Source organism: Malania oleifera, chromosome 1 (assembly GCF_029873635.1).
Source record: "Malania oleifera isolate guangnan ecotype guangnan chromosome 1, ASM2987363v1, whole genome shotgun sequence".
NCBI lineage: Eukaryota > Viridiplantae > Streptophyta > Magnoliopsida > Santalales > Ximeniaceae > Malania > Malania oleifera.
In genome coordinates, this window is record NC_080417.1 from 137,471,447 (window position 1) to 137,615,625 (window position 144,179).

Here is a 144,179-nt window from a genome sequence, read left to right on the forward strand (position 1 = left end):
AATAAAGACATTGAATTTAAGATCTTATATGTGATTTTCTTGGTCAACATTAATTTAATGGTTTTCAACCATGCATGACAACATTAAATTTAAAGTAGAATGCATAACTATAAAAGTAAGAATAAATTATTATTTATTATTATAGAAGAAGAAGAAGAAAATTCAAGATAAAATGCACAAATATGCATATCTCTTTGTCTATCAAAATATAAAAAAACAAAAATAACATAATTAGTGACAACCAATTATACTCGTTAAGTTGGGTTAAATTTCTTTCTGCTTTTGATTCTTGGGTTATTTAAGCTTTGATGAGTATGTTCAAGCTCCTTGCTTGTTTATCCTTCTTCTCTTTCCCTTTTTTGTACTGCTCCTTCCTTCAATGATATCTCTTATCATTAAAAAGATTATATTCTAACTAGCCATAACAAGTGAATATGTAGTGCAGCGCACTATCTCGCTCTTTTCAAATGTTTCTAGGGAGAAGATTGAAGAAATCTTGGTTCCCAAAATCTTCATATTTTGCAACTAAACTTTTAGTAGCAACAAGAGTAACAACAACAATAGCAACAATAATAGTGGTGGATATAGAGGGATTCTCGTAATGATTTTGCATTGTGAGAATAACTTGTTATCGATGAACTTCCTTCTAAAATTTCAATAAGTTTTAACGAAAACAAAAGCGACATCTTCAGGCCATCATTGCCAACATCGGTTGTGTTTGTCGAATTTTCCTTTGAGATTGTCGTCACAATGCGCCCTCATGCATTGATTCCCTTAGACAACCATTTCCATTTTCCGACTTTTAGCACCTACCTTCTTGGTCTTTGCCTATTAATTGTTAGGTTTAGGGTTAGGAGGATAATGCTTTGGTATAGCTACCTCATCCTTTGTAGATGGTGCGCAATGCTCTGCTACTAAAGCATAACGTTGTAAAATATATGGTGCCTTGTAGCCAATTACATGAAACTCCCCATCCCCCACCCCCCTAAAAAAGGTCATTTCATATTAATGAATGCAATAAGAAAAAAAAAAAAAAGTTGATTCACTTGCAAAAATTAGATTAGAGATGCAAAACATAATGAAATAAAGAAATCAGGGAACAAATGCATGGAATAAGGTATCTCTATCATAACAGAACAATAATGAATTGCACTAACAAAAAGGTGATTTGTTTGGGCAATGTCTATACAAAAGATAGATAAAAAAATATCTTTAGATGAAACAAAACAATTCTTAATCTAACTATGTATAAGTACGGTTTTTTTCTTTTGTGAGATTATAAAGATGACAATAAAAACTAGTAGATGCACATTATAAGAGTACATTCAACCAAAAAAAGGAAAAAAAAAAAAAACAAATTATTATCTCCTGATAAAACTATAAGAGTACATTCTCCAACCAATTGGGTGCCTCAAACTCTTCGTCTATCATGCCTCCCCTATCCAAACCATTAACACATATCTGACTTAAATTGAAAGCTTAATGGAACCTTCTAAACTACTTAATCACTAGGAATACTACCAGTTAATTGGCGAGTAAAATGAATTTTTAATGATATTTTAATTTAAAAAATGTATGTTAAATAATGATCTCCTATATCGAGTAAAACAAATATTTCACATAGAAAAGTATCCAGTCAATAACAAGCAAATAATTGGCTTTTTTTGGGTGAATATGAGGTTTCTATTTTTGGTTAGTGTAGAAAACCAACATTAAAGTGAAAAATTTTGGGAAAAAATCAATTTGGGTAAAGTAGTGTTAATAAGCTAGTGTCAAAGTTTTTTATAGTGCAGAGCAAGTGAAAATGATGTTTAAAATCTATAATCAAAGATGTTTAAAATCTAAAAATGATATTTAAAATGAGCCAAAGGTCACGTAGAAGCACAAATCTAATCTCCCAATGTTGAGTAAGCAAAAATTGAAGGAACATGTTACTTTGGGAGGAGATGAAGTGAAGGAGGTGAGTACTTTCTAAAAGTCTTCTAGTGCAGCGTCATAGGTCAATAGGAGTAGGCCAAAGAATAAAAGGAAAAAAAAAAAAAAAAAGGTAGGGTTTTGGCCATAAATTAACATGAACCCTTGAACCATAGACCAACTATAATAAACAAAAAATAAAATACTTTGCTTGCTTAGAAATTTCATTGAACACGTCGAACCCATTTGTAGAGATCAAACAACAAGTGATTTGAACAAAAATGTTATATATTTATAAATAGAAATACTATCTATTTATAAGTACTTTTTTGTGAGATTATAAAGACAAGAATAAAAGGGAAAAAAAAAGTAGGATTTTGACCATAAATTAACATGAGCCCCTTGGCCTAAAGACCAACTATAATAAACAAAGAATAAAATATTTTGCTTGTTTAGAATATTTCTTTGAACATGTTGAGCCCATTTGCTTGAAGAGGTCAAACAAGTGAAATGAACACAAATATATATATATATATATATATATATATATATATATATAATGCCATGTTAAGAAGAAATGAAATTGGATAAAATGATATTAATTTTCATAATTTTATTTTTCATTTTTTACTCAAATTTCCATCGATCCAAGCACGACAAAGAAAAAAGACGAGTAAGATTATTTTTGTTAGTTTGTTTTTATAGTTGTTAAAACTAATAAACTTTGTATTAATCTTTTTGTGTGTACAAAACTGTACAAGGGCCATCCTTTTATGGGTAAAGGAGGCAGACTACAAGGGTAACTCAGTAAGCACACAGATGTCTCTAAATTGGGGAGATATATAATTAGGGAAGTAAGTACACAGATGTGTCTAAAGTAGGGAGATATATAATTAGGCAGATATACTAACATGCCCCCTCAAACTCAAGGTGGTATCAAAGATGTCAACTGGAGTTTACAGACTAAAGCACGATGGTGACCAGGTGGATGAGCTTTCAAGAAGATATTAGCCAACTAATCAGCCGAAAGAACTGATAAGAGGCAAAGTGTCCCTTCTTGAAGATGATGACGCACAAAATGATAGTTGACCACGATGTGTTTGGTGTGTTCATGAAAGACATTGTTGTGAGCGATATGGACAACACGATGATCGTTACAATAAAGCGGAGTGCTCGAGGGCTGAGGAACACCGATATCTTGGAGAAGCCAACAAGGCCAAAGAAACTCATAAGTAGTATCAGCAAGAGCCCGATACTCAGCCTCAGTGCCAGAGCAAGACACATTAGTCTGCTTTTTGCTCCGCCAAGAGATAAGAGAGTCACCAAGTAGAAAAAGAAAACCAGTGGTAGACCGACGATTGGTAGAGTCCCCCGCCTAATCAACATCTGAATAAACCTGTAACGTCAAGGATGAGTGAGAGGAAAAAAAAGCCCATGAAATAATGTTCCCTTCACATATCATAAGATGCGAAGAACAGTTACACAGTGAACGAGGAGCCGACATAAACTGGCTGACAAGGTGCACTGTATAGGCAATGTCTGGTCTAGTGACAGTGAGATAAATCAAGCTCCCAACAAGCTGTCAGTAATGAGTGACATTAGGAAGGACCTCCCCATCAGTAGGATGGAGTTTGATGTTGGGCTTCAGCGGACTATCAGTTATCTTATAATCTGTGAGACCAACACGTGTGAGAAGATCAGAGGCATATTTGGCTTGGGTCAAAGACTAGCCATCAGAGGTAGGGGACACTTCTAAGCCAAGAAAGTAGCAAAGAGATCCGAGATCTTTCATCTCAAACTGCTGACACAAAAATTGCTTAAGCTCATGAATATTAGAAGTATCATCACCACTAATGATCATATCATCAACATAAAGTAGTAGAATAGTGATGCCAGTAGCAGTGTGATGGGTAAAAAGGGCTAAATCATAGGGGTTAGAAGCAAACCCAAGTTGTGCAACAGTGGAGCTGAACTTGGCAAACCAAACACGGGGAGCTTGCTTAAGCCCATATAAAGCACGGCAGAGACGACAGACCTTACCAAGAGGATGAGGATACACTGTAGGGGGCTGCATATATACCTCCTCAGCCAAATCACCATGTAAGAAGGCATCCTTGACATCCATCTGAAATAAAGGTCATTGTCGGGTAGAGGCAACAGCCAAAAGGGAGTGAACGGAGGTAATACGAGCAACAGGGGCAAATGTCTTCTCATAATTAATGTCATATTCCTGAGTAAAGCCTTTTGCCACGAAACAAGCTTTATGTCTTACTTCAGAGCCGTTGAAGTTTGTTTTCCGTTTATACACCCATTTGTTCCCAACTACAGTCTTTCTAATAAGTAGGTCAATCAGGTCCTAAGTATGAGTTTTGTGAAGTGCGTCAAGTTCTTCAAACATAGTTTGCAACCAAATAGGAACTAAACAAGCTTCGCGATAATTGCGAGGCTCGTGAAGGGAGTCGAGAGTAGAAAAACAATGATAATCACTAAGATAGGTAGGAGGTGCCCTTACCCAACTAGAACGACAGACATCGAAATCAGAGGACTCGGGCAGAGTGGATGCGATGGCATGATCATCAGACGGTCCAGGTTCAGGAGAGGCAGACGCAGAGTGATCACCTGATAGAGTGATCACCTGATAAGCTGTCATGACTTGCATTAGAGGAAAAATTGGGAGAGGGATCTATGGTAGGGTTAGTGAAAATAGGAGAGTATGAGGGACAATCAGAAGAAAATTGAGAGATACTAGTGAACATTTTGTGTTCTCAAAACTGAACATGCCGAGAGACTTGATGACGCTTGGCTATAGGGTCGTAGCACCGATAACCCTTGTGTTCAATGCCATAACCAAATACGAGAGCGATGTTCAAATTTGTATGTTCATGAGGTGGGAGTAAAACAAAGCAAGCACAACCAAATACTTTGAGAAGAGAATAATTAGGTACCTTTCCATATAGAGCCTCATATGGAGATTTATTGGAAAGAGTAAGGGTTGGAACCCAATTAATAGTGTAAACAACAGTAAGAGCAGCTTCACCCCAAAAGGATTATGGGAGGGATGCAGAGAAGAGTTGAGAGCGAATAGTGTCAAGAATGTGACGATGCTTACGTTCTGCACTGCCATTCTGTTGGGAGGTGGATGGACAGGATCAATGGGATGAGGTGTCGGCCTCTTGAAGTTCTTCAATGAAAGGGGTAGAAGTATATTTCAGGGCATTATCGGACCGAAAGACTTTAATGGTGCGATCAAACTAAGTTTTAATCATCTACTTAAAGTTACAAAAAACATTAAGTAACCCAGTGCGATCATGCAAAAAATAAATTCATGTATACCGAGAGTAATCATTGATAAAAATGACAAAGTAATGAGACCCGCCCTTAGTAAGGACAGGAGCATGTCCCCAAATATCAGAATAAACCAAATCAAAAGGTGCTGAAGACAGAATTATTTTCATAAAAAGGTAAAGCTTTTTGTTTCCCAAGTTGACAAGGCATACAATCAAAAGGTTCAAACTTAACATTTCCCAAGCAACCACTAGAAGCTAAATACTGAACACGAGACAAAAAGGTATGAACAAGACGAGAATGTCAAACACTGGAAGGCACTGTAGTAGAAAGAGACGGAGGAGAACACGAACGAGGCAAATGCAGAGATGTGAGCTCAAAAAGGTGACCAACTTTACGCCCGATCCCAACAAGCTGGCCCGTCTTCGGATCTTGCACATCACAACCTTTGTGAGAAAAGGTAAAGATCAAACCACTTTCAACAAGTTGACCAACAGAAAGGAGATTGAGAGACGAGTTAGGCACAACATATGAATTTCACCTTTTACCATTAGAGAGAGAGAGAGAGGGAGAGGGAAAGGATGGAGAGACACACCATTGGAGATGCATGATGAGGAAGAATAGGCAAACTAGGGGGAGGGAGCTAATTTTGAGCCCCAACATAACACCAATTGGGACCATGAGAAATCAAATTTAAATAACTTCATATTCCTGTTTGTTTGCATTTTATTGACCAGTTTATTATACAACCATGCATAGCGAGTGCCTCAGCAATATTTATCATTTGCTCCATTACGAACGCCTATATACTTTGGTGAAAAACATGCTTTCCCCAATGCCTCTTCTAGTGCAATTTTGGCATCCACATCACCCAAGTTTATGCTCTAGCGCTGCCTTTCATCTACTCTTTGACTGTGCTCCATTACGAACGCCTATATACTTTGGTGAAAAACATGCTTTCCCCAATGCCTCTTCTAGTGCAATTTTGGCATCCACATCACCCAAGTTTATGCTCTAGCGCTGCCTTTCATCTACTCTTTGACTGTGTCATGGGCTTCTCAACTCTGGGAATGAAAAAAAAATAAAAAATTGGTTACCTTATCAAATCTTGTGTGTTGACCTTATAGGTCACACTTGATTTTGACAATGACAAATACTTGTTGTATTTGATGAATGTTTGAGTATATGTGCAGGTATATAATTGGCAAATCAAAATGATGGCACAGTAAGTAGAAGTTGGAGGCCTTGAAGACCTTATTTATGTTGTATTTAAATTCATTATTCATTATGGGATGTAAGAGTAAATAGGTTCTGGGTTGTAATAATTATATGCATCACGTGCATGATATGATAGGTAAGCTCAAAATGAAAAAGACCTAGAATGGCCCTAGGACACTCATAAATGCACAAATATATATATGGGTATATGGAAAGGGTGATCACATAAGTAAATAGAACTGAAATGCACTTAAAATGCATGTTCATTCAACCGTACTTCACAAATACAAATATGTCGATCGACCGAACTGGTGTCCAGGTCAACAATTTGACCACTGCCTGGTTGACCGAGCCATGCCCAGTTCATTCTACATGATCGACCAAACTCCCTCCAGGTCAAATATTTCAAATATTTGACCGCGCCTAAATCTTAAGCCAACCACCTAGTTGACTGAGTTCTCACATGTGTCTGGCCAACGGTCTGGTTGACTGAACTACTTAGTTCAAAACCTCATGGTTGGCTAAACCACACGGAAAAGAAAAAATAGATTTGGAACCCTGTTGACCGGTCAACCGAACTTCTAGTTCAAATCTCACCCAGTCGACTGAATTTGTACACTCGATCAACCGAACCTCACCTTCGGTCGACTAGTGCTCTTGGGTTGCCATAATATTTTTACCACAGCTAAAATATTTAAATAGGGTTAATTTGGTTAAAATGTTTTAAAACAATTATAATAATTCCCTATGTGTCCTAGACGACTTTAATTAAGGGGTAGTCTATATATACCCCCTCATTTGGAATAATTAGCATTAGATTAGCAAACTTGATTAGTGAAAATTCTCTGAATTCCAAAATCTTTCTTACTCACTTCCAAGCATCCCACACTCATACTTACCTTGCCATATTGCCAAAAATTCGTTTGTAAGTGTGAATTAAGTGTTCTTGTCCTATAGGTTTGCTATCTCAAATTTGTGATTGATTGATATTATCTTGTTTGAGAGCAAGACCTCAAGTTTTCTTTGGAGACTTTATTAATAAGTCTTTCCTAAGAAAACTTCACTTGAACTTCTGAGTATTGCACTATCATTGCAATATTTTAAGAAGTTCTCATTCGATTTTGGTTGCTAAAAATTTTTTCAAATCATTTTCAAATATCTAGTGTGTTTCATTTTGAGAAAAATTCTTAGAGAGAAATTTGTTTATGTTCTAAAAATCTTTGTTGCAATATTCCTTGAGTAATATTATCTTTTGAACACAAAGATCAAATCCTTTTGCAAACAAAATCTATACATCTCTTGAGGCTTATATGTTGAGAAAAATCATTTGTTGAGATATCTGAAGTGTGGCAAGTATCTTTATTTGAGCATTGTGATTGAATATATTGTGTGATACAAAGATCATATTATTTGCACTCTCACGCACTGATTGCAATGCTTGCATAAATATTTGAGAGTAGACATCTTAGACCACATTGAGCTTTCTTCATTATATCATTTGGTGGTGTATGTGATTATTTATATTAGGTACACATCTGCTTTACATGAAATCATAATCAATGTACCAATTTCATTATGGTGAACATACTGTTGTGTTTCCAGGTGTGGCTTGAGGGGGCGGTAATCCAGCCCGATAAGGATTGGTTGTAAAGGTTGAGGTTGGCCCTGTGCTAATTGACCTGGTTGTTTAGGTGTCGCTCCACCCGTTTAATTAAGCATTATAGTGGTAATCCTTGTACTTGTTAGCCAAGACGGGGATGTAGGCAATTTACCGAACCTCAATAACACTTTTACGTGTCACTTCTCTTTACTGCTTTCTGGTGCATGCATAGTTAATTAAATTGCATTATTTAATTTCTGGTATATATTATAATTGATTTACTTTACTTGCACTATATTGACCATAGGGTTGTGAATATATTGTTATTAACATACTCACCTAGGGCATTAATTTTTAAAAGTACCAATTCATCCCCCCTCTCAGGATCACGGTAAAGCAAACAATTGGTATCAGAGCTACGTAGCATAGACTAGTAGTTATTTTGAAAAAGATCTTATATGGCTCATAGCTCTGTGACCCCTTTCCTTGAGAGACCATCTTCCATATGACCTCCAGTTTTCAGTGGTGTTAATTACACCTTCTAGATACAGAGGATGCACATCTACCTCCAAAATACTGATTGAAAGGTGTGGAGGATCATCTCTAAGGGAAATTATGTTCCTATGAATACAGAGGGTACAACTAGAGTTCCTAAAATTGAGGAAGAATATGATGATGAGGATATGAAAGTTGTTAGTTTGAATGCCACTGCTATGAACATTATGTATTGTAGTCTTGATGTAAATGAGTTTAATAGAATTATGGCATGTGCTACTACAAAAGAAATCTGGGATAAGTTATAAGTCACATATGAGGGTGCTGGGGATGTGAAAGATAGTAGGATAGATATGTTGACTAGTGAATATGAGGCCTTTACAATGAATGTACGTGAGTCCATTCAGAGCATGTACACTAGATTCACACACATCATAAACTGACTGCATGCATTAGGGAAGACCTATCCCTCATATGAGATGATTAGGAAGATCCTTAGAGGCTTGCCTCCTATTTGGGAAGTCAAGGCTACGGCTATTTCTGATGGTAGAGACCTTAAGGCCATGACTCTAGATGAATTGATAGGTTCCCTGATCACCTATGAATTAGCTATAAATGAGAGAGTTAATGAACACAATAGGGCAAAGAAAGTGATTACATTGAAAACCTCCACTAACACATCTAGTGAATGCAGCGAACCTGACACTGATGATGATATAGTCAAGCTAACTAGAAAATTTAGCAGATTCTTCAGGAAGAATAGAAAGTCATGCAAAAGATATAGGGAGTCTACATATGAGAAGGGAGAGTCTAGCAAAAGAAAAGAAAAATCAAATGGTCCCACATGTTACAATTGCAACAAAGTTGGGCACATCAAGCCAGATTGCCCACTACTGAAAAAGGAGACTAAGAAAAAGAAGAAAACCATGAAGGTAGGCACCTCATGGAATAAATTAAGTAGCAGTGACTCAAAATCAGACCGCAGCGACTCAGAGGTTGCTAATCCGTGCTTGATGGCACACGGTGATGAGGCATCGTCCTCTTGTTCATTATCTTCATATTATTCATCTGATGATTGTGATTCTGATTGCATGCCTACGTTTAGAGAATTATAATGTGAATATATTCGTGTATCTAAACTGTTGAGTAAAATGACCAAAGAAAATGATGATTTGAAAAAAAAATGTGAAAATTGGTCAAAATTGTTTGGTATTGCAAAAACCCCTCATGCTTCAATTTTAAAAGAAAAAGATGTGACTATTGCTGAGGTTGAGAGAAAATTGGAGGATAGCTCCAAAATTATTTTTAAATTCACTGAGGGCAAACGCAATTTTGAAAAACTATTTTGTGCTCAAAGAAATTCTCTAAGTAAAGAGGGCCTAGGTTTTAATGGCGTCGAAAATGTTAGATGTCCTAATCTTTACTTGGGACATTTCACACGTGAATCAAAATCTCAAGTCCCATCTAAAGATCCTAAGTGTAAAATGAAATGTTTTAAATGCAAACAAATCAGACATATTCAATTTGATTGCCTAAGCATGTGAAAATTAGAAGAGTGTGGGTTGTTAAGGGTGATCCGGTTACTAACCCCCGTGGACCCAACAAAATTTGGGGACCAGCATCAGTTACTTAGTCTATTTTGCAAGTATGTTTAAGATCGTCCTCCTCCAATGACAGGTGGTACCTAGATAGCAAGTGCTCATAGCACATGACTGACGACAAGGCAAAATTTGCGTCAATCATTCCCAAGGATGGAGGATATGTGACGTTCGACAACAATGCAAAGGGGCGCATCATCGGTGTAGGTAAGGTTGGTAAGGATCCTTCCCTTATTATTGATAATGTTTTATTAGTTGATGGGCTGAAACATAATTTATTGAGCATAAGTCAATTGTGTGATAAAGGATATAAGATATAATTTGAAAATGATAAAATTTTAATTTTACACATTTTTAACATTTTGTTTTTCTGTAATAACCCCAAAAATAGTTATAAAAGATTAGTGGAGTGATTCTTAAAAAAAAATTTAATTAAATAATTAATTGAATTTAAAAAAAAAAGAAAAGAAAAATATATAACAATTAAAATTTATTTTTATTTTTATTAATAAAAATATATTATTATTAATATTAATTATTATTATTATTCTTATTATTATTATTATTATTATTATTATTATTATGTTTTATATATATATATATATATATATATATGATATGAACCCCCTCCCCTTTCTTTCTTTTTGTTTCCATTCCCTGCACAACAGAGCCCCCCAAGTTCTCTAAACTCTCATTCTCTCTCTCCTCTCGTTCTCTCTCCCTCTCTCATTAGTTTCGTGATGGATTTTCACTCGATTGAAAATCGAAAGATACCGTTGGACTCCATTCTCCGCTGCCGTCATTTCTACCGGAGCGGATTAGTGGTAGGAACAGTGTAGGCATATCTCCTGGGATAAGCAAATTTCTCCTTTTTCTTTAATTTCTTGCAAATTATAAGTCTGATTGATGAAATGGACACCACCACGAGAATCTAGGGATGATTCTCTATAAGTCTAGTAGGACGAAATTCTCGTGGGGTCGTCATGGGCGAAACCCCAAATTTGGGGTGCGGGGGTTATTAAGGGGCTTATTTTTAATTAATTAGGATTAATTTAGAAATGTTAAAATATTGAGCATATGAAATTGAAGTAGAATTTTTGAAATTTAGGTCCCGGGTGAGCGCCGTGGGTGTAATTTTGAGACCCGCGGACAAAATTCAGAAAATTAAGTGGAGGTGTCAAATATTGATTTAAATGTTAATTTGGAGTACATAAGGCATAGGGAAGGCTAGATGGGTAGTATTTTGGGAAAATGAATTAATTAATCTGGGAAAAATGTAAATTGCAGGAGTTGAATTTCGGGCGCCAAGGGCATAGGATTTGGGTCCTAACAAAACTCTCAGTAAGTCAGGTAAGTGGAATAAATTATAACAGTATTTTTAGAATTACTGTTTGAATTAATATATGAAAATGAGCATATTGTATTTTGCTTAAAAATTATTATGATATAAATATCAGATAAATTGTGTGGCATTTGAGTAATATTAATTTGTTATGCTTTGGAGTCTGAAATTAATATATTATGAATATTAGATGAAAACTGTGTAGCACATGACATGTGTTGAAAAATGTAAAATATAACGATGTGTATTTTCTAAAAAAATATTGAAATGAGAATGATTGATGTGTTTAGTAGAAAATAATGAAATGTGGTACTTATATGTGAGTGAAAATTATTTGCATGAGAAATGAGTTTGTACAAATTATTGATATGAGTATTTTTGAAAAATGTTGAAATACGTGAAACACGATATATATTATTATGAGATGATGAAATGTGCACAGAAAATGATGAGAATATTTATATTGAACTGAATTGAGATATACTGATATAAGATTGATGATATACCAATACCGCATAATAATTGCGGGTAGGTGGTATTCATTTCCTATTGATGCTGTTGTGGAGGTATGCTCAGTATGAAAATTGTGTGTGTGAAATTCCTACTAATGTTGTTAGGGAGGTATGTCAGTATGGAAATTGTGTATGTGAAATTCCTACTGATGTCGTTGGGGAGGTATGCTCAATATGGAGATTGTGTGTGTGAAATTCCTACTGATGCCGTTGGGAAGGTATATTCATAACGAAAATTGTGTGTGTGAAATTCCTACTGATACCGTTGGGGAGGTATGCTCAGTACGGAGATTGTGTGTGTGAAATTCCTACTGATGCCGTTGGGGAGGTATGTTCAGTATGGAAATTGTGTGCGTGAAATTCCTACTGATGTCGTTGGGGAGGTATGCTCAGTATGGAAATTGTATGGTGAAGTTCCTACCGATGCCGTTGGGGAGGTATGCTCGGTATGAAAATCGTGAATGGGTTGAGAGTTGGAATAAAACGTGATTTATTGTATTATGTAAAGTACGTAAATGTGAATTTATATATACATAAATATGTAATGAGTTAGAATGTAAAATGATTATGAGATATGAAAGAGTGTGCGTTGTATAACATAAATAATGGAAGCGAAGTAAAACTCTCTGCCTGAGGACTTACTGAGTAAGCTTAGTGCCCTGATAGGTATCAGATGTGGTTATTCTTGACTGCATAATGTGTTAGGCCAAAGGGAAGATACCTGTATGGGCGGCTAACCTTCCCTATACTCAGGAACTTCGCAAGTAAAAATGTGCTGGAAGGATTGATTTTGAGAAATGATTTTAAAACTTATAAAAGCTTATATTGTATATCTACATGATTATGAGAATGTGTATATCTGTGATACCCCATGGATGAAAAGACTTAAAGAGATTAGATGTTACTATCCATAACAATAAGGTGCACCTTTCTTTTCAGGAGCTTTCTCATAAGAACTATAAAGACCCGAAAAATTAAAATGTTTAAAATAATTTTAAAAATAATAATAATAAATAAAATAATAAATGAACAGATAAAATGAATAGTATGGACAAAAAATAAAAATAAAAATATATATGAAATAAAATGAAATTAGACTAATTATTAATTAGTTAATTAATTGAATATTATTTGATTGAATTAATAAATTATTTAAACGTTATTTAAATAAATTAATTAAGTAATTTATATGATGGGTATATATATATATATATATATATATATATAATATAAAATAATATAAAGATAGAATTAAGTGAATTGGATTTCAATTTGAAATCCAATTCAATGTCAGATTCATCCCCCCCCCTCTTTGCAATTGCTCATGTTGCTTCTGCTTCCTGCGTGCAACCCGCTCACCTCCGTCTCCCTCTCTCTCCTTTTCTCAATTACTCGGCGAGTTTGCAACGGATCGGGAAATGGAAGGTGCCGTTGGAATCCTGGTTCCGCTACCGACATTTTACTGGAGCAGATTTTTCATGGGAATGACTTAGGCACTACTCTTGGGGAAAGATAATTTTTTCCCATTTTCTCAATTTCGCTGTTAATATGTGGTTAAATCGACGAACGGACACCACCACGGGGTCCTAGTCGTCATCATCGTCATTTTGGCATATGTAATTTTTCAATTGGGGTTTTCTAGGCCCCACTCTAAAGCGAGAGTGAGATTTGAGAACTTGACTAAATTTAAGGGTATTATTATTTATTTAATAATTATGGCCCTAGAAAATATTTAAATAATATTTTATTCAGAAATAATTTATTGGAACTAACAATTTAATTTCAGGGTCTGAGTGAGCGCCGCAGGTATTTTTCGGAGTCCCTGTTGGCGTAGTTCAAGAAATCAGGTAAGGGGAAAAATATATATTAAATAAGAATTTTTATGAATTTAATGGAAAACTAAATTGTGTTATATGTACGTGTATATGTTTCGGTATGGGTAAAATGTCAACTGTTTAAATTATATTTCCTTCGAGTTTAGGGTTGTTTATTATATATGTATATGCAAAAATGAACTGATGAAAGTGAGAAATATTTTCAGGATAATTAAGTAAGAAATGAAAGGTATTTTCAGTATATAAACATTAAATATTGGTTGGCTTATTTTACAAGCAGTGTATGAATTTTATTGCTAAATTGTGTGGCATGAGAATCTATGCAAATATATGTTAAATGTATGAGATGCAGGCTAAGTAAGTAAAACAATGAGAATAAAATATGATATGGACAATGTTGCCTAGGTATGTTAAATGCAACTATGTAAATGTAAGACAGCTGAAAGACAGCCATGTTAGCAGATCTACTACACTTCTGTGTAGACTAACTTATGACAGCTAAAAGGAACTGTGTTAGCAGATCTAGCACGTTTCTACGTGGACTAACTGATGATGGCTAAAGATCAGCTGTAGTACGAAGTAATGAAATGAAATGTTATGTAATGAAATGATGATGAAAAGGCAATGAAATGAAATGACAAAGGTAAATGATGTAAATGGGAAAGAGTCACTTAAAGTGAAACAAATGCAAAGTTAAGTTATGAACAGGAATGAATGTGTATGAATGTATAATGATAGAAAAGAATGATGTATTATGATATTATAAGTATGTATGTACGTAGAACATGTTACGATTGGGCGAGGCGTACCTTTCGCCTGAGGGCTTGCTGAGTAAGGCGAGTGCACTAGTAGCTACAAATGTGGCAATAGCCACATAACGTACTAGGGCAGAGGGAACCTACTTGTATGGGCGGGTAGATTTTCCTATCCTTAGGGCCTTTACCGGTAAGCTATTGTTGAACAAAGTGAGTACGAGATTCATTTATCACTTGAGGGCTTACTGAGTAAGGTGAGTGCCCTAGTATGATTTAACTACGACCTTTGGGTTGTCAAAAATATTAGAGCAGAGGGGTGTTACTTGTATGGGCGGGTAATCACCTCTATCCTCGGGTAATCTCGTGGGTTAAACATTTGCATGTGTTTGATTAGGTTCAGGGAATGATTTCAGAAATTATGATAACGATTTTCAAATGTTAAATAATATGTCATATATAAACTCATGTTGGCTACACACTGTTTTAATATATGGTTTCTTCCCTTATTGAGATGTGTCTTACCCGAATATGAATGTATTTTTTTTTTTTAGGATTTCCTCGAGATCGAGCTTTGAGAGCTCGAAGTTTTTATAGCATTATTGAGGAATATAAAAAGTAAAGGGTATATTTCTATGTTAATTTTGGGATATACAAAATTTATGTTTTATGTCTTTATGTTTTAAGACAATTGAGTAAGGAGTAATTGTGAAAATACTGATTTATTTTGGGAGTTATGTAGATTTATGGAAATGCAGGTGTTAGATGATTTATTATGGATTATAGTTAGAATTAGTAAACTCTGGTACATTTTATATGGAGATTATGATTATGTTTTCTGCTGCGTATGTTATAGATCATGATTTATCAGGGATATGATCAGGTATAATGCACTGGGCCCGAGTTTAAGGGTTCGGAGCGTTTCAAGAACTCCATAGTTAAGCGTGCTTGGCTTGGAGCAATCTTGGGATGAGTGATCATATGGGAAGTTTTCTCAAGAAATGTATGAATGAGGACAAAACATACTGAAAAGGATACGTGTTGATATGTGGGGCTAGTCATTAGTCTGATAAGGCCCACCCCCCTGTTGTCTAGTCCAAGTAGAGGAGAAGAGATGCAGTGTTCCCTGATAGACTCAGGTTGGGGTGTTACAAATGGTATCAGAGCCAACACCCAGCCGAAAGTGTGATGAGATTCACATCGCCTGGGTTTGGAAATGTGAGTTCGCAACGAAGATGTTGCGTTCTATAAGTGGGGGAGAATGTGATACCCCATGGATGAAAAGACTTAAAGAGATTAGATGTTACTACTAATATCAACAAGGTGCACATTTCTTTTTCAGGAGCTTTCCCATAAGAATTTCATAGTTAAGCATGCTTGGATTTGAGCAATTTTGGGATGGGTGACCACTTGGGAAGTTTTCTCAGGAAGTGTGTGAGTGAGGACAAAACACACTGAAAAGAACACGTGTTGGTTTGTGGGGTCAATCATTAGTCCGATAAGGCCCGCCCCCTATTGTCTGATCCAAGTGGAGGAGGAGAGACGCAATGCTCCCTAACAGACCTAGGTTGGGGCATTATAATATCAATGTATTTTCTCAGATGAAACGATGGTTTGAAAAGTAAGTGTATTATAACTGAACTCATATGGCCACACACTGTAAATAATTTATTCTTTTTTACTGAAATGTGTCTCACCCAAATTATCTAAATTTTTCAGGGAACATGGATAGATCGGGTGATAGAGTTTCGTGATTAGAGGGAGCTGAGACCCTGACACAACCAGGGAGAGTTTTTGGTGGACTAGAGAGGTGTGATTCCCTATGGTTGTATTGTTTTTAGGTATGAGATAGTATTGTGTATATGTATATGTTGATACTTTGAGTATTGTATTTTGGATGATATAAATATACTGTCTTCCGCTGTTAGGTTTTATAAATAAAATGACTTTTTACCCGGTACCTAAGCGGGTTGGGTTGTTTGAAAGGTAGTAGGGTTGTTGACGTAGCCGATTTATGGATGTTGTCAATAATATGTAAATTATTTATTATTGTTTATGGAAAAAATTTTACGAAAATCGGGGCGTCACATTTTCTTAATTTTTAATCATATAAAAAATATTTTTTAAAAATTTTGAATGGTATTTGATGTAGAGAGAAAATATAGTGGAAAATGAATTTTCTTCTTATTTTCCTTTTCCCAAGTAAAATTTTTTATCCAAATTGGTCATTAATGTCCCTTTTCTTGTTGCTTGTCCAAGAAAAAACAGAAGTAGCAAAAGAGTAGCTCCGAAAAGCAACTCCAATAGTGCACTATGTGAAAGTTAGGCCTCATTTGGGAACACTTAAAAAAAAAAAGTTTTTATGGTACTTATTATTTAAAATAAATATTTTTTATAAAAAAAGTGACGTTTGACTTGTATTACAACAAACACTTACTATTTAAGTGAATTTTAAGAAGCAACTAAAGATAACTTTTTGACCACTTATAAGTGGCACAATTCATAGAATGGGTCACTTTTGAAAATATAAGAAAATTTAGTATCTATTTTATAATATAAAAAAATACATTAGAAGATAATTATATATTATTTTATTTTGTATTAAAATTAATTAATTATTAATAAAACATAATTCAATTTTGGAATGAAACAAGAAACTCTATTACTTTAAATTAATATTAAAATAAAAAATACAAATTTAATTAATAGTATTATTCTAACATAATTTAATATGATAATCATATGTTATAAATATAAAATAAGAAAAAAATTATTTTTAATCAAAAAATTATGTTATATTATTTTTATATAATAAAAATAATTAAATGTTAATTAAAAATAATAGTTAACATAAATATAAAATTGTTAATTAAAAAATAATCATATGTTATTTATTTTTGCATTATAACTTTTTGATTATTAATAAGATATAATTGAAATTTGGAATGAATAAGAAGAACCATCTACAAATTTAAATTAGCATTAAATAAGTTAAAAACTCTAATTTAATTATTAATATTATTTTTAATATAAATTAATGTGATAATCATATGTTATAAATATCAATTAACGAAAATTTTATTTTTAATTAACAAATAACATTATATTATTTTATTTAGTAGAAAATATTTAAATTATAATTATAAAATTATTATAATTATTATTTAAAGTTTTAATTAAGAAGTATTAATATTTTTTATTTAAAATATATTTAAAACTACCTATTAGTTATTATAATTCAATTCTAGAATGAACAAGAACTATTTATTAATTATAATTAATATTAAATAATTTTAAATTTTAAATTTAATTAATAATATTATTATCATAATTTAATGTGGTAGTAATATATTATAAATATACATTAATAAAAAATTATTATTAATTAAAAATAATAATATTATATGTTTAAGTATGTTTAAAAATAATCACATTGTATATTATAGTAAAAGTAATTATCCAAATACCACTTATTTTGAACACAACTAAACACCACTTATAACTTTTAGCACTTTTTTAGTTCAACACTTATTATCAACATTTATTAAATTTAACACTTTTTTTGAAAAGTATTTTTGCATAAATGATTCCAAACGATCCCTTGATCTCCTTAACTTCTCTCTCTCTCTTTCTCTCTCTCTGTAGAGACCCATAAAAATTCGTTCAATTTCTCTGATATCACTTATAATAACCTGAACATTTCATATTATCATAATCACTGAAACAGACAGCGGAAGACCTTGAATGCAAATTACCAGAGTACTAAACTATCCTAATATAACAATATCAATTTCATTATCACAATAAAGATCTAAACTCATTACGACATAAATAAAATAATATAATTCTAAACACGACCTTCTATCCCACCCACGCTTCATTGCACTACTCTGATCACTGTTATACTTCATATGATATTTTTAAAATATTGGATAATCATGAGGTGATACCTCTTAGTAAGACGGAATAGATTATTGTCAGTGTGTGACAACATGAGTTCTAGTGTTGCATAAATATAACTTTTAAATAATTAACTTTAATTGATAATATCACATAAATTTGTACTCACACCTATATATCTGGAAAATACATACTTTGTCGTAATAAGTTTCTCTGTATACGTAAATCATTTGATATATATACATAAAAGAATTTCCCCAGATGGGCAATCATATAATATCATGTAATAACCCTACATAATCGGGTTGTGCTGTCACGACCTGCCTAATTTTTCACATTTTTTTTTATAATAATAATATCAACGTCATACATTCCAGCTCAAAAGGTCGCCATCCACTTGGACCCATGGGTACCAAGGATATAACAGAATATACTTAGCAAAAGCCTCAGCAGCAGAAAGCATATAATCATATACATCTCATCATAACATGCATTACAATATACCAAAGTCACTATACCACTGAATTTCTTTATATATACATCCCAAAATCATATCTAGAGATATTTTCCACAAAATCTAACTGTCCCTACAAAAACTTACCCTTCGCAGAGGGCAGATAAACAACACTAGCTCAGCAAGACTTTTCTTGCTCTCCTATTTGGGGCTCTTAAAAAGTTTATAAGATTTAGAGGTGAGACACCTCTCAGTAAGGGAAATAAACTAATACTAATGTGTGGCAACATGAGTATACCATGTTCTACATATACCATACATATCATATTCAGTACTGTTTATCAAATCTGGGAAAACATATGTATATCAAAACATGGTAGAACATACTGCATTTTTATAAACATTTCTCATCTCATATCATAATAATAATAACATAAAAACAATCCTGGTATGTTAGCTGGCTGTTGTCATGTATTACCCCCACATGATTGGGTTGTGTGGCCTGAAGGCTGGACCTGACAATGGTTGGCCGACCATTGCCAAGTCAAACGGTAGTCTGTAGGTCCGATGGGTCTGCCAAACCTGGTCCGTACACCAGGGGCGATAACAGCACACTTTTTGAAAATAACCACATCGACCATTCAATCTCACACCACTCCGTACAGCGGCGTTAACACAGATATCATGATCACGAAGACCATGAACACATAGCAACGGTACCGTGCAAGTGCTAACCTAGACCAAGCCAACCAGGTTCTGATATCATATACATATACTAAAACCGCGATACATAGATATCTCATATCATTTATTTTCACATCAATCATATCGTTTTGCATATATACGTGTATCATGAAAATCATCGGTCCGTATGCCGATATTACACATTTTATCATAGTTCGGCCTGTACGTCAGCAAAACATAGCACAGCCCGTACGCTGGCAAATCACAGTCATATAGCACGGCCCGTACGCCAGCAAACATAGCACAGCCTGTACACTGGCAAATCACAATCACATAGCACGGCCCGTACACCGGCAAACATAGCACAACCCGTATGCTGGCAAATAACATCACATAGCATGGCCCGTACGCCGGCAAACATATCATAAAATTCTCGGCCCGTACGCTGGATTTTTCATCATAAAAATCCGTAACATTCACATTCCCAGAAAGCAGTATTTCATATCATTTATTCTCATGCCACACGAATAGGTTTTTCACATATTCAATGTACCATCATTTTTACAATATTCTTCAAAACATAAATCATACATATAAATATATTTATTTTCCTGAAACCAAATGATACATACATATATATACATGCGTTTTCTCAAAATGAACTAGCTTAGTTTATCCCCTTACCTGATTCCTAGAAAGCCCCTATTAAAACTGCTCCGCACCCGTAGGGTTCCTAACTCAACACCTTGAAAATGAAAACTCCCAGTATTAAAGTTTAGTATTTCCATGCATACATCATTTCCTATAACTATCACAAGACCAAATACAGCTTAAAAAGTCTTACCTCAACTCAGGGATGATTTCCAACGATCCACTCCGGCAAACTCGTAGAGAACTTCACCAGGAGTGTCGTGGTAGCTTCAAATCTTCGATCCGGCGAGAAACGAGCCCAAAATCGAAGAGAGAGAGAGAGGGAGAAAATCAAAGAGGAGAGAGAGAGAGAGAAAAGATAGCTTCTTTAGAAAGTTAAAATTCGGATTTTCATATTTATAGAACAAGGGATTTCGTCGACGAGCCACATCATTCGTCGACGAATCATTCAGTAATTTCGTCAACGAAATTCAGTCCTCGTCAATGAAATTCAGTCGGCTCAAAACCCCCTCTCGGTATTTCTTCGTCAACGAATCCCTATATTCGTCGACGAATTTTCTTAAGCCTTCATCGACGAATCCCCTGTATTCATCGACGAAGCTCTACTGATTCCCTTTCCGTTATTCCTTCCAAAGTACAATGTTGTCAACAAACGCAAAGCGTTCGTCAACGAAGTCGACTGCTTCCTTCTATTTCCGGCTTCCATTTCCCTTTCTTTATTATTTAAATACCATTTTTATTCGGGTCATTACATGTGCGGCCTGTAGGCGGGACTTAGCAATGGCTGGCCTACTGCGTTAAGTCAAACATAAAACGTCTGTAAGTATGATTGGCCTACCCAACTTGGTCCGGACTGCTAGGGGGTACTCCACTATTCTCTAGGCACAATTGTCTATCCATACACCAACACTCTATTTGAGTACTGTGGTGGCACTGACTGATATGACTAGCTACAATATCGTGCTCTGAATATAATTAGTCCATCAAGGTTCTTATATCATATGTCGACCTTATAGGTCATATCCTGTTTTGATTATGACAAATACTCTGATATTTAATAGTTGATGAGTTTGTGTGCAGAACCAATCGGAAGTATTATATGGCGCACACACATGGTCTTGAAGAAGATAAAGACCCAGACCTTTTATTTGTTGTAATTTAATTTGAGTTTTATTCGAGTTTGTAATAGTAAATAGGATATGGTCTGTAATAATTAATGTCTTACCTGCATGGTAGGATAGATAAGCTCAAATGACCATAGTTGGACCTTAGGAAACACCCTTCGGTCGACCGACGCCCATTTTTTGGGGTTAATTCTCAAAAGACCTAGAATGACCTTAGGACACTCATACATGCATAAACATAATGTGTTTATATGGTTAGGGTGATTGCATAAGGAAATAGAACCGAAATGCATTAAAAATGTATGTTCGGTCGATTGTACCTTCACAATGAAAATCTATCGGTTAACGAACCGATCACTAGGTCAATAGTAAGACCATTGCACGGTCGACCGAACCCTGCCCAACTCAAGTCACCCGGTCGATCGAACTCTCTCTAAGTCAACAGTTTGACCATACGTTAGACCGCACCTATTGCTTAAGCAAACCACCTGGTCGACCGAGTTCCCACGTGTGTTTGGCCAACCTCCCAATCGATCGAACCACTCAGTTTAAATCCACACGGTCGACTGAACTGCACAAAAATGAAAAATTGCCTTTGGGAACCCTAGTCTGGTCGACCGAACTTTCAATTAAAATTTGGCCTGGTCGACCAAACTTCGTCACTTGGTTAACCAAACTTCAAGTCCGATCGACCGGTGCTCTCGGGTTGGACAATTATTTTTACCGCGGTTAAATTTTTTAAATAGGGTTAATTGTGCTAAAATATTTTTAAACTTTCCTAATAATACCTTACATATCCTGAACGGTTATAATTTTGGGGAACTCTATATATACCCCTTTATTTGCAAAAAATAGATGAGATTAGCAAATATAATTAGCAAATATCCTCTGAATCTCAAAAAACCTATTTTTCATATTCAAGCTATGTACTCCCATTCTTACTCATCCATATTGCAAATACCACTTAGTAAGAGTGCTTTTGTGTTCATCTCACCAAGTTTAAACTCTCACTTGCTCGTTTTGATTGAGATTAATTTTTCTTTGAGAGTAAACTTCTAGTTTTTCTAGGGGGCTTCATAAATAAGCCTTCCGTAGGAAAACTTCTTAGAGCTTATGAGTTTTGCATTTTCATTGCAATACTCAAGAGTTTATATTGTTTTTTGATTGCTAAAATATTTTATACATCATTTTCAAAAATATCTCTTGTGCTTATCTTTGAGAAATTTATTTTGAGATATTTGCTTGAGCGCTAAAAGATCTTTATTGTTATACCTTTTGATTGAGATTATCATTTTATTACAAAGATCAAATAAATATTTTACAAACCATTGTTTGAATATCTCTTATGGTTTATATTGAGAAAAATATTTGCTGAGATATTTGAAGTGTGCTTGTGATCTTTGTTTGTGCATTATGATTGAAATCATTATTTGACACAAAGATCATTATCATTTATACTCTCACGCACTGATTGCAATATTTGCATAAATGTTTGAGAGTAGACACTTAGACTACACTGAGCTTATCAAATCTTATGTTTTGGTAGTGTATTGATTATACTGTGCGTATTGTAGTACATATCTGCTTGTGAAGAAGCGTATTTCTGTGTACAAAAATTTCATATCATTTGTTGTATTCCAGGCGTGGGCCTGTAGAGGGAGACTATCCCTATTGAATAGTCCTGGACTGGCTTAGACCCAGTTAGGAATGCTAGGTGCGTCATCCTGATAAGGCGTGTTGGTTGAGGTCAACCCCTTTAATTGACCTAGTTGTAACTGGTGCTGCTTCACCCGTTTAAGTGAGCTATAATGGAATCCTTGTGCTAGTGTGGCCAAGGCGGGGACGTAGACACTTTGGCCAAACCTCAATAACATATCACATGTATCGTTTACTTTTTCTGCACTTTACTTTACTGCAAGTGTATGTTTATTTATTGATTGTATAGACTGACCCTAGGTTGTGTAATACTGTTGTTAAACCAATTGACCTAGGCGATAATTTTTTAAATACCCAATTCACCCTCTCCTCTTGGGATTGTACCAAAGCTAACATCATATAATACTGTCTATTCATATAATAAAACTTATACATGATTTCATTTCATAAAACCTATTTGAACACTGTCATATAAATCTGTATGAAAACTGTCATATCATAATTCTATCTGAATACTGTCATATCATGATTCTTTACAAATACATATCTTGAATATGTTTGAATACTGTCATAACACAAATTTGTCAAAAACATATCTTATCATAAATCTGTATAAAATCATACTCTATTCAGTATCTTCAAAAAATATTCTGACATGCTTGTTTATACAATAAATATAGCCTTACTCATGCCACACAATTTGAGTGATAATTCATAATATAATAACCGCTTGGGAAAAATATATATTTTGCGGAAAACTAGGGTATGATTAATTTCACCTATTTAATTTAATTCCAAATTATTCCCAAAAATCTTATTTAATCAAATCCCTACAATTTAATTTAATTCCAAATTATTCCCAAAAATCTGATTTAATCAAATCTCTACAGTTTAATTTAACTCAGACATATTTAAAAAAAAAAATCTAAATATCGATATAATTAATTTCACATGCTCAATTAAAATCGGGCATATTTCAATTAACATAAATCGAATTAAATTCATGTACTAATCGGGAATATTTTAAAAATAAACTAACATAATCTATTCCCCTTACCTTAGCCCTCGAGTGATGCCTATGATGCCCAAATCAAGAATCCACTCCGCTTAAAACGTTCAGGAGCGGAGCTGAGACCCAGATATGGTGTTTGTTTTTCGATTTGGCTTAGAGATAGAGAGAAATTGAAGAGAGAGAGAGAGAGCTTGTGGAAAGAGAAAATGAATTGAGAAAGAGAGAGAGGTGACCATCTGGGTGGGGTCTCCAATTTGATTTCAATCCAAATGAAATCTGAGGAAGTCTCTAGACTTCTTGAGTACATATATATGTGTGTGTATATATATATATATATATTATAAGATTATAATATTATATTATATTATTTAATTAATAATTATTATCATTTAATTAATGAATTAATTAAATTATTATTATTATTTTTTTACACTTCCATGCTTACTATTTTTTGGGGTTGTTACATTCTTCCTCCCTTATAGAAATTTCATCCTAAAAATTTGTTGAGTAGAACCCCAAATAAAATCCATCGTTAACCCAACTAGTTTTGAATTAATCTCGTAAACAACTCTATTAAAAACTAATAACTAACACAAACCGATGGATTGAACATCCTGGTCTAATACCTTTTGCTTTTGCACCAACACTCAACAACTTTAATTCTCATTTTCAGTTCCCAAAGATCTAACATCGACATAACCTTTCTCTCTTGTAACAGATCATATATTTTGGATCCTTCTTTAAAAATGGTACCTACAAAATTCAGTAACCAAATTATAATACGGTTAAGATCTCTAGTAACCACCCCTTTATCATCATCTAGCTCCAAAATAAAATTCCTTCTGAATAAAGAGGTATTTAAGGTTTTTATCGTCTAAATATAGTTCAAATTTGTTTTCATATAAGTATGAACGGTATAATTTTAATGCAAACATAATAGCAGCTAATTCCAAGTCATGGGTTAAATAATTGCACTTGTGAGGCTTTAAGTGTCATGGTCCATAAGCAACCACCTTTTCCTTTTGCATCAATACACATCCCAATCCATTCAAGGAAGCATCTATAAACACAACATAACGATCCTCATTAGCTGGAAGAGTTACTGTTGGAACTATTGTTAATTGATATTTTAATTACTAAAACTCTCATTCTAATTCTTCACTCCACACAAATTTCTTTCTTTTCCTTAGCAACTTAATTAGTGGCACAAACATTCCAGAAAAATTTCGCACAAACTTTCCATAGTACCCTGCCAAACCCAGGAAGCTATGAATTTAAACCACATTTTTAGGGGTTTCCCAACTCATTACAACATCATCATTAGAGGAAATCAATAAATAACCATTCTTTGATTATGACATGACCCAAAAATTTCGCACTAATTGTCCAAAACTCACATTTCCCATTTAGCATATAACTAATGCTCCCGTAATGTCTGTAAAGTTAATCACCAATGTTGTTCATGCTCTTATTGAGTCTTTAAATACATCAAAAATCATCTATAAAAACTATAATAAATTGATCCCAGTATGATTGAATGACTTAATTCATCATATCTATAAAAATGTAAGGTGCATTGGTAACCCCAAATGGTAACACAAGAAACTTGACTCAGCCAGATGGATTTTAGGTTGCTGGAAAATAAAATTAGGTATGTAAACTTGTAGTGACCTGAAGAATAATAGTATTTTAATAATAAAGAGGGAGGAAAATGAAAATAGGAATCGAAGGAGGTAGTAGACTTCGTCAACGAATGTGGAGCGTTCGTCGACAGCATCACACTTTGGAGGTAATAACAATTTCAAGAAATTTCCAAACCTCGTCGATGAGGGTTTTTCAGGATCTCGTCGATGAGGTCTCGTTTCGTCGACGAGAAAATACCAAGATTTCCTCTTCCAAATCACCATGTAAAAATGCAGTTTTTACATCGAGTTGAACTAGTTCAAGATCAAATTGTGCTACCAAAGCCAACAAAATTCGAATGGAATAAAGTTTAACAACTGGAGAAAATACCTCATTATAATCAATGCCTTCCTTCTATGCGTAGCCCTTAGCTGCCAATCTAACTTTGAAGCGAACATTATTTACATCTGGAAATCCTTCTTTCTTTACATAAACTCTTTTGTAACCAATTGCTTTCTTACCCTTGGGCAGCTGAGCTAGCTCCCAAGTCTGATTATGATGAAGAGACTACATTTCTTCATTCATCGCTCTTTTCCACTTGTCTAATTTAGAGTTCCTCATTGCTTCTTTGAAAGTGCAAGGAACACCATTATCTACAACTGGAAGTGCATAGGCCACCATATTAGTATACCGAGCAAGTTTTCGAATTTCTCGTCTTGGCCTATGAGAAATAATTGATTCTTGTTGTTGTGAAGATTCTCAGATTGTAATCTCCTCTTCTTGTACACTATTCCCCACCATAACTAGAGAGTTACCTTGTGTAGTCTCATTTCTCACCAGGTTTCCCCAAATTGTCTCAACTTCCACTTGTTGTTGAGTACCACTGTTTTTTTCTTCAATTGGTGACTCTTTGCGTATTGTTTTCTTTATCATCGCAAATTCATCAAAAGTCACATCCCTACTTAAAATCATTTTTTTCTTCTCTAGACACCAAAGACAGTATCCTTTGACTCCTGCACTTATCCCCAAGAATATTGTTTTCTTGGCTCTTAGATCCAACTTAGATTCTTAAACATGATAATAAGTCATAGTACCAAATACATGTAAAGAATTATAATCACTAGCAGGCTTTTCAAATCATACCTTATAGGGTGTTTTCCCCCCTATTGTAGATGATGGTAGACGATTGATGAGATGACATGCATATCTAACAACCTCAGCCCAAAACCTTTTGTCTAACGCAGCATTAGACAACATACATCGAACTTTCTCCAGTAAAGTCCGATTCATGTGCTCTGTCACCTCATTCTACTGTGGTGTATCTCTAATTGTGAAGTGTCGAGCAATACCTTCATCTTGACAAACCTTTATAAATGGGTCATTATCTAATTTGAGTCGTTTAATCTTTCAGCCAGTTTGAGTTTCAACTAATTTTTTCTACTTAAGGAAAATATCACACACTTCATTTTTATGCTTCATAGAATACTCCCAAACTCTTCTAGAAAAATTATCAACAAAAGTCACAAAATAATGCATACCACCCAATGAAGTCATTTTTGTGGGCTCCCATACATTTGTATAGATGTAGTCTAAAATACCTTCAGTCTGGTGGATTGCAGTGCCAAATTTCACTCTAGTCTATTTTCCTATAATATAATGCTTACAAAATTCAAGTTTGCACACCTTTGCACCCTTCAACAAACCTCGCTTAACTAATTGTTGTAAAGATTTTTGTCTTGCATGTGCCAATCGCATATGTAACGACCTGCTTAACTTAATATATAATAAAGCATGATAAAAAAAATAGTCAACCCAAACCCGTGGGTAACGGGGACACCCGTTATACACAGCAGAACCTAAGCAACAGTAAACAAAAATCATCATTCTCATAACCACAAAATACATAATACCAAAGTCAAATATAATCCACAAAATAGTGTTTATATACAATCTCCCAAAAATACAAAAAATATCTCTAAGATCCCACAATAAAATCTCTTGATCCTAGTCTAAACTTACCCTCCTAGTGGGGTAGCACAACTGACTCAACGGTTGCCTCGATCCGTCGGTCTCTCTGGGTTTCCTGAAAATTATTTAATGTTAGGGGTGAGACACCTCTTAGTAAGGGAAAATAAACTAAATACAGTTGTGTGGTAACATGAATATTTAGTGCTATAATACATATACAGTACATTTCATATGCTGGAAAACATTCATGAAAACATATATAAAAAGTCATAACTTTCATAATTTCTAATAATTCATACTGATCAAGAACTGTCTGATATAACTGATAATACTAAAATTTATCTAGGATGTATAGCTAACTGATGTCATGTATTACCTCCCATGACAGTTTGTGCAGCCTGAAGGCTGGACCAGACAATGGTTGTTCGACCACTGCCGAGTTAAAAACGTCTATAAGTACGATGGGCCCGCCATACCCTGATCCGGATTTTTAGGTGGATGTCTACAACTCTACACTGAAAGCCACATCAACTATCCATCTCCCACCCCTTTGTGGGACGGTTAGCACATATCTGAACATAATATCTTATCTGTATAGCAATAGTACTGTGCTCCTATAACTGAACTAAACTATCATCTGGGATCTGATAACATATAATACATGATAATATACTTGTCTAATATAAATAGATTGATAGCATTTTCTGAAATAACATACAAACATATGGCCTTGCGCCAGTTTCTTACATATCTGCGGCCTTACGTCGAACATTCATAAATACGGCCTTGCGTCGAAATCATACGTAAAACATGGCCTTGCGCTAGCTATCAATCACAGCCTTACGCTGAACATTTCATACATATCATTCTGAATAAATAATTCATTTATCATGTATTTTGAAATTATAATGTACTGCAATATTTCACAATTCCCGAAAACACATTTTATCCATAAAATTATCATATCATAATACTTCCCACGTAAAATAATATTCATGCCACACATTGTTGTATAAAACAATACATTATATTCTAAAATCATAATTTATGGCATTTCATACATATATATACATTTCAACATAATAGCAGCATTTTCTCAAATATGCATTTTCCTCATAATATACAAATATAATACATACTTTCCTGAAAATTAATTTTATGATAAATAATAATAATTTGCATGGAAAATAACTATTTTAGTTTATTCCATTACCTGATTTCTGAGAAGAAACCCCCCTAAAATACTCTCGTTTTACACCCGCAGGGTTCCCTATTCAACACCTTAAAAACGACAACTCTCATAACTAAATTTCAGTTTTTTTCCGTGAATATCATTTCCTATAATTATGGAAAGACCAAATTTTGCATAAAAAACATTACCTTAACCCAGAGATGAATTCCACCCCACCAATGATTTGCTCCGGCAGACTTGGAGAGAATTTCCTCAAAAGCGTTGTGGTGGCCTCAAATCATCGATCCGGCGAACGTCGGAGCCGAAATCGAAGAAAAAGGAGAGAAAAACCGTAGAGAGGAGAGAGAGTGAGGATTTTTCTATTTTTTCTGCGTAAAAAATCGAGGTTTGGGCTATTTATATTATGAGTTTCATCGACGAGTCATGTCACCTCGTCGACGAGGTCAAAAGGAAATTCATCGATGAACTCTCTCCTTCATCGACGAAATTCAGAGTCGCCCAAAACATCCTCTCGGTATCTTCTCATCGATGAAGCACACATTTGTCGACAAGCCTATACTGCCATTTAATATCCCATTTTCTCTTTTCTCTATTATTTACATATAATTATTCTTCGGCTCATTACAATATATGCCATAACTTGGTTGTATATGAACCTACATTTTTCTCAGAAACAATAGCTGCTGAGCCAATAACCGTACTACCTTGTAAATAATACAAGTTATTTTTCCTTATTCCTTTCATCACCATAAGCGGCCTTGATTTAATCTTTAAAGTTTTATCTTTCAAAGTGATAGTGAACCCTTTAGATTGCAAGGCACCCAATGAAATCATATTTTTCTTTTGACTTGGAACATACCTAACATCAGTCAAGGTTTTAATAGTTCCATTTTGACATTTCAACTGTATTGATCTTATTCCGGTTGTTTTAGTTATTATCATTTCCCATAAAAACTACCCCACCATCTTATTCTTCAAAATTAGAAAATCATTCTCTATTGGGACAAATGTGATAGGATCAACTAGAATCCAAAATTCAATATGACGAACATGTTCCAACAAGAGAAAAATCTAACTCACTTCCATCATCATTGGCTATATTGGCATTAGAATGTTCTTTGCCCTTATTATTTTGTTATAATTTAGGGCAATCTTTCTTCCAATGCCCTCTCTCATGACAAAAGGCGAATTCATCTTTAGCAGGTCACCTATGAGATTTACTCGTCCTTTCAGGCTTACGACACTGAGAACGTCCCCTTATTGTTAGTGCTTCTGTTGTTTTCTTATGGACCATCTTATCCTTCTTTATGCATTTATTACTAATCAATGCGGTACAAATAACATCAAAAGTAACTTTATCTTTCTCATACAATAAAGTGGTGGTCAGATGTTCATAATCAGCAGGGAGAGAGTTCAGTAACAATATGACTTTATCTTCATCTTTCACCTTTTCATCCAAATTTAACAAATCGGCCAAAAATTTATTGAAAGCATTTATGTGGTCATTAATCGAAATACCTAGTTGATACAAGAAGCAAAACAATTTCTTTTTCAAATAGAGCTGATTTTTTAGACTTTTGGTCATAAATGCATTTTTCAATGTCTTCCACAATTTCTTTGTAGATGTCTCCCTCATAACACAATATTTTTGATTTTTAGTGAGATACAGACGAATCGTACCACATGCTTAACGATTGATCTTTTCCAAATCTCTGTCACCCATATCCACTGGTTTATCATCCAAAACAATATCTAACTCTTGTTGATACAAGATGTCCATCACCTCACATTGCCACATACCAAAATTATTGGCACCGTCAAATTTCTCCACCTCAAACCGAGCATTAGCTATTGTCTTTGACGATGATGTCGAAGCCGAAGGGGTTGAAGTTCGTGTGGATAGAGTTTCTTCTACTGCTACGCTAGTTTCTACCATCTTCTATATATTCAATAGCAACCAACAAAGCAAAAGGCCTAGGATGAATAGTACGTACCTACCAAGTGTGCCTACTCTATTTTATCTTATGAAATTCCACTTTGACCAGACTGATCTCTAGGGAGCGACTGAATCACAATGGTCTTTGAGCACTCACTTAGACAAGGTCTTTTTTAGGTATTAAACGTGGAATCAAGGATCCTAATAGAGGAACACCTTCGTATCGACACTATTCAACCTAACTCTGATATCAATTGTTGTGCTAGACACACCCCACTTGTGCCAAACATCAATACTACGACTAATGCTATTGAATATATAAGAAATTAAAGTAATGCAGAAGCTAATAATAAAATAGTAAAAGAATAAGACAAGAAATTAATGAGGTTCGGTATATAATTACCTACGTCATTGGGCGCCGATGATCAATCCACTACTTATTGACAAAATACAACTTTGAGGTGTGTCTTACAAATGGAGAGTTGAACTCTTTATATAACTTTAATTTCAAGTCCAAAAAATACTTTTCGCCAATATGGGATAAACAAAAAAAAAATTTAAAATAACTTTTTCTATCAATGTGGGACAAAAAATAATAAAGTCAATACCTTAATTCACTGTGCATCTTCAAAGTTGACCTAGAGACGAGATGTTATCTTATTGAGACACCTGCCATCGTGAGCCAAAGTCGCCACCACTTGCAGTTAGTCATCAAAGCTAGCACCAAGCTTTTGTTGACTGTAGCGGGAGTCGCGGCAATCAACAGAATTGTAGTAGTAGACAAGGGGCAGTAGCCATAGATAAATGTGCCTTTGAAACTTGGTGATCTCACCATTCGCAATGCAATTTTTTTAGTTGGGATCTCACCATTCACAATGCAATTTTCGTAGTTGTGATCTCACCATTGAATTTTGAATGCAATGGTGAAGGTGCTTGTGATCAAGTGTTAGACGTATGCTAAAATCTAGGGTTATATAAAATTTTCAAAATTTAGTCTTTTTATCAAACTTTAAGTATGATTTTTTTTTGGTCCAATTTTTAAAATTAAGAGCAGATTCTAAATAGCAGATCTCCATAGTAACATATATTATAAATAAAAATCATAAACAAAATTTAACATTAAAGATGAACAAAATCATACTGATTTAATTATCGAAATTCTAGATTATAGTAGTTTTAAATTTTATTGGAATATTAAATTACTAAATATATAATATTGTTTTTATATCCATTTGATAGTATTTTTCCTAACTAATTATCTTAATGCATTGAATGGTTGGAAATTGAAAGCACGTGTAATGAGTAAAAAAAATCCCAATATATATATATATATATATATATATATATATATATATGTATATATTTTTCTCAATCATGTTAATTGTCATTCTTTGCGTGGGAAACAAAAATAAAATATTTTTAAAGTTAGGTCTATAAAAATGCAGTATCTTTATTAGTTTAAGAGCATAATTAATTTGTTTCATTTTTTCTTTAAAATATTTAGAATCAAACTAATAATTATTCTCAATTCCTTTATATTTTTTATGGAAAAATTATACAAATGTTCAAAATGTATGACGATACATTATTTTTTAAGCCTTAATATGTACATACAAGAGTAATTTTACAAGCATAGCATGTGCCGTAACTAGTTCATTAAAATGATATTATGTCATACTCAAAGTAGTTTATGAGAGGAAAGCCAGAGTTTGGAGAGAGACTTGGGGAGAAGGAAATATTAGTTTGAGGATAGGCTTTTTATGTCTCTCATTTGGTGAAAAATGGATATGGGATAAAGGAGAATGGTCCATTATTTTAATTTACTTATTAATGTTTTTAAGTGAATTATTTAGTTAATTTGAATAATTGAATAAATTTTTTGTGATGGAACCATGATATTGTTTCTCCAAAATAACTTGCCCATTGTAAATTAAAGTAAAATATTATAATTTAATTTAATTTAATTTAATTTTTTCTAAGGAGTTTAAGATTTAGAATATTGTTAAACATGATTGGTGTTGTCAAACATTAGGCCTAAATAAATTTTGGATAAAAGCCCTTACTTTGAAATCTTTAGAATTTTGTTTAATTTTTTTAAAAAAAATAATTGTTATATCATAATTTACCGCTTGACATATCACGGAATAATTGTAGAACAAAATAATTTAGTATTTCTTTTAGACATTTATGAATTTGTCAAGAACTAGCGTCTCACTGGCTGCCCAACTATATTTTTGATAATGTTTTCAAAGACATTATTTATGCTATTTGTTTTCAAATTGAGCCCATAAACATAAAAAAAGAAAAGAAAGAGAGAAGGGCAATCCAATGCACAAAGCTTCCACAATGTGGGGTTCGGAAAAGGGGTGGATCATAAATAATAAATATAAAATAAAAATAAGCTAAGCATGCCATAAAATATATGGGAATGTTAGACACTACATTTTAAAAATAATAAAATTCAAGTTTTGTGAATATATAAAATAAATAATGTATTTATATTATCCAAACTAATGTCGGTCTCTAATTGTTCATTTTTGTCACTTGCTATCAATTGCTTAAAGCATGAACAAAAAAAATGAAAATATTTTTTGATTATCCAAACACATTTTCATTCTAAAATTAAATGTTTTCTGAACATATTTTTGAAAACAAAGCATTAATAATACAACTTCCGATTAATATTTTAAAAAATTTTATTTTTAGTTTTCGAAGCAAGAATCTGAGTGCAAATTTTGAACCAAGCCCAAGCATCCGACGAAGCATTTCATCCTCCACTTGGATAGCGTAACAGCACAAACAAACACTACCTGCTGGGCCCTCCTAACTCGTAAGGAAGACAATAAACCGATCAGGTGATGCGACGGCACCCGAGATCCGGTGCGACCAAAGCAACTGCGCCATTAAACGGTTCTGATTAGACTTCTCAACCATAACCATTGACCCTGCTACGGCGCGATGCACCGAATCACAACAAGTTGAAATCGTGAAATCCCAACATCGACGGGGGGAACAATCTGCCGGGGTTGAAGTTGATTACGATACAGAGGAGCGACTGGAGTTAAAAACTCACTGCTTCTCTCTCTCTCTCTCTCCCTCTCATGGTTTCCACAGATTGATCATGGCGAATTTCTTAGCTCAGTTTCAGGCCATCAAGAACTCCTGTGATCGCCTCATTATAGCAGGTAACGACTCTCCGTTCTTATATCTGAGATATACCACTGCGTTTCTTGAATGGATCTCGAGTGTCAAGATTCTTCATTTTGCTGAGATTGAAATTCATGCTTTCGACTCATAATTGTGATGTTTCTCTATGGATTTGCAATCTTTACGGTCAGATTTGAGCCAAGACTGAAGATTAAATGTTCAATTTGTTCTTACATGTATCCAAGAATTTTCGCGCACCTGCTTTAAGCCAGTAAATTCTATAAATTGAGATTACATACAGTCTTTTTAGCGTGGCCCGTCCTTATGTGGAGGGTCTAGAACGTCATGTGATTAACATTTTAGAAGTAGAAGTACTTCAATTGCTCTGAGAGTAGATATTGAGTTGATTTTTAGCATTATAACAGAGAAGAGTACTTCAATGCCTTATTTGAACCGTCCCATCTAGAACATTTTTCACTGGCAATATTGACTGGCATTTGTTGCACATTTCTATTTGAGCCAGTTTGATTTTCTGAGATTAATTATATTGGAGCTTCATCAGTCTAAGCTAGATCTTTTGAGAGTCATATGGTGCATGACATTGTACATGTATGGTGGGAACTGTGTAGACTTGTGGTAGTTTCTTTTTTGTTTCTAATTTTTTTGATAAGTGTTGCGAAAATTAGTCTTTACTATGTTCCAACCGTAATCAATTCTGTTGATTAACAGCTTCTGTCTGCATTGCCGGCTTGCTCAGCCTCTTTCAAGCGGCAAAGATTTTCTTCCTTAGTCCCCAACCCCCTTTTTTAATTTTGTGTTACCTGTTTGTTTTGTAATTAGTTAGGTTAGGTGCTTATTGCAATGACTATGAAAGGAAATGTTAAGCCATTGTCGTTCTTTCTACTTTTTCCTCATCTCATGATTTCCCCATATACTTTGTCCAGTCGAAGATGTGAGTGATTTATGGCCTGTTGTCAAGAATGGATTTGAAGAGAGACTGCCATTCAAGAGAGCTTGTTTGAATAACAAGACTCGGAATCTCATTTTTGTGGAGAACTTGCCAGCTGAATTCATTTTAACAACAGATGCTAGACTTCGCAGCCGTTTTCCCCAGGAACAATCAATTTTTTGGTTTCGAGAACCATATGCAACTGTGGTTCTTGTTACTTGTGAGGTAACTTGCTATATTTCTTGTGTCTTTCCTGTATAAATAAGGTAGTCATAGCTTTTCAAGCTTTGGATAATGAATGTTTAGTTCCAGTTGTCATGCATCTTATAATTATCTTTTAAAGATTTGGAATCGGCATGAGTGTCTTATGCCTAAACTTTTCTTGATATGTGATGGATCCATAATTGTTATATGCATTATGAACTTGAGAAATAAGCTGCTGTGGTTGCTGCTATGTGTTTGATTCCAGATTTAAAAAAAAAAAAAAATTAAAGCTAACAAGAATTGTTGCTAAAAAAACCACAAACATCCCATGTGCAAATTAAGCACACGATAAGGATTCAAAGAAAACATGGAAGATTATATGTGGTTCAGCACTTTACTTGCCTATCTCCACTATCTGCTCATGAAATCTACTATTGGAAAGGTGTTTACATTCACCTACCCTCTATTGCAAATACTCCCAATCCCACTCTACCACAAGGTCCTAATATGCTAAAAACTTGCCACAATCCCTTGCATACAAATGCCTCTCATAAGTCTCAAGCTCCCTCACATGCCACTCTTACATAAGTAGTGTTTTTCTACCATCTTCCAAACCTTAAAACTGCTTGGACAAAAATGTTCTTCATAAACTCCTCAGAGCTGGTCCAAAATAGGTTTGCTGACTTCGTGGTTGATCCTAAGATTAAAGCTCTTTCTCTTTTTGTTCAGGATGCTGGGTAGTTAACGTCCTTCACACAGGCAGTTGACCAGCTGTCTTCATCACATCAGATTGAACCAGTCTTCACGAAAATAGATTTCAGACCTATCTTCTGAACCTGCCTGGTTTTCATATGATTTAAGTTTTTGTTACAGGTTGTCAATGATATTTTTTGAAACTATCATATGCCTAGTGGAAATTATATATCCATTCTGTAATTCTGATTATGAAAAAAAATTCCATCCTGAATTTTTATTAGTGTTTGTAATTGTGATACACACACACTTTATATGGAAGGAGTGGCACATGATATTTGTGTGCAGTTCTTTTAATCAGTTAAGAGAAATTTCAATAAAATGGCAGCATGTAGGTGCCACCCATGTACAAACAAGAAAAGAGGTAGAGAACAAAAAGATGGATCGAAAGTGTGATGTTGTATCCAAGAGATCAAAAATAAAATGTGACCAGGTGCACAGCCTAATGAACCAGCTTGAAAGAGTAGTAAGCCAGATCTATCCTTGAGGATTGTGGGAGTAGTAGATGTTCCTTCAAAAGCTCAACAATTTTTTTTTCTCTGTCCATGCAATTGAGAAAGCAGTAAGAGGAATCAAAGACAGGTTTTTTTTTTCCTCCTTTCTCTATTTGTAGAAATGCCCTTTCAAGCCCAGATTTCCATTCCCACAAATTCAGCAGTGATCCAGTGCCGTTCTGAAAGAGCAATGGCCGGATTCCAAAAAATTCTGGTCCAGGAGCAGTGGAGCAGTAAGTTGTCCACAGAAACATGTTTGTGAAGAAAGTATCTATTGGTTTTTTGTATCACTGCAAACCTCTAAAGCACCAGCACTTCAACAAGGGGGAGTGTCGGACACCAGCACTCCTCTGATACAGCCTTGTTATGTGTGGACATAGTTGTCAAATCGGGATTCAAATTATGAATCTAAATTCTATTTTTGGGAATTGAGAACCGAGAATCGAATTGAATCATAAGATTCGGTACAAGTTCCCAAAATCAATTCAAAATGACATGCTTATAAAATATATAAACGACAGGAAAAATAATAGAATAAATATAAATTTTGACAATAAAAACATTGTATTTCATGTATATGCTTTCCCTTATCAAGTGAAAAGTAAGGGAATGAGTCAAGAAATATAATAAAAAAGAAACTTATGCTGTTCAAGGGAAGGAATGAAGAAAAATAATAAAAAACTGAACTTTAAGCGTTTGTCAACAATTAAAATATAATAATATTTTATTATTTCTCAGTTAAAAAGAAAGAAAAACGTAAAAAATGATAATAATTGAACAAACTACTAAAAAAACCAACTTTTGAATCCTTAACAATACCACAAAACATGAGTACAAAACTAAGATCTAAAGTTCTATTTCTCTTATTTTTTTAGCCAAAAAAAATAATGTAGACCAGGAATGGAGGGCAAACCTCTAAAAATAAAAGGCTAAAAAAAAAAAGAAATGTTGTTTTTACGGTGTTCAGCTAATTGGGTTTGTCAGGATATGATAGGCTTGGAATTGTGTGACTTGATAATTTCGGATTGATTTGTTAGATTCACGAGGTGAATTGATAGATACGGCAATGATTCATCATTTTTAAATTCGCTTGTGAGATTCAAATGAATTTGGTGTGGAATTGATACAAATTGCATCAATCAAATTGTTTGTAAAATTCTTCTATGTCTGTCGAACACTTCTTTGACATGTTAGACTTATTTTAATTTTCTGAGACATGTCAGATATGGTCAATATGAAGTGTCCAAGACTCACATGACACATTGGGTATTATTATTATAAGAAAAAAATAATAAAAATCTTAGATGTCATGTCATGTTATCGAATTTTGAGAGTTTTTGTACTGTCCAAATTAAGTGAGCTTGTTACTTGCATTGATCGCATTACCTAAAAAAAATTTGTTTTTACCAATGAAGAGTCTAAAAATCAAAGGTACCATATTTATTAACATTAGATGCAAATTCAATGATGTTGACTACTAGATATTTTTCTAGAGGGTCATATTTGGATTAAAAAAATATGCCATTAACAGTCATACATAAAATATATATATGTTTTATCGCTGTGTTCATGTTGTGTCATGTCTTGAATTTTTAAGATTTGATGTGTCAATTTCTCCAGCACCTATTATGTTGGATGCCTATGTCTGTGTCCATGCCCATGCTTCATGGCTGCAAACCCCTTTTTTTGAAGGTTGTTGAGAGTGAGAATCCTCCCCAAGTTGCCTCCAAGCAAAAAATGCAATTCTGATTAGTGCAAGAGTTCTCCAAATGGCTTTCCAAGGGAAATCATGACTAATCTTGGAGAAGCTGTCAAGCTGTTTATAGAAGAAGCTGATCATGAAGTCGCCATTTTTATTAAGCTTCCATAGAGGCACATTTGGATTGGTCCATTGGGCACTCTTCTATAAAGACAGCTGTAAATATCAGCAAAAACTCCACCTCCCAATCATGGGCAATCCAATTGATCCAATTGTCTTTTTGATCAGTGAAGAAAAATGAATTTTATTAGTGAAAACAGGTCGTCACGTGGATGCTGAACAATACAGTGAGAACAACAAAAAATAAAAATAACACCAGTCAAGGAAGTACATGAAGGAAATCAAGAATTATGGACAAATCCCTTCCAGGCATCCACTGTGCCAACTAGAGATCATAAACATCCAACTATCCAAGATGGACTGCATAGAACTGATAGAAGAAACCTTCCCCTCGAAAACCCTCCTATTCTTTTTGATGTAGGAGAAGAAGCAGGACCTTGGGAAGATCCTTGCTGGAGAATAATTTAGAAGAATTGGGTTAAGGGATTCTTGGGTTTAATTAGTAGTTTTTTATGTATTTAGTTTAATTAGGATAATATTATAGGTGCATATATGCATGTGCTAAAGCTGCATACATGTGCTTGCCCATATACATGTTTGAGAACTTCATATATGTAGGGAATGTGAGAACTTCATATATGTTTGAAAGCTGGGTTATAGATTACCATTTTGTTGTGAAGTTTATGTTTTTCGCTTAGTACTTATGAAACCATATGTATGGTTGAGTTGTTTAATCATCACCTTCCATATGGTTATGTATGGCCATTGTACAAAAGGAAATTAGAGAATGAGACAAAATGACTAGAACTTACATGCTCATTTTTCCAACATTTGGTTAGAATTTGGAGAACGGTAAGATTCCATTTGTTGTGCAAATCAATGCGCAGCGTGCGGAAACCGACTGTGCAATGCAACAACTAATGATGAACAATATGGAAACACAATCACACAGATTATAAAGAAAGCAATAAAACAATGACACAAGAATTTAATGTGGTTCGGCAATGTGCCTACGTCCACGGGAGCAAGTGGCTGAAATTTATTATCTATTAAAATCAGGATTACAATATTGTATATATGCTAACCCTACACGTACAAAGGGGTTAGAAAGTTCCCTAAATACCCTTGTATGAATCCCCAAAGGATTTCCCTCCAAATCCCCTACCTATTGATATTCCCAATTCAAAATTCAAAAACAGCGCCAAACAAAACAATCGATGGTTTCTTCCTAAGACTAAACTATCGATGTAACTATTGACTCACTCTGCAAATCGTCGATGGTTTCCTTATGTAGACCAGCTTCCCTGTTTTTCTTCACCATGCTTTCTTTGTACATGTGTTTCACTTAATATATGAGCCACGTACTACAACAATCTCCACCTTGGCGAATATTCACCCCTTAGGAGAAAACGGAAACATAACCATTGTTCCACTTGGGATAATAGGTTGGGATGCCTCCCATCTAGTAACTGGAGACGTTGATCAAGTCCAAGCAATGTTTGAACTTGTCCGTGGTAACAAACTTTGTCAACATGTCTAATGTATTCTCAGAAGTGTGAACTTTCTCAAGCAGTAGTTCACCAGAAGAAATCAATTCCCTGATCGTGTGAAACCTCACATCTATGTGTTTGGTTCTCGCATGATACACCTGGTTTTTCGCCAAATAAATGGCACTCTCACTATCACAATGCAACTGAATTCCATCTTGCTGAATACCCAGCTCCTTGACCAATCCTATAAGCCACAATGCTTCCTTGGCAGCTTTGGCCACTGCCATATACTCCGATTCAGTAGTAGATAGTGCAACTAGAGACTGAACCATGAACATCCAACAAATAGGCCCTCCCACAAGGCTGAATACATATCTTGTGGTAGACCTCCTGTCATCCAAGTCCCCTGCATAGTTTGCATTCACATATCCCAAAACTGAATGATCACTCTAATGCTTGCCGAACATGATGCCATAGTCTATAGTACCCTCAAGTATATGAAAATCCACTTGACTGCATCCCAATGATGTTGACCTGAATTTGAAAGAAACTTGCTCACCACACTGACAGCTTGTGCCAGATCCGGTCTTGTACATACCATAGCATACATCAAGCATCCCATCCCACTGCACTGGCATATGGGACCTTTGACATGTCATGAACGTCATTATTTGTCTTTGGGCACTGGACGGTAGACAATTTAAAATGATTCGCCAACGATGTACTCACTGGTTTTGCATTATCCATGCTAAATCTCTCCAACACCCTCTCAACATAGCTACACTGAGATAATCACAATCTCCTAGAAGCTCCGTCCCTGTGAATCTCCATCACAAGAATCTTCTTGGCCGCACCCATATCCTTCATGTCAAACTCTTTGTTCAACAGAGTTTTCAATTTGTTGACCTTAGTCATACTCTTCGCAACAATCAACATGTCATCCACATAAAGCAATAGAAAAATAAGTGAACCATCATCAAGACTTTTCACATGAATACAACAATCATACTCACACTTCCTATAGCCAATCCGGATCTTGTAGGAGTCAAAATGCTTGTATCACTGCCTTGGAGACTTCTTCAGCCCGTAAAGTGATTTTCTTAATTTACAGACCAAGTGTTCCTGTCCAGGTTGACTAAACCCTTTTGGCTGTACCATGTAAATTAGTTCCTCCAAATCACCATGGAGAAATGCTGTCTTTACATCCATCTGCTCCAAATGCATATCTAAATGCGCCAGCAATCCCAACATTGCCCTGATGGAAGTGTGTCTGATCACAGGGGAGAATATCTCATCATAATCAATCCCTTTGCTCTGTGAGTAACCCTTTGCTACTAATCGAACCTTGAACTTTTCTCCTTATTTTTCGAATACCGCTTCTTTCTTCCTATACATCCATTTGCAATATATCACTCTCTTCCCCTATGGAAGCTCCACCAACTCTCATGTTTGGTTCTTAAGCAGTGACTCCATCTTTTCCACTATAGCACCCATCCATCTACTCTTCTCCTTGCTGTGCACCGCCTTTTGAAAAGTATTAGGATCCCTGCTACTAGTAATGAGTGCATAAGAAACGAGATCATCAAATCCATACCCAGGGGGTGGCATGATAGTGCGTCTGGGCTTGTCTATAGCTATACTGTGATGCTGCTGGTTTCTTGAGTTAGAACTCCCTACGTTCTGAACATTTTTATCTCTGCCATGAGTCTCTAACTCCACTTGCACCATTGCTGCTGTAGTTTTGTAGCACTTGTTTCTCTTCTTCTTCCTGAGTACGCTGCAACATGACTTTCTCATCAAAAACCACGTCTTTACTGATCACCACCATGTTTGCCTTTGGATCCCACAACTTGAACCCTTTCACTTCTTTCTGATACCCCAAAAAGATGCACTGTCTAGACTTCGCATCAAGCTTCAATCTCTCCTCACTAGAAACGTGCACATAAGCTGGACATCCAAACACTCTCAAGCCAAAGTAGTCTACTGCGCTGCCTGTCCACACCTCCTCTGCAACTTTCCCATCTAGTGCTTCCCTTGGTGATCTATTAATCAAGAAACACGCCATATTTACTGCCTTTGCCTAAAAGTTCTTTGCAAGCCCTGCATTCAATCTGAGACACCAAGCTCTTTCAGCTATAGTTCTGTTCATCCTTTTCACCACACTATTTTGTTGTGGTGTCTAGCGTACTGTGAAGTGTCTCTAAATGCCATGTTGCTCACACAACTGCATGAATCTCGAATTAGTGTACTCAATACCATTGTTTGACCTAAGGCACCTAATTTTACTCTCTGCTTGATTTTCCACTTCAATTTTCCACAATTTGAACTTGGAAAACGTCTCTGACTTGTGCCGCATGAAGTACACCTAGACTTTTCGTGAGTAATCATTGATAAAACTCACGAAGTACATATGTCCTTCTCGTGATGCTACCCTTATCGGCCCCTAAACATCTGAATGAATATAGTCGAGAATTCCTTTCTTCTTGTGTGTGGCTGTCTTGAATTGCACCCTATTTTGTTTTTCAAGAACACAGTACCTGCAGAAATTTAGCTTGCATGTTTTGACACCCTTCAAAATATTTCTCTTATGAGGCTCCATCATCCCACACTCATCCATATGCCCTCACTGCATATGCCACAAGACAGTACAATCTGACTCAGACTCTGCAGCTGCAGCTCCACCTACAATTGTGGTACCCAGCAGTGTATAGATTTTTCCTGCTAACTTCTGCCCTTTCATCACTGTTTAGACGCTTTTACTTACCTTCATTACTTTACTTGTAGACTTGTAATTAAATCCATTACAATTTAAAGTGCCCAATGAAATCAATTCTTCCGTAGATCCAGTATATGCCTAACATCTCATAACGTTCTAACCACACCATCAAACATTTTAATCCTAATATTCCCTATTCCAACAACTTTGCATGAAGCATCGTTTCCCATCAGGACAGAACCAGAATTTACTGACTTGTAGGTGCTGAACCAATCTTTATTTGGTGTCATGTGATAGGAGCACACTGAATCCAAAATCCAAGAATCCGTGAGGCGATCTGAACCCAATGAAACAGAAAGCATATCTTCGTCATCGCTCTCTGAGTCTCCTTCTTCCACTACATTCACATATTTTGATGAACCCTCTTGATTTTCTGCATTCCCCTTCTTTTTCTCTAGACAATCTAGTTTTATGTGCCCTTTTTTTCCGCACTTAAAACACCGTGTTTCCTTCTTCCTCTTGGAATCGTTCTGAGATTTGTTGTTACTCAGTCTGCTTCGGAACTTGCTTCTCCCATGTTCTTGGTTACCCCTTACCACAAGCCCTTCACCTTCTGAATTCTTATCGCTGGCTTTCTTCCTCTTATGAAAACCTAACAGAGCGCTTGTGATCTCCTCCAAATTTAGGGTTTCTTTTCCCCACGTCAGAGTTCTAACCAAATTTTCATACGTATGAGATGCAGGTAGGGAATTTAGTAGCATCAACGCCTTGTCTTCGTCTTCAAACTTCACATCAACTCGCATCAAATCACTGATGATTTGATTGAATACATTGATGTGTTGGTTCAGATCTGAACCCTCTGACATCTTAAGCCCATATAGTTGTGCTTAAAATACAACTTGTGCGTCAACGACTTGGACGTATACTGACTTTCCAGTTTCTGCCAAACTGCCGCCGGTGATTCCTCATCTATGACGTGATACATCACATCATTAGCCAGACAAAGCTTGATAGTTGCCACAACCTTCGCTTCCAATTCCTTTCAACTTGTTTCATCCATGCCTTCCAGTTGCCTTCCGTATAGCGCTTTCACCATACTCTGCTGCACTATAGATCCTTAGCCCTCCTTTGCCATAGTCCGAAATTTCCTGATTCGTCGAACTTGACAATGTCAGATTTTGTAGAAGAAATCCCAACCATTGTATCCAATAGCTCTGATATCAATTTCTTGTGCAAATCAATGCGCAGCGTGTTGAAACCGATCGTGCAATGTAGCAACTAATTATGAACAATACAGAAACACAATCACACAAATTATAAGCAAAGAAATAAAACAAAGACACAAGAATTTAACGTGGTTTGGCAATGTGCCTACGTCCACTGAGCAAGTGACTGAATTTACTATCTATTAAAACCAGGGTTACAACATTGTATATATGCTAACCCTACACGTACAGAGGAGTTAGAAAGTTCCCTAAATACCCCTGTATCAATCCCTGGAGGATTTCCCTCCAAATCCCCTTCCTATTGATCTTTCCAATTCAAAATTCAAAAACAGAACCGAACAAAACCATCAACGGTTTTAGACAAACAGTCGACGGTTTCTTCCTGAGACTAAATCGTCGATGTAATAGTCGACTCACTCTGCAAACTGTCGATGGTTTTCTTTTGCAGACCATCTTCCTTGTTTTTCTTCACCATGCTTTCTTTGTACATGTGTTCCACTAAACATATGAGCCACGTACTACAACACCATTTAATATCTTGAACTTGATTTTTGGAGACTTGTACACTGTCTTAACGTTTGCATTATGTGCTATATGTGTTTGTCATGCATTTCATATCCAATTAATTTGTGTTAAAAATTCAAATGGGACTGTATAAAACTCAAAATTTCTTATGCAAACCTGATTTGAACATTGAGGCTCAGGTTATTGCTACCTTGTCTTGAGTTGGACTTGCGATGCAAAAAAGGTAAGATACAGTAGCAATTAAAAATATAAAACATGTGCTTATAAAATTTGAAATATCTAATTCTTATTCATCATTACAAGGGCGGGTCTCGGTGCATTAGTGAAGATGAGTTGTGTGAACATCCTTTTGTATCTTAGAGTAATGCTCCATAAATTTATCTTTTGTGACCCTACTTTGGCAAGAGACTCGTGCATTGGCTGCCCTTTTCCTTACTTTTTTATTCCCAGGATGAACATAGTAATACTTGGTTAATTATTGCTGTTTATTTTTCTGTTTAATTTTTTTTTGCTTGATTTTTTCCTCCTGAACATTAAATTTTATTCTCCTCTGCAGGATCTTGATGAGTTTAAAACCATTCTTAAACCTCGTCTGAAATTAATTGTTCAAAATGATGAGAAGGAGTGGTTTATTGTATTTGTGTCTAGAGCTCACCCCAACAATGACCAGTCCACCAAGATGGCAAAAAAAGTATATGCCAAACTTGAAGTTGATTTCAGCTCAAAAAAGAGAGAAAGGCAAGTACTTTTTTTCCTTTTGTTTTTTTAATAAAAATTATTTCCGCTTGGCAAGTTTTGAGTGACTATTTAGATGATCTTATATTTTAAAATGATGGATTTGAGTTCTACTGAAAAATATATCAACTGATTCTTATATTTTATTTGATGCCCTTGTCCATCTATAATACTTAGCGAGGTTTCTGCTGCACTTCAAGCTTACCTAGAATATTTATTTGTTAGGAGGCTTACATAAACATTTCATTGATTTTTTTTTAATTGAATCATCAGTTTTTGGTGTTGTAATGTAATTTAAAAGATGGAATTGATCTGGTGTCATCATCATCATAATCATAAACTCTTTACTCTTCTTTGTCTTCTTATCATTCTTTAACTGAGGAGAATGTTGAAAAAACTAGGGACTGGCAGTCTATTAAGATATATCTTGTAGAAGCATAATAAATATATTTTGAAAAATTTCTATGGCAACGAAAACCTAAACCATTGCCCTAATGATCATTAAAAACTTCATGTCCTGTCCATGTAAAGCTTCAAATCTGCCCATTGTGTTTGTGCTTCTATAAACTTGCACATGCTTGCAATGCTGTTTTTTTAGATAACAAAGAGAAATTTATAGGGGGGTCTAGTTCTGAAAAAAAAGAAAAAAGAGAAAAACAGGGGTCCAATTTTGAAATTGGACTTTGAAAAGCCTTCTGATTGGGTTATGTTGCGTTTCTGGGATAAAGTCATGGACAAAACTGGTTTTAGGGTGAGATAGATGAAAAAGATTTGTGGATGCCTCTAGTCTGTTACTTTTCAGTCTTAGTGAACGGTGAGACCAAGTATTGGTTTTGAGTTTCTAGAGGCCTTGATAGGGAGATCCTATTTCCATTTTTCCTTTTATTTGTTTCAGATGCTTTGAGTAGGATGATTTATTGAGGCGTTGACACAAGTTTGGTGGAAGTGATTAAGGTGGCACATGAGGATTTGTCTGTATTGCATCTTCAATTTGCACATGATGCTATTCTCTTTCTTTTTGAGGATATGAGCAGATCCTTTAATGCACTAATCATTTTGCAGGTATTTAAAAAAGTGGTGGGGGTTAAGAACTAATTTTTATAAGATTTGTATTGTGGGAATTGATCTTGAAATTTGGGTCCTTTTGCTAGGGTAGCAAGTAATCCTATTGCTGATTTTTTTTGTGATCTGGTTTTTTGAGATAGTTGCTAGGAGGTTGGGTGGGTGGAAAGAGATGTTCCTTACTTAAGGGAAGTATTATTTTTGCCCATGCTTATTTGTCCAACATTGTTGTATACATCCCTTTTCTGAAAGCTTATGAGTCACACGGAGATTAGAGAAGTTAATGAGGGACCTTTTGTGATTAGGATAGAGACCATCTTGTAGGATGGACGATTGTGAATAGGTCCTTGGTGTGGAAATGGTCATGGCGCTTTCCTTTAGAACCTAATTCTCTTCGGCATGGGGAATTCATAGCAAATTTAGACTTCTACAAAATGGGTGGGATGCAAAAGTGGGAACTAATATCACTTGCTCGAGTCTTTGGAAATTTGTGTCTCAAATTTATCATTCCTTTTTTCCTAATGTCTGGGAAAAAAGTCGCAATGGAGAGAGATGTTTTTGGGAGGACCACTGAGTTGAGCAGGTGCCTTTGGTTCTTGTGTATCATCATCTTCTTTAGTTATCTACCCTTCATGAAACCCCTAGTTCTGATTTCCTCCTTTTGCAAGAGGGTGGGCATTTTTGGGATTTCCATTTTGCGAGGAACCTTTATGAGAGAGAGACTAATGAGATTGCTTTTTTAGTAATGTGTCTCATGTCCATTTGGGGAGTGATAAGAGAGTTTGGAGCTTTGTTTTTTTTGGGAATATTGTAGCAAGTCATTTTTTTCTCATTTGATTCATGATCCTGATATTACTCTTTTTGCTATTTATTCTTCAGGAAAGCTAAATTTCCTTAAAAAAAAAAAAAAAGCTTTACTTGGACTGCAATCCTTGAGAAAATCAATAACAATGACTTGCTTTAGAAGCAAAGACCTAATAAGGTCCCATTGCCTGTCACCTGACATTTGTGTCTTTTGCTTTAGGAGCGGCGAGACATGTTCACATTTGTTTTTACACTGTCTCTTCCCTTAGACTCTTTTGGGATGAGTTATTTGGTATATTTAGCGTAAATATCTCTGCCTCTCCTCTCTGGAGTCTTTGGAGGCTTTTTGCACCATTAAGTTTGTGGGGTTTGGTAAGTGAAGGAGAGGAAAACTTTGTGGCGGTGTTCTGCTATTGCAATCATTTGGTATTCTTGAGTGCAGAGAAATGCTAGGTAAGGGCATGGCTACTTCTATTAACCTGCTTTGGGGCAGAGTGGTGTTTCTTGCATGCTTGTGGTGTTTAGAAAATGGCTTCTTTTGACATGTATCTCTGGACGACTTACAGCAGCATTGAGTTGTTTTGTAATTGTTCTTTTTTCTTGTTCTTCTAATTCTCTCAATTCTATCAACATATACAAATTCTAATATCTGTCCTACATCAAGAACTTCCTTTCTTTTCTCCCCAAGACCCAAACAAATTCAAGGATTCTAGTTTCTTTAACCCTAAAATAATGAAAAAGCAGTAAAGATTTTATGGGCTGAGAAATCTTGTTTCTTCAATATTCTTGGATTTTTAATCTTGAATTTAGATTGAAGAATTCCTGCAATCCTTTGTTGCTTAAATATTCTTTGATTGATTTTTCGTTAGTAGCATCAAATTTCTTGCGGCAGAGACGAGACTATAGCAGCTGAAGCCATAGAAAACCAAATCCTAGTCGACCCAAAACTTCAGATTCGTTTTCCCCGACCCAACTCCTATTTGGGTAGATTGAAGAATTCTTGCAATTCCTCGTTGCTTAAATATTCTTCAATTGATTCTTGTTACCAGCATCAATTTTCCTGCATCAAAGGGTATTTTTCAAGTACTTGTCTTCACCTTTTTAGTTTCAGCCACAAGTGAGATCTTCTCCTCTCTTGTTTTTTCGTTTCTTATTACTGTTATTAAATACATATTTTTTTTCAATAGTTGGTTAGCTGTGGTGATTTTGTCTCTAGGATTTGTAGGCTTAATATTTGTTTTTTGTGTTTTCATTTGCAAGTCTTGGAATATAACAAAATTTATTTATTTATTTATTTATTTATTTATTTTTTCCCAAAAAGTACTATTGCGTAGATTTTAGTCTAGCTTGGATGCACACCCAAAATTGTATGCTTTAAATTTTTTTTTAATTCATTGTATTGTGTGAGTAGTTTCTACTAGTTTTAGGGTGCAACTTAGAAAATTGTCTTTGTGAAATGAGTTTGCTAAAAAGAAAAAAATGCAAACGTTTACTTCACTTATGTAATACAAAGTCTTCGTACACACAGTAAGTCCCAAGCCCGAATAAAGGAGTAGGGTTGTGTTAGGTAGCTGATAGCCAACATAAAACGTTATCAGATCCTTTTATCATGAATTCTTACCAAAGTCACCTAAATCAAGGGAATAGACTTGGTCAGTATAAAAGGGAGAGGGTTAATAAGTTAGTACAACAAACTAAGATAAGATTAGCAACTTGGAATATAGGGACTCTTACGGGGAAAAAAGTATGGTAATAGTGGAAATAATGTTTAGAAAGAAAATTAATTTAGTCTACTTTCAAGAGGCGAAATGGGTAGGAGAGAAAGCCAGGGAAATTGAAAAATCAAGATTTAAACTTTGGTACACTGGCAAAGAGAAAGATAAAAACGGGGTGGGTATTATTGTAGATAGAGACCTAAAAGATAATGTAATAGATACTAAAAGAATGGGGGATAGGGTCATTACAATCGAGTTAGTTTTAGGCCTAGAGATAGTGAACGTCATTAGTGCATATGCTTTCCAAATAGGCTTAGTAGAAAATCTGAAAAGACAATTTTGGGAAGATATGGATAGTAGTTTACATGGGATTCCAATGTTTGAAAAGACATTCATAGGAGCTGATTTGAATGGTCACGTTGGGAAGGATAATATACGACATAAGAGGATACATGGAGGCCATGGATTTGGAGATAAAAATGAGTCCAGTGATACAATCTTAGGTTTTGCCATGTCTTACGATTTGATTATATTGAGTACTTGCTTTATAAAAAGAGAAGAACAGTTGATAACTTCCAAGATTGGGTACAATAAAAGTCAAATAGATTTCTTTTTAACTAAAAGCAGGGATTGTCTATCTTAAGTATCTTGTAAGGATTGTAAAGTTATCCCAGGTGAAAGTTTGGCTATACAACATAGAATCTTAGTATTTTATATACATATTAAAGAATGGAAGACAAGGATAGCATAAATAAACACAAAAGGACTAGATTGTGTAACTTGAAGGGAGATAATAAAGTAAAATTCAAAGATAAAATGAACAAAGTGTGATTGGACAATAGGGGATAAGGTTGGTGTAAATACTATTTGGAATAAAATGGCGAATTCTATCGTAAGGATAGCAAAAGAGGTTTTAAGTGAGTCCAAAGCAAGATACTTGGGTAGTAAAGAAAGTTGGTGGTGGGATCAAGAAGTCCAAAATTTGTTACGACAAAAAGAAGTTGGTATAAGATATGGAAAAATTGTAGAAATATAGAAAATCTTGAAAAATATAAAGAAGTATGAAAAAAATGCAAAAAGGACTATCATTGAAGCTAAACATAGGGCTTATGATACTTCATATACTAAGCTAGATACAAAAGAAGGAGAAATATACATTTATAGACTTGCTAGAGCTAGAGAAAGAAAATGCAAAGATTTAGGTTTTGTAAAATGTATAAAGGATGAGAATGATAATGTCTTAATTAGAGAAGAAGACATAAAAGAAAGGTGGCATAGATACTTCGAAAAGTTGTTCAAATGAAGAGAAGATTAAAAATAGGAGATTTATTCATAAAATTAGAGTCTTTGAAGTTAAGATGACATTGAAAAAGATGAGAAGTGGGAAATCTATAGGACCAGATAAAATTCCAATTGAAGTTTGGAAATGTTTAGGGGTTAAAGGAATTATTTGGTTAACTAATCTATTCAATAATATTATAAAAACCAAGAAAATGTCAGAAGAATGGAGGAAAAGTACGTTAATACTTCTATATAAAAACAAAGGCGACATTCAAAACTGTAATAATTATCGTGGAATTAAGATTATGAGCCATACGATGAAATTATGGGAAAGGGTAATTGAACATCTAATAAGATTAGAAACAAAGATTTCAGAAAATCAATTTGGTTATGCCTGGGAGATCAACAATCGAAGCTATTTATCTTTTAAGAAGTTTGATGGAAAAGTTTAGGGAATAGAAGGATATGCATATGGTTTTTATTGATCTAGAGAAAGCTTATGATAGAGTACCTTGGGAAGTGCTTTGGTGGCTATTAGAAAAGAAGAGAGTTTGTAGTAGATATATGGAGGTCATTAAGGATATGTATGATAGAATAGTGACTAGCGTCAGGACTGTAGGAGGAGAGTCTAGAGAGTTCCCAATCAATAAGTGTTCATAAAGGTTCTACTTTGAATCCTTATCTTTTTTACTTTAGTAATTGATGAAATTACTAGGAATATCCAAGATGAGATCCCTTGGTTTATGTTGTTTGTAGATGATATCATGTTCATTGATGATAGCAGGAGCGGAGTGGATTCTAAGCTAGAACTTTGGAGAGCCACATTAAAGTCCAAAGGGTTTAGGATAAATAGGAATAAGACTAAATATACAACAACAACAACAACAAAACCAAGCCTTAAGTCCCACTAGGTGGGGTTGGTTATATGAATCCTTTTTCGCCAATTTATGCCATCATGGACCATTTCTTTTGATAGATTCAAGGATATTAAATCCTTACTCACCATCACCTCCCAAGTTATTGTAGGTCTACCCTAAGCCGTTCTATTGCCTTCCATAGTAACTAACTCACTCTTCCTCACTGGCGCACTATGTGGCCTACATTGCAAGTGTCCATACCATCTGAGTCGTCCCTGCCTTATCTTATCTTCTATAGGATCTACACGTAACTTACCGCGAATATGTTCATTCTTTAATTTATCTTTCAATGTTATACCACTCATCCATCTAAGCATTCTCATCTTGGCAACTTTTACTTTTTGGGTATTTTGTTTCTTTGTCGCTCAACATTCTGATCCATATAGCATAGCTAGTCTTATAGCTGTCCTATAAAACTTCCCTTTTAATTTTAAGGGTATTCTATGATCACAAAGCATACTTGAAGCACTTTTCCATTTTACCCAACCTGCTTTAACTCTATGCATTACATCATCTTCAATTTCTCCTTCAGCTTGCATTATAGATCCAAGGTATCGAAATCTATGAGTGCTATTTATTTCTTCATCATTAAGTTTAACTTTGTTTCCAATATTCCTCATATCATTACTAAAATTACATTTTATATATTCTGTCTTATTTCTACTTATCCTAAAGCCTCTAGATTCCAAAGCTTCTCTCCATAATTCTAACTCAGCCTCTACTTCGGCTCTAGTTTCATCAATTAATACAATATCATCTACAAACAACATATACCATGCAATCCTCTTTTTGAATACTCTTAGTCAGTTGGTCCATTACTAAAGCAAAAAAATAAGGACTCAAAGCAGATCCTTGATGTACGCGGTGATTGGAAATTCTCTAGTTTCTCCATTTATAGTTCTTACACTAGTCATTACTCCATCGTACATATCCTTAATGACATCAGTATACCTACTAGCTACACCCTTTTTTTCTAAAACCCACCATAGAACTTCCTTAGGTATCCTATTGTATGCTTTCTCAAGGTCAATAAATATCATATGTAAGTCCCTTTTCTTTTCCCTAAACTTTTTCCATTAATCTTCTTAAAAGATGTATAGCTTCTGTGGTAGATCTCCCAGACATAAAACCAAATTAATTTTTTGAGACCTTTGATCTTTGTTCAACTACTCTTTCCCATAGTTTCATTGTATGACTCATAAGTTTAATACCACGATAGTTATTACAATTTTGAATATCTCCTTTATTTTTGTATATAGGTATTAAAGTGCTTTTCCTCCATTCATCTGACATTTTCTTAGTTTTTATAATTGTATTAAATAAATTAGTTAACCATATAATTCCATTATTACCTAAGCATTTCCAAACTTCAATTGGGATGTAATCTGGTCCTATAGCTTTCCTATTTTTTATCGTTTTTAGTGCAAACTTAACTTCGTTAACTCTAATTTTGTGAATAAAGCTCATATTTTTAGTCTTTTCCTCATTTGATAATTCTAAGTTTAAGTCTTCTATTTGGTTTTCATTAAACAACTGACTAAAGTAACTTCCCATCTTTCTTTAATGTCTTTGTCCTTAAACAAGACAATACCATCCTCACTTTTTATACATTTTACATTTCTTAGTCTTTACTCTTCCTTTCTCTAGCTTTAGCAAGTTTAAATATATCTCTTTCCCCTTCTTTTGTATCTAATCTATCATACAAACTATTAAATGATCTGTGTTTAGCTTCACTGATGACCTTTTTTGCATCTTTTCTCGCCTCCTTATACTTTTCAAGGTTATCCCTGTTTCTATATTTTTTGCCATGTTTTATATCAAATTCTTTTTTGTCTTTACGACTTTGTGTACATCTTTATCCCACCACCAACTTTCTTTGCTATTCGAGAATCTTCCCCTTGATTCACCTAAAATCTCATTTGCTATTTTTTAATAGAACTAGCTAATCTACTCCAAAGAGTATTTGTATCTATCCCATCCTCTATAGTCCAATCCCCATCTTTGATCATTTTATTTTTAAGTTTTATTATATTTTCTCCTTTTAGGTTCTACACCTAGTTCTCTTATACTCGTTTATTTTATCATTTTTCTTCCATTTTTTAATGCATATATCTAACACTAAGACTCTATGTTGTGTGATTAGGCTTTCACCTGAAATAACTTTACAATACTTGCATGGTAAACGATCTACTCTCATAATTAAAAAGAAATCTATTTGACTTCTATTTTGTCCACTTTTAAAGGTTATTAAGTGTTCTTCTCTCTTCTTAAAGCAAGTATTCATTAATTCATTATACTATAAGACCAACTATACTTTATGGTTCAGAATGCTGAGCAACTAAGAAATAACATATACAAAGAATGAAAGTTGCTGAGATGGTTTAACATTAAAAGATAAAAAGATGAACATATACTCAAAAACTTAAGCATAACACTAGTTGAAAACAAGATAAGGGAGGGGTGACTTAGATGGTTTGGGCATTTAAAATGCATGCATAATAGAGCACTACCTGTGAGGAGGAGTGAATTAGTTATGGTTTATGGCATGAAAAGGGGTAGGACTAAGCCTAAAATTACTTGGAATGAGGCAATGAGGAAGGATTTAATAGCCCTTAATCTAATAGAGGAAAATTCTTTGGATCGGGTGAATTGGTGGAAAAGGATTCATGTAGGTGACCCCACCTAGTGGGACTTAAGGCTTGCTGTTGTTGTTGTTTGTATAATACTATAATTAAACAGCCTAGGTTTTATAATACAATTTGTTGGTATAGTTCTTCAATTTATAAGAAATTTTTGACTAATAAAATAATGGAACTTTTTTAATTTACATGCCTCATGTGCCTAATAGATTAATGTTGTATATCATTTGACAAGTTACAAATTTTTTTAGTAATTTATTTATCACACATATTATCAATCAATGAGTAATTTATATTGATTTTCATAACGTAATGGAAGTGAAAAAAAGAAAATATAATTTTTCTATGAGGAGCATTTTGAAAGCCGGTATAAAATATGCAAATCTACCAATATGGAAAAGGTTGTGCATGCTTGAAAGAAATTCATGGCCATTCTCCTGCTTCCTTTTATGCAACATCTGTTGCTGCCTCCTCAAATTGTGGGGTATTTCATGCAATTTGGATGTTGGGGTTTTGGCAAAACCAGAAAAGGAAAGGCCTTATATGCGTGGTTTTTGCTACCTTGTGGACCCTTTGGATTGGGAGGAATTCAAGAATTTTCAAAGATCACGTGACTTCCCCTCTCTTGTTGTCAGACAGAATTGTGTTCTTGCCTCTTTTTGGGCTCATCCATATGGGTTTTTCTTGGGGTTGTTGGTGCCTGGCCTTCAAAGAGATTGGATGTTAGCTCTTTTCAAATTGATTAAGCTTTTCTTTTGTTGTCTTTGTCTCTTTATTATATTTTTTTGGGGACATCTTGTTCTTGTGTTGTGCATTGCTTTTCTGTTAATATGTTTTTTCTTATCCAAAAAGCATCCTCTACTTATGCTTTCCACTACATATGTTACTTGTATGTTAGTCTATCTGCTACCGCTATAGTGCTATTTAAAACCATTCCCAAATGCACTCCCTCCATCTGACTCATCACCACACTTTTTTGTTCTCAACCCAATCTCCATCCTTCCAGATCTATTCCGAATCACTCACTGTACCAGGCAGACAGTCTCACAAAAAATTGTCTGTATAAGGATTCTTATGGTATACAAATTTCATCTTATTTGACTGGAATGATTGGTTAATTAGGTGGATGATATCATTCAAAAGAATCTGATATAAGTGGAAATTTGAAATTACCAAAATCAGTTGATTTTTGATATGTTTATTGAAACAGTTTTTCCCATGTTTTCCTATAGTATGTACATATATATATATATATATATATATATATATATATATATATTTATACCATGAATATCTGTCAGAGTCCTTACCCCCCCGATGTCTTCTTTTTATATGCTGCGATCAGGTGCTGCAAGTTAGATATCCATGGTCCTGAAGCAAATTTTTGGGAAGACTTGGAGTCTAAGATTATGGAGTCGATAAGGAATACTTTGGATAGGCGGGTTCAGTTTTATGAGGATGAGATTCGTAAGCTCAGTGAGCAGCGCTTTATGCCAGTCTGGAACTTCTGTAACTTCTTCATTCTGAAGGTTGTTCTAGTGATACTGTCATAGTTTTTGTACTAAACAATATAATTGGGTTTTACTTGCTTTTGGGGTTCCTGGGCATTGTGCTTGGCTGCAAGAGACTGGTGCCTCGTGTGATGATGAGAATTGCTAACTTCTTTTCAATGATCCGCATTCTGGTTTAATGTAAAAATCAATTTACTTGAATGAATTGTCATTTTCTTGTGGTTTTCTACCTGCCCATTGGCCTGAAAGTAGGTAAAAGAGAATGTGCTTCCCATGTTGAGAGGAATGGGGAAACACAGGTCTTATCAACTTTTTGTCTCCTTAAAGCCACAAGTACCCTGTTTGTCACATTCTCATTCAGAATATTCCTCTTTCTATTTTCCACTCAGAAAGAAATGTTATGTTTCACTGTTTTATGGAGTTTATCAGTTTTCTTATGCATTTGTACAATTGGTTCTCAGGAAAGCCTAGCTTTTATATTTGAGATGGCTCATCTTCATGAAGATTCATTACGTGAATATGATGAATTAGAACTCTGCTATTTGGAAACAGGTGCTTAATGTGATGATTATGTTTACAGTTAGAGTTATTTTGTATCTTGAGCCATGTTTGCTCCTTTCCTTGTTTGCATGTTGTGCAGTTAATGTGCCAGGAAAACTTAGAGACTTTGGAGGAGTAGAACATGTTGATGATCAGGCAGCATTACTAAACCCTGGAAAGAAACCATTGACACAAATTGTACAAGATGATTCATTTAGGGAATTTGAATTTAGACAGTATCTGTTTGCCCGTCAATCGAAGGTACATAAGATTGAGAAGTAGTGATTTAACCTTTATAGTAACTGCTTCTTACCTTCAAATTGGTTTCTGTTTACTTATTGTATTTCTTACATAACATTCCAAGGCATTGATAACTTAGTTCTATTAAGTTTAGGTTTGCCTTCATTCAGCCAACACTCCCTATCTATCATTTGATTGGTTTTAAATACATAGGAGGATGCTTTCATATGTTTGTTATCAATTGAAAGATTGCAGAGGTGCTTACTCTGAGAAAACCCTGCTAAGCAATCCCTGTAATTGCAATGAAGGCTTTTGTATTTGATGTTTATAGAAAAAACATACTTTTGTTATAATCAAATTCTTAATAAAGCTTTTAAGTGATTCGGGTAGATACAGCAAATATTCTTAGCAATTAAAAATTCCTGAATGTGGTATTTTACCATGACAATTTTTGTAAATCCTAGTGGTGAATATGGGGCACATAGTTTTGCTAGTGTATCTTTACAAATGGAAATTTGAAAAAATTTCAAGAAAAAAGTAAATCTCTAATCCTAAATTTTATGTGAATGCTGTTGCCAGTGTAATAAATTATCATTGCAAAGTCCAAGTGTTTAATAGGTGACAATGATGAAAACCTCCGGTATGTTAGTTGAAGTCCCAAGAGTTGTTAATTGCCATTTGTTTTATCGCTAGTTTAAGTCGATTATATATTTAGAAACAAATTATCCTTTAAAATTCCATGAATCTTTAATTATGGTATGCAGCCTTGAATTCTTATTTTCCTCATTTAAGGATCCTTACTGCTGTTATTAATGTTTGAACTTTCTCTTTGTATTTTGAAATTTGCAGCTACTATTCCAGCTTAACCGTCCCTTTGAGGTTGCATCAAGGGGTTATTCGTTTATAATTAGCTTCTCTAAAGCACTTGCACTGCGTGAGGTTGTTGATATTCTTTTTGTTTATTTTTTTTCTTCATTTTTGTGTTAGTTTTGATTTTTTTGAGTTTCAGTAAAGAATGTTCTTTCTGATCTTTTTTCCAGCATATGCTACCGTTTTGTATGCGTGAGGTTTGGGTTATAACTGCTTGCTTAGCCTTAATCAATGCAACTGCTTCAAATTATAAAGAAGGGCTTGTGGCACCTGATATAGAAAAGGAGTTCTACCGTCTCCAAGGGGACCTCTATTCGCTGTGCCGGGTCAAGGTATACTGCACCATCTCATGAGTAATTAGGGCTAGATAACAATTTGAGGTAGCTATCTAAAATAGAAACCTGTTAAGTACACACTTTTTTCCTGTTAATTTCAAGTACTCTACTTAAATTATGTTTGATGATTGTTTTGTGCATATGGCAGTTTATGAGGCTTGCATATTTAATTGGATACGGGATGGATATAGAAAGAAGTCCTGTCAACAGGCGCGTCGTCTACCTGCAGATTGCATTTCTTTGGGCATTCTATAAATATCTTTAAATTATCTAAACCTTTAGTTTGGTTAATCATGTTCTGGAATGCAAAAAAAATTTCTTTATTTTTAAAATGTTTGCATACATTTTCTCATTTTTTTTGGAATTCTTCCCCCTCCCTTTTCTGCAGTGCTTCACTCAGTATGCTACCTTGGCCCAAGCCAGCAGTTTGGCCTTCTGTTCCATCTGATGCTTCATCTGAGGTGCTTGTGAAAGAGAAGGCAAGTTCTTCTAAATGGTACACTCAAAATTGAATTGGAGAAAAAAAAATAGTTTTATTTATATATTTCCTTTTTTCTGGGTAATGAAAACATCATCCCTATGGTAGGCCCGACACACTTTCTTGACTGTTAAATTTTAGTGTGATTTTTTTCATATGATTGATGTTTCAACTTTTGTACTAATTGTTCAGAATGAAACATATAGTGGAAGGTAGACCAAAGTTAATTTACCCAGATATAAGTCATAAGACAATTAAGATGGGCCTGCATGGCTGCGGCAGTTAATGGCCAACTAGATGACCATATTATCAGGCCGAACTGAATCTGCTCATTGGAAATGTCATTTACCTGCTTTTTGAAAATCTTAATGACAATAGTTTTTACCCTTCTTAATCAAATTATCCCTACTTTGTGCTTTAGGGATTTTCATCATCATCATCATTTGCTCTAACCTCAGAAGAGTTTGCTGATTCAATAGATATAGCCGATATTAATTGAAAAAAAATACAGTTATTCACATTATGGATCTATTTAATATTATGTTAATTAAAAATGTGTGTGCATGCACACGAAGGGCTTCTGCTTGTGTTCTTGCTTTGAATTTGCGAATTTAAGACTATGAATTTGTGCAAAGTTGAGTGGAAGCATTATTGCCTTCACAGATTATCTTCATAAGTAGATGAACTTTTTAAGAACTGCCTGCCTTCTTGTCAATTAATTGTGCAGTAGGTTGTTGTATTGATGATGTCTCGTAGAAGGACTCCCTTGTGACAATCCTTGTATGGAAATATTTATTTTTTAAAAGCTGTGAGGATGAGTAGCATTAACTTCAAAATTGATCACTAAGAGGTGTCGATGTTAAACCATTACTGTGTACATGTTTTATTCAATAATGCAGCAAGAGCTATACATGATGTTGTTGCCCAATCTGTTCTCATTTCTATGTAGATGATTCTTCAAGCAACTCCAAGAGTCAAGCACTTTGGCATCCAGAGGAAACCATTGCCTCTTGAACCTTCTGTTCTTTTGCGTGAGGCTAACCGGCGAAGAGCTTCTCTTTCTGCTGGAAATATGTCTGAAATATTTGATGGTCGCCCAAGTTTCATTGATGGGTAAGAAAATTTAAGCATTTTATAATTGTAATTGTCATTCTTTAAGGACCTGCATTAATTTTTGAAAGCAATGTTAAATGACTAGTCTGTTTTTCCACTTGGATTTTTTTTTTTTCTAATTGATATATATTGACAGCTCAGGTTCAGATGTGTCGCTTAAGATGTCCCCTTCACCAAAAGTACATGCAATTTCCATGTCGCGAACTAATTCTTCACCAGGAATTGAAAGCTCAATTGATCGGCCAATGAGACTTACAGAGATTCATGTTGCTGCTGAGCATGCTTTGCGACGTACAATTTCTGATGCTGACTTGTTGGGAGCTTTGTCATCTGTGAAGGAGTTTGAGGTACTAAACAATTTTGCGCCCCCCTCATCCTCCCCACTCTCCACCCCAAAAAAAAGAAAAAAGAAAAAAATGAATGCAGAATAATTTCATGCTTAGTCCTCGTTTGTTCTTTCTTGTTGGATGATCTCTATAACCACATAACAATCTCTTATTCTAATTGATTTTGATCTTAATTGAAAATTCCTTTAACTATGGTAGGAATCACTCTGCAAGTCGTTTTACTTAGAAAAATGTGAAATCATTATATCATAGATCTCCCTAGGTTTTTCAGCATCTTTCCAATAATAGAAGTCCCTTTGGTCACATTAAAATGCTCTACTGAGTATCAATTGCATTTTACTTTATGGAGTTTTTTTTTTATTTTTAGATTTTACCTCTCTCTCTCTCTCTTATGCCTGTGTACTTTTGTCTGCATGCTCAAACATTTTGCATTACTATTCTTGTTTGTGGCAGCAAAAATATCTGGAGCTAAGTAGAGGTGCCGCTGACAATTATCATTGTTCCTGGTGGAAAAGACACGGAGTTGTCCTTGATGGAGAAATTGCAGCTGTCTGCTATAGACATGGAAACTTTGACCTGGCTGCAAAATCCTATGAGAAGGTTTGTGCTCTTTATGCTGGCGAAGGATGGCAGGATTTGCTGGCTGATGTCCTTCCTAATTTAGCAGAGTGTCAGAAGATACTAAATGATCAGGCTGGCTACCTCTCATCTTGTGTGAGATTGCTTTCACTTGATAAAAGCTTATTCTCGACCAAGGAACGCCAAGCTTTTCAGTCTGAGGTTGTTCGTCTTGCACACAGTGAAATGAAGCACCCTGTGCCCCTTGATGTATCTTCATTGATTACATTTTTTGGTAATCCTGGGCCACCATTGGAGTTATGTGATGGTGATCCTGGTACACTGTCTGTAACTGTTTGGAGTGGGTTCCCTGATGATATCACTCTTGAATCTCTCAGTCTCACTCTGATAGCTACATATAATGCTGATGAAGGCGTTAAGGTATGTTTACAAATGGACACAATCACATTTTGTTCATCAGATTGGTTTACAGATTGAATCTTACCGAACTGCTCAATTATCTACCTTTTTTTCCCCAGGCATTAAAGAGTTCTGGTGCTACCATACTAAAGCCTGGCAGAAATACTATTACTGTTGCCTTGCCACCACAAAAACCAGGTTCCTATGTCTTGGGAGTTCTTACTGGGCAGATTGGGCACTTGAGATTTAGATCTCATAGTTTTTCCAAAGGTGGCCCTGCAGACAGTGATGATTTTATGAGTTACGAGAAACCAACCAGACCTATCTTGAAGGTACTTTGTCTTATCGCTTGTGTTACATATTAACTGAAACCTGACCTGCTACAAAGGAAGAAAAATGGTAATTAGAGAAGTTCATGAATAATCATAATGACTGTAAATAAACAACAATAACCACCACCAAGCCTTAAGTCTCGCTAGTTGGGGTGGGCTATATGAATCCTCTTTTGCCATTTGGCAAGATCTAGGTGAATGCCCTTAAGAAGTTGAAGTGCTGTCAAATCATATACTATATACTCCAAGTGATCCCCCTCCTACTGCCTCCAACTCTTACTCACCTCTCCTTAATAGATTGATAGTTTATGTTGCTAAACCATCTTATCACTCTTCCTTTATCTTGACTTCTACAATGCTGCACCCAACTTATCCCAGATACTATAAAAGATTTGTCATTTTACCATGACAACTCTATTATATATTCCATTTGGTATCCCATGAGAGCGAGCCTCGACTCTGTGGTGAGGGAGTTACATCAAAACCGGAAGGTCACAGTTTCAAATCACGAAAATAGTCTCTGTAAGGCCCAAGCATGGAGGTAAGATTGTGTACATCCTTCCCTCCTCAGACCCCCTTTGGCATGGGAACCTTGTGCACTAGCTGTTACCTTTAACATTTTATTTGGTATATTATGAAGTAGTGTGTAAGTACGGAACTGGCTTTTCAACATTTTGTAGATGCTTGATGGTTCCTACTCAATATAGTTTTCTCTTTCTTAGGTGTTCAAGCCAAGACCTCTGGTTGACCTTGCTGCGGCTGTTTCATCTGCTTTGCTAATGAATGAGCTTCAGTGGGTTGGAATAATAGTAAGACCTATCAACTACTCCCTTAAAGGTGCTGTCTTACACATTGACACTGGTCCAGGGCTGAAGATTGAGGAGTCACATATCATTGAGATGGAGAACTATGCTAGCATATCTCAGTGTACTCATGAAATTGGAAACTTTGATGGTGCCAAAAGAGAGATTTTATCAACTGTCACAGAAGAATTTAAACAGTTAAAGCAACAGGATGGTAGAGTAGAGTTGCCAGATTGGGCAAGCAATATAACTTCTGTTCTTTGGATTCCAGTCCGTGCTATAAATGATAAGCTTGCACGAGGAACATCTTCAGGTTAAAACAATGATTCAAACTTTCGGAATCTGCAAATGTGCTTATTATTTTCTCGTATATAAATATATTCGTATGTGTTTTATGGGCAGTCACACCCCAGAGGCAGAGCATTGTGGATGGAATGAGGACGATAGCTCTGAAACTCGAATTTGGAATATCCCACAACCAGACATTCGACAGGAATTGTTGCGTTTTATTTTTTATTTATAAAGTTCACTCGCAGTTTTTATTTTATTATTTATTCATGTTCTGATCTTTTACTTGAAACACCTGATACTAATGTGCAGGACTCTAGCTGTGCATTTTACTGACCCTTTTCATGTGAGCACCCGAGTTGCAGACAAGTGCAATGATGGTACCATGTTTTTGCAGGTATTGTGTCAAAATATTCATAAAAATGGTTGTCTTGACCTGGTACAACATTTGCCTATGGTATCTAACTCAGCGGAAGGTCCTTGAGCTTTTGTTTTGCAATTCATTAGGGATGCCCTACCTGCTCATTAGGTTGTGTGTGTGTAGACTTAGCAAGTCTTTTCGAGCCATGCATATCTTTTTCTTTTTGATAAATGAAGGAATTTATTAAGAAAGTACAAACAGAATTTGTAGCGGGAACATGATGTTCCTCAAAACAAAACAAAAGTAACAAAGAAATCTTGAGAAGAACTACTAATGAAGCAGCTAAAGCCCTTTGCACATCAACCAAAAGTACTCCGTTGAACCCATCAAAGGGATAACATCAAATTGAAACTAGAAAATAATTCTACTCCAAACAAGGTCAGGAGGAATCCTTTGCCCTTGTAGAAAAACTCAGCATTTTGCTTCATTCAAATGCACCAAACAATTACAAAAATAGCAGACTTCCAAAGAAATTTTCCTTCTTATGACCACCAAACATAGAGCTTATGATATTTTATATACTACACTAGATACAAAAGAAGGAAAAAAGAGACATTTATAAACTTTCTAGTGCTAGAGAAAGAAAATGCAAAGATTTAGGTGATGTAAAATGTATAAAGGATAAGAATGATAATATCTTAACCAGAGAAGAAGGCATAGACTAAAATTAGAAGATTTATTTGCAAAATTAGAGTCCTTGAAGTTAAGATGGCGTTGAAAAAGATGAAAAACAGAAAATCTATAGGACCAGATAAAATACCAATTGAAGTTTTGAAATGTTTAGGCGATAAAAGAAATATTTGCCTAACTAATCTATTCAACATTATTATAAAAACCAAGAAAATGTCAAAGGAATGGTGGAAAAGTACGTTAATACCTTTATATAAAAACGAAAGCAATATTCAAAATTGTAACAACTATCGTGACATTAATATTATGAGTCATATGATAAAATTATGGGAAATGGTAATTGAACATAGAATAAGATTAGAAATGAGGATTTCAAAAAATCAATTTGGTTATGCTTGGGAGATTTACAAAAAAAGCTATTTAACTTTTAAGAAGTTTAATGGAGAAGTTTAGGGAAAAGAAAAGGGACTTGCATATGGCTTTTATTGACCTAGAGAATGATAGAGTATTTAGGGAAGTTCTTCGGTGGGTCTTAGAAAAGAAGGGGATATGCAGTAGATATACAAAGGTCATTAAGGATATGCATGATAGAGTAGTGACTAGCATTAGGACAATAGGAGGGGAGTCCAGAGATTTTTCAATCGCATTATGTGTACATCAAGGTTCTACTTTGAGTCTTTATCTTTTTACTTTAGTGATTGATGAACCTATTAGGAATATCCAAAAATGAGATTCCTTGGTGTATGTTGTTTGCAAATGATATTGTGTTGATTGATGATAGTAGGAGCGAAGTGGAATCTATGCTGGAATTTCGAAGAACCGAATCAAAGTCTAAAGGTTTTAGGATAAGTAGGAATTAGATAGAATATATGAAATGTAATTTCAATAATATAAAGAGTAGTAATGGAGAGAAGAGTCAGTTTGATAATCAAGAAATTAATAGCACTAATAGATTTAGATATCTTGGATCTATTATGCAAGTGGAAGGGGAAATTGAAGAAGATGAAGTACATAGAATAAAAACAGGTTAGGTAAAATGGAGGAGTGCGTCAGGTGTGTTGTGCGATTGTAGAATACCCTTCAAATTAAAAGGAAAGTTTTATAAGATTGCTATAAGGCCGGCTATGCTTTATGGTTCTGGATGTTGGGCAACTAAGGAACATGTACAAAAAGTAAAAGTTGTTGAAATGCGAATGTTAAGGTGGATGAGTGGTATAATATTAAAATATAAAATAAGAAATGACCATATACGCAATAATTTAGGCATTGCACTAGTTGAAGACAATATAAGGGAGGGGCGGTTTAGATGGTTTGAGCTTTTGAAATGCAGGCCTAGTACAGTACCTGTGAGGAGGAGAGAGTTGGTTATTGTTTCTAGCATGAAAAGAGGTAGGGGTAGGCCTAAAATAACTTGGAATGAGGTAGTGAGGAAGGATTTAGTAGCCCTTAATCTAATAGATGAAAAAGCTCTCGATCGGGTGAATTGGCTGAAAAAGATTCATGTAGCTGACCCTACCTAGTGAGACTTAAGGCTGCTTCTTGTTGTATAAACACCAACGGCCTTAACTTCCGTAGAAGAAACCTCTTAGGAAAGAAAGGCAGCCTAATTCACCCCAAAGGTTTCAAACAACCTACTCACAGACCAAGAGAAGGCACAATCTAAAATGATACCAGTATTCATCTCATCACTCTAAAAGCAAAGAACACAAACACTAGGGGACAAGGCCTTATTTGGCATCCTTGTAACAAATCATTAGTACTAGTTTGATTGAGGAACACAAACTTGGTAAATGGCTTTGTTTGGGACCTTTGAGGGAATCTTGTCAATGAAAGAAAGCAAAGGAAATGATCACTACTTGATCTAAAAGTTAAAGGATCAGATAAATATTTATAAGAAAAACCCCCAAAGAACCAAAAGTTGCAACACTTCCATTCATCCTTTGAGCACACAGGAAGAAGGTGGAAAACTTAACAACTGAACAAGATCAGTCATCTCTCTCTTATTCAAATATCTTATAAATAAGAAATTCCAAGAAATGCTCCCATGAAAAACTAGAAATAAATTTTGAGAGTCTATACAAATGAGGTGAGAAGAATGTATTTTGCTCAAAAAAACCTCCCCTTTCTTGCTCACAAACCTCCCTATGGCTTTGAATGTAGCAGGAGATGTCAAAGTGCACTATTCAGGTCGAAGGGAAGACCTTAAATTTGAGATTGGATAAGGTGGGAGAAAATCAGTTTCTACTCGTGTTTGAGAGACAAAGCCTTGCACCATAAGGTCCAGAGACAAAGCCTTGTCTCTGTCACAAGCAATGTTTGTAAATAGCTGGAAAAGAGACACTGAGAGCCACTGGATAGATCCACACATCATGCTAAAAATAAATGTTGTCTCCATCCCCCACCTGAAATCTGATAAAGGAGAAGAAGTCACTCCAACCTTTCCTAATGTAATTCTACACCCTTGCACCATAAGGTCCTCTGCTAGCCCGAGAGGTCCATGTTGTTCTCAAGCCCATATTTGATAGCTGCAATTTTCCGCCATAGGTGACCTTCTTAGTTATGAATCTCCGAAGCCATTTTCAAAGAAGGGCTTTAAAGAAGATGTGAAGGGACTTTAAACCCAAGCCTCCTAAACTAATTGGCTGCTTCACCAGGCCCCATTTCATGGGGTGGAATTTGAATTCTGCCCCCGAGTTCCCCCCAAAGGAACCTCCTTTGAATCCCTTCCAACCTTTTGGCAACAGAAATCGGGAAAGGGAAGAGAGACATCGAGTAAACCGGAAGGTTTGTCAAGATTCTTTTAATAAGAATGAGTCTTCCTCCTTTTGTCAAGAAGTTTATTTTCTATCTTGCTAACCTTTTCTCAAACTTCTCGACGATGGGGTCTTAGACTTATTTGTCTTTAAATTTGGCTTCAAGAGGTAGCTGAAAGGAAAGGATATTAATTTGCACCCCAAGTGACCAACGAGGATAGGTCCTCTTGAACTGTCGCTGATCGAATGACTTCACTTTTGCCAAGATTCTCAAACCTGAGACGATCTCGAAAGCTACTAATATGCAATGATGCTTATGAATATAAAGCAGGTCATCCTCGCATTAAATGATGATGTCATCTGCAGAGAAAAGGTGAGAGACCTCCAGAGATCTTCCATTACTGCCGACTCTGAGGCCTTTAAGGAGTCCTCTGTCAGTGGCTTTTTCCAACATGAGACTCAGCACCTCCATCACCACAATGAAAAGGAAGAGAGATAAAGGACCCCCCTGCCTCAAACCTCTGGAGGAGCCAAAGAAGTCAGAGGAGCATCCATTGATGAGCACTAAGAAGCTTGGAGTACTTATGCAGTGGGTGATCCAACTACACCCTCACTCCTTGAAACCCATTTTGCTAAGAAGATAAAGAAGAAAGTTCCAGTTGACATTTCCCATATCAAGTTAGAGATGAAGGAGAGAAGAAAAGAAGAGAAGAGAAGAGGAGAAGAAAAAAAGAGGAAAGAACTGAGCAGCAATTTCCTAGAGTCTACATATAGCTCCATATCCACTCTCTTATATATATTAATAATAATAATAAAGTCTTAAGGGCAAAAATACCCCTATTAACACAATCTAATTATTAAAATAACATTTTCTCTTCAAACACTCCCCCTTAAGCTGGGGGTGTATAAATATTACCAAACCCCAGCTTGTAACAAACATTAGACAAGATGGGCTTAAATAAGGGCTTTGTAACCAAGAATCCCATTGTTCACATAAGAGACTTCAGGCACATAAGCTTACACATAGTATGAGCCATAACTCAATATTCTCGCTTCAGCAGCAGATCTTGATACAGTAGTTTGTTTCTTGCTCAGCCAAGTAACAAGATACCACCCACAAATATACAATATTCAGTAGTAGACCTTCAATCATCCTTATATCCAGCCCAATCTGCACCAGAGTACCCCACAATCTCACAATTTCTACTACATTTATATATCAAAACTTTGCCAAGAGAGCCTTTGAAACATTGGAAAATCCTACGAACAGCATCCCAATGTTGTTGTTTGGGATTTTCCATGGACTGACCCACCACCCCCACTACCAAAGATGTGTCAAGTTTAGAGGCAGTTAAGTAGATCAACTTGCCAACGAATTGCCTATATCGCGTTTGTCTTCAAAGTCTGGTCCAACATCCCTTGACATTTTCACATTGGGATCCATAGGAATATCAACTGGTTTAGCTCCCAACAAACTAGTCTCATTTAGCTAGTCCAATACATATTTTTGCTGAAATAGATTCAACCCTTTCCTAAACCATACAATCACAATACCAAGAAAGTAATGCAGAAGGTCGAAGTCCTCGATTTGAAATTCTTCTTGAAGTCTCTGCTTAACATCTGCAATGCCACTGTGGTCGCTGCTAGTGATGATGATATCATCAACATAAGCTATTAAAAGTACTACACGTCTTTGTTTGTGGACAAAAATTGAATGATCAGAGTAGCACTAGATAGAGCCAAATGCAGAAACTACAACACTAAATTTGTTAACCAGGCTTGAGGAGACTGTTTAAGACCATAAATGGTCTTATGCTACATACATTACCATCCTCCCCCTAAGCAACATACCACCCAGGAGGTTGCTCCATGACTCCTGCAAAGCTTCGTATAAGAAGACATTCTTTACATCCTACAGATATAAGGGCCAATCAAAATTAGCTGCCAATGAGATCAATACACGAGCATTATTGAATCAAACAACTGTAGAGAAGGTCTCAAAATAATCTATACCATGCATTTGGGTGTACCCCTTGGCAGACAACTGAGCTTTAGGCTGTTCGATAGAGCTGTTAGGAAGATATTTGATGGTGTAGACCCAATGACACCTGACCAACTCTTTACCAGGACAAAGATCCACCAAGTCCCATGTCCCTCAAGTGGTTGAGGCATCCATTACATGCTTCCACCCAGGGTTAGCAAGTACTTCAACATGGGAGGAAGGGATAGAAATTGAGGAAATAGGCAAAGCAAAAGAATGCATATGACTAGGAAAGCAAAGAATGGAAACATAATGTGCGATAGAATTAGCAACTACGGATTGTTGAGCACATGTTTGAGTGCCTTTCCAATGAGCAATGGGCAAATCCAAATCACATTGGGATGGATCTCCATAACTAGAAATCTAAGAGGGATGGGCAGAGGAGGTGCCTGCTTAGTGGTAGTGATGTTTGTGCTTTCTTTCCATCTTTTATAAACCTTAAGTTGTTTCTTTGGATCAGTAACAACTAGATTTGGAAGAGGAACAGAAGATTTCTCGAGAAGGACAATGGTAGGAACAGGAGGATCAACACAAGAGGGGGAACCATAAAACTTTGATGGAATCAAAATAGATTCACCCAAGGAGGACCCGACACTGGAAAAATAGGGCGTCCCTTCAAAAAAGGTGACAGCAACACTAACATATTTCCTACGAGTGTGGGGATCATAACATCTATATCCTTTCTGAGTTCTCAAGTACCCAACAAAGACACATTTAACAGCACAGGGAGATAACTTGTCCTAACTAGTATATGGAACATGAACAAAGCATGCGCATCCATAGACATGAGGCACAACAGAGAACGTGGATGTTTCTGACTACATGATAAAGAAGGGAATTTGTCCCCCTCGAACACTTGAGGGCATATTTTTGAGCAAAAAATAGGCTGTAAGAAGAGCATCAGTCCAAAAGGTTTTGGGAACATGCATATGAGGGAGTAGAGACCATACTATGTCAAGTAGATGTCTATTTTTTTGTTCACCCACTCCATTCTGCTGAGGGGTATGTATACATGATGTTTGTTGAATAATCCCTTCGGCCAAGCAAAAAAACTGAAGTTTATTTTGAACAAATTCAAGTGCATTATCATATCGAAAAATTTGAATATTGATGCCAAACTGAGTTTTTATTTCCTAGTAGAATTAAGTAAATACATTAAAAAATTCAGACCTATCTTTTAACAAATAGATCCAGGTCATACACAAAAAATCATCCAATAAGGACACAACTGACACACAGAACTCAAAAGACTCAAAAGAGAGAAACAGACTTGAACATAGGAAAAACTTCTTGTAGTTTTTCAAGGGATGGATGTCCCAAATGATGCCACTGATCAAGAGAAACACCATGAGTAGAAATGAAGGAATTCATATGACATGAACTGGACTCTCCATGACCACCATCCAAATAGCACAGGCCACCCTTCTTAAGCCCTCCACCAATCCTCTTCTTTGTCTAGAGATCTTGAATAACACAATAAGAAGGAAAGGTCACAAAACAATTATGAGACTTAGTTAATTGACTAACTGTTAACAGGTTCAAGGGAAATTTATACACATATAGCACAAATGAAAGAGGAATAGAAGGAACTAAGAGAATATTGCCAGAACCAGAATTTGGTCTAATTAAACCATCAACTAGAGTAACCTTAAAGTAATGGGATTCAAGGACTCAAAACAAACTAGGACTGTCTGCCATATGAGAGGAGGCACCAGAATCTATAACCCAAGGTGAAGATGATGAAGAGGTGAGAAGCCCAGTTGTACATGAATGGGCCACAACAGAACTAGATGTAAAAGACTTTTGGAGTTGTTGAAACATGTGAAAAAGATTGTTAAATTCTCTCTGGACATGGTGGATGATGTACTCAACTCCCCAGTGGAGTGGCTAAGTGGAGTGGATAGGTGTGTATGCATTTGAAGTATCACTAGTAGAATTGCCTTTTGAAAGAGACATATTGGCCCAAGCCGGTTTCCCAAGGAGATCGCATAAGCAATTAATGGTATGATTTTCCTTGCCACAATGTGTGCAAATGGGAGAATTTCCATGATGAACTCATAGAATTACAAAGCCGTTTTCGCAACCACAATCATAACTTCATCCTCGTCCTCTAAAACTTTCCCCACTACATTTAGAGGTAGCATCCATGGCTGACTTATCGCAGGAAGGAGCTCAAGTAGTCAGGCAGTACACACCAACACAAACAACATTTTCAGGATTTAAAAAAACCAGAACTTACAGCACTTCAGACTCCAAAATCCAGAAAATCCAGAACTTCAAAAGGCAGTTATGACTACAGAACTGAGCTTACAATATCCTAGGAGTAATTACTTAACCACCAAGAACATGGCAGACCACAACAAAGTACTGCAGGCATTTAACAAACAGCCTGGCAGCAGCTCCAAGCATTATTAGCTGACAGCAACTAGAAATGAATGCAGTGAAGAACAGGAAATTAATATTTGAACACCAATCGAAACCAACCAGTAATCAGTACAAGATTGCAAGCAATCAATCACGAATACGCGTCAAAACAGCATATCAGCTGCCACAGACAGTGACAAGAGCAGCAGCGGCAGCATAGAAGAAAAAGTGTAACTGAGTTCACATCAGCAAATCACCATGAAAACACACAGATTCCTGCAAAGGATGCTGCACAACCTAACCCGCAGGGAGGGTGTCCTTAAACGACTCTCAAACCAATCAGAAAGTCAGATTTGAGGACTGATTAGGGAGGATAAGTAAAAAAACGAAAACCAGAGCATCATAAAAAGTTCAGATAAATCAGTTTTGAAGGAGGTCAATGCTCTGATACCATGTTATAAGGTTAGAGATGGAGGAGAGGAGAAGAGGAGAAGAAGAGGAGAAAGAACTGATCGGCAATTTTGTGGAGTCTATGTACAGCTCAATGTCTGTCCTCTTATATCTTAATAATAAATGAATGATAATAAAGTCTTTAAGGACAGAAATACCCCCACTAACAGAAAGTAACTATTAAAATAACATATTCTTTTCTAACATAATTTTATTTTTTTATTCTTCTTTTTTAACTTTTATTTTCTATTTCTTTGGGGTGGACTTCTTGTCCCCATTCGTTGTATCTTCTCTCTCTATCTAATATACCTTCTTTTATTATTAAAAATAAGAAAAAAAGTCTATAGAGATGATGAAGCTCACTAATTGCATCAACTATCTAGTGATGCTCCTAGAAATGAGATTCTCTCCATTGGCGATACAAAACTTAACCCAAGAAAGAAAGAGATAATGGAACTAATAAGTGCATTTTTGATAGATTGCACGAGTGGCATAGCACCCATGGTCTAAAATTTTCACTAGCTTCACAATAAAAAAATGCTCAATGTTCATTTTGTGAAAATTCACTTAGAAATTCCCTCAAATTATCCAAAATTTTGAAATTTGTTGAAAATGTGATCATGGAACAACCTAGAAAGTGAAATTTGGTATTCAAGACCCTCCAAATGAAATTTCGGTCTTAATAAATCTTCTTTTTTGTTGAAAATGAAGATTATTACGAGAAGGATAGGTCAAAATTTTAAGAATTTTGAGATTTTTTGAAAAAATTGAACTTAGAAATCAAGTAGAGCATTATATTCAACCTTTTATATCTAAAATGACTGTGTTTTTATAATAACTCCGTCTGTGATGCACTTAATGTCCTAATCATTCACACACAACTGGTCCTAGGCCCGGGAACGAAGGGTTGCGTTAGTTAGTTGATAGCCAACCTAAAACTTGTCAAATCATTAGGATATGAATCCTTACCGATTATTCATTGGGGCATCCCCTACGAGCAATGCATTGCACTTATACCACTCGGGTGTAGCAAAAAGTGGGTGAGGGTTGGCTAGGTCGTTGCCCAGAAGTGATACATTGTGTTGACGTTCGGATATAGTGTCAAATATGCAAGGGTTCCTACATCATTCTGGATGTGGATGGGTAAAGAAGTTAGTTCAGGAGACTTAGATTAGATTGGCAACTTAGAATATAGGGATATTTGTTTATGGCTAAAAGCATGGAAATTGTGGATACAATGATTAGAAGAAAAATTAATCTAATTTACCTTCATGAAAGTAAATGAGTGGGGGATGAAGGATTCAAACTTTGGTACACTGGAAAAAAAAAAACATAAAAATGGGGCAAGAATTATTATAGAAAAAACTTAAAAAATAGCTTTGTAGACGTCAAAATAGTAGGGGATAGAATTATAAAAATCAAGATGGTCTTAGGCCAAGAAATAATAAATGTCATTAGTACTTATGCTCCTTAAGCAGGCTTAGCAGAAAACCTTAAGAGACAATTTTGGAAAGATATGAATAATATTATACAAGGGATATCAGGGACTGAGAAAAAATTCATAGGAGTAGATCTGAATGGACACGTTGGAAGGGATAATAAAGATTATGAGAGAATACATGGAGGATATGGATATGGAGACAAAAATGAGCTTGCAGAGATGATCTTAGACTTCACCATGTCATATGATTTTATTACAATGAATATTTTCTTTAAGAAGAGAGAAGAACACGTAATAACTTTCAAAAGTGAACAAAATAAAATTCAAATAGATTTTTTCTTAACTAGGAGGTTAGATCGTTTTTCATGTAAGGATTGTAAAGTTATCCCAGGTGAAAGCTTAACCACATAATATAGAGTTTTAGTGTTAGAATATGTATTAAAAAAAGGAAGAGAAGGGATAAAATAAATTAGTGCAAGAGAACTAGGTGGTGGAATCTAAAGAGAGAAAATATGATAAAATTTAAAGATAAAATGATCAAAGATGGTGATTGGACTATAGAGGATGGTGTAGATACAAACACTCTTTTTGGAGTAGGATAGCTAGCTCTATTAAATAGTTAGCAAAACAGATTTTTGGTGAATCAAGAGGAAGATTCTTGAATAGCAAAGAAAGTTGGTGGTAGGATCAAGATGTTTAAAAAGCTATAAAGACAAAAATAATTTGGTATAAAACATGACCAAAAATGTAGAAACATGGAGAACTTTGAAAAATATAAAGTGACGAGAAAAATATGCAAAAAAGGTTGTTAGTGAAGCTAAACATAGATCTTTTAATAATTTGTATGCAAGATTAGATATAAAAGAAGGGGAAAGAGATATATTTAAACTTGCTAGAGCTAGCGAAAGAAAAGGTTTGGACTTAAGTAATGTAAAATGCATAAAAAGTGAGGATGATATTGTCTTGTTAAGGAAGAATACATAAAATAAAGATGACGAAGTTACTTTGGTAAGCTATTTAATGAAAACCAAGTAGAAAATTTAAACTTAGAATAGGCAAATGAGGAAAAGACTAAAAATATGAGATTTATTTGCAAAGTTAGAGTTAACGAAGTTAAGTTTGCACCAAAAAAGATGAAAAATGGAAAAGTTATAGGACCAGATGATATCCCAATTGAAGTTTGGAAATGCCTAGGTGATAACAGAATTATATAGTTAACTAAGTTATTTAGCACAATTATAAAAACTAAGAAAATGCTAGACAAATGGAGGAAAAGAACTTTAATACCTATATACAAAAATAGGGGATATATTCAAGATTGTAATAACTATCATGGAATTAAACTTATGAATCATACAATGAAATTGTGGGAATGGGTTGTTGAAGAAAGATTAAGGTTAGAAATGAAGTTCTCAGAAAATTAATTTGGTTTTATGCCTGGGAGATCCCTATTATAGAACTTTCTATCTTTTAACAAGATTAATGGATAAATATAGGAAAAAGAAGAGGGACTTGCATATGGTACTTATTGACTTAGTGAAAGCGTATGATAGGATACCTAGGGAAGTCCTATGGTAGGTTTTAGAAAAAAATGGTGTATGCCGTAGGTGTATGAATCTCATTGAGGATATGTACGATGGAGTAATGGCAAATGTTAGGATTATAGGTGGAGAGACTTGAGAATTTCCAATCGCAGGTGTATAGGGGTGGAGTAAACTCTAAGTTAGAATTATGGAAGAAGCTTTAGAATCTAGAGGCTTTAGGATAAGTAGAAATAAGACATAATATATGAAATGTAATTTCAGTCATAGTAGGAAGAATATTGGAGACAAAGTTAAACTTAATGATTAAGAAATCAATAGCATTAGTAGATTTCGATACCTTGGATCTATTATGCAAGTTAACGGAAAAATTGAAGAAAATGTAATGCATAGAGTTAAAGTAGGTTGGGTAAAATGGACAAGTGCTTTGACTGTGCTTTGTAATATCCTTAAAATTAAAAGGGAAGTTTTACAGTTGTAAGACTAGTTATGCTATATGGATGAGAATATCCGGCGACTAAAAAACAACATATCCAAAAAGTAAAAGTTGTCGAGATGAGAATGCTAAATGAATGAGTGGTATAACGTTAAAAGATATATTAAGAAATGAACATATTTGCGGTAAGTTAGGCGTAGCTCTTGTAGAAGATAAGAAAAAGAGAGGGACGGCTCAAATGGTTTGGGCACTTGCAACATAGGCCACATAGTGCAACATTAAGGAAGAGTGAGTTAGTTTCGGTGAGGGACAGTAGAAGGGGTAGTGGTAGACATAAAATAACCTGTAATGAGATAGCGAGTAATGATTTAATAGCTAAATTTGTCAAAGGAAATTGTCCATGATTGTATGTGTTGGTGGAAAAGGATTCTTGTAGCCTACCCCACCTATTAGGACTTAAGGCTTGGTTTGTTGTTGTAACTGTATTTGCATAAGGACTAATATTTAACTAATTTATGTATTTTATTTGTATTAATTGAATACATTTAACATGGGTATAACAATAACAACAACAAAACCAAGCCTTAGTCCCACTAAGTGGGGTCGGCTATATGAATCCTTTTCCTCCAATTTATGCGATCATGGACCATTTCTTTTAATAGATTCAAGGATATTAAATCTTTACTCACTATCTCCCCCCAAGTTATTTTAGGTCTATCTCTATCCCTACCCCTTCTACTGCCCCCCACAATAACTAACTCCGCTTGTGATGCACTTAATGTCTTAATTTTTCCACACACAGCTGGTCCCAAGCTCGGGTTAAGGAGGAGGGTTGCGTTAGGTAGCTGACAGTCAGTGTAAAATTTATCAGATCACTATAATATGAATCCTTACCGAATATTTAACATGGGTATCATTTTACAATTATGCGTCTTATAAGCCACATGCTTGGCATTATTTTGTTTACAGTATTTTAACTCTAAATCTTGCATTCGTGTGTCTACTAACAGTTTTGGAAGGTCCATAAAAAGTCCATGCTTTAGTATTGGTTTCCATAATCTGTAAAGATCAAAATTGAAACTTCCATAGACATTTTTGTATTTTGAAGTGTTCATAATTTTAATCAAAAATGGAACTTGAAACCTTGTTAATACGTAATGTAGCATCCCTCCCATCTTGAAGGGCTTCGTATGTACTCTGGATTGCCTTGTGCCAAAGGGACTTGGCTCCAAAGGAAAGTGCCAATTCCATTTTCTCACGAAAGCAGTACAAAAGTATCCGCAGCCCAAGTTCTATCATCCCCGCCCCAACAAAGCCACCCAGCTGCAAAACATCTATTACTAACATCGTGATCTTTCTCAATATTGCTCACTTCTGACCATGATCTAAACCGTGCATAATTTGGTTTCTGGATACTGTAATTTGAGCTATAATTTCAAGCTTGATGTTGCACTCTGGGCAAGTCATAGATTAGCCTGGCACAGAATAATATATAATTATTAATTCAAATTATATCTTTTGTTCTTATACTTCGCCAAACTAGACGAGTTTGATAATTCAATAATTTATCGAGCACAAGTTTTTATACTTAGAAGGAATATGCTAGTTAGTTGTGTACCCCTGAAAGATAATTGCCCGAACTTTTGAGAGTGCAGAACATATCAAGTTGGGGGTTGTTTGGTTTGAACTTGAATTAGTTCATTTTCTGCTGGTTATTTAGGTACAGTGGTGTCACTGCATATAACCTGTGCATGATAATGCTTGTAGTCAAACATATTAACTTTGGAGACTGTAGTTTATCTTTGCATTCTATTATCTGATTAAAATGTGTTGAATTTCTAATGTCATAACTTAATTATATCATTTATGAAGTTCCCACAGAGGCATGTTATTTCCAGGTTATACTGCATTCCCAAGTGAAGGCCTCATTGACCATCCACGATGCTTGGCTTGATCTTCAAGATGGATTTGTCCATGCAGAGAGTGGTGATGGGAGACCAACTTCAGGCTTTTTTCCACTTGTCATTTCTCCAAATTCTAGAGCTGGAATCCTATTCAGCTTGTGCTTAGGAAACACATGCGCTGGAGGTATAACTATTTCTCTGTTTGCAATTTATCAAGTGCTGGAAATTTGTGCCTAGTGCAAGTGTTTCCTGATATGTGCGTATGTTTCTTATCAATGCACAGTAAACTATTAAATATGGGCAGAACGGTCATACAAATGTATAGTTGTCTGAGTTGTTAATGAAAGTGATTGGTAAATAACTAATGCACCTCTTCTTACTGGGATAAAGAAGAAGCAAATAGACAATGTCACATTTTTATTGCAAGAATATTGCCTTGCTTTTGTGCTACCTAATACAGGAACTGTAACCACAGTGTTGGCTTGTCGATCCATGCATATGTAGATGAATTATTGTTGTTTTTATAGATCTGGACCATCCGGTGCTATTTTTGCGACTAGGATTCTTTAGGTTTAGCAAGCAGTGGCAGATATAGAAATTTTAGATTTTTCTATATTTTAATTATGCTATATTTTTTCCTAAATTTTTATCCTCTCTCTATACATATACACACACACACACACTAACCATGAAAAATTATAATGGGTTCATTTTTCCAAATCTTTGCATGTTTATTTTATTTAAATTTTTGGAGTCAAAGTACTACTAATTTTAGTATTTTGATCTTGTTGCTACTACTGAACAAGAAAATTGTGTGCATATGTAGAAAAATTAGTATTACAAATATATTTTGAACATTATTTACCGTCTACAATCATATTTATATTTTATTTAATATTTGCATTTAACAAACAATAATAAAAATAAATTAATTTACATGTTTTTATATTTAGCTCTAAATAACAACCTAATTAGCTCATTAAATTTTGAATAGAATATGAGGAAAATAGGAACTTATGGACATTATGAGTTTGTTTGTTTTGGTTTTTTTTTTTTTAACATCGAATTTAGTCTTGCTTCCCCTACTCACATCTCCCACCACTATGACAAGCAGTCAAGCACATATTTATTTTCACGTGTACAGTTGAGATTCAAATTTTAAAAGCCTTTGAGCCTGCCTAGGTGCAGATTGAGCTTCTGATACCAATTGATGCGTGCCAGTACCATAGTTGACTTTATTACTGCAACTTGTTAGTGTTGTGTGAAGAGTTGAGAAATTGGGAGGTTAGTTTGAAAAAATTGCATGACTGAGATGAGATTCATTGCAAATTTGTTCTTAAAATCTTTGCTGAGGAAACCAGTACTCTCCATCTCTTTTATCTTGGATTGTCACTGCAAATTTTAGTTTTGGAGGATGAATTAAGTCTGCTTACATTCAGGTAGAGATTTACAGTGGTAAATTAATTTTTATTCATGAGATTTTGTCGCTGGTATGATAAAATCCAACTTCTGAGTGTTTGATACATATTTTTGGAGGAAAATTCAGAACCGTGAGCACCTAAAGTCAGGTTTAATTCTGCAATATTTTTGAAATTTGTGGAAGATATTCAGAATTATTGTTGAGAAATTGGAGATCCTAGACCTGGGAAGTTGATTAATATTTTGCAAGATGAATATGGAAAATGTTACATGGGCTTCTATGCTGTCTTGAGGATATTGCTTGTTTCATTGAAATTTTTCCAAGAGAGAATTCATAGATTGGCTGTTTTATCTTGATATTTATTTTGAGTACAATTGAGACACCATAAACAAGAAGGACAAGATTTGCATCTAATAAGCTTGTCGGCAATGCAGCTGAGTGGTTGGATGAAATACTAATACTCCCAAAGTCAACAAGGTAAAATTTTCAAACCTTCTTTTTGTATAGAATGAGAAGTTTGTTAACATAAATGATGAGATCTTTTCTATCTCAATAGAAGAAACAATTCTTCTTTTGAGCACCATGAACTTCCAATCTCAAAACAGCTCATCAAGGATGAAAGAGAAATTGTTTTTGTTATGGAATGCACGTATGACGACAGAAATGAGAAATTGCAAGTGAATTTGAATTTGTTGTCGTCATGGATTAACGATGTGGAAATGAAAAACTCATTGCGTGGATTGTAGCATGATGGCATCCTCGAAGAACAAGCAAATGCAATGGAGCCTTTAATTCAATGTATCGAAATTCAATGTTAAAATTTGGCATTTAATTCAAAGCAAGAGCCTTTTAGGATGAAACTGTTGAATCTTGTGATAAGTTTATAATACAAGGGGACCCTAGGCTCATATCATCTTACCAAGTGTGGTAATCCTCCTTTCTCCACTTTCAACTTCTTGGGACTGAGAATTAGGTTGTGTTAACAGGGGTATTTTTGTCCTTGAGACTATTATTATTAATAATATATAAGAGGGCAGACCTAGAGCTGTACGTGTGGTTGTTAAAATCACGACTTGAATCATAGAGTCGTATGATTCTACGATTCAAAATCACCCTGACGATCCAGGTCCCATGGTAAATCGCGTTTCAGTAGAATCGTTGCAGAATCGTACCTGAAATCTAGGGCAAAATAGCTCCCAGCAACTCTGTTCGACAGCTTGGGTGTTTGATTCTTCAATCAGCAGCAAGGCAGCAACCAGAAAACCCTTCGAGCACTCTCATCGCCCTTTGACTCTCCTCTACTCTAGTTGACTACTCCTGTAAGGCTGTAACAGTCCTGTTCGTGTTCGATGTGCAGTTCAGCATTCGCCAGCAGCTCTGTTTGACAGCTGAGGTGTTTGATACTTTGATCAGCAGCAAGGCAGCAACCAGCAAACCCTTTGAACACTCAAACCCTTTGAACACTCTTGTCTCTCTCTGACTCTCCTATAGTCAACTACTCTATAAGGCTTCAATGTGCTGTTCAGCACTCGAGAGTCGACTCTTCTGTCGGCACTAAGTTCTGATTGTTCTTTGGTGGTCGACTCCTTTCTTCAGTCCTCTTCTCTCTATTGAACACCTCAGCAGCCAGCAGAGTCAGCACTTTTCTCTCTATCGACTCCTTTCTTCCTCTCTCCAGCTCTAACTTCACACCGTGGTATCAAAGCATTAATCTCCTTTAAATCTGATTTATCTGAATTGATTTTGATACTCTGTTTTTGTTTTTTTTTCCCTTATCCTCCCCTAATCAGTCCTCAAAACTGATTTCCTGGTTGGTTTTAGACTCATCTAAGGAATCCTTCCTCTTGGTTAGGTTGTGCAGCATCCTTGGTCAGAAGATGTGTTTTCATGGTGATTTGCTGATGTGAAGTCAGTTATACTCTGTTTCTAGTATGCTGCTGCTGCTGTTCCTCTGTTCCAGGGCTGCTGTCAGTTGTACTCTGGTTGTGGTTTGCTGATGATGCTGATGTGATGCCTGTTTGTTTGTGGTTGATTGCTTGTGATCTTGCACTGATTGCTGGTCTCTATTGGTGTTCAATGATTGATTTCCTGTTCTTGCTTGCATTTGTTTGCAGCTGTTGCCAAGTTGTTTATTTAATGTCTGCAATACTTCGCTGTGATTTGCCCTGTTCTTTGTGGTTAATTAAGGGTCTTGTTGATATCGTTGCTGTTTTCTGTTTTTTGTTTATGCTTCTGCACAATGAAGAAATAGATTATAAAAAACGCGTCTGTTTTTTTGCTGTCGGTTTTCCGTTGTTTGTGAAAAAACTGAAAACCAGATTTATGGTTTCAATTGTTTTGGCAACCTGTTGCCAAAAATTTTAATAACTAGAAATAGTTCTTTTGGATTAAATCATTTATTTTATATACTTTAACTTAAAATTAAGATTAAACGATCATATGAATTTAAATATAATTGAAATAAAAATAATAATAAAATATTTTTACTGTTTTTTAATTGTCATGTCCAATAAAATTTTTATTGTAAAGTAAATTTTGAAAGTATAACAATTAAATAAAAAAATTATAAAATTTTTGTTTTATCATAGTATTTTTTAATTTGTGTTATTTTGAAATTTTAGTATTTTAATCATATTTTGATAATATTATTTGATTTAAAGATGAAAATTTTAATTTATTTTAGTTTTGTAAATATTATCAAATAAACAGGTTGTTGGTTTTTGGTTTTTGATTTTTGTTTTTGGTTTTTTATTTTTCGCTTTTGTAATTTTTGACAGTGACACCATACAACCCTGAATTCTTCGTAGGGTATTCTAAGCTTGGTTCTATAGTCATAGCTGCCTTTTGAAGTTCTGGATTTTGGAAGGTCTAAACTATTGTAAGTTTTGGTTTTTTGAGGTCCTGAAAGTTTTGTTTTGTGTTGGTGCGTGCTACCTATTTCTTCTAAAGCTCCTTCCCCCATATTCAGCTATGGATATTGTTCCTAATTGTATGAGAGAAAGTTTTGGGGGATGAGGACAACGTCTGGATTGCTGTCGTGGAAGTGATTGTGTTAGGACAAGGAGTTCGTTGGGCCAATTCTTGCATTAGCAAACATTGTGGCAAGGAAAATCATACCGTTGATCGTTGTTGGAACCATTGGGGAGAGATGAGTACATCATTTACCATGTCACAAGAGGATTTTAACCATCTTTTTTGTGTGGTTCAATTACTCCAAACTCAGTCTTTTACATCTAGTGCTACTGTGGCCCATTCAGGTACAACCAGGCATCTTGCCCCTTCGTCTTCCTCACTTGGGTTATAGATTTTGGTGCCTCCTCCCGTATACAGGTAGGGCTAATTTGTTTGAGTCGTTGAACACCGCTACTTTACACTCGTAAGTTTACTTTTGTTGATGGTTTGGTTACACTAGTTTTTGGTTCAATTCGTTCTATTCCTCTTTCTTCCATGTTATATGTACCTAAATTTCCCTTGAACTTGCTATCATTTAGTCAATTAACCAAGTTTCATAATTGTCCTATGACCTTCTTTCCTTCTCATTATGTTGCTTAAGATCTCCTAACAAAGAAGAGAATTGGTGGAGGGCTTGAGAAGGATGGCTTGTACTATTTCCATGGTCGTAATGGTGGATCCAATTCTTGTCATACGACTTCCTCAATTTCTACTCATGGTGTTTCTCTTCACCAATGGCATGCTTGTTTGGGTGGTCCATCCCTTCAAAAACTACTAATTTTTCCTGTGTTAAGTCCAATTCTCATTTTGAGTGTTCTACATGATAGTTTGGAAAGAATTGTAGGATATCTTTTATGTCTAGAGTTGAACCTCATAGTGAATCATTGTTTTCTCTTATTCATTCATATATTTTGGGTCCACATAAAGTCAAGCATTTGATTGGTCATTGATTTTTGTGTTCTTTGTTGATGATTTTTTGGAAATGACTTGGATTTATTTGTTTAAATATATGTTTGAATTTTTTCGAATGTATTTGCTCAGTTTTATTGGAAATAAAAGCATAGTTTGGCATTGGCATTCAAATTTTTCGATCTAATAATGTTATTGAATTTGTTCAAAATGAGATTTTGTTTTTTTTTTTTTTTTTTTTGGGGGGGCAAAAGGATGATTCATCAAACATCACATATACACCCCTCAGCAAAATGGAGTAGCTAAACAGAAAAAATGGACATTTACTTGACATAGCACGGTCTCTACTCCTTCATATGCATGTTTCTAAAATCTTTGGGACTGATGCTTTTCTTACAGCATGTTTTTTTCTCAAGTGGATGCCCTCAAGTGTTCTAGAAGGAAAAATTCCCTTCTCCATCGTGTACTTAGAAACATCCATGTTCTCTGTTGTGCCTTGTGTCTTTGGGTGCACATGTGTTGTTCATGTTCCACATACTAGTCAGGACAAGTTTTCTCATCGTGCTGTTAAATGTGTCTTTTGTTAGGTTCTTGAGAACTTAGAAAGGATATAGATGTTATGATCGTCACACTTATAGGAAATATGTCAGTGTTGATGTCACCTATTTTTAGGGGACACCCTATTTTTCTAGTGTCGGGTCCTTCTTGGATGAATCTATTTTGATTCAATGTTTTATGGTCCCCCCCTCATGTGTTGATCCTTTTATTCCTACCCTTTTATCCTTCTCAAGAAATCTTTTGCTCCTCTTCCAAATCCACTAGCTATCGATCTGAAGAAACATTCGAGGGTTTATGAACAACAGAAAGCAAGCATGGACATCACTACCACCATGGAGGTGCCTTGTTTGCCCACCAATGTTTCAATTCCTAGTTCTAAAAACCTGTCCAATGTGACTTGGATTTGCCCATTGCTCATCAGAAAGGTACTCAAGCACGTGGTCAATAGTCCTTGGTTGTTTATCCTATTGCTTATTATGTTTCAATTCTTATCTTCATTGTCCTATGATTTCTTTTGCCTTATCTATATCATCCATATCTATCTCTTCATTGCATGTTGAAGCACTTGCTAAACTTGGGTGGATGTATGTAATGGATGTAGAAACGAATGCATTGACCACCCAAGGGACATTGGACTTGATGGATCTTCCTCCTGATAAAGAGTTGGTTAGGTGTCGTTGGGTCTACACCATCAAATTTCTTCTTGGTGGCTCTATCGAAAGGTTTAAGGCTCAATTGGTTGCCAAGGGGTACACCCAAACATATGGAATTTATTATTTTGATTCCGTTTCTTTGTCAATAGAATAGCAAACAACAAAGCAAAAGATTTCTTTATTTATATTTCAATTCATTATTTTGTACAATTAGCATATATTTAGTTTACATGTATAGGGCTTGACTGATTATAGTTTACTTGTATAGGGCTAGAATCATGCTAGACCTTATTTACATTCCATGTATAGCATTCTTGTAAAGTCTATATATAATATACAGAACTCAAGGCCAATTCATTCGGCCATTCACAAAATATTTGACATGGTATCATAGTCAGCCGACTGCTAGGTTTTTTATTCCCTTTGATTTTTTTTTTGTCTTCTCGGTTTCTTGGTTGTTGTGGTTTTATTTTCTCTTCTGGAATTTTTCTATGTTCTTTCGGTACTTCTATGACTGCATGGCTATCAGCACAGCAGGTTTCTGGGTTGCCATTTCTTCCTCCAGTTTATGTCCTTTCTCGGCAAGTAGGCAACACTTTTCTGTTGCTGTTTGTGACTTTCGGCAAGCAGGAACAGAAGGTTTCTGGTTTGCCACTAATTTCTCCAGTTTCTGTTGCTGTTTGTGACTCTTGGCAAGCAGGCAACAGCTTTCTGTTGCTGTTTCTGGCACTTATCTTCTCGGCACAGCAGGTTTTTGGTTCAAGATTTAATTTTGAGTGCAGTTTTTTAGTTCAAGATTTAATTTTTTAGTGCAGAGAGGTTGTTCTTGGTTTTTCTTTGTACCTGCGTTGTTTATTTTGGGCTTCTAGATTTTCTGGTGGTCTGTTTCCTTCGGCACTGTCTGTTTTTTTTTTTGGGGGCTTCTAGATTTTCTCCATTATTTAGCATGGTCTCCACACTTGTGTGTGCCAAGTTTATGAGCAACAATTATTCTACATAGGCTTTTTAGTTGTAACTTTTCTTGAAGGGAAAATATCTTTGGGGTCATATTGATGGCACAGATTGTGCACCCAATCTTGATAAATCCAAGGTGTCCGCAGCTTGTCCTTCATGTGTTGTGCTTGATGCTCGGATTATGTCTTGGCTTCTTGGCTCCGTTGAGCCACATATTGTCCCCAACTTGCGACCTTATCGCACCGCTCAATCCATGTGGACTTATTTAAAAATAGTATATCATCAAGATAACGGTGCCTGTCGTTTTCAGTTAGAGCATGCGATTGCCATGTTTCAACATGACAATTGTTCCATCTAATAATATTATTCGGGGTTTATGACTCTTTGGAATGAATATTGTGATATGGTTATTGCGGATGTTCCTGTGGCTTCTCTTCCCATTATTCAATGTCTTCACGAGACTAGTCGTCGTGATTAGTTTCTTATGAAACTCCGCCCCAAGTATGAATTTGTTCGCTCGTCTCTGCTAAATCTCTCTCCTGTTCCTTCTCTGGATGTTTGTTTTGGCAAGTTTCTTCGTGAAGAACAGCAACTTAATACTCAAGTTACTCTGGCACAATCTCGTGGTAGTTTTGGGTCTATCCCCGTGGCTTATGTTGCTCAATGATGAGGACTGCTTGCGCATTCTAGCACTTTGCAGTGTTTTTGCTGCAAAGAATTTGGACATATCGCTGCTAATTGTTCCAAGAAATTATGCTCTTATTGCAAGAAAAAGGGTCACATTATCAAAGAATGTCATATTCACCCGCAGAATCGTCAGGCCTAGGCATTCTAGACTTATGTTAGTGTACCCCCCACAGTGACTTTTGCGGCCCCTGGCTCTTCTTCAGGTGACTTCTTTGTTCCTGCACCTCCTCCAGTGAATTATTGCACACCCGAAATGGTGCAACAGATGCTAATTTTGGCATTATCAGCAATGGGGCTCCAAGGTAACAATTCTACTAATCTCTGGTATGTGGACTCAAGTGCCTCTAATCACATGATGAATAAACCCACAACCTTGTGTCATGTTTGACCCTACGCTGGTTAATCTGCTATTCAGACTGCCAATCGCAGTTCTTTGCCAATAGCTGTTGTCAGGGATGCCTCTTCTAAGTTCACTAATGTGTTTCTTGCTCCTCAGATTTCCATGAATCTTATTTCTATTGGTCAACTAGTTGATAACAATTGTGCTATTACTTTTTCTGGTAATGGTTGTGTTGTGCAGGACCAGGTAACGGGGGAGCCGATCGCGAAGGGACCTAAAGTGGGGCGCTTGTTTCCACTACTTTTTCCTGTTCCAGCATATTCTCTAGTTTCTTCAATTAAGTATTTTGCTTGTAATAATGTTTCAGATCTTAGTATGGTGTGGCATTGTCATTTAGGCCATCCCAATACTCGGATCTTATCTCATGTATTGAACTCTAGTTTACTTGGTAATAAAGGACGTTCTTCTTAATCTCTTGAGTGTGCCTCTTGCAAACTTGGTAAAAGCAAAACTCTTTCCTTCCCTTTGCATGCTAGTAAAGCTTCTCAGTGTTTTGAGCTTATCCATAGTGATGTTTGGGGACCTTCCCCGGTTAGTTCACTTGAAAAATTTAAATACTATGTGACTTTCATTGATGATCATAGCAAATTTACTTGGGTCTACTTTCTTCGCTCTAAATCTGAGGTTTTTCGTACTTTCATTGAGTTTTTTGCGTATGTTGACAATCAATTTTCTACTTCTATTAAGACATTACGAACAAATTCTGGTGGTGAATATGTGTCTACCGAGTTTCAGGCACTTTTGGCTTCTAAAGGGATTGTTCATCAATGTTCATGTCCTGCTACTTCCCAATAGAATGGAGTAGCCGAACAGAAAAATCGTCATCTCCTAGATGTGGTCCGTACTCTCTTGCTGGAATCCTCTGTTCCATCCTTGTTCTAGTTTGAGGCTCTGAAAACTTCTACTTACTTGATTAATCGTTTTACCTTCTCAAGTCCTAGTCATGAAGTCTTTCTATTTCCGTTTATTTGCTAAGCAACCTAGTTACGATAACCTCCGTACCTTTGGTTGTGTATGTTTTGTTCATTTACCTCCTCATGAGCGACATAAATTATCTGCTTAATCTGTTCGATGTGCATTCTTTGGATACAATTTGTGTCAAAAGGGATTTGTTGGCTATGATCCTACATTACATCGTACACACATTTCTAGGAATGTTATTTTGTTTGAAAATCAACATTTCTTTCCTATATCCTCTATACCCTCTCCTCCTACTGTGATTCTCCCCTCCTTTGAGGAGCAGTTCTCGGATCCTCATCTAGTCAGTTCTAGTTTTAAACTAGGTATTGTGTATACGCGGCGCCCCCGCCCACAGTCTCTTCCAGTAGCTCATATGATATCTGATCCTACCACACTCCAGATTCAGTTAGTTGCAACACCTCCACAGCCTTTGGTACGTTGCTCTTCTCGAGTGTCTGTACCCCCGGATAGGTATGGGTTTCCCTCTTCAAGTTCTGGTAGCTCTGTTTCAGCTCTTATTGCTACATTGTCTAATCTAGATATTCCCACTTCCTACTCACACGCTGCCAAGCATAATTGTTGGCGACAAGCTATGCAAGGAGAAATTGCCTCTCTAGAGGCCAATCACACTTGGGACATTGAGCCTTGTCCTCCCACCATTGTTCCTCTGGGTTGTAAATGGGTTTACTCAGTCAAGGTCCGATCTGATGGAAGTCTGGATCGTTACAAAGCTCGCCTTGTTGCACGTGGGAATAATCAGGAATATGGTGTCAATTATGAAGAGACCTTTGCTCTTGTGGCTAAGATGACTACTGTTCGTACGATTTTGGCTATTGCTGCTTCTAGTGAGTGGCCACTACATCAGATGGATGTCAAGAATGCTTTTCTTCATGGGGATTTTAAAGAGTGTATTTATATGAAGCCACCTTCATGCGTGTTTCCCCCTCCGACTTCACATGTGTGTAAGATTCATCGTTCTCTTTATGGTCTCAAACAAGCTCCGAGGGTCTGGTTTGATAAATTTCGCACCACCTTATTACAATTTTCATTCAAGTAGAGCAAGTATGACACTTCATTGTTTCTTCTGAAATTAGACATGGGTATTGTTGTTCTTTTGGTTTATGTTGATGATATTGTGATTACTGGTTCCAATTATGCTTTACTTGCTCAACTCAAGACTCATCTCTCGAAGTCCTTTCATATGAAAGATCTTGGGTCTCTTACATATTTTCTTGGTCTTGAGGTGAATTGTAGTCCCTCAGCTATTTCACTCGATCAACATAAGTATGCTAGTGACTTGGTGGCCACTTCTGGCCTTCAGAAGGGTACTCCTGTTGATACTCCCATGGAATTAAATGTCAAGCTTCCCAAAGAGGAGGGTGACTTACTTGCTGATCCCAATTTATACGAGAAGTTGGTGGGTAGTCTTGTCTATCTCACCATTACTAGACTAGACATTTCTTTTGCTGTACAGCAAGTCAGCCAGTTTCTTCAGACTCCTTGTCATCTTCATTTGGCTTCTGTCCGTAGGATCATACGCTATGTTCAGGGCACTTCTGCTTGTGGTTTATTCTTTTTTGCAGGCAGTTCTACTCGCCTTGCTGCTTATAGAGATGCTGATTGAGCTAGTTGTGCGGATACATGCTGCTCCATCACTGGTTGGTGTGTGTTCTTCGGTGATGCATTGATCTCTTAGAAGAGTAAGAAGCAACATAGAGTTTCTTAGTCATCGACGGAATCTGAATACCGGGCGATGTCTCTTGCTTGTTCTGAAATTATTTGGCTTCGAGGCTTGCTTGCTGAGCTAGATTTTTTTGAGACCAATCCTACACCTCTTTATGCCGATAATATGAGTGCTATCCAGATCATGACCAATTCTGTCTATCATGAGCGCATGAAGCATATTGAAGTCGATTGTCACTCTATCCATGAAGCATTTGAAGCTCGTGTTATTACTCTTACACACATTTCCACTTAATTACAAATTGCGGATATCTTCACCAAGGCTCTCACTCGTCATCAACATTGCTTCCTAAGTATCAAATTGATGTTTGTTGATCAACCCGCATCAATTTGAGTGGGGCTATCAACGGAATAGCAAATAGCAAAGCAAAATATTTCTTTCCATATATTTCAATTCATTATTTTGTACAATTAGCATATATTTAGTTTACATGTATAGGGCTAGACAGATTATACTTTACTTGTATAGGGCTAGAATCATGCTAGACCTTATTTACTTACCATGTATAGCATTCTTGTAAAGTCTATATATATTATGCAGAACTCAAGGCCAATTCATTCGGCCATTCACAAAATATTTGACCCTCTTTTGTTGCTTGACTAAATTTTGTTTGTGTATTGATCTCAGTGGCAGTTAATTTTGATTGGCCTGTATACCAATTGGATGTGAAGAATGCCTTTTGTACAGAGATTTGTAGGAAGAGTTACCTACTGGGTATGTTGCTCAAGAGGATGGTAAATTATGTAGGTTGCATAAGGCCATTTGTGCTCTTAAGCAGTCTCCTCAAGCCTAGTTTGACAAATTTAGTGTTACTAGTCTCTGCATTTGGCTTTAACCATTGCTACTCCAACCATTTGGTTTTTATCTGCAGAAAGGAGACAAGTGTGGTACTTCTAGTTGTTTATGTTGATGATATTATCATCATTAGTAGTAACTAGAGGGGGAACTGTAAAAGTCAAGCAATGGTTTCAAGAAAAATTTCAAACAAAGAACTTGGGCATTCCATGTTACTTTCTTGTTATTGAGATTGTATGGTGTAGGAAAGGGTTGAATACATGTCTTAACAAAAATATGCATTGGACTTGCTAAGTGAGACTAGTCTGCTGGGAGCTAAACCAATCGGTACTCCTATGGATCCCAATGTGAACTTGTCTAGTGATGTTGGGCTGGACTTTGAAGACAAACATGGATATAGGCAGTTGTTGGTGAGTGGATCTTGAAAAGTAAAGTGTACTCCCAAGAGAGGGGGGGGGGGGGGGTTGAATAGGGTTTTAAAATTTTCTTTGTAAACTTTTAGTTAAGTATAACCCTTCCTTAATTTTAGTTTTGATTCAACAAATATATATATATTCAACAATCACATTCTTCACTCAATTCTTATCAACAAGAGATAATATTGCTAATTCAACTTTCAAAATTTCAATAGATGAATATTCAGATCAGATTTTCTTTTCAGTATACTTCAAAGACAATATTGATATCTGAAAGTTATGTTGAGTATCTTGTAAATTTGTTTCAATAGAATAATTTATTTCACAAGATTCATATTAGTTGTGCATTCAACAATTTCAGCTTTCAAGGCTTTATCTGAAAATTCAATCCAATCAATCTTTTACGTTAAAGACTAGCTTGAGCAAAAACTCAAATTTTCTTTAGTTAATGAATGAAGATGATGTCAAACTGAGTTTCAAAATATCAAATAAATAAATCTCAGCTTTAAACATTCAGCACTTCAATATATCAATTTCAAGTTCAAACCTTGATGTGAATACACAACCAACATCAAATTTTAGTTTTGCTTTTGAATATGTCAATCCAATAAACAAATTAGTATGCTGATAAAGAATCAATTAGAAATTCAGCAGTATTTCAAAATTCAGTCTTTGATATCTATCAATCAACACACTTCCTTTCATCAAGGTTTCCGCAAAAGATTAATTAACGTACTCCCTTTGAGGTTTCCGCAAAAGATCAATCAACATATTCCCGTTATAATTCCCAACCACAAGTTAATTTTCACAAGTTAAACATTCATCCACGCAATTTATATACAACAACAACAACAAAACCAAGCCTTAGTTCCGCTAAGTGGGGTCGGCAATATGAATACTTTTCCGCCAATTTACGCGATCATGGAACATTTCTTTTGATAGATTCAAGGATATTAAATCCTTACTATCTCCTCCCAAGTTATTTTAGGTCTACCCCTACCCCTTCTACTACCCCCCACAGTAACTAAGTCACTCTTCCTCACAGGTGCACTATAAGGCCTACGTTGCAAGTGTCCATACCATCTGAGTCGTCCCTCCCTTATCTTATCTTCTATAGGAGCTACACCTAACTTACCATGAATATGTTCATTCCTTAATTTATCTTTCAATGTTTTACCACTCATCCATCTAAGCATCTTTATCTCGGCAACTTTTACTTTTTGGATATTATGTTTCTTGGTCGCCCAACATTCTGATCCATATAGCATAGTTGGTCATAGTTGTCCTATAAAACTTCCCTTTCAATTTTAAGGGTATTCTACGATCACATAGCACACTTGAAGCACTTCTCCATTTTACCCAACCTGCTTTAACTCTTGCATTACATCGTCTTCAATTTCTCCTTCAGCTTGCATAATAAATCCAAGTTATCGAAATCTACAAGTGCTATTTATTTCTTCATCATCAAGTTTAACTTTGTCTCCAATATTCCTCCTATCATTACTAAAATTACATTTCATATATTCTGTTTTATTTCTATTTATCCTAAAGCCTCTAGATTCCAAAGCTTCTCTCCATAATTCTAACTCAGCCTCTATTCCATCCCTAGTTTCGTCAATTAATACAATATCATCTGCAAACAACAGACACCATGGAACCTCCTTTTGAATACTCTTAGTCAATTGGTCCATCACTAAAGCAAAAAGATAAGGACTCAAAGCAGATCCTTGATGTACACCTATGGTAATTGAAAATTCTCTAGTTTCTCCTTCTATAGTCCTTACGCTAGTCATTACTCCATCGTACATGTGCTTAATGACATCGGTATACCTGCAACATATACCCTTTTTTTCTAAAACCCACCATAGAACTTCCCTAGGTATCCTATCATATGCTTTCTCAAGTTCAATAAATATCATATGCAAGTCCCTCTTCTTTTCCCTAAACTTTTCTATTAATTTTCTTAAAAGATAAATAGCTTCTGTGGTAGATCTCGCAAGCATAAAAGTAAATTGAATTTCTGAGATCTTTGTTTCTAACCTTAATCTTTGTTCAACAACTCTTTCTCATAGTTTCATCGTATGACTCATAAGTTTAATTCTATGATAGTTATTACAATTTTGAATATCTCTTTATTTTTATATATAGGTATTAAAGTGCTTTTCCTCCATTCCTCTGGCATTTTCTTTGTTTTTACAATTGTATTAAATAAATTAGTTAACCATATAATTCCGTTATCACCCACGCATTTCCAAACTTCAATTGGGATGTTATCCGGTCCCATAGCTTTCTCATTTTTCATCTTTTTTAGTGCAAACTTAACTTCGTTAACTCTAATTTTGCGAATAAATCTTATATTTTTAGTCTTTTCCTCATTTGACAACTCTAAGTTTAAGCCTTCTATTTGGTTTTCGTTAAATAACTTACTAAAGTAACTTCCCCATCCTTCTTTAATATCTCCGTCCTTAACCAAGACAATATCATCCTCACTTTTTATGCATTTTACATTTCCTAAGTCCTTGCTCTTCCTTTCTCTAGCTTTAGCAAGTTTAAATATATCTCTTTCCCCTTCTTTTGTACCTAATCTATCATACAAACTATTAAATGATCTATATTTAGCTTCACTAACGACCCTTTTTGCATCTTTTCTTGCCTCCTTATATTTTTCAAAGTTATCTGTATTTCTACATTTTGGCCACGTTTTATACCAAATTCTTTTTGTTTTTATGATTTTTTGTACATCTTTATCCCACCACCAACTTTCTTTGCTATTCGAGAATCTTCCCTGTGATTCACCTAAAATCTCTTTTGCTATCTTTTTAATAGAACTAGCTAATCTATTCCAAAGAGTATTTGTATCTATCCCATCCTCTAAGGTCCAATCCCCATCTTTGATCATTTATCTTTAAATTTTATTATGTTTTCTCCTTTTAGGTTCCACCATCTAGTTCTCCTACACTGGTTTATTTTATCCATTTTCTTCCATTTTTTAATACATATATCTAACATTAAGACTATGTTGTGTGGTTCGGCTTTCACCTGGAATAACTTTACAATCCTTGCATGATAAATGATCTACCTTCCTAGTTAAAAAGAAATCTATTTGACTTCTATTTTGTCCACTTTTAAAGGTTATTAAGTGTTTTTCTCTCTTCTTAAAGCAAACATTCATTATACTAAAATCATATGACATGGCAAAGTCTAAGATCATCTCTCCCGACTCATTTTTGTCTCCATATCCATATCCTCTATGTATTCTCTCATAATTTTTATTATCTTTTCCAACGTGTCCATTCATATCTCCTCCTATAAATATTTTCTCAGTCCCTGGTATGCCTTGTATAATAGTATCCATATCTTCCCAAAATTGTCTCTTAAGATTTTCTGCTAAGCCAACTTGAGGAGCATAAGCACTAATGATACTTATTATCTCTTGTCCTAATACCATCTTGATTTTTATAATTCTTTCCCTTACTCTAGTTACATCCACAACTCTATCTTTTAAGTTTTTGTCTATAATAATGCCTACTCCATTCTTATGTTTTTTTTTTCCAATGTACCAAAGTTTAAATCCTGATTTATCGATTTCTTTAGCTTTCTCCCCCACCCACTTAGTTTCTTGAAGGCAAATTATATTAATTCTTCTTCTAATAATTGTATTCACAATTTCCATGCTTTTACCCATAAGTGTCCCTATATTCCAAGTTGCTAATCTAATCCTAATTTCCTGAACTAACGTTTTTACCTGCCCACATCCAGAATGATGCAGGAACCCTCGCATATTTGACACCGTACCCGGGCGTTGACACGGCACATCACTTCGGGGCGACGACCTAGCCCACCCTCACCCACTTTTCACTACACGCCGGTGGTTCAAGTGCAACGCGTTGCTCGTAGGGGACGCCCTAGCAATTTATATATGTGCAGGAAATTAAAGAGATTTAGGGAAAGAGAGAGCGACACCAATATTTTACGAGATTCTGTTATCTCCGCCTACGTCCTCGCTTTAGGCAACACACCTAAGAATTCCATTATACCACTCCTTTACGGGCGGAGCAAACCTTACTCACTCCTTTGTGGGCAGGAGCAACCTTTTACAATCCCTCCTTCAACTAGGGTGAAGCCCCCTCTCCAAGCGATACCCCACGCTTGGTACAACGAGTCAACAATCCTGAACCATCAAGAAAAACAAGAAACAAATTTGGTGTACAAAGACACTCTAAACAAGAGCTGATTAGTACAACAATTAAGCACTACAATATACTTCAATTCAAAATAATAATTGAAAGAATTTGAAGCCTTAGAAGTATATCACCGTGAGCTTTCTTTCTTGATTGAAAGAATTCAGAATATGCTCAGAATATGTGAGAGTTTCACAGCAAAACTCAGTAGAGAACTTCAGAGAATTTGAGCGCAAGAGAGCTTTGAGAGTTTTGAGAGCAAGAGAGCTTGTTTGCTGTGTATTGCTTGGTGTGTGAATCCTTAGGCTTGGGGGGTATTTATAGATGTTTAAACAAGAGTATTTCGTGTTCCCCAAGTGACTTGGAGTGTTTTCCAAGTTTTCATAACGTTTAGAATTCGAAAACTCAAATTTGGAAACTTCCCCTTATGTTTTAAATTTTGAAATCTCGAACAGTCAGTCGACTGGAAACAAGGAGTCAGTCACCTGGATCATTAAAACACTGAGACTTTCAAATATAGCAAGGAGTCGGTCGACTAGGTCATTATGAGTCAGTCGCCTGGGTCCTATTGGGTTCTCTCAAAATCAGTCTATTTTCATGTCAGTCGCCTGGACTGACCAAAAACTGATTTTTCATTTTGTTTCCAACTTCTCTTTTGCTCTTTTGTTTTCCCCAAATTAATTTAATACTTTTGAAAAATATTTTCCGGGATTTTTCAAAATATGGTCTCTAAGTCAATGAGTTTCCTAATGCGCTTCAAATCCAATCAAATCATCATTTGAATAAAGTACTTACATAGAGACTCTCTTAAGACTTTAAACACATTCTAAGCTTAGAGTCTTCATGCTTTCCATTTTTTGAGTCTATCTTGACTTCCAACTTCAATTTACTTTAAGCTTCATGAAATCATCTTTGTATCCATGCTTTAATAGTATAAGTTTTGTGAGATCTTCTTTCTTTGGAGTATAAGCTTTCAATAATCCTTGTGTGCACTTGACCTTTGTATTCATATACTTGAGTCCTGAAATATCATTACTTAACCAAATATGTTAAGTTCCTCTAATTTGTTATCATCAAAACAAGATTTTAAGCCTTGTAAGGCCAACAGATCTACTTGACTGTCACCAAATATATCTTTTGCAGCGGGAATGGTGAGTCAATTTATGGGAAAACCCAAATAACCACATTGGGGTGCTGTTTGTAGGTTTCGTGGTATATTAAAGGCTCTATTGGTAGATGTTTGATATATAGATGCAATATATATTGTGAGATTGTGGGATATTCTTATGCAAATTAGGCTACTATAGCAGGTAATCTTGTTACATGGCATATCAAGAAACAAACTACTGTAGCAAGATTTGGTGCTGAAGCAAAATATTGAACTATGGTTAGTACTGTGAGTGAGTTTATGTGGCTGAAGTCTCTTATGTCAAAGATAGGATTCTTGGTAACTAAGCCATTAGATATTTTTGCGATAATCAACTTGCCATTTATATTGCTAGCAATCTAGTGTTTCATGAAAGGATAAAGCACATATAAGTTGATTGTCATTTTTTCGTGATGGATGTTATGTTGAAGGAGGTCGTGGGGAACCCCTTTGTGAAAACATAGATCAGTAAGGCAATGTTTTTATATAGCCTTTATTTAAGCTTGCCTTGTCTAATGGTTGTTACAAACTAGGGTTGGGTGATATTTATGCACCTCTAGCTTAAGTGGGAGTGTTAGAAGAGAATATGTTAATTTAGTTTTTTTTTTTTTTTTAACAAACCCCAAATTTATTGATAGCCTTCACTTAAGGCGGAGGAAAACTGTGGTTACAAACATGTCACAAGGGATTTACAAATAAACTAGCAAAATCATCCCAAACAACAAAACCAAAACAAGCCTAACAAAACCCGTACCAGTATCCAACTAAAACAAACTAAACAAGATCATATGAATGAAAACAAAACAAACACAAACAAAAACAAAATACCTGCAAAACAAAAACCCGGGGAAAAACATAGGAGAATGAAATGATTACATTTAAAAACGAAGGCTTGGAATACTCATCTTATCCATACGAATTAGACCTCTCATTTTACTCGGCAGCACATCACTTACAAAATATCTCCTCGTGTTGCCTCCCTCTCCTTGACAAGCCATGTAATCTGCCACCTAATTACCTTCTCTAAATTGGTGCTTTATAGAGAACTGAAGACCTTGTAGCTCATCCTTTAACAATTCCCAAAAGTCTCATAAGTACCAAGAAGAGCAAATTCCACATGTTATCCATCTCACCACCAATTCCGAGTCACTTTCAATACAAATATTCTAATATACCAACTCTTTATAGAGCCGAATACCACTAGTAAGAGCCTGCAACTCCGCTCAATTATTAGTACCTGACTTATATTTTTTAGAGAAAGTGGCTTTAAATATTACCCGAAGAGTTGCAGATGATACCACCACCACCACAAAAACCCGGATTTCCTCTACAAGAGCCATCAATATTTAGCTTCAACCATCCTACGGGAGGCTTTTCCCAGACTACTTTTTGAGTTCTAACCTTTGGTATTATTGTTTTCACTTGGAACTCTTGCAATAAATTCTTATCAATAGAAGCCAGAGAACCCTTCACGCCTTTTGTAATTTTAGCAAGCCAAAACCTCACCGATAACCAAACTGCATTCCTCGACTCATACTTATCTTCCATGTGGGCTTTACAACGTCTGAGCCAAAGTCTCCAAGAAATTATAGTAGGTAACAAATCGTTGATCGTACCTTTTTTGGTTGATTTTTTGGCACATCTGAACCATCTACTAATTTTCACCCTCTAAGGTTCATCATGAAAGTTTAGAATTCTCAAGACAGACGCTGCTCTCATCCAAACCATACTTGCGATGAAACCCGTACTCAGAACATGATCAAGGGATTCCTCCTTTTTATTCATGCAGCAGTTATAACATGAGATCATATCAATTCCCAGTTTCCGCACTCTTTCATCTACAGGAAAACATTGAAGCATGACTTTTCACATACACATAGATACTTTCTTAGGAATAAGTTTATGCCAGACCCACTCCATCCACGGGTATTGCTTCCCTTTAATTCTTATTACCTCCCAAGCTGAGGCAGTTGAAAATTTTCCATCTATGGATGGCTTCCAAATAAACACATCAGGCCTCAATTATTTTAGTAATTGGGTTGTGTTAATGGGGGTATTTTTTTCCTTGAGACATTATTATTAATATATAAAGGGCAAAATTGGAGCAGTTGTCCAGACTCCAAGAAACTGATGCCCAATTTTTCCTATTTTTTCTCCTTTTCTCCTTTTATCTTCTTCTCTTCTTCTGTCCTCCACATCTCTAATTTGCATGTCAATTGAAAATGGACAATTTGATATTGCAAGTGGAATTGCTCATGGATAATATTCCCCACGCCTGTTGCACAATTATGGAACTTGAGGTTGAGTTTCCTCTGACTAGGGGAGTTTGATGGAGGATCGCTTGTGGATAATCATTGGCAATTGTATTTCTTTGGAAGATTTAAAAATTAGGGATTTTATGCTAGTTGGGGGGGATTTTTTTTTTTGGGGTAGATTTCAACTACTTTGGGGTTATTTGATTGTTTTGGGGTTATTTGTAATTTTCAACTGTTTCGTATTTAGGGTTTCTTAGTTGTGTATAAATATAGGCTTATAATTTAAGAATAGGTAATTTTTGAATAATTAATTGAGTCTTTTGTATTTCTTTCTCTCATTGCAGTCTCTCTCCCCTCCCTCTCACATCTGACTCTCACTCCATCTCACGTATTTTCTTCTCTGTTCTATGTTCTTCTCTTCCTTGCCTTCTCTTTCTATTCTGTTAGCTTCTCTGTTTAATCTCTCCTCTCTTTTTTTTCTTTCTCTAATTCCTGATTTCACATTTTGTTTTTCAAATTGCATTTAACTGCAACATGTATAAAGTGGCTTGGAAGATTTGTTCAGCCTTTGAGCTCTGTGTCTGTCTGGTCAGTCTGACCAGTTAATTGGTATGCTAGTTTTCCTTTGGCTTAATGTCAAATGGTTTAATATTTTGAGTTTGTTGGTTATCTGGAAATGGTGGAGATTTTTTGTTGTGGAGTTTCCAAAATGAGAAGTGGGAGGCTTGTCCCACATGTGAATGAAAATATATATGTTGATATTCCCTTGCACCATTCATGGGCTCCTAGAAAAAACATGTATGTTTAGTATCAAAATACTGGCAATTGGTGCCTGGGACGCATGGCATGTGCACATATGAATACAAGATTGGTTAAGAGCAAAACTTGTAACGAACGATTTTCTACATAGGATTTGAAACTCATAAGTCAGAAGATGTTATATTAATATTTGGACCCTCTCAAGTGATGTAGGACCCACATTATTGGGCCCACTACAAACCATATCTCTCACTTGTATAGGTTCAAATCCTGATGTGGTATCTCATGATCCGTGGGTTCCAACTTCCAAATCCTACTTGGAGGAATTGTTCCTTATAAGTCTTTCTCATTGGTTAATGGTTAATTATTTTGCTGACTTTATGGGTTAATTAAATTTTATAATTAATAACGACAGTTATTTAAATTCCTGTCAGAAGGTTGTTTTTTCTAAAAGTTGTGAACCAGTCCATTTGAACCAAGTTGCTTCTTGCATTTTTCTGTAAAAAAATGGTGTGCAAGTTAGATGGTCTTGTTAATATCATTGAGTGCGAAGGGTTCAAAATTGTCGGTGTACTATGCTTTCCAACAGTGGGCTTCGTTGTATACCAAAGGCTTTTTGCAGATTCCCTCTTGCATGCCAGATTTAGATTTGTGGGGGTGAATTTAGCCTCGAGGAAAGTAGCATTGCTGGATGCCTTGAAGCCATTTCCTTAATAATTTCCTGTTCTTTGTCTTTTGTGTTTTAACAGTTCAGAGCATTTGAAGTTCAGTATCTAGAATTTGTTTCTTTCTGAGCAGAATTGTACTGGTATTTCTTAGTGTAGAACTTGTGTGCTGAGAATCATTAGAAAGATTGCATAAGATCGAAGAGATGTTGCGTCTATCTCATCAATTTCATTGTTGCCGTTGTAATTATGGTTCCTTGATACTTGAGGATTTGTTACCTTTTAGACAATAAATCATTAATCTCTTTTTTTTTGCAGTTGAAGCAAAGGCATTGCAATCAGATAGCATATTAAGCATCAGATACAGAATAATTGGTGATAGAAGCAGCGGAGCCCACACCCCTGTTATCATGGAACCTGCTGGACCTGAGGGTACTATGCATGATTTGGTCTTCAGGAGTGCTCTCCTCTTGCAGAGGCCCGTGCTAGATCCATGCTTGGCTGTTGGTTTTCTTCCTCTCCCTTCTAGTGATTTGAGAGTTGGACAACTTGTTACTATGAAATGGAGAGTTGAAAGGTTAAAGCATTTTGGAGAAAATGCAGCTTCACAGAACAATGTGAGTCAAGAAAAGACTTCATTCTTGTGAAAAGAAATTGTTTTATTCCTTTTCTGGTAAATATTTTCCATTCTTGGCTGTTCAAAATAACAAAATTAAGTTTGGTGCTTTGGTACCACCAGAAGCTATTGCGAAGTCAAGTAACTAAAACAATTTAATGTCAGATCATGGTCTGTAGTCCCATTAATCATTTTGGTCCAAAAGAGGTCACAAGAGTACCCATAAGCATATTGATATGTCACATTTTCATTTGCATTTGTTTTAGGTGTGGTTCTTTCTGATCGCATGGTTTTTAGTCTTTGGAATAACATTTATAAGTTGATCTATGTAAAATCTCTTTCAAGAATATGTAGTGTGTCATTGTTTTGCCCTCCTTTCTGTTGGGATTTCATCTTGGGAAACATTCTGGTGAAGCATTCACCTGTTAGTTACCACTTACCGTATATTTACTCCAGAAACTCTTGATTGTGTGGGGTTGTTTATGTTGGTTGCTAAATTGAAAGAGGATTTTGGGCATCTGTTTTTTAAATAGGGAGTGTGTTACTCGAGGAATTGTGTACAATTTTTTAATGTGAAATTTATTTTCTTGTTGTCCACCCAGGATGAAATTTTATATGAAGTCAAAGCAAATTCTGAAAATTGGATGATTGCTGGTAGGAAGAGAGGACATGTTTCACTCTCCACAGAGCAAGGTTTCTGAATTCTTTTCTTTCTTTTACTGGTTTTTGTTGGAGGGAATCATGAGGTAGTTTAAAAGTTACCTTGTATGGTCTTGATTTGAACACATCTTCTCTGTGGCATTTGTCTCCTGTGACAGGTTCAAGGATAGTCATCTCAATTTTGTGCTTGCCACTGGTAGCGGGGTATGTTCATCCCCCCCAACTTGGGCTTCCAGATGTTGATGAGGCTAATATAAGTTGCAACCCTGCTGGGCCGCACTTGGTTTGTGTTTTGCCTCCAGCTCTTAGCTCCTCTTTCTGCGTTCCAGCATGAATTCTGTAGATCACCCTCGCAATCTAATATAGTGACAGAAAACCTCAAGATTCCAATTTTGACTTATACTGAAATTTGTAAATCTCAATTTTCATTCCTGGAGTGTTAGGAATTTGAGATGACACTGGGTAGTTCCTGCTCGTGGCAAATCATTATCCGCCCCTTATTGTCCGAGCTCATGTACAGTGGAACTTTGAATTTTGTTGTATAACACAGTGTGTAGTGATGTACAAGTAGTCTGTTCTCTTCCATTAGATTCTTATAGGTCCAGTTTGTTTTGGACGAAAATTTTAGGAAAAGGAGTGTACTATGCTGTTGGGTGGTGTATTCGCAGCTTATAATGTGAAAAAGCAAAACAAAAGTATGTGCAGTGTGCTATTTGCTGGAAGAAATGACAAAAAATTATGATCTTTGCAATTTTTCTGTGTTGTGGAATCTGAAATATAGCTTGGATGATATTCTTCTTCCAACAAGTTTGTTGCATTTTTCTTCTTGTTTTTTTTATGGGTGCACAAGAAGGGAGGGGGGGAGGGGAGCTTATTTGACAAAATCCTTGGCACTTTTGTGCATCTTCATTTCTGTGGAGAATGAACCCCTCTACTTTTTGCATTGTCCCCAATTTTCTGTGTAAGTTATGCGTATGCTAAAGCGCTTTGAGGATGTGTTTGAGACATAAATTTCAGGCTTCGGAGTTCAAAGTTACACAGATTTGGACGAAAGTTAGTTTAGTTTTGTATTGTTGAACTTTGGACTCAAACATGGGCTGAATGTCATTAGCATTGGTTTATAAGGTGTTCAACATACAAAGCTTGTAGTCCTCAATTCCATACTCTCGGGAGTACAGCTGAAAGTTGAATTGCAACGGCTAACTCAATCCCATTAATCTCAATCTTTCTTGGAAAAGGTGACCATTGGAATAAAATCTAGGGTTGTAACTCTAACCAAGTGAAATAGACAAAATTGACTAAATCATTTTGAAATAGACTAAAATTGGCTAGTTTTGTAGGTGATACGGTTTGTTTTAGTTTAAGAAATAAGAGAATTGGGTTTGCTAGTTTGGCTTTGGACCTTTAAAGGATTTGGTCAAACTGAACCGAACCAACTTTATATTGCACTCGTATTGTCACACTTTATAGGTACAATTTCATAGTGCAATTCATAGTTCATTAGTTGTTGCTTCATACATAGCGTTTGAGTACAATAAGTTCCTGTCGTTATGTATTATGTTATATTATATTTATGCTTAAAACTCTAGCTCGAATCATTTTGTCTTCACTATTTAGACTTCTTCACTTGACCACCTCTGACCTCTCCACTTAAGTCTCCTCTAGAAACCTTAACCCTCCTGTCCTCACCGTTTCCTCGAATCACTAGTTGGAACTTGAAAGTCCTCTTGCTCTATTGGCCTGCCTTGGCACCACCACCACCATCCACAAGCTTTGGCCCCTCACCTATTTGGCTATTCAGTATTTTGCCTTGGCATTCGCCCTTCGATTAGTGCTTTGAGCTTCGCAAGTTTGCATAAGGCACAAGCATTGAGGGCCCCTATCCCCTTGGGGATCAGACCTCCATTTCCGCCATCATCGACCTCAAGCCCAAACCAAGTAGCAAAATCGAACAAAATCGAATATTTTTTTTATTTGATTTGGTTTTTATTCACTATTCAATTTGGTTCAGTTGACCAAAATCCCAAAAATCGATTGAATTGATTTAGGTGTTGAAACATACAAAATTGGCCGAACTATTCTAAAACTTACAAAATGCAAAACCAACCCTAACTTGAACCATTTTATCTTCACTATTTAGGTTCCTTTGACCTCCCCACTTGAGTCTCTTCTTGAAACCCTAACCCTCCTCTCCTTGCCTCCTCCTCCAGTCACTAGTCGCTAATTGGTATTAACAATGCATATTGGCGGCTAAATCAAACTGTCGATGGCCATTTTTGTCTGTTGCAGTTTTAAATGACAAAGATCTGAGACAAATTAACACAATAAAGACTAAGGAATGTCAAAGATCCAAAGTCAATGTCTGATGGTCATATATGCTAACAAATTAGAGCCTATTAATTCAAAAAAGAGGATATATGACAACAATTCAAATTTTATCTTAAATCATAAGATTTATAATTTATCATTTATTGTCTCCTATGTCATGTAATCATATATAAATACCCGTGCTTGTGTCCTCTCTAAAGTACGTAGTGTTCACGACTCAGTTATTTGAATAAAATGTCATTGCCTTTTTTGTTTTAGTTTTTATTTATGGTATCAGAACCATTGTGAACACTATGTCAAAAAAAAAAAATCCTAGCCCCTATATTATCCATATATTTTTTTTATCATTGTATTATCCATACATCACAATGCTATCATAGCATGACAGAACCATACATCTCAATGCTACATCTTAGCATGGCGGAACTCTGACCATCTTCTTCGAGGATGGATAAGATCCGTTAGCATCATTTCTCAATTACAAATGCATAAGCCATCAACATATTAACTACCTTTGGAAAGAAGACCACACAATGATAGCCAAACATATTCGTACCCTCAAGGGTCACTCTTCATTATTATTTTTTTCAACAAACGTTGCCTACAACCCCGGAAAAGTTTGCAGGAGAATATTAACAATGCATATCGACGACTACATCAAACTGTTGACGGTCACATTTGTTCGTTACAGATTTAAATGACGAAGATTTGAAGCAAATTATCACAATAAAGACTAAGGAGCGTCAAAGATCCAAAGTTAATGTCTGAGGGTCATATATGCCAACAAATCAGAGCCTATTAATTCAAAAAAGAGGATATATGACAACAATTCAAATTTTATATTAAATCATGAGATTTATAATTTATCATTTATTATCTCCTATGTCATGTAATCGTGTATAAATACCCATGTTTTTGTCCTCTCTAAAGTACTTAATGTTTACGCCTCAATTATTTGAATAAAATATCATTGTCCTTCTTGTACCAATTTTTATTTAATTGGAACTCGACAGTCCTCCTCCTTCCTCGGCTTTCACTAAGCTTGACATTGAGCCACTAAGAGCTGCCTGTGCACCACCACCACCATCCACTAGCTTTGGCCCCCAGCGTGCTCAATATTTATCTTTGGTTTTTGGCCTTTGACCTTCCAAAATTTGCACATGGCACAAGCATTGAAGGCCCCTCGTCCCTTGGAGATTGGAGTTCCACTTTCGCCATCATTGACTCCAAGAGGCTCAAACAAAATAGCAAAATCGAACTACATCGAATATTTTTTATTCTATTTGGTTAAATTTAAATTACTGTTCGGTTTTGTTTAGTTCAGCAAAATCTTGAATTGATTGAATCCGTTTTAGGTGTTTAATTTGACAAAAAATTGACCGAACATAGGCAATTACACCTCTGATAAAATTTGCATTTCCTTAAAACACCGACCGTAGGATCCCTTATCTTCCCGTAATGTGAAGCTTCTTACCTAATCATAAAATTGAGGCTTATGAGAAAATTATTTTTGAATGTTACTTTTAGAAAGTCTTACAAGGGAGCCATTCCATATGAAATTGGGAATGCACCTATTACAAAATACTATATTAGTATTTGAAACAAAATGAAACATTAGCAATGATAAAGAATAGTTCAATCCGCTCCAAATGTTGAACAATTATTTTGCCATTGTTAATTAGTTATAAAAAAGAAAATGAAGGTAAAATGACATAAAAGTAGAAAAGGTCCCACCGAGATTTGAACTCGGGTTACTGGATTCAGAGTCCAATGTCCTCACCACTAGACCATGGGACCGCAAGATAGGTATTTTAAAATTTTAATGTTAATAAAAAGTTATATTCAAATCACTGTTGGCTGCTTCGTTTGGCGCATGGTAACTTTGGGCATTGACTATAAAAGCCGCCTTGGACCGGGACCGTGTCCTCCGTGTCGTTGGTCACAAAACTGAAAAACAAAGAGAGCGCCAAAAGTACATTCGGCATTCTGCTCGGAGAGTTCGCCGGGAAGCTCAACTCCACGGTGCGTTTCCGTTGGCATTTCACCGTGAAATTCGCCATTTGCTCATCAAGTTTTCATCTGTCTCTGTCTGTGTGCGTGTAGATGCAGCAGAGGTGTTCCTGAATTATGAATTTCAAGATTTATCACTGAGTTGAATTAGTTGGATTACGTCGTTAGGTTGCAGAATTAATTCACAAAAATGGTTAGATTGTGTAGTGAGATCTCAAAATTCCAAGATTTGTCATTGAATTAAATTAGTTGGCGTCAATGATCTGCTTTCTTGGATTCTTGTTGAACGGCTTGAACTGAAGCGGAGGGAATGAGTTTGTGATACTCTTTCCCGAAGGTGTCATCGGTTCTTTCTTGTTTTCCTCTCACAAGTTACTTGGGGCTCAAAATAGCAATTCTCTGCCAAATGTTACCTGGCATTGTTTCCGTAGGCTTTATGGTTGTGCAATTATTACCAGAATAAGCGTTTAGTCCTGCATAATCGATAGAATGGAATTGTGAACACTTTTTTTGGGGTAGTATTAATTTTATACAAATGCACGCAGATGATGAACTCAGAAAAGGACGTTATTTCGAGGGAGGAATGGGAGAAAAATCTCGGAGACGTGAGGATTAGGAAGAAGGACATGAATGAGCTGGTGATGAATTTTCTCGTCACAAAAGGTTTTGTTTTGACTGCTGAGATTTTCCATAAGGAGTCCGGCACTGAGCGTATCCTTTGTCTGCAATATTATAAATCTTGATTTGATAAGAGCATCCAACATTCTCTCTTTTGCTGTGCTTTTGTTATTCATTAATGACGATTTATTTTTATTTTATTTATTGTTGCAAGCTTAGTTTTCCTTATTGGCACACAGCAGAAATAGATCTGGCAACAATGTCCACTCGTGCAGCTCTTATACAGGCAATATATTGTGGGAAGCTTGAGAAGGCGGTTCAGATTCTTAATAGTTCATATTCTGAGGTAAGCTGTTCCTTCAGCTACTTCACCAACATTGTCACAAATTACCATGTACATGTAATTTTTGAAACGAAATTGTATCAAAATTCAGTCTACGTATAACTTTTTTCGCTAGCATTTTTGCTGCTAGAGCTCATTTGTCTACAGCCTACAAAACTGAAATCAACTGAGAATTATTTTTATGGAGGGCATGTTGTATTTTTAAAATTATATGCTATTATGTTCAGTATTTTTAGGGAAACTATTAAATCCCTTTAGGTTTCTCGAAAAAAGCATGAGGTTAGTGGACTACTGAAGCTCAGGCAGACGGTTGTAGTGTAGTCTGAAGTTTGATATATGCATTGTAAAAGTTTAGAGGTATATTAGGCAGTAGGCACCAATGGTAGGGGTATAAGCTTAAGAGTAGCTTCATCATCACTCTCTACTATTTCTTATGCTTTATTTAAGACCTAAGGCTATGTTGTATAAATAAATATTTTCTGGTTTTTCCTTTTGATGCTTTTGAGGATGACATTCCCCCATCTGCCTGTGAAATGAGTTGTTCCAAATTCCAATAGTATATAGCCAATTCTACTGGTGAATATATCTATTTTGATTCAGTTTTACCTTTTTCTCTCTCTGATGACTGATTGTCCCTCAATTACAAAGCTGGAAGGCACATAAAATATTCTGATAACTGATTGCCCTTCAATTAACCTAGTATTTGGTACAGTGGTGTTGGGGTTATCCCACATCAGTTGTGGAAGGGGCTGGTGGTCAATTATTAAGTGTGAGGGAAAGTCTCATCACATGAGCTAACTTTTGAGGTTAAGAAGGCCCTAGACTACCCAACACTAGTATCAAAGTCAGGTTCAACATTCTCCCTAGGATGCCAAGTACATGGTGTCGCCGATTTGGAGCCCGATGTGTGAGGAGGAGATTGTTGGTGTTTCCCAGATTGGAGCTGGAAGGAGCTGGTGGTCAGTTATTAAGGGTGAGGGAAAGTCTCACCCCATGAGCTAACTTTTGGGCTTGAGAAGCCCTGGACTATCCAACAAGTGGTTGATCTCCACATTTTCCTTTGTAAAGGTAGGGGTTCAAGTTCCCATGAGGGCATAGTGTTGAGAATTCCACTTGTGAGCTTATCCCACATTGAAAAATTAGAATGGATGATGGATACTTATATACATGTTTGGGTCCAAGAACCAATAGCTTTTTGGTCAAGTTGGTGTTCCCCATGTGTATCAAAACCCACCCATGGGTTCCTTCGGTCTTAACAAGTGGTATCAGAGCCGACGGTTCGTAACTCTGGGTGACCGACATAGTAAAAAAAAAAATTGAGACGTGAAACTAATTCTCCTGACGTGCTAACAATTGGAGGACCAAGTATGTGGCCGAGGCCAATAAGGATCATCTAAGCCAGGATGGATCCGAATAGGATCAAGACGTGGGAGATAGGATTGGTTCGGAGGCACGTGAAATGCAACCTGAGACACGTAAGGCGCCAGTGGTAAGGTCCACTTGAGCAACTATTGGGGAATTGGGCAAATTATTGAGAATTCTACTTGTGAGCTTGTCTCACAATGGAAAATTAGAGTGGATGATGGGTGCTTATATACATGGTTGGACCCAAGACCCAATAGGCTCAAGCTTTTGGGTCAAGTTGGTGTTCACCATGTGTATCAAAGCCCACCCATGGGCTCCTCCGGTCCTAACACATAGTTGAGGCCTTGTTGCATTTGTTGATATTTATGATATGGGTGTGCATTTGGGCTCTTCTTGTTGGTTTCCAAGGTGGTTGAGTATAGGGTTATGAGCCTGCCCCTATAGGGGGCCATGTATAGGTAAATCTTCAAAAGAAAGGGAAAAAATTATTGTCCTTCAATTACAAATTTGGGAAGAGATGAATAAAATATATTTATTCACTTGGTAGTAAAAAATTGTAGAAATCTTTTAGTGCTTCTTTTTGCTTCCTGAAGTGGGCTTCCATTTATATGATAATTTTCATGTAGGTAGTCAGTGCACATCCAGAACTGCTTTTCTCTCTGCAACAGCAAAAATTGATAGAACTGATTCGTAGAGGAAGCATAGAAGAAGCTTTGCAATTCTGCAGGGAGTATGTTGCTCCATTGTGCCTCGAGAATGTAAGTTATCATTTCCTACAACTTTATGTGCCTTGTCAATGCGTATTCTCAATTTGGAAAACATTTTGGCTAGAGATGCATGCCTTTTATGGTGCTAAAAGGCAGTGTTAAGTGGTTGAATGAATGAGATGTTTCATTACTTTGGCGTGGACCAAAACTAGCCTTAAAAATTGGTTTTAAACTAACAATATCACATCCTCCACTGGGTTTAAACAGCATCAGAGACTGTTTCATTCTATTAATAAACTTCAAATTCTAGCAGTCCAAATTTTATTATGTGCTTGAGCTATTTGTGTGTTCTGCAGCCAAATTTACGGGAACGGCTAGAAAGAACAATTTCTCTGCTGGGATATAAAGATCCCTCCAGTTGTTATCTTGCAGAACTTCTGGATAGATCACAGGTTCTGAAGACAGCTAATGAGGTGAACCAGGCGATCTTAAGTAGCCAAGGCAATGAAAAAGGTTGAAAATTCTTTCCTCAATCTTACCATTTTTCTTGCACTGATTAAGTGGCTTCACTGGTTTCAACAATTAATTTATTTACTGGGAAATACAACTTTAGAAAGCTCAATCACACGCAGACCCAACAATTCCAAAGCCTCTGCAAAGGCTCACAACCTGAAGCCCTCCAACCATGTCCAGCACCATAAGAACAAACAAACAAAAAAGAGCCAATAGGAAATGAAAACAGTACATGCACGGCTCAGACATCAATCACTTCATAACGAAACATTTCCTTGTGGAGGTGGATCCCACTGTCCTCCTACATCATTCAATGAGCTAAAAAGTTCTTCTCATAGCTGAATCCTCAGCTGTCTTCTTGCAAGAGATCTTGCAATGCAAATCCTCAGTTATTTCTCTGATCTCCAATTTCAGTCAACTGCAAATCCTCCTAAACCACACATTATTGCTTTCCAACCATGTATGGTTCACTGTGGGTACTAAAGCTGCTTTTTAATTATACCTAAGGCACCAAAAAAATTAATATGCTACCAAACAACTACAAAATCAGAGTCTGCATTTCCCACATTTTTGTTCTCTTATTTGATTTTTTACTGGGATTGATTTAAATGTTATCATAATTGTAGAAATCCCGAATATCTTGGAGTAATTTAGGGTTTATGTAGAGGATTGTATATTATTGAGAGATATTATTTTAGGAGATTGTTTCCATATTTAGAATACCTGATTGTATTATAAATATTGTGTATTGGCTTCATGGCTTGTACAAAATTATTCAAGAAATACAGAAAACCTATTCTGATTTCAATAACATAAACACAGTTATAATTTGTAAATAATTTGTGTTTTCTATGCATGTTCCATTGTCATAATTGTATCATATTGTCGCAAAATTCTATTCTCTAGTGTCCATTTCTTTTTTACTTTCCTCTCATTCTCTTGTTCTTGGTTTGTTTCACTGGCTTAGCAATCCATCACTTCGTAACCATAACTAGAAAAACCAACTTCGCTTCTTAGAACCCTTCAGCCTTGTTTAGCTGCCTCTTACATGGCAGCATAAGAATACTCATTACAAATGTCACCTGCAGCATAAAATGGCTGCTAAAAGAAAAACTACCGACAAAGATGGGGCTCCCAACATTGTATCAAAGATGTTACAAAGGAATAGTAAAGCTCCAGCAAACATAGAAATCAGCTTAACTCCATTATGATATAGTTTTGAGAATATAAAACTAAGGTATGACATACCTAATCCACAGTAAATTCATTTTATATTTATGTTTTCAACAGATACTTGTTTCTTGAGGATATCCATAACTCTGTATCCTGGTTTACTATCTATACTTGCTCTGACTGTCCTTCATATTTTCTTACAACAAATCTTTCAAATTGCAAATACAGTAACTATGAGCATTCTATAAATTGAACAGATCCAAAGCTATCAAGCTTGTTAAAGAGGTTATTATCTGTTCAGAACGAGTTGGATAAACTGTTTGCTTATCCCTACGTGGACTTATCTTCTGGTATTCTTAAGCATTGAGCCGACGGATGTGAAAGCCTCCACTCCTGAAAATATCCTTGTGTATTGTGCATTGAGCAATGATAATGTAGTGTTGCAAACATTTTTTTTTTTACTTTGGTTAGTGTGATTCATGATTTGCTCTTTTTTTTTTTGGCTTTTAGGTAGCGTCTATCCTCTATAGATGAAATGAAAGTGTGCATCATGACTCTAGTTTTGCCATTGGACACAAAATCTAATAAACAATGATGTCGTTGATTCATGTGATATACATGGTTTTGATAGTTGTGTAATGGTTGCGACAATAACATTTTTTTTTCTTTTGCAAAATTCTTCTGTCCTTAGTATTGTGTAACAAGTACACTGCAGTTGTTCATTTGGTAGGTTTCATGTACTTTTTAGCAGTGAGATTCACCAAATGAAATGTGGTGGTGCCTGGTACATGTGTTACGGGCTTACAGAGGTATGATTTCAACCCAATTTCTTACTTGCCAACATTGTCACACTACACTTCACCTTGTCCTAGATACTTGTTTTGTCCTCGGGCAGACTCTCTCTGTCTCTCTTGAAAATATGGGAATTCATGGCCACTTGATATGGATGATCCTTACCCATAGATAAGGTTAAAGTTGTCCTTAAATGCAGTAAGATAAAAAGGGGGATATCTAACGGAATTATGTGGTGCAGACACTGCACATTTTGCTACATAATAAGCAAGAGAGTTACAATTTCTTCCAATAAAATCCAAAAACACACATTTGGAGTTGAACCTTCAAAGCTAAGATGTCTTCCAATGCTGCACATGACTCCCAAAAACGAAAAGAGCAATTGTAACACCCCGACCCCGAGGGGGTTGGGATATTAACTTTTTACTAGTGATTTACAGCGGAAGCAAATAAACTCAATTTTTATTAAACTAGAGCACTGATATTCCATATTACAATCATTTATTTCAAAAGAAGAAAAATTACACAAACATAAATATTTGAAACCATACTAATATTTCTAATCAATCTTTATTTTTCTAATCCCCACCCGCATGCTTGCTAAGCCTGATTTCTGACATGTCCTTCAGAGTTATTTGAAATAAAATATGATTGGGGTGAGACGACGTTCAGTAAGTAAATAAGATTATTATTAGTGTGTGGCTAAAATGAGCTTTTAAAGAATTTCGTAAAACAATATTTAATACTATAACTTCAAGACTGCTTTTAGAATAAATATAAATTTAAAATTTTCTGCATAAAACTTTTGTCATCAATTTCAACAGTAAATTTTTATAATCATATTTTATAACTACTAAATTAAACTTTTAACTTTAAACTGTAAAAATATTTAATGATGAACATACATATACTTTTCCTTATACGTTTTCCTTAGATCATCATTTAAGCACAAGAATGATCCTTTTCATGTAAACTTATACTTTTCCTTCAAATCATCAGTAACTTGTACACGTAATTAAATATGTATAAACATATATTATAAAAACCCACCCTTAGGCCTGTTTGCCGTAAGTCATGTTTACCCCCATGACTGGGTTGTGCGGTAAAAAAAAACTAGACTTAGCTGGCTGGCCGATCAAACTAAATCAACGTACGTAAACTTTAAGTGAGATTTTCCTTATTAAGTCCTGGTCCGGAACCAGGTGTGCACTCAGGAGAAATCCACTAACATAAATAACCACTCTGTAAACAGTGTGGTTGCACTCTGATCCGTATAAACTTTAAGTTGCGATACCGAACATCTGTAACTTTGAACTTTCGTTGCCATAAGGGGTTTTAAAATCATCTTATTATAATTTATGCAATTTAAAATAATATTGTAAAAATCTCATCTTTACTCATATTTTCATAATAAAAAAATGCAACGTAGAAATAAAACTTATGTCACACAATTTTTGTGTTAAAAATATATATAATTTTATTTTTGAATAGAAAGAAATGTTGAAAATTTACCCGAGGGGATTGGAACATTTCTTAACCCAAAAATAGATGCAAGTATATTAAAAATAGAACTGGTATAATTAAATATGCGTAAAAATAAACTCATGGAAATTTTGTGGAACTAATTAACATAATTAAAATTTACGTACAAAATAAACTCGGGTATGAATTTAAAATACAAAGAAACTAACATAATCAAAATTTACTTACCTTCTTCTTTTACCGTGTGCTACGAACACAAAAACTATCTTTAAGCAATGAGATCGGAAAGAGTGGGTGAGTGAGAACTTACTCAAAATTCTCTCTCTCAACAAATTCTTTCACTCACTAATCATTCTCTTCCTTAGAAAATTGTTGTGAAAATTGAAGGTTGAGAGCTTCCTATTTATAGGAAAATTTTGGGGAAGAAATGAAATTTATAAAAGTGTGGGAAGATTGGTGAAATTATAATTTTTAAAAATTAAAGAATGGGCAAGGTATGGGTTGTATATGGGATAGGAATGGAGGCCATGTGAGAGTGCTTGCCACCATTCCCACTAAATAATTTTTTAATTAATTACTTACCTAATTAATTAATCAATTACTTAATTAACTATTTTATTATTTTATTTTTTTTTTTCCTAATCATTATTATCATTGTTATTAATTTTAAACTACTTTTAGTATTTATTTATTTTATTATTTATTTTTGAACAAGAATTAAATTTAAAATTTGAAAACTCATGTGGGCCCCACACAACTTCGAGACCCGAATGGATCCTACGTAATTCGAATAACTCTTATACGATTTTATGCATCTTACATAACTTTGAGACTTGTGTAAACCTTCATACGGTTTCGGGATTCATGTGGGCCCCACACAGTCTTGTGGGCCCCGCATAGGATACCTATATTATTATTATTTTATCATATATTTCTTCAAATTATATCAGTTACAATATTATTTTATGTACTTATTTACGTATATAAACAGTGTCTTGTGGCTCCGGGACTCATGTGGACCTCATATAGTCTTGTGGGCCCCACATATGATACCTATATTATTATCATCTTATTATGTATTTTTATAAATTATGTCTGTCAAAACACTATTTTATGTATATATACCGCAATGGTCTCTGAGCACTCGCTAAGACAAGGTCTTTCTTAGGCATCAAATATGGAATCAAGGATCCTACAGAAAACACTTCTGTATTGATATTACCTTAATGACTCTTGTTATTATTTTATTAGTAGTATACTTTAATCATATATATATATATATATATATATATATATATATATATATATATATATTTGGGTCATCACAGCAATTCCTTCTGTTCATATCTTTGATTACCCTCTTTGCTTCTGATAGAATCAAAATCCTGCTGAACTTTTCCTTCAAGGCATGAACCGTGGCTCCTCTCTCTCTTATGCTATGACTATTTTCTTTCCAAATAGGTTTGGTTATTGTCAGAACAATTTGAGTTTCCTTGTGTATGGGCTTTATATAAATGTCTGCAAAGAACATGGAATTGAGTTGCTTGGAAAAAGAAATATAAAGCAAACAAATGAAGCTGCACGGTATCATAGCATGCAGACATCCGCACTCTATTTTGAATGTGGAATTATATTTTAAAAAAAAAAAAAGCATAATTTTGTATTTTATTTTGTCCAAATTTATACAATTCTATATCTAAGGTTTGAACATCCTAGCTCTGGAGCACAACACATGTACAGAAAACAAATAAGTATGATAATGAAAAAGATGGTCGAGACACAATTCGTAAATATCAAACAATTAGGATTAGGATTAAAAAGTATTTGTTTCAAAATTTGAATTGTGTATGTTCTTAAATTTAAGACTCTGTGAATTTAAATAAAATGTAAAATGAATATCAAGCTTCCAATAACAAAGTTAGGTTAGGATTTCATTTTATTCTTTAAGGGACTGTTTGCATTAAGGATTTTGGTTAAGAAAAGAAAAGGAAAATAAGAAAAAAGTTTATTTTTCAATATATTTTCCTCAATACCAAATACTGCTAAAAATAAAAATTTCTTTTAATGTGGTTAAAAGTTAAGAAAAATCAAATATAGTATTGTGTAAAATCATATTTTTATTGATTAATTGTTATATTTGTTGTTTTCTTTATTACTTTTTTTGGTAACTATACATTAAAATATAAATTCTTTCACTTAAGACACTAAATGTAAATGTTTGTCTTTGTAAATATTATTGAACTGGGTTGAACTGCTTGGTTTAATAGGTGCCTTATAATATTGAATTATGTATCAAGAGAAGACACGAGAGTCACTGTATTTCCCCAAAACAGATTGTAATGCCATAATCAACCAATTGTTGTTTGTTTTTTCATATAATAATAATAATAGAACGTTTGTTATCTTTCTGGGAAGGATGCAATCATACAACTTTGTGAAAGTACCTTGCATGATAGAGATGATGTGAACTCTACACACTCCTACCTCCATTCATTCCCTTAGGCCACATGTGTCCTCTGCAGACCAGGCATATGTGGTTCGTATTGCTTCCGAAAAAGTAGCGTCACCACAATAAATGTTAGCCTTCAGCCATAAATCCTACCCAAACTCCACCTTTCGCAGAAATTGACCATTTTTAATGCTATGCTTGGATTGAAGATTTTCTTTAAGAAAAGTGAAGGAAAAGAAAGTGAAAGAGAAAATTTATTTATCTTTATCGTATTTCTCTTCTACATTGAATATTATTAAAAATAAAAGTTTATTTTAATATGATTAAAATTAATAAAAATTAAATATTATTGATGTGTAAAATTTAATTTTTGTTTATGAATTTGATATATTTTTATTTTTTTCATTACTTTTCTTTGATAACCAAATACGAAAATGTAGATTTCTTGATATTTTTTTCACTCGGAAAATATAATACAAATATATATAAAAACTTAAATACAAATCAAATACAAACACAATTCACAATAAGGTTAAGACATAGATATCTTTTTTTTTTTTAAGGAGATTCAAATCCTCTATGATTTTTTTGGTTTAGCTCACGAACCGATGTAGTAGAACTTTACTTTGACTTGTCTCCTGCACGATACAACAATCTGATTTAAAGCGTACGATTCTATCTAATTTTACACAAATGGAAGAGTCCAAAACTCCACAAAGAACACATTTCTTAAGCTGTCAAACTCTCTATACTTGATGATAAAATTGTGGCGACCTGCTTATTTTTCACATTTTTTTTTCCAAAATATAATATCACAAATCTCAGCAGATCATAATCTACCTGGACCTATGGGTACCAGAGATACATCAGAACACATAACGGAAGCTTAAGCAGCAGGAAACATACAATCATATATATCTCATTATACCATACATCACAATATACCAGAGTTACTACAATCACTGTATACATATATACACAACACTCAACCCAAAAAAAAAATGTCTTAGGGCCATTTCCACAAAATACATCCAACCCTATCAAAATACTTATCCTTCTGGAAGGGCAGATCTACCGTACTAGATCAGCGGGACTTTACCAGTTCTCATATCAGGGGCTCCTGAAAAGTTTATAAAATTTTAGGATGAGACACCTCTTGGTAAAGGAAATAAACTAATACCAGTGTGTGACAACATAAGTATTTCGTGCTCTACATATATCATACATAATATATTTAGTAACTATTTTGTCAAATATGAGAAAACATATATATCATCAAAACATTGCAGAACATACGACATTTTCATAAACATATCTCATCTCATATAATAATAATAACACAAAAATAGTCTTGGTAGGTTAACTGGTTGTTGTCATGTATTACTCCCACATGACTGGGTTGTGTGGCCCGAAGGCGGGACCTGACAATGGTTGGCCGACCACTGCCAAGTCAAAAGTACAGTCTGTAAGTCTGATGCGTCTGCCTGACCTGGTCCGTACACCAGGAGCACTCACACACTTCTTAAAAACCACATCGACCATCCAATCTCACACCACTTCATACAGTAGCGTTAACACAGATATCATGATCATGATGACCATGGACACATAGCAACATTACCGTGCAAATGCTAGCCTAGACCAAGCAAATCAGATTCAGATATCATATAACATATACTGAAACTGTGATACATGGATATTTCATATCATTAATTATCAAATCAATCATGTCATTTTGTATATATACGAATATTATGAAAATCATCGGCCCGTACGCCAGTATTACACATTTTATCATAGCTCGGCTTGTAAACCGGCAAATCATAGCACAATCCGTACGCTGGCAAATCACATCCATAACTCGGCCTGTACGCCTACAAATTATATCATAGCACAGCCCGTACGCTGGCAAATCACATCCATAGCACGGCCTGTACGCCGGCAAAATATATCTATAGCTCAGCCCGTACGCTGGCAAATCATACACATAGCACGGCCCGTATGCCGGCAAAACATATAAAAATTTTTCGGCCCGTATGCCGGTTTTCCATTATAAAAATCCATATCATAATCACATTTCCAGAAAACAGTATTTCAAAACAATTTCTACTCATGCCACACTAACAGGTTTTTCACATATTCAACTTACCATCATTTTAACAGTATTTTTCCAAATATAAATCATATATAAATATATTTATTTTTCTTGAAATCAAATGCTATATATATATATACATACATTTCTCAAAAAGAACTAATTTAGTTTATCCCCTTACCTGATTCCTTAAAAGCCCCTAAGAAAATCTGTCTCACACCCGCAGGGTTCCCAACTCAACACCCTGGAAATAACATTTCCCAGAATTAAAGTTCAGTATTTCCAAGCGTATAACACTTTCTACAATTGCCAAAAATCCAAATATTGAGTAGAAAGTCTTACCCTGGATTTGGGATGGTTTCCACTTCAACCCCACCGACGATCCGCTCTGGCAGACTTGTAGAGAACTTTCCTAAGAGCGTCGTGGTGGTTTCAGATCATCGAACCGGCAGAAATCCGGTTCGAAATCGAAGAGAGAAGGAGGAGGGGCCGCAGGGTAGGAGAGAGAAAGGATTTGCACAGAAAATTTCAGCTGAAAATGAACTTTAGGCCTATTTAAACTGTGGCCTTCGTCGACGAGCCATGTCACCTTGTCGACGAGGTCAATACAAAATTCGTCGATGAACTCTCCCCTTCATCAACGAAATTCAGAAACCCCAAAATCATCCCCTCGATATTTCCTCGTCGACGAGCCACGTCACCTCGTCGATGAGCCCAACTATATTTTCGTCGATGAATCCTATCCTCGTCAACGAGCTCCCGTTATACCCTCGTCGACGAGTCCCCTGTATTCGTCGACGAGGAACTGAAAATTCCTGAGATTTATCCTTTGCAAAATGCAATGTCGTCGATTGCCTCCTTCTGTTTTCGGTTTCCATTTCCCTTTCTTTTATTATTTAAATACAATTATTCTTCGAGTTGTTACAAAAATAATATGATAAAAGTGATAAAAAGGGAATAGTATGCAGAGATATATCTTAAAGCCAATGTCTTAAGGTATTTATAGGCATACAAGGCCTAAAAATGAGGTCTAATTATATATTAAATTTAAGAAACATACAAAAATAAAAAACCTAAATAAATAGATATCTAACTCTAAGTATGCTCTTTCCAAAGACTCAATTAAATAAGAGTTTTACTTCAAGGTGCATGCACTTTCCCAAGATTCAATTAACTAAAAATCTAACTACATATCCTTTACAAGGACTCAATAGAATAAAGTTTAGTTCCAAGATAATTAATCTTCTTTGATAATATAATATTAAAATAAACTAACATTTATTTTCTTTTCCTAATATTTTCTAAACTTCAAATAAAGTTTAAGACTCGAGAGGTGGACTGCTAAAGCCACAACTTCCGTCTAACAATTCTATATTTATGTATATATCTTAGTATTGTTAATTGTTGGAGATTTAATACAAATATAACAATAAATTAAACACACAAAAAAATATAAATACGACCCACAATTAAACTAAGGCATAAATATATTGCACTCTTTAACGATTTTTTTTTCCCAATATTTTTTGAGTTTCAATATTTTTTGACCACTAAAGCCACAACTTCAGTCTAACAATTGCATATTTATGTATATATCTTGATATTTTTAATTGTTGGAAATTTAATAGAAATATAGCAATAAATTAAACACATAACAAAATACAAACACGATCCATAATTAAACTGAGACTTAAATATATTGCTTTCTTGAGGGAGATTCAAACTCTTGCCTCGTCGCCGATCTCTCTGACAACTCTCTTACCCCTTCGACACAAGGACGATCTCGCGCCGTTCGCCAGCGTTTTTCGAGAGCAGGAGTAGGTGCAACCTGCCACTGTTGCCGCTGGCGTGAGCTCCTCCCAAGTATGAATCTGACTGAGACTCGTTGAAGTAGGCGCCTACGGACCTAGGGTTCGATGGCAACACACGCCAAACCTCTAGTGGATCCTCCACCAATGGGGCCTCTTCCTAAAGGTGGTTCAATACTTTTGTCGTATACCCATGTAGTATCACGTTCTCACGCTATTAACTCGTCGTCTTCCTCTTTCAAACTAGCCATGAGATATCCTATTAATATAGATAGAGATATAGGATTCATTTTCTCTGAGGCTAAGATGAACAAAGCGGCAGAAGATTTCCGGTTTGTGTTAGTTTTGAAATTTTTGCGCTCTAGGCCATCCATTGACGTTATCTGTTTAAATATTATAAAGTCTTGGGGCCTTTTGGAGATCCCTTCTGTTAGTTTCGTAGATGATTTTCACGTATTGGTTCAAATGAATAATGAACGATATTTTCTTCATGGATGGTTACATGAAGGAAAAATTTGGCTCGGTTCCCATTTCGTTTTTTTCGATGGACAAAGGATTTCAATTTGAAGCAGGAACCATCCTTCACCCCTCAATGGTTATTTCTCTCTGGTCTTCTGATGCACATGTACATGCCTAATTGTTTATAGATTCTAGCCACGAGTTAATACTAAATAATTATATATATATTAAAATATTTATATGTTATATATATACTAATTTTTTATTTATTTTTCATATATTATATATGTTAAAATTTTATATACTCTTTATATTATTTATATTATATATGTCACACCCCGAACCTACAGATGGGTCCTAGGTGTGAAAATAGTAACCTAACATGTCTCTGTATCAATCAAAATATACCTGATACAATACAATAAGAGGGTCTGACCCTGTGGGGTTTACGGATGCCCTATACAAAAACACATATACATCCATACTCAACAAATACGCAGCGAAAAATGTTTCATCTATCCATAAAAACATACCATACCAGAGTCTATACAACACTAGGATATACAAATCCATACCACACTAAGATATACAATCCCATAATTACAATACATACTTCGAGTGTCTACAAAAACCATTACGACAACTTGGTTATAAAACTCGTACCTACTCAGGCACTAAATGTAGCTAAACGACACCCCCACTTCCGGATGCTAGGATGCTAGTTTCGGCTACCTGAAGGACCTGAAAACATTTGTATATACATTTGGGGTGAGACACCTCTCAGTAAGGAAGAAAGCATGATATATCGGTGTGTGGCATACCAGTGTTATTTTACATAAAACATAACACCATACAATACGATATAGTTCGAAAACATTTCCATACAGTTCCAGTATTTTAACAAATTCATTTTAATACATACGATACCCAAACATACGGTCAGTGTCGTCACACTAATACGCAACTACTCTATGAAATCCGAAACTTCACAGCGATTATGTTGCCAATACGATGTAGGTCACACCCCTCGGTGACCAGCCCGAACACATAGGTGATATTTCACACCCTGTGATATAAAGTCGAACACTCTTGCCCACGGTTTTAACACCGATACATGGCACAGCGTATGGTAATTAGTCGTCACATAGCTGTTTCGGCGTACGGTAATTAGTTGCCATTAGACGATTTCAAAAAACCTGGAATCATTTTGAAACTCACATTTCTATACTCATTAGCGTACGGTAATTAGCCGCCACATAACCGTTTTACAAAATACCTGGAACAATTACATACAACCATACATTCCACACTTATTTGGTTTATGGCAAATCATATCGTTTTCCAATTCAAGCATATAGTTTTATACAAATATGGATAACAATCATCTCAATAATTTAGTTTAAACGAAACAAACGGTTTTCCAAACAAAGCAAAGATGATACTCGAAATCTCCAAATTTTCCTGAAAACTATAACCTGAAAATCCCGTATTTTACCCGATAGATTTTCCCAAATAATTTACCAAAACATACATACGATCGTAGCCTACAAGCTTACCAATCCCGATTTCAAAAAGTAACTGATATAAACTGAATCTCCTTACCTTAACATGAATTCCAACTACGAACTCTACGGTCCCCAAAACTACGAACCGAGACTCCAAAACCTATATACCATAGTACAATACATGCTTACAACTCATACTACTACACATATTTTAAATCATAAAGGAAAATCGAGCCTTACCTCAATTTTGGCCTGAAACCCGAAACTGCTCGAAACAAGATTCCGATCCGCTAAAAATGTAGAGAATCCTTAAACTGCTCGAAACGAGATTCCGATCCGCTAGAAATGTAGAGAATCCTTCCCTAATCCTCATAGTAACGTCAGATTTATGAATCGGGTAACAAACGGCAAAGAAATCAAGAGAGAAAAAGAGAGCTTTGAGTTCTAGAGACAGAGAGGATATTTAGCTAACTTAGTTTGAAAGCAACTCATTTGGATATTTATATCCCTTTGACTCGGCTGCCCTAGTCGACAAATTGGCGTCCTCATCAATGAGTCTGCCATTACCTTCGTCGACGAGCTCGAGGTTCCAGATTTTTCAAAATCCCTCGGGTTCTTCTCGTCGACGAAATACTGAATTTTGTCGCCGTAAACAAGAGGAACTTCATCAACAAACTCTGGCTTCGTCGACGAAGCTTACCCAAATTACCACTTTACCCTTCTTTCAAATATTTAATCCACATATTACGGTTCGAGTTCTTACAACCTCCCCTCATTATAAAAATTTTGTCCTCGAAATTTGCAATCTCTCATTATGAACTCAATCATACTACTGAATACATACACACTCTCAAGATGAACCAGCGATCATTTATACGCAGCCCCGTTACAATACATACATACATACATACATACATTCCCTCACTTATGGTAGAAGAATTCCGTGGTTACATACATACATGGTCTCGGGAGCTCACAATACTACAAGACTCTCCCAGAGACTACCCACACAATACTACTACGATAACAGAGTACTACATCCATACATACATACCCATACCGACCCTGCTATCTAACTTCTACTCAGAACAACTGTGGATACTTTCGGTGTATTTCCATTTCTAACTCCTAAGAAGCTTCCTTAACTGCGTGATTCCGCCACAATACCTTTACTAACGGTATTTCCTTAGTATGCAACTTTTGAACCTTCCAGTCCAGAATTTGAACAGGTACTTCCTCATATGCCAAAGTATCCCTAATCACCAAAGAATCGTAGCTAATAACATGCGACGGATCCGACACGTACCTCCTCAACATGGATACGTGAAATAGATCATGGATCCTTGAGAGCACAGGGGGTAGTGCAATCTGGTAAGCCACCGGACCCATTCTAGAATCTTGAATGGTCTGATAAACCTCGGGCTCAGCTTGCCCTTCTTCCCGAATCTCATCACTCTTTTCATTGGAGTGATTCTTAGAAATACCTTACCCCCCACGTCGAATTCTAACTCACGGTGATTCAACCAGAACTCACACTTCTTCAGCTTAGCATACATCTTCCTCTCTCGTAGACTCTGTAGTACCAACCTCAGATGGTTTTCATGCTCTTCCGAACTCCTTGAGTATACCATAATGTCATCGATAAACACCACTACAAACTGGTCTAGGTACTTATGGAAAATCCTATTCATCAGATCCATGAACATTGTTGGGGCATTTGTCAGCCCAAAAGGCATAACTAAGAACTCATAGTTGTAACGACCTGAAAAATAATGGTATTTAAATAATAAGAGAGAGAGAAATGGAAACACAAACAAATGGAGGTAGTAGGCTTCGTCGACGAACGCGATGACATTGCACTTTGGAGATAATAACCCAGAATTCTTACATAGGGCCTCGTCGACGAACATAGGGAATTCGTCGACGAGTGCACAAGGGGACCTCATCGATGAAGCTACGATTCGTCAACGAGAAAATACCGAGAAGGGTTTTTGGGATAGACTGAAATTCATCGACGAGGGAGGAAGTTTGTTGACGAAATTATTGAAGAACTCGTCGACGAGGTGACGTTTCTCGTCGACGAATCCGACTTTACAGATAGTGAAAACCTAGATTTTTGATGAAAAATCAGCGCAGGACCCTTCTCTCTCTCTCTCTCTCTCTCTCTCTCTCTCTCTCTCTCTCTCTTACGACTCCCTCCCCTTCTCTCTTCGATTCCAGGCACGTTTTATGCCAGATCGACGATTTGAAGCCACCACGATGCTCCTGGTAAAGTTCTCTGCAAGTCTGCTGGAGCTGATCGTTGGTGGAGTTGGTTTGGATTTCATCCCAATTTCAGGGTAAGACATTTTATTCAGTATTTGTCTTTCCCTCAGTTATAAGAAATACAATGCACGAAGAAATACTGATGTTTTGTTTTGGAGGATTTGATTTTCAAGGTGTTGAGTGGAGAACTCTGTGGGTATAGGGCCAAAATTTAGTAGAGGCTTTTCAGAGCTAAGGTAAGGGAAATATACTATGCTAGAAATTTTTATAATGTTAACAGAGATTTTACACATATGTATATACCATCTTTTTACACAGTTTTACAAAATATGAGTTTTAAATGCTTGTGTGGCATACTATACTGAATACACAGATATAGACAGTATATACAGTTTATATAGTTTTTCCCAGTATATGGAGTTATATAGTATATACAGATATAGCCATATATTCAGAGAGATTATACAGAAAGATATACATACATATATAGCTTTTATTCGAATAGTTTCATAAAACAGATATATATATATATATATATATATACATACATACATATACATGTATACAGTTTTACTAAGATCAGTATATTACAGCTTTATTCAGAACAATATATACAGTGTTTATAGTATGCCATGTTTCCTATTACCATAATATACAGAGTATACAAACAGAGTATACAAACAGAGTATATAGAGAGAGTATACAGACAGATATACAGAGATAACATCAAGATGCTACAGATACAGTATACAGAGATTACAGTATTTACAGTACAGAAAGATAGCGTTATGGTAATTTTGGAAACATGATGAAAACAGTAAAAGAATATATATATATATATATATATATATATATATAAAGATTACAGACAGATACAGATAAAGAATACAGAGCACGGTACCGTTGGTAGATATAGATAGAGTGCAACCACATATCTCATATAGTGTGTGGGTACTGTCAGCTGTGCTCGGAGAGTATGCAGCTCCCCAGTTCGTTGAGTTGAGGGGGCCGGTTTAATGAGGTAGCAGCCAGTCACGAGCCTAGGAGTGGATGCAGTTTGGTCGGGCTAAGGTAGTGTAGAGTATATTGACTTATCCGGAGGGACGACTAGATTAAGTCCCGCCTACGGGCTGCACAACCCTGTCATGAGGGGTCAAATCATGACATACAAAGTTCTAGGGATAAAACACAGTTATGTATATGTATACAAATTTACAGTATATGATGAGTATAGTATGATATTAGTAGTATGAAAAGTAGAAAACACAGATGATACAGTTATATTTTAAATTGTGAAAAGAAAGATATGCTTTGCAGATTTATTATTGTACTATAGTTTAGTTGTCATTTAAACAGTATTCTTAACTTAGTTGCCACACACTAGTAATAGCATATTTCCACTTACTGAGCGTTGACTCACCCTATGACTTTAACATTTTCCAGGTGAGCCAGTTGGGCAAGCGGATCATGCTCGCAGATAGAGAGTATATTGATTACCCTGGTGTAAAGGGTAAGTTTCTGTAGGATTTTGTATTTTGGGATATGTATTTTGGAGAGAGACGTATTATATAGTTATGGTATAGAAATACATATTTTTGGCATTGTATGATGTGTATGGATGTATAAATTACGTTTTCGTTGCTTAGGTATGATTTTATATTCAGATTCACCCCGATGCCTTCCGAGGCTCGAGTTACATAGCAGGGGGTATCAGAACAGTTAATATATATATATATATATGTGTATATATATAACAAAATATAAATAAATTTATAAGGAGGTCTTTACAATAGTGGTCGTATCTAATTTGGAAAGTAGTCTTCGCCACATCCTCAGATTGAACCCTCACCTGATAATACCCTGACCGTAGGTCGATCTTCGAAAAGACCTGCATTCCCTGCAACTGGTAAAAAATATCATCAATACGAGGCAACGGGTGACGGTTCTTCATAGTTACCTTGTTGATCTCATGGTAATCAATATGCATACGCATCGACTTGTCCTTCTTCTTCACAAACAAAACTGGAGCTCCCTAGGGCAAAACACTCGGTCGAATAAAACCCTGGTCCAATAGTCCCTGCAACTACTCCTTCAACTCTTGAAGTTCTGCTGGAGCCATTCGGTATGGAGCTTTAGAGATCGATGTCTTACCAAATAGCAACTCTATCGCAAACTCCACCTTACGATCTGAAGGTAAACCGGGTAAATCTTCAGGAAACACATCCGAAAATTCGTTGACCACTCGAATATCCTCTAGCCTCAACTCCTCCCATGGCGGTTCCTTCACGCAAGCTAGGTACTCCTGACATCAGTCCAAAAGTAGCCTCCTCGCCTGTAATGCCAATAGAATCTCTAGCATTGAACGCACACACGATCCCACGAACTCAAACTCCCGCTTTCCAGGAGGTCTAAACACTACTACCTTCCTACGGCAATCTATCACAGCAAAACTGGAGAATAGCCAATCCATCCTCAATATGACGTCAAAACCATACATGTCGTATACTACAAGATTCGCTGGTAGTAGTCTCTCCTAAATTACAACCGGGCAGTTTCATAACATCTTACTACAGATCATTACACTCCCAGTCGGCGTAGCCACAGACAACCTCTCGTCCATAGCTTGGGTTTCAACCCCACACAACCTCACAAAACTAGCAGATATGAACGAATAGGTTGCCCCCAAATCAAATAAAACGATAGCTGAATTCGAAAGCAAAGACATGGTACATGTCACCACGTTCCCAGCGTGTTCCGCATCTTCTAGAGTCAGTGAATATACTCTCGCCGGAGTCGTGGTTGCCTGGTAGTTTCCCTGAGGCATCTGATTACTCCCATGGTTCTTGCTCTATGTAGGTGTATCTCTCCTCGGTGCCTGATAGCTCTGTGACATGTGGCCTGGCTTGCCACAGTTGTAGCAGTTACCCTAGAACGACTGACATTTGCCATCATACCATTTATGGCACTTGGTGCACGGTGTGGAGGATGGATCGCCCTGATAACTCTTCTGCTCGATGTTCTGCTGATAACCTGAGCTGTAATTCTTCTTCTTCTTCCACAATCCCTATCGAGGACCACTCTGAGAACCAGAAGATACCGACCTCTTCCTCTGATCCTGTACCACCTCATCTCCCAGAAGGTCGGTCTCAACAATGGTGGCTTTATCCACCAAAACATAGAACTCACGGATCTGCAGCATCCCCACAAGACGGCGGATGTCTTTCCTCAGAACCCTCTCAAACCTCCGAGCCTTCTCGTACTCATTTGGGACTAAGTACAGCGCAAATAGAGATAACTTGATAAATCTGACGGCATACCTCTGCACCGTCAGAGTTCCCTGCGTCAGGCCCGAGAACTCATCGGCTTTCGTATCCCGAGTGGAGATCGAAAAGTATCTCTCTAAGAATACCTCCTTGATGCGGCCCCACGTCATACCCAATGGACCAGCTCTCTGCTTCTCAAACAGACTCACTGCAGTCCACCAACGCCTGGCCTCTCCAGACAGCTGGAAAGTAGCGAAAAGGACTCTCTACTTATCTGTGCAATGGAGGACTTCCAGAATCCTCTCGGTCTTCTCGACCCAATCCTCAGCTATAATCGGATTGGGTCCTCCTGCCAATGTTGGAGGGTGCATGCGTGTGAACCTTTCGATAGTACACCCTGCATCCATAGGAGAGCTCTCGCGTTTCCTAACACTCCGCCCGATCTCTTGCGTAACCTGCTTCGTCAACCCGCTTTCCAAGTTATTATCTTTGGGCTCCATTCTGAAAATAGAATAGGAATCGATTAGAATTCCTATATCGTACACAGTCAACACAATCAATCACCTAATCATGTTAACTACCAATCCCACGGGTCTAAGTCTGTCCCATCACACTGACACGAATCCACCAATGGTTTGTCGTGATCTTTCTGAAATCATCATTCCAGGAAGGACACGGAATACCGCCAATGAGTCCCCGTCTAGCAACAACACAATCCTCGACCTACACTACCCATTTCCTACATCCTATACTCTGGTATGTACATATCAATACACCTAACCAAGTCTACAAGACCTAGCAACCTGGTTAGCTCTGATACCAAGTTGTCACACCCCGAACCCGCAGATGAGTCTCAGGTGTGAAAATAGTAACCTAACATGTCTCTGTATCAATTAAAACATACCTGATACAATACAATAAGAGGGTCTGAACCCGTGGGGTTTACGAATGCCCTATACAAAAACACATATACATCCATACTCATAAAATACGTAGCGGAAAATGTTTCATCTATCCATAAAAACATACCATACTAGAGTCTATACAACACTAGGATATACAAACCCATACCACACTAAGATATACAATCCCATAATTACAATACATACTCCGGGTGTCTACAAAAACCATTACGACAACCTGGTTACAAAACTCATACCTACTCAGGCACTAAATGTAGCTAAACGACACCCCCACTTCCAGATGCTAGGATGCTAGTTTCGGCTACCCGAAGGACCTGAAAACATTTGTATATACATTCGGGGTGAGACACCTCTCAGTAAGGAAGAAAGCAAGTTATATCAATGTGTGGCATACCATTGTTATTTTACGTAAAACATAACACCATACAATACAATACAATTTGAAAACATTTCCATAAAGTTCCATACAGTTCCAGCATTTTCACAAATCCATTCCAGTACATACGATACCCAAACATACAGTTAGTGTCATCACACTAATACGCAACTACTCTATGAAACCCGAAACTTCACAGTGATTACGTTGCCAATACGGTGTAACTCACACCCCTCGGTGACCAGCCGAAACACACTGGTGATATTTCACACCCTCGGATATAGAGCCGGACACTCTCGCCCACAATTTTGACACCGGTACATGGTGCAGCGTACAGTAATTAGCCGTCACATAGCTGTTCGGCGTACAGTAATTAGCCGCCACTAGCCAATTTCACAAAACATGGAATCATTTTGAAACTCACGTTTCTATACTCATTAGCGTACGGTAATTAGCCGCCACATAGCTATTTTACGAAATACCTAGAACAATTACGTACAACCATACATTCCGCATTTATTTGGTTTACGACAAATCATATCGTTTTCCAATTCAAGCATACAGTTTTATACAAATATGGATAACATACACCTCAATAATACAGTTTAAACGAAAAAAATGGTTTTCCAAAACTACAAACCGAGACTCTAAAACCTATATACCACAGTACAATACATGCTTACAACTCATACTACTACACATATTTCAAATCAAAAAGGAAAACCGAGCCTTACCTCGATTTTGGCCTGAAACCCGAAACTGCTCGAAACGAGATTCCGATCCGCTAGAAACGTAAAGAATCCTTCCCTAATCCTCACAGTAACGTCGGATTTATGAATCATGCGACAAACGACAAAGAAATAAAAAGAGTTCTAGAGAGAGAGAGAGAGGATATTTAGCTAACTTAGCTTGGAAACAACCCATTTGGATATTTATAGCCCTTTGACTAGGCCGCCCTCGTCGACGAGCTTGAGGTTCCAGATTTTCCAAAATCCCTCGGGATCTCCTCGTTGACGAGACACTAAATTTTGTCGCTGAGAACAAGAGGGACTTTGTCGACGAACTCTGGCTCGTCGACAAAGCTTGCCTAAATTACCATTTTACCCTTCTTTCGAATATTTAATCCACATATTACGGTTCGGGTTTTTACAATATATATATATATATATTAAAATTCTATATTTTATATATATTAAAATATTAAATCAATTAAAATCGGTTAACCGATTTAATCAAAATTTGATTTGATCAGTTTTAAGTTTAGCTAAATATGAAACTTTTGTTAGTTTAGTTAATGAGTTTTTTTAACCAATTTTTTTTTTATTAATTTAGTTAATTAACCAAATTCACTAAACTAATTGAATGTTCATGATGTAGGATGGGAATGGTCGACCTATGCCCTACGATTCAACCCTCACACAAGCACATACACTTAAACACTTTAATTTAAGAATTTAATTATCCGAACATAAACACAATAAATCATGTTTTATTTCACATGTTCAAGGATTCTCAAAAGGTGTATGACTTGTCCAGTAATTAAGTCCCAATTGGTTCTTTCACAAAGGAATCAAGTTATATGCTGAAAAGTTGTTATTTCAAAGATTCAAGAATAAAAGTTCTATGTTAGCAAACTAATATTCATACAATTGATTTTAACTAGCAAGTACCAATATTGCAATCTATGGATCAAATGGGCTATTCAAAGATGTGATTTTAATCTCCTAGCAAGGGTTCACAAAATATAACAAAGGATTCAAACACAAGTCCTGAAGTTACCAAGAGATTGGTTTGGATGACTTGACGTTTTTCCACACGTAGTTAGATCACACCGTAGGTCCTTCGTACAAGCTTTGAATCACAAGAAGAACGCAGCAATGAAGTGTAGATGATGATCGTCGTGTGGGTGTATGAAGGTGTTGGTCGTGTGGTGATGATGGGGGCGTGAGAGTATTAGATGGAGGAGGGGTTGATGGAGTCGTTGGATAGTTTAGTGGTCTCTCACCACTTGATCTTCGGAGAGAACGTCATAACCTCACACTAGTCACTCACAAGGAGAGGAACAAGCTTTACAAGCTCAAGCAAAGAGATGCTTCTTCAATATTTAACTTCAACTTTATGTATCTTGTTCTTACAATAAGAAGGCTATTTATAGGCATAACCTAGGAGACAAAGCACTAAACACTCAACAACTTTCAACAACTATTAACCTAACACATTTAATATTTACTAAAAAACAAGGAACTCCAACTTATAAGCACACAAGTCAAGCTTAGTTGTCTTGCATTATCACAATTCAAATTTGAAATTTAAACATATTCCAAAAGGAAGGCCAAAACTGTGTGGGACCCATTGGACCCATGTGGGGCCCACATGGGTTTTGAGTTGGACTTTGCTTCAATAGTTCACTTGGGTCTTCAAGCACCTAATAATCTTGAAATAACATATCCACGAAAAATATAAATTAACACAATAACAAAGTCTTCACAAAAAAAAGTCTTCCATCAAAGAAGTAGAAGATCTTCAATTAATCTCATGTGTTCCTGCAAAGTAGATATAAACAATAGTGGACATCTGGAGGTCGTCCACGAGTCACCGTGTCAGCAAAGGAGTGGACATCAGGAGGTTGTTCAAGTGTCATCATATCAGTAAAAGGGATACATAAGGCATGTTGATCCCCATCATCTCTCCCGGGCCCAAAAGAATTCTTCTTCGAAGAATTAGAGGTGAAATACTGGGAGTAACATTCCGAGTTAAGATGAAGGAGGATTCCAGGTCCTTTTGGGAAGTGGCTTATCTCTCCACTTGACCATGAACTTCCGGTATGATCTTGCTTGTATGAACTTTAGCTTGTCATCCAAGATTACATCAAGGTTCTTAGGCATGGGTAAGGGTAGACGCAAAGGCAATTTTGGGTTTTCAAGGTTTTTAGGCATGGGTAAGGGTAGATGCAAAGGCAATTTTGGGTTTTCAGGGTCAAGAGGAGTGGGAAATGGAGTGGGGTCACCATCTGGGTTAGAATTTGAAGGTTCTATAAAATAAGATGTTACAAGAAAAAGGGTTAGATTTTCAACATTAAAAACATTGCTTATGCTAAAATCAATAGGAAAATTAAGCATGTAAGCATTAGAACCAATTTTCTTGAAAATTTTGAAATGATCCATCTTGTTAGCATGTAACTTCTTCACCTTTCCTATAGGAATCTGCTCAAGACTAATACAGACTATAACCATATCACCCTTTGAAAATTCTTTCAACATGCAATGTATGTTAGCATTAGATTTATAATGTTCATGATTCAAATTAACCTTCATTCTTATTTCAGAGTGTAGATTGTGTATATGTTTTGCAAAAGCATCATTTGGCTCGCTCACTCTAGACTTAAGTGGTAGTGGAATAAGATCTACAAGCTTTCTAGGACTATATCTTGTAATAACCTGAAATGGGCTGAGTATTGCAGTCCTATCCACTAAACTACTGAATGCAAAATTGGCCACATGAAGGCATAAATCCCAAGATATGATGTTTTCAACTACCTTACATTTCAATAGGTCCCTAAGGCTCCTATTTACTAGTTCAACTTGACAATTAGTTTGGGGGTAGTAAGCACTAGAACATTTAAGTTTGGTGCCTAACAAGGTCCTCAAGGCTTTCAAGAAGTAACCTATGAGTTGTACATCTTTATTTGAAACAATGGTTTTGAGAAACCTATGCTCGATGACAATCTTGTTGGTTGCTCTATCATTGATGCATGTGCTCAAAGTGTTATCTTCCTTGGAATTAGGGAAAGTAGGGCAGGCAAGTGGACCTAAACTCTTATGAACAAAGTCATGTTCATTCAATTCATTCACTTGTTTTAGCTCCTCATGTTCTATCGGGTCCACTCTATGATGTGGTAAATGAGGCAGAGATGAATAAGGAACAAGGTCAGTGATATGTTGATTATCTCTCATGGGAGATGACTCACTAGGTGACTCAGGGATGACATCCTTAAAGTCAAAAGGTAGGGATGATACTTCTACGGGTGTTTCTTTCTCAGAAAGGGCCATTTCAGTCTCCTTAGTAACAACCACCAACACTTCTTGTGTATCTTGACTTTCCTGCTCAAACGAATTTTCACTTATGAAATTCAAGGTTTCTCCACTAGTTTCTTTCTTTTCCTTCTTCTTTTTCTCACCATCTTCCTTATCAAGTGCCAAGTTCCTAATGGGACATTGTTTGGGAAAGTGTCCTTGTTTATGGCACCTGAAGCATACTGCACTGCCAGAACTCTGGTGAGAGGATCCAGTCACGGGTGCTTTCCCTTTGTCCATAGGTTTTTGGACTATAGGTGTAACGACCTGCTCCTTTTTCACATATATTTTTTTTATATATAAATAAATTATCATCACATCATACATTCCAACTCAGCAGGTCACAATCCACCTGGGCCCGTGGGCACCAGGGATATAACAAAACATACAGCAGAAGCCTACGCAGCAGAAAGTATAAAATCATATACATCTCATCATAATGTGCATAACACATACCAGAGTCACTACAATTACTATCTCACAGTATATACATCTCAAAAATGAAATCTAGGGACAATCCCCACAAAACCTAACTGTCCCTACCAAAAACTTACCCTTCCAAAGAGGGCAAACAACTTATCTAGATCAGCGGGGCTTTTCCCGCTCTCCTATTAGGGGCTCCTGAAAAATGTATAAGATTTAGGGGTGAGACACCTCTCAGTAAGGGAAATAAACTAATACCAGTGTGTGGCAACATGAGTATTCTGTGTTCTACATATACCATACATAACATATTCAATACTATTTATCAAATCTGGGAAAACATATGCACATCAAAACATGGCAGAACATACTGCATTTTCATAAACATTTCTCATCTCATATCATAATAATAATAATATAAAAACAATCCTGGTAGGTTAGCTGGCTGTTGTCATGTATTACCCCCACATGACTGGGTTGTGTGGCCCGAAGGCGGGACCTGACAATGGTTGGCCGACCACTGCCAAGTCAAACAATAGTCTATAGGTCCGATGGGTCTACCCAGACTGGTCCGTACACCAGGGGCGATAACAGCACACTTCTTGAAAATAACCACATCGACCATCCAATCTCACACCACTCCGTACAGCGGCGTTAACACAGATATCATGATCACGAGGACCATGGACACATAGCAACGGTACCGTGCAAGTGCTAGCCTAGACCAAGCCAACCAGGTTCTGATATCATATACATATACTAAAACCGTGATACATAAATATCTCATATCATTTATTTTCACATCAATCATATCATTTCACATATATACGTGTATCATGAAAATCATCGGCTTGTACGCCGGTATTACACATTTTAACATAGCACAGCTCGTACGCCGGCAAATCACATAGCACAGCCCGTACGCTGGCAAACCACATAGCACGGCCCGTACGCCGGCAAATCACATAGCACAGCCCGTACGCCGGCAAATCACATAGCACAGCCCATACGCTGGCAAATCTCATCCACATAGCATGGCCCATACGTCGGCAAATCACATATACATATAAAAATATCTCGGCCCGTACGCCGGTTTTCCATCATAGAAATCCATATCGTCCCCATTCAAAAAAAAAACAATATTTCACAACATTTTTATACTCATGCCACACTAAACAAATTTTCTACGTATTCAACATATAATCATTTAAACAGTATTTTCCAAATATAAATCATATATATAAATATATTTATTTTTCCTGAAACCAAATGCTATATATATATACATACATTTTCTCAAAACAAAACTAGCTTAGCTTATCCCCTTACCTGATTCCTGAAAAGCTCCTAAGAAAATCTTCCCCGTACCCACAAGGTTCTCAACTCAATACCCTGAAAATGAAAACTCGCAGAATTAAAGTTTAGTATTTTCGTACGTACAACATTTTCTATAACTACCACTAAGTCAAATTCGACTTAAAAAGTCTTACCTCAACTTAGGGATGATTCCCAACATTCCCAATCAATACCCTGGAACTGAAAATTTTCAGTATTAAAGTTCAGTATTTTTACGCGTATATTACTTTCTTCAACTGTCAAAAATCCAAATATTGAATATAAAGCCTTACCTTGGATTTGGGATGAAATCCAACTTCGTTTTCCTGACGATCCGTTTCGGCAGACTTGTAGAGAACTTCGCCAGGAGCGTCGTGGTGGTTTCGGTTTGTCGATCCGGCGTAAAACTAGTCCGGAATCGAAGAGAGAGAGAGTCGTAGGAGAGAGGGAGAAGAGAGAGAGAGAGAGAGAGAGAGAGAGAATGAACTCAAAGCTTCTTAAAGAAGCTTGTGTTATTTTATATATATATATATATATATATATATATATATATAATAGTAAACATTTATTAAAGTGTAGCTTCTTGAAGAAGCTTTTATACTTTATATATATATATACACACACACACACACACATATATATATATACATGCTTTAATATTTATATATATATATATATATATATATATATATATATTTGTTCCTTATCATACTATTCATTTTACTTGTTAATTTAATTAATTTATTTTATTTTATTATTTTATTATTATTATATTTTTTTTTTTCCGGTTACTACAATGGGATTGCTCCCTCGGGAAGTGACTTGACCTGATTGCGCTGGTCGGGACTTTTCATAACTCTGAATCTGGTGAGAGTATGATTCATTGGAAGATGTATCAAACCATTTTCCCATGTGCCCTTTAGTCATTTGCTTAAATTCATAAGCTAAACTATAGGCATGTTCAAGGGACTTAATGTGATATGGGAATAGTTTTCTCCTCAGTTCAGGCTTTAATCCTAGGCAAAATCGGGAGGTCTTTTGACTTATCAGTCTCATAGGCACCGCATCTTACAGTGAGCTTATCGAATTGATTCATATATTCTCGAACAGTCATGCTACCTTGACGCAAGTTGTAAGGCTGATCTATAAGGTGCTCTCTATATCTAAGGGGTGCATACTTCTCCCTTAATCTATCCTTCATTAGATCCCAATGCTCAATGGGTCTATGGTTTAACCTCACTTCTTGCCTCTCAACATTTATCCAATGGAGTTTGGCTTGCCTGGTTAGTCTTATTTTTGCAAACCTCACTCAGTGTGAGTCGTGCATCTTACACCACTGAAAATAGGCATCCATTCCAGTCAACCAATCTTGGAAGACTTTAGGATCCTTTTGTCCATCAAAGGTGCGGGCTTCTATCCTCATTTCATCATTGTAAGGATCACGATGGTCCCTGTGGCAAGGTATCCTAATATAAAGGTCATCAACGTCATAGTCCTCATCATCCCAATGTTTAGCATAGGGCTCATGACGTGGGGGTATCCTAGCAATATCATTTTGGCGAATCATTCGCCTTTGTGGAGGGAAGGAAGGTCTTACTCTAGGAGTCATAAGTGGCTCTCTTTCAACATAAATCCTAGGACCTCGGTAAAGATTCTCGACTCGAGTAGACATCCTAGGAGTTGGGAAAGGATTCAGAGAGCACTAGGGCAGCCCTTTGGAATGGTGTTTGGTTACAAAAGGTAAGGTCAAGTGTAAATGCAACATAACTAAGGTCCAAATACCCAAAATTCAGAGTATAGGTGGGTTGTTCTTGGCAAAATCATCACCCATTTTTCTAGAAATCCAAGAGCTGCTAAAGGATTTTCAACTGCAAATACCTTTCGGTATTTAAAGCATAACTTTTGCTACAAAACTCCAAATAAGGCGATCTTGGTGTCAAAAGAAAGTTAAGAAAATTTCTCACAACTTTTGTGTTTAAGGTTTTGGAAGATGAGAAGGTTTTGATAGTGAAAATCGCACATCAATTTGGCAAATAGAAAATGAAGATGTTGGGACTTAGAGGGTTCGCCTAATTCGAACTAGTCTCTGATACCAAGATGATGTAGGATGAGAATGGTCGACCTATGCCCTACGATTCAACCCTCACACAAGCACATACACTTAAACACTTTAATTTAAGAATTTAATTATCCAAATATAAACACAATAAATCATGTTTTATTTCACATGTTCAAGGATTTTCAAAAGGTGTATGACTTATCCAGTAATTAAGTCCCAATTGGTTCTTTCAAAAAGGAATCAAGTTATATGCTGAAAAGTTGTTATTTCAAAGATTCAAGAATAAAAGTTTTCTGTTGGCAAACTAATATTCATACAATTGATTTTAACTAACAAGTACCAATATTGCAATCTATGGATCAAATGGGCTATTCAAAGATGTGATTTTAATCTCCTAGCAAGGGTTCACAAAATATAGCAAAAGATTCAAACACAAGTCCTGAAGTTACCAAAAGATTGGTTTGGATGACTTGACGTTGTTCCACACGTAGTTAGATCACACCGTAGTTCCTTCGTACAAGCTTTGAATCACAAGATGAACGCAGCAATGAAGTGTAGATGATGATCGTCGTGTGGGTGTATGAATGTGCTAGCCGTGTGGTGATGATGGGGGCCATGAGAGTATTAGATGGAGGAGGGGTTGATGGAGTCGTTGGATAGTTTAGTGGTCTCTCACCACTTGATCTCCGGAGAGAATGATGTAACCTCACACTACTCACTCACAAGGAGAGGAACAAGCTTTACAAGCTCAAGCAAAGAGAAGCTTCTTCAATATTCAACTTTAACTTAATGTATCTTGTTCTTACAATAAGAAGACTATTTATAGGCATAGCTTAGGAGACAAAGCACTAAACACTCAACAACTCTCAACAAATTTCAACAACTATTAACCTAACACAATTAATACTTACTAAAAAACAAGGAACTCCAACTTATAAGCACACAAGTCAAGCTTAGTTGTCTTACATTATTACAATTCAAATTTGAAATTTAAAAATATTCCAAAAGGAAGGCCAAAATCGTGTGGGGCCCATTGGACCCATATGGGGCCCACATGGGTTTTAAGTTGGACTTTGCTTCAATAGTTCACTTGGGTCTTCAAGCATAGTCTTCAAGCACCTAATAATCTTGAAATAACATATTCATGAAAAATATAAATTAACACAATAACAAAGTCTTCACAAAAAAAAGTCTTCCATCAAAGAAGTAGAAGATCTTCAATTAATCTCATGTGTTCCTGCAAAATAGATATAAAACAATAGTGGACATCTGGAGGTCGTCCATGTGTCACCATGTCAGCAAAGGAGTGGACATTCGAGAGGTTGTCCATGTGTCATCACATCAGTAAAAGGGATACATAAGGCATATTGATCCCCATCAATTCACCCCTAGCTAACAACACCTCGAAGGAAAATATAGTATTATGTTTGGGTCATGAATTTCTATTCTTAGATTTATTGTGTTATGCTTAAATTTCACATAAATTTAAATCCACACTTAAATTTCAAGTTCCCTAATACTAGGTAAATTAAAGAAACATTATTTTATCTAATTAATAAAAAATGAGAAAAATAAAATATAAAGTAAATCAATAAATAAAAAATTATTTACACGTAATTAAATTTTAATTTTTCTTATTTTTTAAATATTTTAATTGACCAAGTTTTCATTCTTAATGGCTTTTGATATAAATAAAAAATATAATTTTAAATTAATAACTTTTTTTCTTATTTTCTTTTCCTTAAAATAAAATTCTTAATATACCAAGACTCATGGAGTTTTGGTTATTTTCATTCATGGAGATTTGATAACCTACAAATGAAAAAGTATTATAATACTTGTAAGGTAGATTTTGTCATGTAAGAATTGTAACCAACTATTCATAAAATATTATATTAATTCTTTTTTTTTTTATCGGTAAATGTAAATTTTGATGATAAAAAAGGAATATGTACAGAAAACTCCGAACATACACCAAGAAGGGAGGCCAAAGCTCCCAATCAAAACAAATAGCATCAGAACTAGGAAAACCTAGAAGCAAATACAATTAAACCTGGGCATACCCAAGGCACTAAGCTTAAAACAAGCATCATCAAAATTAGGAAAAACTTAGAGACAAGTACAATCAAAACTGGGCATACCCAGAAAACCAAGGGAACGCGAGAAGAGTAGACCTTAAGGAGGCCTACACCCCTTATTCCTGACAGGATGAACAACCGTCCAACCATTCTCCATAGTCACAAGGGGAGCTTTTCCATTATCCTTAATCTTCTTAGCAGCATCAACACCTTGATTTTCTGAATTAGGAAGGGAGCATTACCTTTATCCATTTTCTTTCCACTTTCATTCACCCCCTGCATGGAAGGGGAGGGGATAGCCTTTTTTATTTCTTTGGACCCTGCCTTGATATAGCCATCACCAGAACTATTACTCTTTCCACCATTAGCCACCAAAATCAATTGATTGTCAATGGATTTACAAGAGTCCAAGCAAACATTCAATGGCCCCTCTTTGGAGGTAGGATCTTTCTTCTTCGTAGCTTTCTTCTATTCCTGATCTTTCTTATTCTTGCAATTCACCTCTGCATGGCCAAGTATATTACAGAACTTGAAGAATTTAGGTTTGACTAAAAGACCGACCATCAGCCAATCGGACTTTCATACAACTCTTCAGTTCTTTAGCAACATCAATCTCAACCAACGCCCTAGCGAAGGATTTACTTTCCCTATTGGTAGTCAATTTATCTGCATGCATTGGACGTCCCAAAACAAAACAAATCTTCCCAAAAGCATTCAATGTCCAGAATTCAAGAGGAAGATTTTCCACCTAAACCCAAATAGGCAAAATGCTCAAATCCTCATTGTTGAATTGAAATATGTTTGACAACCTTTTAAGGAACAAAGGCCGACCAAATGCAAGATAAGGACCACTTAATAGCACCTGTATCATGTCCTCCTCTTTGAAAAATCTGAAAATAATTTAGCCACCCTTATGATAAAAAATCTCAGCCTTAACGTGCTAGGATTCCACAATCGCATTAAGATCACCTTTTCTTGGAAATTTTCCTGCAAAGTAGCCCGCCAAGCAAAACTTCCACTTCTCTTCAGGATCAACCAAGTCTTTATCTTCAATAAGAGCTTCATCACCTCCCAAATTAAAGACCAAGAGAGCACCACAATTTTCTTGGTGTCTATTCTTAGTAAACAATTGAGCCCACTGTACCTTCTTATCCCCTTTCGTGAAAAATTCTTTCTCTCCATCTTTAGAATTGTTGTTTTTGTCCCGCATTGGTAGAATAGTTCCACATTATTTTAAAAAGTTGTTTTGAATTTTTTGTATTATTTATCCCACATTGGAGAGAAGTGTTTTTTGGACTTGAGGTTGAAGCTATATAAAGAGTTCAACTCTTCATTTGTAAAACACAGTTCAAAGTTGTACTTTGTCAAGAAATAGTGGATTGATCGTCGGCGCCCGAGGACATAGGTAATTCTATACCGAACCTCGTTGATTTATTGTCTTGTTCTTTTTACTGTTTTATTATTAGTTTCCGCATTGCTTTAGTTTCCTATATATTCAATAGCAATAGTTGTAATATTGATGTTTGGTACAAGTGGGGTGCCCAGCACAACAGTTGGTATCAGAGCTAGGTTGAATAGTGTCAATACGGAGGTGTTCCTCTGTTAGGATCCTTGATTCCACGTTTGATGCTTAAGAAAGACCTTGTCTAAGCGAGTGCTCAGAGACCATTGTAGCTCAGTCGCTCCTTGGAGGTCGGCCTAATCAAAGTGGAATTTCATAGGAAAAAACAGAGTAGACACAGTTGGTACGTACTATTCATCTTAGGCCTTTTGCTTTGTTGGTTGCTATTGAATATATAGAAGATGGCAGAAACTAGTACAGCAGTAGAAGAAACTCTGTCCACACGAACTCCAACCCCTTCGGCTTCAACATCATCATCGAAAAAGATAGCTAATGCTCAATTTGAGGTGGAGAAATTTGTTGGTACCAATAATTTTGGTATATGACAATGTGAGGTGATATACATCTTGTATCATCAAGAACTAGATATTGCTTTGGATGATAAACCAGTAGATATAGGTGATATAGATTGGGAAAAGATCAATCGTCAGGCATGTGGTACGATTCGTCTGTGTCTCACTAAAAATCAGAAATATTGTTTTATGAGGGAGACATCTGCAAAGAAATTGTGGAAGACATTGTAAGATACATTTATGACCAAAAGTTTGAAAAATCGGCTCTATTTGAAAAAGAAATTGTTTCGCTTCCAATATCAACCAGGTATTTTGATTAATGACCACATAAATGTTTTCAATAAAATTTTGGCCGATTTGTTAAATTTGGATTAAAAGATGAAAGATGAGGATAAAGTCATATTGTTACTGAATTCTCTCCTTGATGAGTATGAACATTTGACCACCACTTTATTGTATGGGAAAGATAAAGTTACTTATGATGCTGTTTGTACTGCATTGATTAGTACTGAATGCAGAGAGAAGGATCAAAGGGTCCATAAGGAAACAGCAAAAGCACTAACAATAAGAGGACGTTCTCAGAATGGTATGTCTAGAAGGAAGAGTATATCTCATGGGAGGAGTAAATCTCGTGGGAGACCTGCTAAAGATGAATGCGCCTTTTTTCGTGAGAAAGGGCATTGGAAGAAAGATTGCCTTAAATTACAGCAAAAGAACAAGGGCAAAACACATTCTAATGTCAATATAGCCAATGATGATGGAAGTGAGTCATATTTTTCTCTTGTTGGAACATCTTCGTCACATTATTTTGGTGAGTAGATTTTGGATTCTAGTTATTCCTATCACATGTGTCCTAATAGGGAATGGTTTTCTAATTTTGAAGAATTAGATGGTGGGGTTGTTGTAGTGACCCTCCATAAAAACGTAACATAATAAATAAATGGTCAACCCGAACCCGTGGGTAACGGGGACACCTGTCAATTGCAGCGGAAAAACCTAGCAGCAGTAAACATAAAAATCCATACATCCATCCATCAAACATAATAATACCAGAGTTTTTATAACATTATGATACTGTACTACTATACATCATCATATACATCAAAATATTTCTAGGGTCAAACACAAAATAATTCTAACCCTAGTACAAAATCTTACCCTCCTCACGGGGTAATCTCACTAATCTCAACGGTGGCCTTGACCCGCCGGTCTCTCAGGGACTCCTGAAAAATTTAATAATGTTGTGGGTGAGACACTTTTCAGTAAGAGAAAATAAACTAAATACAGCTGTGTGACAACATGAATATTTAGTGCAATTATACATATACTGTACATTTCATAAGTCAGAGAACATTCGTCATATCATTTGAAATAATCATATATTTTCATATATGCTAGTAACTCGTAACGTACATAAACATTTGCTATAACTGTAATACTGAAAATCAACCCAGGATGAATAGCTAACTAATGTCATGTATTACCCCCCATGACGGGTTGTGCAGCCCGAAGGCGGGACTCGACAATGGCTGGCCGACCACTACCGAATCAACTATGTCTGTAAGTACGATGGGCTCGCCGCACCCTGGTCCAGACTGCTAGGTGGACGTCTACGCTCTACTAAAAGTCTCATCGACTATCCATCTCTCATCCCCTCGTGGGACGGTAGCACTCATAAGGCCTCATGCCAAAATCAACCCATAGCTACGGTACCGAGCTCTTGGTCTGAACTAAACTAACATCCTGATTGCAATAACATATAATACATGAACATACGTAACATCAACACGGCCCTCGTGCCGAAAACATAGATACGGCCTCACGCCGAAATCATACGTATGACCTCGTGCCAAAATCATAGCAAATATATATATATATATATATATATATATATGGCCTCGCGCAAATAACATAAATACGGCCTCGTGCCGATAACATAATAAATACGGCCTCGCACCGATAACATCAATAAATACGGCCTCGCGCCGATAACATCAATACGGCCTCGTGCCGAATCATTTCAGGTATTTATATTCAAAAAACTAACTCTTTTATCATATATTCGTCAAACTTAATATAGCATAACCCATCTTTCCAAAATACCTGAATTTGTGTTTTACACGTAAAAGCATACATATCATATCTCATTTCACGTAAAATAATATTCATACCACACATGCTCTGTTAAAAGTCATATTTCATATTCTAAAATCGTGCTTTTCTATCGTCTCATACATACATATACGTTTCATCATAATAGCAGTATTTCCTAAATATACATTTCATCTATGATATACAGGTATATCATATACTTTTCTGAAAATAAATTTACTCATAATCAACAATAATTTTGCATGAAAAATAACTGCTTTAGTTTACTCCCTTACCTGACTACTGCGAAAGCCCCCCAAAATTCTAGCCTGACCCCCATAGGATTTCCTACTCAATATCCTAAAATTCAAAATCCCCAGTACTAAACATCAGTATTTTCATGCGTACATCAATTCTTATAACTATCACAAAGTCTAATTTGACTTAAAAAGTCTTACCTCAACTCAGGGATGATTTTCAACTCCGTTTTCCCGACGATCCGCTCCGGCAAACTTGTAGGGAACTTCGCCAGGAGGGTCGTGGTAGCCTCAGATCTTCGATCCGGCGTAAAACCAGCCCAAAATCGAAGAGAGCGAGTGAGAGAGCCGAAAGGGAGAGAGAGGAGAGAGAGAGGCTTCTTAAAAATGAGATATTTCCTCGGATTTTCATACTTATAAAACAGTGAGATTCGTCGATGAGCCCGACCTTCGTCGACGAGTCCTTCACAAATTTCGTCAACGAGACCCTATATTCGTCGAAAAAATTCAGGCTGCCTCAGAACCCCTCTCGGTATTTTCTCGTCAACGAGGCCCTGTGTTCGTCGACGAAATCGTTTAAGACTTAGTCGACGAATCCTTGTGTTCGTCGATGAAGCTTGGCAGCTTCCTTCTTTATTTTATTTAAATTTCATTTAAAAATTTGGGTTGTTAAAGTTGTTTTCATGGAAAATGATAATACTTGTAAAACAACTAGAATATAATCAATACAGTTGAAATGTCAAGATGAAACTATTAAAACCTTGACTGATGTTAGGTATGTTCCAAGCCTAAAGAAGAATCTGATTTCATTGGGTGCCTTAGAATCTAAAAGGTTCACTATTACTTTGAAAGATAGAATCTTAAAGATTAAATCAGGTGCGCTGGTGGTGATGAAAGGAATGAGGAAAAATAACTTGTATTATTTACAAGGTAGTACAGTTATTGGTTCAACAGTTGTTGTTTTTTATAAAGATGCAGGTTTAGATACAACTAAGTTATAGCATATGCAATTAGCACATGCAGGAGAAAAATCTTTGCAACAACTAACTAAGCGAGGTTTGTTAAAGGGTGCAAAGGTGTGCAAACTTGAATTTTGTGAGCATTGCACTCTAGGAAAACAGACTATAGTGAAATTTGGCACTGCAATTCACCAGACTGAAGGTATTTTAGACTACATCCATACAGATGTATGGGGGCCCACAAAAACGGCTTCGTTGGGTGGTATGCATTATTTTGTCTCTTTTGTTGATGATTTTTCTAGAAGAGTTTGGGTGTATTCTATGAAGCATAAAATGAAGTGTGTGATATTTTCTTTAAGTGGAAAAAATTAGTTGAAACTCAAACTGGCAAAAAGATTAAACGACTCAGAGCAGATAATGGTGGTGAATACACGAGTGACCCGTTTATGAAGGTATGTCAGGATGAAGGTATTGCTCGACACTTCACAGTTCGAGATACACCGCAGCAGAATGGGGTGATAGAGCACATGAATCAGACTTTGCTAGAGAAAATTCAATGTATATAGTCTTATGTTGGGTTAAACAAAAGGTTTTAGGCTAAGGCTGTTAGATATGCGTGTCATCTCATCAATCGTCTCCCATCATCTGCAATAGGGGGAAAAACGCCCCATGAGGTATGGTCTGGAAAGCCTGCTAGTGATTATGATTCTTTACATGTATTTGGTACTCTGGCTTATTATCATGCTAAAGAATCTAAGTTGGATCCAAGAGTTAAGAAAGCAATATTCTTGGGGATGAGTGCAGGAGTCAAAGGATACCGTCTTTGTTGTCTAGAGATGAAAAAAATGATTTCAAGTAGGAATGTGACTTTTGATGAACTTGCAATGATGAAGAAAATAATACGCAAGGAGTCACGAGTTAAAGAGAAGACCAGTGGTACTCAACAATAGGTGGAGGTTGAAACAATTTTAGGAAACCCAGTGAGAAATGAAACTACACAAGGTAACTCTCCAATTACGATGGGGAATAGTTTACAAGAAGAGGAGATTTCAATTCGAGAATTTTCACAGCAACGAGAATCAATTGTTTCTTAGAGGCCAAGACGAGAAATTTGAAAAACCTGCTTGGTATACTGATATGGTGGTCTATGGACTTTCAGTTGTGGATACTTTCAAAGAAGCAATGAGGAACTCTGAATCAGACAAGTGGAAAAGAGCAATGGATGAAGAAATGAAGTCTCTTCATCAAAATCAAACTTGGGAGCTAGCCTAGCTACCCAAGGGTAAGAAAGTAATTGGTTGCAAATGGGTTTATGTAAAGAAAAAAGGATTTCCAGATGCAATAATGTTCACTTCAAAGCTAGATTGGTAGCTAAGGGCTGCACATAGAAGGAAGGCATTGATTATAATGAGGTATTTTCTCCAGTTGTTAAACATTCTTCCATTCGAATTTTGTTGGCTTTGGTAGCATAATTTGATCTTGAACTAATTCAGCTCGATGTAAAAATTGCATTTTTACATGGTGATTTGGAAAAGGAAATCTATATGACTCAGCTAGATGGATTTCAAGTTGTTGGAAAATAAAATTGGGTATGTAAACTGGGTAAATCGTTGTATGGTTTAAAACAATCTCCAAGATAGTGGTACAAATGATTTCATCAGTTTATGATGCTTCAGAAGTACATCAAAAAAAAAATATGATCATTGTGTTTATTTTCACAGACTACAAAATGGATCTTTTATATATTTACTCTCGTATGTTGATGATATGTTGATAGTTTCAAAGAATAGGGAAGAAATCAATTAGTTGAAAAGTCAGTTAAATCAAAAGTTTGAAATGAAATATCTTGGTGAAGCAAAGAAGATACTTGGTATGGAGATTCGCAAAGACAGAATAAGAGAAAGAGTTAGTTTGTCTCAGAAACAATATTTGAAGAAGGTAGTACAGAGTTTTGGAATGTCTAAGCAGTCAAAACCAGTAAGCACTCCTCTTGCTCCTCATTTCAAACTTAGTGCAACTTTTTCTCCTAAATCAAATAAGGAACGTAGTATATGTCACAGGTTCCTTATGCAAGTGTTGTTGGTAGTCTGATGTATGCATTGGTTTGTACTAGACCTGATATTTTATAAGCTATTAGTATGGTGAGCAGGTATATGCATGATCCGGGTAAAAAACATTAGCAAACTGTGAAATGGATTTTGAGGTATATTATGAATACGATTGATGTTAGTATAGTATTTTAGAAAAATAATACTATTGATCAACGTGTTGTTGGATATGTGGATTCTGATTTTGTAGGTGATTTGGATAAACGTCGATCAATTACTGGATATGTTTTTACATTTGCTAATGGTCCAATGAGTTGAAGGTCTACCTTACAGTCTACCATTGCCTTGTCTACAACAGAAGCAGAGTACATGGAAGCTTCAAAGGATGTTAAGGAAGCTATTTGGTTGCAGGGTTTACTTGAAAATTTGGAAGTTGTTCAAAAGCACATTGTTGTGTTCTGTGATAGCTAGAGTGCTATTCATTTGGCAAAGAACCAAGTCTATCATGCACGAACGAAGCACATCGATGTTCGATTTCATTTTATGCAGGCTATTATTGATGGAAACAAGATACTTCTTCAGAAGATTGCTACAACTAAAAATCCCGCATATATGTTGACAAAGATTATGACAACAATCAAGTTCAAACATTGTTTGGACTTGATCAATATCCTGCAAGTCTGAATATTTTTTGAAAGCGCCAATGATGTGGAACTTCAGAAAATATTGGTGATTGAAAAATTTGTTGAACTTATCGTCAAGGTGGAGATTTGTTGTTTTTTGTCCTACATTGGTAGAATAGTTCTACATTAGTATAAAAAATTGTTTTGAATTTTTTGTATTACTTGTTCCATATTGGAGAGAAGTGTTTTTTGGACTTGAGGTTAAAACTATATAAAGAGTTCAACTCTTTATTTATAAAACACACTTCAAAGTTGTACTTTGTCAAGAAGTAGTGGATTGATCGTGGGCGCCCGAGGACCTAGGTAATTCTATACTGAATCTCGTTAATTTCTTATCTTGTTCTTTTTACTGTTTTATTATTAGTTTCTGCATTGTTTTAGTTTCTTATATATTCAATAGCAATAGTTGTAGTATATATTGGTGTTTGGCACAAGTGGGGTGCCTGGCACAACAAGAATTTCTAGAGCAATCGCTAACAATCGGGTGAGCACCAGAAGTACGTGGTTAAGCACCTCTAGTGCAATTACCAATCTCAGTACCAGCTCCAGAAAATTTACCATTCTCACAGTCTCCATCTTCAGCCTCTCCATCTAATTTACCACCATGAAATCTTAGAATTGTCATTTTTGCTAGTCTATTGAACTCAGCCATAATCTCAAAAAAATCTTTTTCTACCCATTCATTTCGGTTTCCACCTTTAATTTCAATGAAAGTTAGAGCATCTTCAATCTCCTCCAGTTCAAGGTCCAATTCGGGATCTGTTCCAATTTCATCCAAGGAGGAAACCTTCTCCCTCAGCGAAGAGATCTATACCAAATTATACCTTCTAGAGGGTTCAAGTATTAATGTAATATCTTAAAATTGGTTAGGACCAAATTGTACCCGAAGGAATCAATTTTCCATTTCAAATCTTTCCCGTACTATCATAAAACAAATAATAATTCAAAATTTTATATTGTTCATCAATCAAATATGAAAAAAATAAAATTCTAATGGTAACATTTTGGAAATAAATATTCTTTCTATTTCATATTATGAATTAACAAGAAAAATGTTATCATTTATTTTATATCAATACTATTTTTGTTTCTTTTACAACCTATCAAATTTCTATATTTTATTGCCATTTTGCTCTCATGTTGGAACCCAACGCTTCACAATCACAATCTAAGACGGCGACTTGCAACAAACCCAACCGTCCATCTATCAGCTCAATCTACTCATGGCCACCCGTTCCCCACAGTTCATTAATTGGCCTTGTACCAACAAAGTGATTTATTTTTTAAAACAAGATGAAATATAGTGAAGAAATTGAAGATAAAGATGTTATATATATATATTGTTATTTTATTGAACATTGTATAAAAAAAAAAAAAAAAAAAATTTTTCATGATTTGAAATAATTATTTTTTATTTATTCTTTATTACGAACTCAAAAATATTTCATATTATTATTTAATTTATAGTAATAACATAAATTTTTTATATGACGATTGTAACTAATCTATTGCAATGTATATATTCATAAAAATAGGTATTCCGCAAATCACTTGTAAGTTAAATTCTTTCATTTCTTTTGAGTGTAACAATTTCATGCAATTAAAATCTTCACAAGTTTAGTTAGGGTTGCAAAAGTTACTAAAACTTTTCAATCAGTTAATAGTATTAAGAATTGGGTATTCTTAAATTTGGCTAAAATTTATTGTTAGCCATGTACTATTGTCGCCACAAAATATAATCTTATCCCGACAAGATTTCTTTTCCCTTTTTTTGTGTGTTCATTTATTTATTTATTTATTTTGTTAAAAAATCAATCTATCATGATAAAGTCATTTGAGTGTTGTCATGCATTATGGTAAAGGTGGAGCAAATCATATGTGAGCTTCTCTCGTCATTATAGAAGGTTTTTCGGTCTATTTTTTAGAGCATAAATCTCACCTCTCAAATTTAGATATATTTAGATTTGATAAATTTTAGTATAATTTTGTGTCACATTTTATCTAAAAAAAA

General features: G+C 35.8%; 2 protein-coding genes and 1 non-coding gene across 3 annotated transcripts; 2 read left to right on the forward strand and 1 right to left on the reverse strand.

Annotated features, from left to right (window-relative positions):
* The first annotated feature begins 33,583 nt into the window (after positions 1–33,583).
* LOC131155112 (trafficking protein particle complex II-specific subunit 130 homolog) lies at positions 33,584–98,525 on the forward strand. The gene is made up of 21 exons (XM_058108042.1): positions 33,584–33,936; positions 34,843–35,072; positions 44,631–44,812; positions 54,573–54,756; positions 55,200–55,290; positions 55,379–55,539; positions 56,368–56,457; positions 56,559–56,720; positions 56,872–56,933; positions 57,112–57,202; positions 58,151–58,314; positions 58,451–58,661; positions 59,115–59,660; positions 59,759–59,971; positions 60,694–61,087; positions 61,177–61,264; positions 61,372–61,459; positions 75,038–75,227; positions 96,817–97,115; positions 97,717–97,807; positions 97,933–98,525. The coding sequence occupies exons 1-21, from the start codon at positions 33,873–33,875 to the stop codon at positions 98,106–98,108; spliced, it is 3,777 nt and encodes a 1,258-aa protein (XP_057964025.1). The 5' UTR covers positions 33,584–33,872; the 3' UTR covers positions 98,109–98,525.
* A 3,302-nt stretch (positions 98,526–101,827) lies between these two features.
* On the reverse strand, positions 101,828–101,899 carry TRNAQ-CUG (transfer RNA glutamine (anticodon CUG)). The gene has a single exon. It is a non-coding gene; the product is annotated as a tRNA-Gln (tRNA).
* A 134-nt stretch (positions 101,900–102,033) lies between these two features.
* LOC131155121 (protein GID8 homolog) lies at positions 102,034–107,446 on the forward strand. The gene is made up of 6 exons (XM_058108052.1): positions 102,034–102,124; positions 102,658–102,823; positions 102,970–103,076; positions 105,065–105,196; positions 105,502–105,658; positions 107,089–107,446. The coding sequence occupies exons 2-6, from the start codon at positions 102,658–102,660 to the stop codon at positions 107,196–107,198; spliced, it is 672 nt and encodes a 223-aa protein (XP_057964035.1). The 5' UTR covers positions 102,034–102,124; the 3' UTR covers positions 107,199–107,446.
* The last annotated feature ends 36,733 nt before the right edge of the window (positions 107,447–144,179 follow it).

Excerpts from the sequence above, each read along its gene's own strand:
- LOC131155112 (XM_058108042.1), top strand. The coding sequence starts at position 33,873 with ATGGCGAATTTCTTAGCTCAGTTTCAGGCCATCAAGAACTCCTGTGAT. Across the intron at positions 44,813-54,572 it reads AGCTCAAAAAAGAGAGAAAG|GTGCTGCAAGTTAGATATCC; the intron begins GCAAGTACTTTT and ends TGCTGCGATCAG. Across the intron at positions 61,460-75,037 it reads ATGGTACCATGTTTTTGCAG|GTTATACTGCATTCCCAAGT; the intron begins GTATTGTGTCAA and ends TGTTATTTCCAG.
- LOC131155121 (XM_058108052.1), top strand. The coding sequence starts at position 102,658 with ATGATGAACTCAGAAAAGGACGTTATTTCGAGGGAGGAATGGGAGAAA. Across the intron at positions 103,077-105,064 it reads TTAATAGTTCATATTCTGAG|GTAGTCAGTGCACATCCAGA; the intron begins GTAAGCTGTTCC and ends ATTTTCATGTAG. Across the intron at positions 105,197-105,501 it reads CTCCATTGTGCCTCGAGAAT|CCAAATTTACGGGAACGGCT; the intron begins GTAAGTTATCAT and ends TGTGTTCTGCAG.